General features: G+C 44.8%; 4 protein-coding genes and 1 long non-coding RNA gene across 13 annotated transcripts; 1 reads left to right on the top strand and 4 right to left on the bottom strand.

Annotated features, from left to right (window-relative positions):
• Window positions 1–6,413: 6,413 nt before the first annotated feature.
• LOC144309577 (testis-specific Y-encoded protein 3-like) lies at window positions 6,414–9,188 on the bottom strand. The gene is made up of 6 exons (XM_077890658.1): window positions 8,702–9,188; window positions 7,897–7,974; window positions 7,624–7,735; window positions 7,335–7,480; window positions 7,157–7,241; window positions 6,414–6,436 (listed from the first exon to the last, which is right to left on the bottom strand). The coding sequence occupies exons 1-6, from the start codon at window positions 9,074–9,076 to the stop codon at window positions 6,414–6,416; spliced, it is 819 nt and encodes a 272-aa protein (XP_077746784.1). The 5' UTR covers window positions 9,077–9,188.
• Window positions 9,189–12,321: 3,133 nt separating this feature from the next.
• On the bottom strand, window positions 12,322–15,096 carry LOC144309578 (testis-specific Y-encoded protein 3-like). Its single transcript, XM_077890659.1, has 6 exons — window positions 14,610–15,096; window positions 13,805–13,882; window positions 13,532–13,643; window positions 13,243–13,388; window positions 13,065–13,149; window positions 12,322–12,344 (listed from the first exon to the last, which is right to left on the bottom strand). The coding sequence occupies exons 1-6, from the start codon at window positions 14,982–14,984 to the stop codon at window positions 12,322–12,324; spliced, it is 819 nt and encodes a 272-aa protein (XP_077746785.1). The 5' UTR covers window positions 14,985–15,096.
• Window positions 15,097–18,225: 3,129 nt separating this feature from the next.
• Window positions 18,226–21,004, bottom strand: LOC144309580 (testis-specific Y-encoded protein 3-like). The gene is made up of 6 exons (XM_077890661.1): window positions 20,518–21,004; window positions 19,713–19,790; window positions 19,440–19,551; window positions 19,151–19,296; window positions 18,973–19,057; window positions 18,226–18,248 (listed from the first exon to the last, which is right to left on the bottom strand). The coding sequence occupies exons 1-6, from the start codon at window positions 20,890–20,892 to the stop codon at window positions 18,226–18,228; spliced, it is 819 nt and encodes a 272-aa protein (XP_077746787.1). The 5' UTR covers window positions 20,893–21,004.
• Window positions 21,005–39,839: 18,835 nt separating this feature from the next.
• On the bottom strand, window positions 39,840–61,472 carry LOC144309574 (uncharacterized). 4 transcript variants are annotated; one of them, XR_013375532.1, is made up of 5 exons: window positions 61,335–61,472; window positions 53,376–53,526; window positions 50,110–50,210; window positions 44,806–44,944; window positions 39,840–40,480 (listed from the first exon to the last, which is right to left on the bottom strand). It is a non-coding gene; the product is annotated as an uncharacterized LOC144309574 (long non-coding RNA). The 4 variants fall into 4 exon arrangements; XR_013375534.1 differs by having other exon boundaries at window positions 39,840–40,472; XR_013375533.1 differs by lacking the exon at window positions 39,840–40,480 and adding an exon at window positions 44,640–44,657.
• A 3,912-nt stretch (window positions 61,473–65,384) lies between these two features.
• Window positions 65,385–138,470, top strand: LOC144309573 (cullin-4B-like). Of its 6 annotated transcripts, none has more exons than XM_077890651.1 (19): window positions 65,385–65,490; window positions 67,648–67,866; window positions 71,588–71,703; window positions 80,724–80,827; window positions 81,087–81,156; window positions 84,430–84,503; window positions 85,176–85,338; window positions 85,437–85,526; window positions 86,667–86,749; window positions 87,490–87,557; window positions 89,614–89,732; window positions 107,267–107,459; window positions 108,254–108,358; window positions 109,084–109,194; window positions 127,060–127,145; window positions 127,304–127,411; window positions 128,251–128,364; window positions 137,173–137,278; window positions 138,108–138,470. In XM_077890651.1, exons 2-19 carry the CDS (start codon window positions 67,662–67,664, stop codon window positions 138,296–138,298), a joined length of 2,106 nt encoding a protein of 701 aa, XP_077746777.1. In that variant the 5' UTR covers window positions 65,385–65,490; window positions 67,648–67,661; the 3' UTR covers window positions 138,299–138,470. The 6 variants fall into 6 exon arrangements, with proteins under 6 accessions (XP_077746777.1, XP_077746779.1, XP_077746781.1 ...); XM_077890653.1 differs by having other exon boundaries at window positions 80,724–80,831; window positions 81,091–81,156; XM_077890652.1 differs by having other exon boundaries at window positions 65,480–65,615.
• The last annotated feature ends 4,249 nt before the right edge of the window (window positions 138,471–142,719 follow it).

The following is a 142,719-nucleotide window of genomic DNA, read 5'->3' as shown; positions in this document are numbered from 1 at the left end:
GCGGACCTTCAGGGGGATCGGGGGCCAGACCTCGTGCGCTCTGCGAGGTCTGCTGAGTCCCTGAGGCCTCTATGCTCCCTGCCCCTCCTTGACTGGAACCATATGGGACGCCTCGGGCCGCCACCAAAAAAGTAGTGCACCCCGTTGCAACAGTACAGGCACTGGGTCCCGAAAGGAAAGAATTGGGGTCTCCTTCAGAGGCAGACGGACTCAGACGCCCAGCTCATCTTGGTTATTTTTATTTACTCAAATTCTCGTTCGTTTGTTTATTGATTGATTGATTGATTGATTGATTAGTGAGATGCATACACACAAACACAAACACACACAGGATCTTGTGTTTCTAACTTTTAATGAAAGTTACATGCTCCTGGAGCCCCATCATGTGTCTGACGTGTCAGCACCACAGCGTCGTCCTCAGTGATCTCCTCTGCAGGAGAGCCGTGTTGACCGCTGGCATCCATCTGTATGTGTGCGACGGCTGTGGACAAGTGTGCCGTCGCCTCATATTCATCTCGGCATCTTGAAGCTCCCTGGCAGGGACAGAAACACCCAGGGCCTCAGGTACACGCAGAGACACAGACAGCCAGGCGGCCATGACACAAGTCTGTATGGTCTCTGGGCCAAGGGGCCGACGCACGAGTGATTCTCGGCCTGGCTCCAATGGCTATGATTCTCCTGGCCCCCGCAGCGCCCCCGCCCCGAGCACGGGGGTTCTGGCCTTTAGGTTTCCTCCACGCACGCGCCCACGGAATTCAAACTCGTGCTCCTTAATGTCGGCATGCTGGCCAGGGTTCCTTGTGTGCCTTTTGGGCGGCGGAGGGGACGCCAATGGAGACCGAGGGGATCGCTGCAGTGATTCCACCCCCGCCTAGCGCCTCGTTGCAAAGTTTCGCCTACGCACGGTGTCAAGGGCGGCAGGGACACCTTGGCCGTGCCCACCACGTCTGGCAGGTACTCGGGCACCGGAGGACGGGGTTCAGGGCCCGCCAGGACCATTCGCACAGGCGGTGCGGCTCGGCTGGCTTTGTTTCTCTGGCACGGCTCATTGCAATGACAGAGCCCTTTCCCAATGTCTTGAGCTTCCCCAGGCACGAGCCCTTTGGCACGGCCCTCCCCAGCCTCCCGGGTTCAGGGGATGAGGCCAACTTGACCTGGGGTCACTCCCCGTCAGGGCCACCCGCAGCCTCAGTGTGTCAGCCAAAGTCCCCCGAGATCCCCCCTTGCCACGCCCACACCCTCGGCTCCTCACCTGTCCTCTGTGGCTTCCCTCTCCCGGCGCCTTCTTCCTCTCGTAGTACTTGAGGACATTGGGCCACAGGTCATCCATGATGAGCTGCAGGAAAAGAGAGAGCGGGACTCACATCCCCACCCGGGAGCAGCTGGGGGACCCAGCGAGCTCACTGACCCAGTCTGTCACAGGGCCCCACCTCAGCGATCCTGCCTGACCCGGCAAGGTGGGTGGCCACAGAACCAGTTGAAGAAGTTAAGGCCCGTTGTCGTGGGTCTGGCGGCGGGTCTAGGCCTCCCGTTCGTAGTGCTGCGACCACTGGATGGGAGTGGAGTGCGACGCTCTGTAGCCTGCAGGGCAACCGGCACGTGAGACGGTGCTGCACGGTGAACCCGGTTCCACCGTCCACCCGCCGCTTCCAGGCAGGCCTGCAGGCCGGCAGGCAGGCAGGCAGGCAGGCAGGCCGGCAGGCAGTCATGCCGAGCTGTCTTACCAGCAGCACTGACGACATACTCCTTCACGAGGACTTCGTTCTGGAAGTAGGAGTTCTTGCCAAAGAACAGCAGGATCCTGCGGCAGGCACTGGGAAAGGTGACTTCCTGCACCTGCCGACAAATGGGGGACACGGGGACGGGGTTGGGGGTTCCCGGGGAGCGTGGTGACACCTCTGTGCTGAAGCCTCCCCCTTGCAGCCTCAGCTCGCCAATCACGTGTCCTAGCCTCTCGCCTCCCGACCCAGGACCCTCTTCCGCGCCCTGGGCCTGACCTTCAGGTTCGTCATGAAGCGAAGCATGCGCAGATCTTGCTCACTGATCACGGCTGACAGCTGGGGGTGGTTCCCAAACTGCTTTAGGTCAAGGAGCCTTCCGGGGCTGGAGATGCGAGAGCTACAACAACGCCGCAGGCCCGCACAGCAGCGTGGCCCTGGCGCCCCTGCCCTCCCGCCGGCTCCCGGGCCATCCGCACAGGCTGCACCGAGCACGGCCCGCTGGGCCTTGGGCTGCTGCCCATGTGCGCGCTGCCACGGGACGGGAGCGGTGTATCCCGAGACACGCCCCTCCCCGCACCCCGTCCACCGCACATGCCTGTGGGCCCACGGCAAGGCACAGTGGGCTGCTCCCGGGACGGCGCACGTCCCTGGCTCGGGGCGACCAGGTCAGAGGTGGGCACACGCAGCCCCCTGGCTGCAGCAGTGTGCCGAGGCGAAAAGGGGCTTTGCGGGGAGCCGCGGCCAGTGCGGAGACCCTGCTGCCACTCCCACGTGTGACCCGGACCGCATGTCGTCCCGCGCACTTGACACTCGCTGCCTCTGGGGACGATCCAGCCCAGGAGGAGCCCACCCTCAAGCGGGCTCCCAAGGCTGTGGCGATCACCGGGGCATGAGCGTCGTCGCCACTCCCACCCCGGGACGGGCGGGGAGCGTTCACCAATGCTGTCCGAGGGATGCCCATACCCCACAGCGCCCCTGCCCTCCTCACGGCCCGCTTGGCTCCGGCCCCCCCACCCCCAGCCCCCCACGTCCCCCCACCCGCGTCACCTTGGGGTCCTTGCCCCACAGCAGCAAGGATACAGCCTTGGCCCAGAAGCCACGGATGCCCTGCATGTGGGCGCTTCGCTGTTGCAGGCGATGGTGCCTTCTCTGACCCAGCCTGAGCTGGAACGGAGCAAAGGAGCGCCTGCCTCTTCCATTGGTGGGCTCCATGTCTGCCCGCAGCGCCTCGAGAGCCTCCAGCGGGCACTCCAATGGACTCGGCCCTGCCTCTGGATGCTCTGACCCTTGCTGCTGCTCTTGCAGCTCCCTGGCGCCTTCCTCTCCCTGGCCCTCCTCCATGGCCTCCTCCGGCTTATGTGCCTCTTCCTGAAGATTCGCCTCCTCCTCCAGCATGTACTCCGTCTCAGACATGACGGCCTCCTCCTCAGCCTCCCCCTCTTCCTCGTGAGCCATCGCCACATCCTCGGCGTCGTCCTGCTCGGAGTCATCGTCCACCTCAGGCCTGTCGTCTTCAGTCTCCTCGTCGTCGTCAGTCCCGGTCTCCTCATCAGATTCCTCGGGGTCAGTCTTCTTCTCATCGGCCTCCTGGTCTTCCGCTTCAAACTGCGTGCCCTGCTCAGATTCCTCCCCCGAGTCCTCCTCATGCTCACACTCCTCCTCCTCTCCCACCGCCTGAGACTCCCCCTCCCTCTGCCCCTCTTCCTCTGCCTCCTCACGGTTGTCAGCCGCCGCCCCGTCTACGACCTCGACCAGCACCATGGCGTCTTCCACCGCCAGCACCAACTCCACAAGCAGCGGGGCCTGCTCGGTCTCCCTCCCGGCGCTGGCTTCATGCACACGCTCCTGCACGGTCCCAACGCCTAGGGACTGCAGCGTCCCCTCATCCCTCGGGGTGCCTACGTCCCCGCGGGCCCCGGCTGCCTGAAGTCTCCATTGCAGCACGAAGCAGGGCCAGGATGCCGGGGCAAGCCCGGCTTCCCGGGACCCCGTCTCGCTCTCCATGGGGCCCCGGCCCGGTTCCCAACGCCCCCCCGCCCCCCCCGCCACGGGCCTGTAGGGAGCTGGGCCGCTGTGAGGGAAGGCGCTGGAGGTCCGAGTCCGCGAGTCCCCGCAGTGGCCCGGCTCGTGGCTGGCGGAAATACGCCCCCTAGGGCCGCCGCCGGGAGGCGCGGGCGAGAAGGCGGCGCAGGCGCAGAGCGGCTCCTGGCCTGCCGCCTGCTGCCAGGCACCTGTGCCCTGACTCACCGGGAGCTCCACCCCCGGGAGTGGAGTTACGTGCCGGACCTTGGCCCCAAGGAAGGCCCTGCCAATCAGGGGCAAGGCGGTGGGAGGGGCTCTGGGCGGTCCCGCCCTCCCACGACTAGCCCTGAGCCAGGGAGTCCAGGAGACCGAGCAGCCGCCTCGGCGGAGGTCGGGTCGGTGTCCTCCAGCCCCCGTCCGTGTCTCTGGCCATTTTCCTGGCCGACATCTGCCAGACGATGCCCAGGAGATCCCCGAGAGCGTGCCGCCCACTGCGTCCTGGGGCACCACCTGCCGGCACCGGAGCCTTTACATCCAGGAGGTCTCTTGAGGATGTGAAGAGCCAGAAAGAGTGTCACTCCCACTTTGCAGTTAAGAAGGAGAGCCGAAAACAAAGCCTTTGAATTCACAATTTGTCACTAACTCGTGAGGGATTTGAGGTTGCAGGGCAACCACGCGCGCGTCCTAAAGCCCGAGGAAAAGACGGGAGCTCTGGCTTACTTGGAGAGGACAACAGGCAGATGATGGTGACTAGAATTCATCCAGGGGAGTGTTCACTTGCAAGACAGTGAATCCCATGATGACCACAAAACCTGGGGAAGTCTGAAACATCTTGAGGGCTTTTCTCGCCTCGACCTTACAAGATGCATCACAGACAGCATTGGACAGAGTCCTTGCCGTGGAAAGTTCCCTTGACGGTACACACCAGGAGCAAAGGAACAGCAGCCACCACGAGAGGAGCCGGAGCAAGGCTCAGATCATGACCCCTATTATCCATATTGAATAACATCCTTCCGTCTGGGCCGAAAGATAAATAGCGCACTGAAACTTAGGGCATTGGTGAAAATGTGTTGTTGTTGGAGAAAAGGAAGAGATTTTGTAAAAAAATCTATTCAGCGGGAGGGACAGGCATGAGTGCCGTTGTTGGAGGAACGTTGGAGGAAGAATCAGGAGACTTCTCAGTCCAGAGCCTTGAGAGCTGACCACGCTGTCTGCCTGGGAGGCACAGAGCAGGGTATGACGTGATCAATTTCCCATCCCTGGCGTTTTTGCCCAAAAAGAGAGCACAACTCCTATCTACACACGAGAAAGCATCAGATACAAGTGAACTGAGAGACAGTCTACACTTATCGGTTGCTAGTATTCTTCAAAATTGTCAACATCTTCAACAATTAGGAAAGACAAAAGAAGTGTCACGGAAACGAAAGCCATGTGACAACTAAGTGTAATGTGCTATCACACACAGGTGTCCAGCGGAAGAAGCACCTTCCTTGGAAAACCTGGCGGAATCTGAGTGCCGTCTGTAGTTTAGTCCTAGTGTACACATGTGGGTCTCTTCGTTTTTATCATTGGAGCGTGGTCAGGAGATGTTCACCTCTGAGGGAGACGGATGAAGTGTGTACAGAAACTTTCTGCACTGCGTTTACAAGTCTGTACTTTGAAAATCATCCCGACCATATGCAGTACCTTGTGGTCTCAGCTATGTATTTCAAGGGTTTGGGTTGATTCTGCCTTGCATTTTTTTATGTTTTATAGAGGGTGGCTGTTCAGGTTACCTGCTCTTTCTCTGTTGTTGGAAATAGAAGCACTCATCTACCAAAAAATGAATGAATGAATGAATGAATGAATGGCAAAATGAATCAATCAATCAATCAATGAATCAGTCAGTCAATCAATCGAGGAAGTCTGGCCGGAGGCAGGCGGCAGGCCATGCAGGAGCCCTTCCTTACTAGGCCTGGGGGAGGGCCCCGCATTCACTGGGCGGTGCCCCGGCCCCTGCGCCACGCTGTGCGGTTGTGTATCCCTCCTGGACCTGCACGATGGGGCAGGCAGTCCTAAGTGAGCCAGGTAGGATCTGGCTCCCACGGACACAGTCCCCCATCCACCACAGGCTCTCCTGCCACTCACCACCCTCAGCCACACAGCCAGGGTGGTGTGGAGTGTGCGGACCTTCAGGGGGATCGGGGGCCAGACCTCGTGCGCTCTGCGAGGTCTGCTGAGTCCCTGAGGCCTCTATGCTCCCTGCCCCTCCTTGACTGGAACCATATGGGACGCCTCGGGCCGCCACCAAACAAGTAGTGCACCCCGTTGCAACAGTACAGGCACTGGGTCCCGAAAGGAAAGAATTGGGGTCTCCTTCAGAGGCAGACGGACTCAGACGCCCAGCTCATCTTGGTTATTTTTATTTACTCAAATTCTCGTTCGTTTGTTTATTGATTGATTGATTGATTGATTAGTGAGATGCATACACACAAACACAAACACACACAGGATCTTGTGTTTCTAACTTTTAATGAAAGTTACATGGCTCCTGGAGCCCCATCATGTGTCTGACGTGTCAGCACCACAGCGTCGTCCTCAGTGATCTCCTCTGCAGGAGAGCCGTGTTGACCGCTGGCATCCATCTGTATGTGTGCGACGGCTGTGGACAAGTGTGCCGTCGCCTCATATTCATCTCGGCATCTTGAAGCTCCCTGGCAGGGACAGAAACACCCAGGGCCTCAGGTACACGCAGAGACACAGACAGCCAGGCGGCCATGACACAAGTCTGTATGGTCTCTGGGCCAAGGGGCCGACGCACGAGTGATTCTCGGCCTGGCTCCAATGGCTATGCTTCTCCTGGCCCCCGCAGCGCCCCCGCCCCGAGCACGGGGGGTTCTGCCTTTAGGTTTCCTCCACGCACGCGCCCACGGAATTCAAACTCGTGCTCCTTAATGTCGGCATGCTGGCCAGGGTTCTCTGTGTGCCTTTTGGGCGGCGGAGGGGACGCCAATGGAGACCGAGGGGATCGCTGCAGTGATTCCACCCCCGCCTAGCGCCTCGTTGCAAAGTTTCGCCTACGCACGGTGTCAAGGGCGGCAGGGACACCTTGGCCGTGCCCACACGTCTGGCGGTACTCGGGCACCGGAGGACGGGGTTCAGGGCCCCGCCAGGACCATTCGCACAGGCGGTGCGGCTCGGCTGGCTTTGTTTCTCTGGCACGGCTCATTGCAATGACAGAGCCCTTTCCCAATGTCTTGAGCTTCCCCAGGCACGAGCCCTTTGGCACGGCCCTTCCCCAGCCTCCCGGGTTCAGGGGGATGATGCCAACTTGACCTGGGGTCACTCCCCGTCAGGGCCACCCGCAGCCTCAGTGTGTCAGCCAAAGTCCCCCGAGATCCCCCCTTTCCACGCCCACACCCTCGGCTCCTCACCTGTCCTCCTGTGGCTTCCCTCTCCCGGCGCCTTCTTCCTCTCGTAGTACTTGAGGACATTGGGCCACAGGTCATCCATGATGAGCTGGCAGGAAAGAGAGAGCGGGACTCACATCCCCACCCGGAGCAGCTGGGGGACCCAGCGAGCTCACTGACCCAGTCTGTCACAGGGCCCCACCTCAGCGATCCTGCCTGACCCGGCAAGGTGGTGGCCACAGAACCAGTTGAAGAAGTTAAGGCCGTTGTCGTGGGTCTGGCGGCGGTAGGCCTCCCGTTCGTAGTGCTGCGACCACTGGATGGGAGTGGAGTGCGACGCTCTGTAGCCTGCAGGGCAACCGGCACGTGAGACGGTGCTGCACGGTGAACCCGGTTCCACCGTCCACCCGCCGCTTCCAGGCAGGCCTGCAGGCCGGCAGGCAGGCAGGCAGGCAGGCAGGCCGGCAGGCAGTCATGCCGAGCTGTCTTACCAGCAGCACTGACGACATACTCCTTCACGAGGACTTCGTTCTGGAAGTAGGAGTTCTTGCCAAAGAACAGCAGGATCCTGCGGCAGGCACTGGGAAAGGTGACTTCCTGCACCTGCCGACAAATGGGGGACACGGAGACGGGGTTGGGGGTTCCCGGGGAGCGTGGTGACACCTCTGTGCTGAGGCCTCCCCCTGGCAGCCTCAGCTCGCCAATCACGTGTCCTAGCCTCTCGCCTCCCGACCCAGGACCCTCTTCCGCGCCCTGGGCCTGACCTTCAGGTTCGTCATGAAGCGAAGCATGCGCAGATCTTGCTCACTGATCACGGCTGACAGCTGGGGGTGGTTCCCAAACTGCTTTAGGTCAAGGAGCCTTCCGGGGCTGGAGATGCGAGAGCTACAACAACGCCGCAGGCCCGCACAGCAGCGTGGCCCTGGCGCCCCTGCCCTCCCGCCGGCTCCCGGGCCATCCGCACAGGCTGCACCGAGCACGGCCCGCTGGGCCTCGGGCTGCTGCCCATGTGCGCGCTGCCACGGGACGGGAGCTGTGTATCCCGAGACACGCCCCTCCCCGCACCCCGTCCACCGCACATGCCTGTGGCCCCACGGCAAGGCACAGTGGGCTGCTCCCGGGACGGCGCACGTCCCTGGCTCTGGGCGACCAGGTCAGAGGTGGGCACACGCAGCCCCCTGGCTGCAGCAGTGTGCCGAGGCGAAAAGGGGCTTTGCGGGGAGCCGCGGCCAGTGCGGAGACCCTGCTGCCACTCCCACGTGTGACCCGGACCGCATGTCGTCCCGCGCACTTGACACTCGCTGCCTCTGGGGACGATCCAGCCCAGGAGGAGCCCACCCTCAAGCGGGCTCCCAAGGCTGTGGCGATCACCGGGGCATGAGCGTCGTCGCCACTCCCACCCCGGGACGGGCGGGGAGCGTTCACCAATGCTGTCCGAGGGATGCCCATACCCCACAGCGCCCCTGCCCTCCTCACGGCCCGCTTGGCTCCGGCCCCCCCACCCCCAGCCCCCCACGTCCCCCCCACCCGCGTCACCTTGGGGTCCTTGCCCCACAGCAGCAAGGATACAGCCTTGGCCCAGAAGCCACGGATGCCCTGCATGTGGGCGCTTCGCTGTTGCAGGCGATGGTGCCTTCTCTGACCCAGCCTGAGCTGGAACGGAGCAAAGGAGCGCCTGCCTCTTCCATTGGTGGGCTCCATGTCTGCCCGCAGCGCCTCGAGAGCCTCCAGCGGGCACTCCAACGGACTCGGCCCTGCCTCTGGATGCTCTGACCCTTGCTGCTGCTCTTGCAGCTCCCTGGCGCCTTCCTCTCCCTGGCCCTCCTCCATGGCCTCCTCCGGCTTATGTGCCTCTTCCTGAAGATTCGCCTCCTCCTCCAGCATGTACTCCGTCTCAGACATGACGGCCTCCTCCTCAGCCTCCCCCTCTTCCTCGTGAGCCATCGCCACATCCTCGGCGTCGTCCTGCTCGGAGTCATCGTCCACCTCAGGCCTGTCGTCTTCAGTCTCCTCGTCGTCGTCAGTCCCGGTCTCCTCATCAGATTCCTCGGGGTCAGTCTTCATCTCATCGGCCTCCTGGTCGTCCGCTTCAAACTGCGTGCCCTGCTCAGATTCCTCCCCCGAGTCCTCCTCATGCTCACACTCCTCCTCCTCTCCCACCGCCTGAGACTCCCCCTCCCTCTGCCCCTCTTCCTCTGCCTCCTCACGGTTGTCAGCCGCCGCCCCGTCTACGACCTCGACCAGCACCATGGCGTCTTCCACCGCCAGCACCAACTCCACAAGCAGCGGGGCCTGCTCGGTCTCCCTCCCGGCGCTGGCTTCATGCACACGCTCCTGCACGGTCCCAACGCCTAGGGACTGCAGCGTCCCCTCATCCCTCGGGGTGCCTACGTCCCCGCGGGCCCCGGCTGCCTGAAGTCTCCATTGCAGCACGAAGCAGGGCCAGGATGCCGGGGCAAGCCCGGCTTCCCGGGACCCCGTCTCGCTCTCCATGGGGCCCCGGCCCGGTTCCCAACGCCCCCCCGCCCCCCCCGCCACGGGCCTGTAGGGAGCTGGGCCGCTGTGAGGGAAGGCGCTGGAGGTCCGAGTCCGCGAGTCCCCGCAGTGGCCCGGCTCGTGGCTGGCGGAAATACGCCCCCTAGGGCCGCCGCCGGGAGGCGCGGGCGAGAAGGCGGCGCAGGCGCAGAGCGGCTCCTGGCCTGCCGCCTGCTGCCAGGCACCTGTGCCCTGACTCACCGGGAGCTCCACCCCCGGGAGTGGAGTTACCTGCCGGACCTTGGCCCCAAGGAAGGCCCTGCCAATCAGGGGCAAGGCGGTGGGAGGGGCTCTGGGCGGTCCCGCCCTCCCACGACTAGCCCTGAGCCAGGGAGTCCAGGAGACCGAGCAGCCGCCTCGGCGGAGGTCGGGTCGGTGTCCTCCAGCCCCCGTCCGTGTCTCTGGCCATTTTCCTGGCCGACATCTGCCAGACGATGCCCAGGAGATCCCCGAGAGCGTGCCGCCCACTGCGTCCTGGGGCACCACCTGCCGGCACCGGAGCCTTTACATCCAGGAGGTCTCTTGAGGATGTGAAGAGCCAGAAAGAGTGTCACTCCCACTTTGCAGTTAAGAAGGAGAGCCGAAAACAAAGCCTTTGAATTCACAATTTGTCACTAACTCGTGAGGGATTTGAGGTTGCAGGGCAACCACGCGCGCGTCCTAAAGCCCGAGGAAAAGACGGGAGCTCTGGCTTACTTGGAGAGGACAACAGGCAGATGATGGTGACTAGAATTCATCCAGGGGAGTGTTCACTTGCAAGACAGTGAATCCCATGATGACCACGAAACCTGGGGAAGTCTGAAACATCTTGAGGGCTTTTCTCGCCTCGACCTTACAAGATGCATCACAGACAGCATTGGACAGAGTCCTTGCCGTGGAAAGTTCCCTTGACGGTACACACCAGGAGCAAAGGAACAGCAGCCACCACGAGAGGAGCCGGAGCAAGGCTCAGATCATGACCCCTATTATCCATATTGAATAACATCCTTCCGTCTGGGCCGAAAGATAAATAGCGCACTGAAACTTAGGGCATTGGTGAAAATGTGTTGTTGTTGGAGAAAAGGAAGAGATTTTGTAAAAAAATCTATTCAGCGGGAGGGACAGGCATGAGTGCCGTTGTTGGAGGAACGTTGGAGGAAGAATCAGGAGACTTCTCAGTCCAGAGCCTTGAGAGCTGACCACGCTGTCTGCCTGGGAGGCACAGAGCAGGGTATGACGTGATCAATTTCCCATCCCTGGCGTTTTTGCCCAAAAAGAGAGCACAACTCCTATCTACACACGAGAAAGCATCAGATACAAGTGAACTGAGAGACAGTCTACACTTATCGGTTGCTAGTATTCTTCAAAATTGTCAACATCTTCAACAATTAGGAAAGACAAAAGAAGTGTCACGGAAACGAAAGCCATGTGACAACTAAGTGTAATGTGCTATCACACACAGGTGTCCAGCGGAAGAAGCACCTTCCTTGGAAAACCTGGCGGAATCTGAGTGCCGTCTGTAGTTTAGTCCTAGTGTACACATGTGGGTCTCTTCGTTTTTATCATTGGAGCGTGGTCAGGAGATGTTCACCTCTGAGGGAGACGGATGAAGGGTGTACAGAAACTTTCTGCACTGCGTTTACAAGTCTGTACTTTGAAAATCATCCCGACCATATGCAGTACCTTGTGGTCTCAGCTATGTATTTCAAGGGTTTGGGTTGATTCTGCCTTGCATTTTTTTATGTTTTATAGAGGGTGGCTGTTCAGGTTACCTGCTCTTTCTCTGTTGTTGGAAATAGAAGCACTCATCTACCAAAAAATGAATGAATGAATGAATGAATGAATGAATGGAAAAATGAATCAATCAATCAATCAATGAATCAGTCAGTCAATCAATCGAGGAAGTCTGGCCGGAGGCAGGCGGCAGGCCATGCAGGAGCCCTTCCTTACTAGGCCTGGGGGAGGGCCCCGCATTCACTGGGCGGTGCCCCGGCCCCTGCGCCACGCTGTGCGGTTGTGTATCCCTCCTGGACCTGCACGATGGGGCAGGCAGTCCTAAGTGAGCCAGGTAGGATCTGGCTCCCACGGACACAGTCCCCCATCCACCACAGGCTCTCCTGCCACTCACCACCCTCAGCCACACAGCCAGGGTGGTGTGGAGTGTGCGGACCTTCAGGGGGATCGGGGGCCAGACCTCGTGCGCTCTGCGAGGTCTGCTGAGTCCCTGAGGCCTCTATGCTCCCTGCCCCTCCTTGACTGGAACCATATGGGACGCCTCGGGCCGCCACCAAACAAGTAGTGCACCCCGTTGCAACAGTACAGGCACTGGGTCCCGAAAGGAAAGAATTGGGGTCTCCTTCAGAGGCAGACGGACTCAGACGCCCAGCTCATCTTGGTTATTTTTATTTACTCAAATTCTCGTTCGTTTGTTTATTGATTGATTGATTGATTGATTGATTAGTGAGATGCATACACACAAACACAAACACACACAGGATCTTGTGTTTCTAACTTTTAATGAAAGTTACATGGCTCCTGGAGCCCCATCATGTGTCTGACGTGTCAGCACCACAGCGTCGTCCTCAGTGATCTCCTCTGCAGGAGAGCCGTGTTGACCGCTGGCATCCATCTGTATGTGTGCGACGGCTGTGGACAAGTGTGCCGTCGCCTCATATTCATCTCGGCATCTTGAAGCTCCCTGGCAGGGACAGAAACACCCAGGGCCTCAGGTACACGCAGAGACACAGACAGCCAGGCGGCCATGACACAAGTCTGTATGGTCTCTGGGCCAAGGGGCCGACGCACGAGTGATTCTCGGCCTGGCTCCAATGGCTATGATTCTCCTGGCCCCCGCAGCGCCCCCGCCCCGAGCACGGGGGGTTCTGCCTTTAGGTTTCCTCCACGCACGCGCCCACGGAATTCAAACTCGTGCTCCTTAATGTCGGCATGCTGGCCAGGGTTCTCTGTGTGCCTTTTGGGCGGCGGAGGGGACGCCAATGGAGACCGAGGGGATCGCTGCAGTGATTCCACCCCCGCCTAGCGCCTCGTTGCAAAGTTTCGCCTACGCACGGTGTCAAGGGCGGCAGGGACACCTTGGCCGTGCCCACACGTCTGGCGGTACTCGGGCACCGGAGGACGGGGTTCAGGGCCCCGCCAGGACCATTCGCACAGGCGGTGCGGCTCGGCTGGCTTTGTTTCTCTGGCACGGCTCATTGCAATGACAGAGCCCTTTCCCAATGTCTTGAGCTTCCCCAGGCACGAGCCCTTTGGCACGGCCCTTCCCCAGCCTCCCGGGTTCAGGGGGATGATGCCAACTTGACCTGGGGTCACTCCCCGTCAGGGCCACCCGCAGCCTCAGTGTGTCAGCCAAAGTCCCCCGAGATCCCCCCTTTCCACGCCCACACCCTCGGCTCCTCACCTGTCCTCCTGTGGCTTCCCTCTCCCGGCGCCTTCTTCCTCTCGTAGTACTTGAGGACATTGGGCCACAGGTCATCCATGATGAGCTGGCAGGAAAGAGAGAGCGGGACTCACATCCCCACCCGGAGCAGCTGGGGGACCCAGCGAGCTCACTGACCCAGTCTGTCACAGGGCCCCACCTCAGCGATCCTGCCTGACCCGGCAAGGTGGTGGCCACAGAACCAGTTGAAGAAGTTAAGGCCGTTGTCGTGGGTCTGGCGGCGGTAGGCCTCCCGTTCGTAGTGCTGCGACCACTGGATGGGAGTGGAGTGCGACGCTCTGTAGCCTGCAGGGCAACCGGCACGTGAGACGGTGCTGCACGGTGAACCCGGTTCCACCGTCCACCCGCCGCTTCCAGGCAGGCCTGCAGGCCGGCAGGCAGGCAGGCAGGCAGGCAGGCCGGCAGGCAGTCATGCCGAGCTGTCTTACCAGCAGCACTGACGACATACTCCTTCACGAGGACTTCGTTCTGGAAGTAGGAGTTCTTGCCAAAGAACAGCAGGATCCTGCGGCAGGCACTGGGAAAGGTGACTTCCTGCACCTGCCGACAAATGGGGGACACGGAGACGGGGTTGGGGGTTCCCGGGGAGCGTGGTGACACCTCTGTGCTGAGGCCTCCCCCTGGCAGCCTCAGCTCGCCAATCACGTGTCCTAGCCTCTCGCCTCCCGACCCAGGACCCTCTTCCGCGCCCTGGGCCTGACCTTCAGGTTCGTCATGAAGCGAAGCATGCGCAGATCTTGCTCACTGATCACGGCTGACAGCTGGGGGTGGTTCCCAAACTGCTTTAGGTCAAGGAGCCTTCCGGGGCTGGAGATGCGAGAGCTACAACAACGCCGCAGGCCCGCACAGCAGCGTGGCCCTGGCGCCCCTGCCCTCCCGCCGGCTCCCGGGCCATCCGCACAGGCTGCACCGAGCACGGCCCGCTGGGCCTCGGGCTGCTGCCCATGTGCGCGCTGCCACGGGACGGGAGCTGTGTATCCCGAGACACGCCCCTCCCCGCACCCCGTCCACCGCACATGCCTGTGGCCCCACGGCAAGGCACAGTGGGCTGCTCCCGGGACGGCGCACGTCCCTGGCTCTGGGCGACCAGGTCAGAGGTGGGCACACGCAGCCCCCTGGCTGCAGCAGTGTGCCGAGGCGAAAAGGGGCTTTGCGGGGAGCCGCGGCCAGTGCGGAGACCCTGCTGCCACTCCCACGTGTGACCCGGACCGCATGTCGTCCCGCGCACTTGACACTCGCTGCCTCTGGGGACGATCCAGCCCAGGAGGAGCCCACCCTCAAGCGGGCTCCCAAGGCTGTGGCGATCACCGGGGCATGAGCGTCGTCGCCACTCCCACCCCGGGACGGGCGGGGAGCGTTCACCAATGCTGTCCGAGGGATGCCCATACCCCACAGCGCCCCTGCCCTCCTCACGGCCCGCTTGGCTCCGGCCCCCCCACCCCCAGCCCCCCACGTCCCCCCCACCCGCGTCACCTTGGGGTCCTTGCCCCACAGCAGCAAGGATACAGCCTTGGCCCAGAAGCCACGGATGCCCTGCATGTGGGCGCTTCGCTGTTGCAGGCGATGGTGCCTTCTCTGACCCAGCCTGAGCTGGAACGGAGCAAAGGAGCGCCTGCCTCTTCCATTGGTGGGCTCCATGTCTGCCCGCAGCGCCTCGAGAGCCTCCAGCGGGCACTCCAACGGACTCGGCCCTGCCTCTGGATGCTCTGACCCTTGCTGCTGCTCTTGCAGCTCCCTGGCGCCTTCCTCTCCCTGGCCCTCCTCCATGGCCTCCTCCGGCTTATGTGCCTCTTCCTGAAGATTCGCCTCCTCCTCCAGCATGTACTCCGTCTCAGACATGACGGCCTCCTCCTCAGCCTCCCCCTCTTCCTCGTGAGCCATCGCCACATCCTCGGCGTCGTCCTGCTCGGAGTCATCGTCCACCTCAGGCCTGTCGTCTTCAGTCTCCTCGTCGTCGTCAGTCCCGGTCTCCTCATCAGATTCCTCGGGGTCAGTCTTCATCTCATCGGCCTCCTGGTCGTCCGCTTCAAACTGCGTGCCCTGCTCAGATTCCTCCCCCGAGTCCTCCTCATGCTCACACTCCTCCTCCTCTCCCACCGCCTGAGACTCCCCCTCCCTCTGCCCCTCTTCCTCTGCCTCCTCACGGTTGTCAGCCGCCGCCCCGTCTACGACCTCGACCAGCACCATGGCGTCTTCCACCGCCAGCACCAACTCCACAAGCAGCGGGGCCTGCTCGGTCTCCCTCCCGGCGCTGGCTTCATGCACACGCTCCTGCACGGTCCCAACGCCTAGGGACTGCAGCGTCCCCTCATCCCTCGGGGTGCCTACGTCCCCGCGGGCCCCGGCTGCCTGAAGTCTCCATTGCAGCACGAAGCAGGGCCAGGATGCCGGGGCAAGCCCGGCTTCCCGGGACCCCGTCTCGCTCTCCATGGGGCCCCGGCCCGGTTCCCAACGCCCCCCCGCCCCCCCCGCCACGGGCCTGTAGGGAGCTGGGCCGCTGTGAGGGAAGGCGCTGGAGGTCCGAGTCCGCGAGTCCCCGCAGTGGCCCGGCTCGTGGCTGGCGGAAATACGCCCCCTAGGGCCGCCGCCGGGAGGCGCGGGCGAGAAGGCGGCGCAGGCGCAGAGCGGCTCCTGGCCTGCCGCCTGCTGCCAGGCACCTGTGCCCTGACTCACCGGGAGCTCCACCCCCGGGAGTGGAGTTACGTGCCGGACCTTGGCCCCAAGGAAGGCCCTGCCAATCAGGGGCAAGGCGGTGGGAGGGGCTCTGGGCGGTCCCGCCCTCCCACGACTAGCCCTGAGCCAGGGAGTCCAGGAGACCGAGCAGCCGCCTCGGCGGAGGTCGGGTCGGTGTCCTCCAGCCCCCGTCCGTGTCTCTGGCCATTTTCCTGGCCGACATCTGCCAGACGATGCCCAGGAGATCCCCGAGAGCGTGCCGCCCACTGCGTCCTGGGGCACCACCTGCCGGCACCGGAGCCTTTACATCCAGGAGGTCTCTTGAGGATGTGAAGAGCCAGAAAGAGTGTCACTCCCACTTTGCAGTTAAGAAGGAGAGCCGAAAACAAAGCCTTTGAATTCACAATTTGTCACTAACTCGTGAGGGATTTGAGGTTGCAGGGCAACCACGCGCGCGTCCTAAAGCCCGAGGAAAAGACGGGAGCTCTGGCTTACTTGGAGAGGACAACAGGCAGATGATGGTGACTAGAATTCATCCAGGGGAGTGTTCACTTGCAAGACAGTGAATCCCATGATGACCACAAAACCTGGGGAAGTCTGAAACATCTTGAGGGCTTTTCTCGCCTCGACCTTACAAGATGCATCACAGACAGCATTGGACAGAGTCCTTGCCGTGGAAAGTTCCCTTGACGGTACACACCAGGAGCAAAGGAACAGCAGCCACCACGAGAGGAGCCGGAGCAAGGCTCAGATCATGACCCCTATTATCCATATTGAATAACATCCTTCCGTCTGGGCCGAAAGATAAATAGCGCACTGAAACTTAGGGCATTGGTGAAAATGTGTTGTTGTTGGAGAAAAGGAAGAGATTTTGTAAAAAAATCTATTCAGCGGGAGGGACAGGCATGAGTGCCGTTGTTGGAGGAACGTTGGAGGAAGAATCAGGAGACTTCTCAGTCCAGAGCCTTGAGAGCTGACCACGCTGTCTGCCTGGGAGGCACAGAGCAGGGTATGACGTGATCAATTTCCCATCCCTGGCGTTTTTGCCCAAAAAGAGAGCACAACTCCTATCTACACACGAGAAAGCATCAGATACAAGTGAACTGAGAGACAGTCTACACTTATCGGTTGCTAGTATTCTTCAAAATTGTCAACATCTTCAACAATTAGGAAAGACAAAAGAAGTGTCACGGAAACGAAAGCCATGTGACAACTAAGTGTAATGTGCTATCACACACAGGTGTCCAGCGGAAGAAGCACCTTCCTTGGAAAACCTGGCGGAATCTGAGTGCCGTCTGTAGTTTAGTCCTAGTGTACACATGTGGGTCTCTTCGTTTTTATCATTGGAGCGTGGTCAGGAGATGTTCACCTCTGAGGGAGACGGATGAAGTGTGTACAGAAACTTTCTGCACTGCGTTTACAAGTCTGTACTTTGAAAATCATCCCGACCATATGCAGTACCTTGTGGTCTCAGCTATGTATTTCAAGGGTTTGGGTTGATTCTGCCTTGCATTTTTTTATGTTTTATAGAGGGTGGCTGTTCAGGTTACCTGCTCTTTCTCTGTTGTTGGAAATAGAAGCACTCATCTACCAAAAAATGAATGAATGAATGAATGAATGAATGGAAAAATGAATCAATCAATCAATCAATGAATCAGTCAGTCAATCAATCGAGGAAGTCTGGCCGGAGGCAGGCGGCAGGCCATGCAGGAGCCCTTCCTTACTAGGCCTGGGGGAGGGCCCCGCATTCACTGGGCGGTGCCCCGGCCCCTGCGCCACGCTGTGCGGTTGTGTATCCCTCCTGGACCTGCACGATGGGGCAGGCAGTCCTAAGTGAGCCAGGTAGGATCTGGCTCCCACGGACACAGTCCCCCATCCACCACAGGCTCTCCTGCCACTCACCACCCTCAGCCACACAGCCAGGGTGGTGTGGAGTGTGCGGACCTTCAGGGGGATCGGGGGCCAGACCTCGTGCGCTCTGCGAGGTCTGCTGAGTCCCTGAGGCCTCTATGCTCCCTGCCCCTCCTTGACTGGAACCATATGGGACGCCTCGGGCCGCCACCAAACAAGTAGTGCACCCCGTTGCAACAGTACAGGCACTGGGTCCCGAAAGGAAAGAATTGGGGTCTCCTTCAGAGGCAGACGGACTCAGACGCCCAGCTCATCTTGGTTATTTTTATTTACTCAAATTCTCGTTCGTTTGTTTATTGATTGATTGAATGATTGATTGATTAGTGAGATGCATACACACAAACACAAACACACACAGGATCTTGTGTTTCTAACTTTTAATGAAAGTTACATGGCTCCTGGAGCCCCATCATGTGTCCGACGTGTCAGCACCACAGCGTCGTCCTCAGTGATCTCCTCTGCAGGAGAGCCGTGTTGACCGCTGGCATCCATCTGTATGTGTGCGACGGCTGTGGACAAGTGTGCCGTCGCCTCATATTCATCTCGGCATCTTGAAGCTCCCTGGCAGGGACAGAAACACCCAGGGCCTCAGGTACACGCAGAGACACAGACAGCCAGGCGGCCATGACACAAGTCTGTATGGTCTCTGGGCCAAGGGGCCGACGCACGAGTGATTCTCGGCCTGGCTCCAATGGCTATGATTCTCCTGGCCCCCGCAGCGCCCCCCCCCCCCCCGAGCACGGGGGGTTCTGCCTTTAGGTTTCCTCCACGCACGCGCCCACGGAATTCAAACTCGTGCTCCTTAATGTCGGCATGCTGGCCAGGGTTCTCTGTGTGCCTTTTGGGCGGCGGAGGGGACGCCAATGGAGACCGAGGGGATCGCTGCAGTGATTCCACCCCCGCCTAGCGCCTCGTTGCAAAGTTTCGCCTACGCACGGTGTCAAGGGCGGCAGGGACACCTTGGCCGTGCCCACACGTCTGGCGGTACTCGGGCACCGGAGGACGGGGTTCAGGGCCCCGCCAGGACCATTCGCACAGGCGGTGCGGCTCGGCTGGCTTTGTTTCTCTGGCACGGCTCATTGCAATGACAGAGCCCTTTCCCAATGTCTTGAGCTTCCCCAGGCACGAGCCCTTTGGCACGGCCCTTCCCCAGCCTCCCGGGTTCAGGGGGATGATGCCAACTTGACCTGGGGTCACTCCCCGTCAGGGCCACCCGCAGCCTCAGTGTGTCAGCCAAAGTCCCCCGAGATCCCCCCTTTCCACGCCCACACCCTCGGCTCCTCACCTGTCCTCCTGTGGCTTCCCTCTCCCGGCGCCTTCTTCCTCTCGTAGTACTTGAGGACATTGGGCCACAGGTCATCCATGATGAGCTGGCAGGAAAGAGAGAGCGGGACTCACATCCCCACCCGGAGCAGCTGGGGGACCCAGCGAGCTCACTGACCCAGTCTGTCACAGGGCCCCACCTCAGCGATCCTGCCTGACCCGGCAAGGTGGTGGCCACAGAACCAGTTGAAGAAGTTAAGGCCGTTGTCGTGGGTCTGGCGGCGGTAGGCCTCCCGTTCGTAGTGCTGCGACCACTGGATGGGAGTGGAGTGCGACGCTCTGTAGCCTGCAGGGCAACCGGCACGTGAGACGGTGCTGCACGGTGAACCCGGTTCCACCGTCCACCCGCCGCTTCCAGGCAGGCCTGCAGGCCGGCAGGCAGGCAGGCAGGCAGGCAGGCCGGCAGGCAGTCATGCCGAGCTGTCTTACCAGCAGCACTGACGACATACTCCTTCACGAGGACTTCGTTCTGGAAGTAGGAGTTCTTGCCAAAGAACAGCAGGATCCTGCGGCAGGCACTGGGAAAGGTGACTTCCTGCACCTGCCGACAAATGGGGGACACGGAGACGGGGTTGGGGGTTCCCGGGGAGCGTGGTGACACCTCTGTGCTGAGGCCTCCCCCTGGCAGCCTCAGCTCGCCAATCACGTGTCCTAGCCTCTCGCCTCCCGACCCAGGACCCTCTTCCGTGCCCTGGGCCTGACCTTCAGGTTCGTCATGAAGCGAAGCATGCGCAGATCTTGCTCACTGATCACGGCTGACAGCTGGGGGTGGTTCCCAAACTACTTTAGGTCAAGGAGCCTTCCGGGGCTGGAGATGCGAGAGCTACAACAACGCCGCAGGCCCGCACAGCAGCGTGGCCCTGGCGCCCCTGCCCTCCCGCCGGCTCCCGGGCCATCCGCACAGGCTGCACCGAGCACGGCCCGCTGGGCCTCGGGCTGCTGCCCATGTGCGCGCTGCCACGGGACGGGAGCTGTGTATCCCGAGACACGCCCCTCCCCGCACCCCGTCCACCGCACATGCCTGTGGGCCCACGGCAAGGCACAGTGGGCTGCTCCCGGGACGGCGCACGTCCCTGGCTCTGGGCGACCAGGTCAGAGGTGGGCACACGCAGCCCCCTGGCTGCAGCAGTGTGCCGAGGCGAAAAGGGGCTTTGCGGGGAGCCGCGGCCAGTGCGGAGACCCTGCTGCCACTCCCACGTGTGACCCGGACCGCATGTCGTCCCGCGCACTTGACACTCGCTGCCTCTGGGGACGATCCAGCCCAGGAGGAGCCCACCCTCAAGCGGGCTCCCAAGGCTGTGGCGATCACCGGGGCATGAGCGTCGTCGCCACTCCCACCCCGGGACGGGCGGGGAGCGTTCACCAATGCTGTCCGAGGGATGCCCATACCCCACAGCGCCCCTGCCCTCCTCACGGCCCGCTTGGCTCCGGCCCCCCCACCCCCAGCCCCCCACTTCCCCCCCACCCGCGTCACCTTAGGGTCCTTGCCCCACAGCAGCAAGGATACAGCCTTGGCCCAGAAGCCACGGATGCCCTGCATGTGGGCGCTTCGCTGTTGCAGGCGATGGTGCCTTCTCTGACCCAGCCTGAGCTGGAACGGAGCAAAGGAGCGCCTGCCTCTTCCATTGGTGGGCTCCATGTCTGCCCGCAGCGCCTCGAGAGCCTCCAGCGGGCACTCCAACGGACTCGGCCCTGCCTCTGGATGCTCTGACCCTTGCTGCTGCTCTTGCAGCTCCCTGGCGCCTTCCTCTCCCTGGCCCTCCTCCATGGCCTCCTCCGGCTTATGTGCCTCTTCCTGAAGATTCGCCTCCTCCTCCAGCATGTACTCCGTCTCAGACATGACGGCCTCCTCCTCAGCCTCCCCCTCTTCCTCGTGAGCCATCGCCACATCCTCGGCGTCGTCCTGCTCGGAGTCATCGTCCACCTCAGGCCTGTCGTCTTCAGTCTCCTCGTCGTCGTCAGTCCCGGTCTCCTCATCAGATTCCTCGGGGTCAGTCTTCATCTCATCGGCCTCCTGGTCGTCCGCTTCAAACTGCGTGCCCTGCTCAGATTCCTCCCCCGAGTCCTCCTCATGCTCACACTCCTCCTCCTCTCCCACCGCCTGAGACTCCCCCTCCCTCTGCCCCTCTTCCTCTGCCTCCTCACGGTTGTCAGCCGCCGCCCCGTCTACGACCTCGACCAGCACCATGGCGTCTTCCACCGCCAGCACCAACTCCACAAGCAGCGGGGCCTGCTCGGTCTCCCTCCCGGCGCTGGCTTCATGCACACGCTCCTGCACGGTCCCAACGCCTAGGGACTGCAGCGTCCCCTCATCCCTCGGGGTGCCTACGTCCCCGCGGGCCCCGGCTGCCTGAAGTCTCCATTGCAGCACGAAGCAGGGCCAGGATGCCGGGGCAAGCCCGGCTTCCCGGGACCCCGTCTCGCTCTCCATGGGGCCCCGGCCCGGTTCCCAACGCCCCCCCGCCCCCCCCGCCACGGGCCTGTAGGGAGCTGGGCCGCTGTGAGGGAAGGCGCTGGAGGTCCGAGTCCGCGAGTCCCCGCAGTGGCCCGGCTCGTGGCTGGCGGAAATACGCCCCCTAGGGCCGCCGCCGGGAGGCGCGGGCGAGAAGGCGGCGCAGGCGCAGAGCGGCTCCTGGCCTGCCGCCTGCTGCCAGGCACCTGTGCCCTGACTCACCGGGAGCTCCACCCCCGGGAGTGGAGTTACGTGCCGGACCTTGGCCCCAAGGAAGGCCCTGCCAATCAGGGGCAAGGCGGTGGGAGGGGCTCTGGGCGGTCCCGCCCTCCCACGACTAGCCCTGAGCCAGGGAGTCCAGGAGACCGAGCAGCCGCCTCGGCGGAGGTCGGGTCGGTGTCCTCCAGCCCCCGTCCGTGTCTCTGGCCATTTTCCTGGCCGACATCTGCCAGACGATGCCCAGGAGATCCCCGAGAGCGTGCCGCCCACTGCGTCCTGGGGCACCACCTGCCGGCACCGGAGCCTTTACATCCAGGAGGTCTCTTGAGGATGTGAAGAGCCAGAAAGAGTGTCACTCCCACTTTGCAGTTAAGAAGGAGAGCCGAAAACAAAGCCTTTGAATTCACAATTTGTCACTAACTCGTGAGGGATTTGAGGTTGCAGGGCAACCACGCGCGCGTCCTAAAGCCCGAGGAAAAGACGGGAGCTCTGGCTTACTTGGAGAGGACAACAGGCAGATGATGGTGACTAGAATTCATCCAGGGGAGTGTTCACTTGCAAGACAGTGAATCCCATGATGACCACAAAACCTGGGGAAGTCTGAAACATCTTGAGGGCTTTTCTCGCCTCGACCTTACAAGATGCATCACAGACAGCATTGGACAGAGTCCTTGCCGTGGAAAGTTCCCTTGACGGTACACACCAGGAGCAAAGGAACAGCAGCCACCACGAGAGGAGCCGGAGCAAGGCTCAGATCATGACCCCTATTATCCATATTGAATAACATCCTTCCGTCTGGGCCGAAAGATAAATAGCGCACTGAAACTTAGGGCATTGGTGAAAATGTGTTGTTGTTGGAGAAAAGGAAGAGATTTTGTAAAAAAATCTATTCAGCGGGAGGGACAGGCATGAGTGCCGTTGTTGGAGGAACGTTGGAGGAAGAATCAGGAGACTTCTCAGTCCAGAGCCTTGAGAGCTGACCACGCTGTCTGCCTGGGAGGCACAGAGCAGGGTATGACGTGATCAATTTCCCATCCCTGGCGTTTTTGCCCAAAAAGAGAGCACAACTCCTATCTACACACGAGAAAGCATCAGATACAAGTGAACTGAGAGACAGTCTACACTTATCGGTTGCTAGTATTCTTCAAAATTGTCAACATCTTCAACAATTAGGAAAGACAAAAGAAGTGTCACGGAAACGAAAGCCATGTGACAACTAAGTGTAATGTGCTATCACACACAGGTGTCCAGCGGAAGAAGCACCTTCCTTGGAAAACCTGGCGGAATCTGAGTGCCGTCTGTAGTTTAGTCCTAGTGTACACATGTGGGTCTCTTCGTTTTTATCATTGGAGCGTGGTCAGGAGATGTTCACCTCTGAGGGAGACGGATGAAGGGTGTACAGAAACTTTCTGCACTGCGTTTACAAGTCTGTACTTTGAAAATCATCCCGACCATATGCAGTACCTTGTGGTCTCAGCTATGTATTTCAAGGGTTTGGGTTGATTCTGCCTTGCATTTTTTTATGTTTTATAGAGGGTGGCTGTTCAGGTTACCTGCTCTTTCCCTGTTGTTGGAAATAGAAGCACTCATCTACCAAAAAATGAATGAATGAATGAATGAATGAATGGCAAAATGAATCAATCAATCAATCAATGAATCAGTCAGTCAATCAATCAAGGAAGTCTGGCCGGAGGCAGGCGGCAGGCCATGCAGGAGCCCTTCCTTACTAGGCCTGGGGGAGGGCCCCGCATTCACTGGGCGGTGCCCCGGCCCCTGCGCCACGCTGTGCGGTTGTGTATCCCTCCTGGACCTGCACGATGGGGCAGGCAGTCCTAAGTGAGCCAGGTAGGATCTGGCTCCCACGGACACAGTCCCCCATCCACCACAGGCTCTCCTGCCACTCACCACCCTCAGCCACACAGCCAGGGTGGTGTGGAGTGTGCGGACCTTCAGGGGGATCGGGGGCCAGACCTCGTGCGCTCTGCGAGGTCTGCTGAGTCCCTGAGGCCTCTATGCTCCCTGCCCCTCCTTGACTGGAACCATATGGGACGCCTCGGGCCGCCACCAAACAAGTAGTGCACCCCGTTGCAACAGTACAGGCACTGGGTCCCGAAAGGAAAGAATTGGGGTCTCCTTCAGAGGCAGACGGACTCAGACGCCCAGCTCATCTTGGTTATTTTTATTTACTCAAATTCTCGTTCGTTTGTTTATTGATTGATTGATTGATTGATTGATTAGTGAGATGCATACACACAAACACAAACACACACAGGATCTTGTGTTTCTAACTTTTAATGAAAGTTACATGGCTCCTGGAGCCCCATCATGTGTCTGACGTGTCAGCACCACAGCGTCGTCCTCAGTGATCTCCTCTGCAGGAGAGCCGTGTTGACCGCTGGCATCCATCTGTATGTGTGCGACGGCTGTGGACAAGTGTGCCGTCGCCTCATATTCATCTCGGCATCTTGAAGCTCCCTGGCAGGGACAGAAACACCCAGGGCCTCAGGTACACGCAGAGACACAGACAGCCAGGCGGCCATGACACAAGTCTGTATGGTCTCTGGGCCAAGGGGCCGACGCACGAGTGATTCTCGGCCTGGCTCCAATGGCTATGATTCTCCTGGCCCCCGCAGGGCCCCCCCCCCCCCCCGAGCACGGGGGGTTCTGCCTTTAGGTTTCCTCCACGCACGCGCCCACGGAATTCAAACTCGTGCTCCTTAATGTCGGCATGCTGGCCAGGGTTCTCTGTGTGCCTTTTGGGCGGCGGAGGGGACGCCAATGGAGACCGAGGGGATCGCTGCAGTGATTCCACCCCCGCCTAGCGCCTCGTTGCAAAGTTTCGCCTACGCACGGTGTCAAGGGCGGCAGGGACACCTTGGCCGTGCCCACACGTCTGGCGGTACTCGGGCACCGGAGGACGGGGTTCAGGGCCCCGCCAGGACCATTCGCACAGGCGGTGCGGCTCGGCTGGCTTTGTTTCTCTGGCACGGCTCATTGCAATGACAGAGCCCTTTCCCAATGTCTTGAGCTTCCCCAGGCACGAGCCCTTTGGCACGGCCCTTCCCCAGCCTCCCGGGTTCAGGGGGATGATGCCAACTTGACCTGGGGTCACTCCCCGTCAGGGCCACCCGCAGCCTCAGTGTGTCAGCCAAAGTCCCCCGAGATCCCCCCTTTCCACGCCCACACCCTCGGCTCCTCACCTGTCCTCCTGTGGCTTCCCTCTCCCGGCGCCTTCTTCCTCTCGTAGTACTTGAGGACATTGGGCCACAGGTCATCCATGATGAGCTGGCAGGAAAGAGAGAGCGGGACTCACATCCCCACCCGGAGCAGCTGGGGGACCCAGCGAGCTCACTGACCCAGTCTGTCACAGGGCCCCACCTCAGCGATCCTGCCTGACCCGGCAAGGTGGTGGCCACAGAACCAGTTGAAGAAGTTAAGGCCGTTGTCGTGGGTCTGGCGGCGGTAGGCCTCCCGTTCGTAGTGCTGCGACCACTGGATGGGAGTGGAGTGCGACGCTCTGTAGCCTGCAGGGCAACCGGCACGTGAGACGGTGCTGCACGGTGAACCCGGTTCCACCGTCCACCCGCCGCTTCCAGGCAGGCCTGCAGGCCGGCAGGCAGGCAGGCAGGCAGGCAGGCCGGCAGGCAGTCATGCCGAGCTCTTACCAGCAGCACTGACGACATACTCCTTCACGAGGACTTCGTTCTGGAAGTAGGAGTTCTTGCCAAAGAACAGCAGGATCCTGCGGCAGGCACTGGGAAAGGTGACTTCCTGCACCTGCCGACAAATGGGGGACACGGAGACGGGGTTGGGGGTTCCCGGGGAGCGTGGTGACACCTCTGTGCTGAGGCCTCCCCCTGGCAGCCTCAGCTCGCCAATCACGTGTCCTAGCCTCTCGCCTCCCGACCCAGGACCCTCTTCCGCGCCCTGGGCCTGACCTTCAGGTTCGTCATGAAGCGAAGCATGCGCAGATCTTGCTCACTGATCACGGCTGACAGCTGGGGGTGGTTCCCAAACTACTTTAGGTCAAGGAGCCTTCCGGGGCTGGAGATGCGAGAGCTACAACAACGCCGCAGGCCCGCACAGCAGCGTGGCCCTGGCGCCCCTGCCCTCCCGCCGGCTCCCGGGCCATCCGCACAGGCTGCACCGAGCACGGCCCGCTGGGCCTCGGGCTGCTGCCCATGTGCGCGCTGCCACGGGACGGGAGCTGTGTATCCCGAGACACGCCCCTCCCCGCACCCCGTCCACCGCACATGCCTGTGGGCCCACGGCAAGGCACAGTGGGCTGCTCCCGGGACGGCGCACGTCCCTGGCTCTGGGCGACCAGGTCAGAGGTGGGCACACGCAGCCCCCTGGCTGCAGCAGTGTGCCGAGGCGAAAAGGGGCTTTGCGGGGAGCCGCGGCCAGTGCGGAGACCCTGCTGCCACTCCCACGTGTGACCCGGACCGCATGTCGTCCCGCGCACTTGACACTCGCTGCCTCTGGGGACGATCCAGCCCAGGAGGAGCCCACCCTCAAGCGGGCTCCCAAGGCTGTGGCGATCACCGGGGCATGAGCGTCGTCGCCACTCCCACCCCGGGACGGGCGGGGAGCGTTCACCAATGCTGTCCGAGGGATGCCCATACCCCACAGCGCCCCTGCCCTCCTCACGGCCCGCTTGGCTCCGGCCCCCCCACCCCCAGCCCCCCACGTCCCCCCCCACCCGCGTCACCTTGGTGTCCTTGCCCCACAGCAGCAAGGATACAGCCTTGGCCCAGAAGCCACGGATGCCCTGCATGTGGGCGCTTCGCTGTTGCAGGCGATGGTGCCTTCTCTGACCCAGCCTGAGCTGGAACGGAGCAAAGGAGCGCCTGCCTCTTCCATTGGTGGGCTCCATGTCTGCCCGCAGCGCCTCGAGAGCCTCCAGCGGGCACTCCAACGGACTCGGCCCTGCCTCTGGATGCTCGGACCCTTGCAGCTGCTCTTGCAGCTCCCTGGCGCCTTCCTCTCCCTGGCCCTCCTCCATGGCCTCCTCCGGCTTATGTGCCTCTTCCTGAAGATTCGCCTCCTCCTCCAGCATGTACTCCGTCTCAGACATGACGGCCTCCTCCTCAGCCTCCCCCTCTTCCTCGTGAGCCATCGCCACATCCTCGGCGTCGTCCTGCTCGGAGTCATCGTCCACCTCAGGCCTGTCGTCTTCAGTCTCCTCGTCGTCGTCAGTCCCGGTCTCCTCATCAGATTCCTCGGGGTCAGTCTTCATCTCATCGGCCTCCTGGTCGTCCGCTTCAAACTGCGTGCCCTGCTCAGATTCCTCCCCCGAGTCCTCCTCATGCTCACACTCCTCCTCCTCTCCCACCGCCTGAGACTCCCCCTCCCTCTGCCCCTCTTCCTCTGCCTCCTCACGGTTGTCAGCCGCCGCCCCGTCTACGACCTCGACCAGCACCATGGCGTCTTCCACCGCCAGCACCAACTCCACAAGCAGCGGGGCCTGCTCGGTCTCCCTCCCGGCGCTGGCTTCATGCACACGCTCCTGCACGGTCCCAACGCCTAGGGACTGCAGCGTCCCCTCATCCCTCGGGGTGCCTACGTCCCCGCGGGCCCCGGCTGCCTGAAGTCTCCATTGCAGCACGAAGCAGGGCCAGGATGCCGGGGCAAGCCCGGCTTCCCGGGACCCCGTCTCGCTCTCCATGGGGCCCCGGCCCGGTTCCCAACGCCCCCCCGCCCCCCCCGCCACGGGCCTGTAGGGAGCTGGGCCGCTGTGAGGGAAGGCGCTGGAGGTCCGAGTCCGCGAGTCCCCGCAGTGGCCCGGCTCGTGGCTGGCGGAAATACGCCCCCTAGGGCCGCCGCCGGGAGGCGCGGGCGAGAAGGCGGCGCAGGCGCAGAGCGGCTCCTGGCCTGCCGCCTGCTGCCAGGCACCTGTGCCCTGACTCACCGGGAGCTCCACCCCCGGGAGTGGAGTTACGTGCCGGACCTTGGCCCCAAGGAAGGCCCTGCCAATCAGGGGCAAGGCGGTGGGAGGGGCTCTGGGCGGTCCCGCCCTCCCACGACTAGCCCTGAGCCAGGGAGTCCAGGAGACCGAGCAGCCGCCTCGGCGGAGGTCGGGTCGGTGTCCTCCAGCCCCCGTCCGTGTCTCTGGCCATTTTCCTGGCCGACATCTGCCAGACGATGCCCAGGAGATCCCCGAGAGCGTGCCGCCCACTGCGTCCTGGGGCACCACCTGCCGGCACCGGAGCCTTTACATCCAGGAGGTCTCTTGAGGATGTGAAGAGCCAGAAAGAGTGTCACTCCCACTTTGCAGTTAAGAAGGAGAGCCGAAAACAAAGCCTTTGAATTCACAATTTGTCACTAACTCGTGAGGGATTTGAGGTTGCAGGGCAACCACGCGCGCGTCCTAAAGCCCGAGGAAAAGACGGGAGCTCTGGCTTACTTGGAGAGGACAACAGGCAGATGATGGTGACTAGAATTCATCCAGGGGAGTGTTCACTTGCAAGACAGTGAATCCCATGATGACCACGAAACCTGGGGAAGTCTGAAACATCTTGAGGGCTTTTCTCGCCTCGACCTTACAAGATGCATCACAGACAGCATTGGACAGAGTCCTTGCCGTGGAAAGTTCCCTTGACGGTACACACCAGGAGCAAAGGAACAGCAGCCACCACGAGAGGAGCCGGAGCAAGGCTCAGATCATGACCCCTATTATCCATATTGAATAACATCCTTCCGTCTGGGCCGAAAGATAAATAGCGCACTGAAACTTAGGGCATTGGTGAAAATGTGTTGTTGTTGGAGAAAAGGAAGAGATTTTGTAAAAAAATCTATTCAGCGGGAGGGACAGGCATGAGTGCCGTTGTTGGAGGAACGTTGGAGGAAGAATCAGGAGACTTCTCAGTCCAGAGCCTTGAGAGCTGACCACGCTGTCTGCCTGGGAGGCACAGAGCAGGGTATGACGTGATCAATTTCCCATCCCTGGCGTTTTTGCCCAAAAAGAGAGCACAACTCCTATCTACACACGAGAAAGCATCAGATACAAGTGAACTGAGAGACAGTCTACACTTATCGGTTGCTAGTATTCTTCAAAATTGTCAACATCTTCAACAATTAGGAAAGACAAAAGAAGTGTCACGGAAACGAAAGCCATGTGACAACTAAGTGTAATGTGCTATCACACACAGGTGTCCAGCGGAAGAAGCACCTTCCTTGGAAAACCTGGCGGAATCTGAGTGCCGTCTGTAGTTTAGTCCTAGTGTACACATGTGGGTCTCTTCGTTTTTATCATTGGAGCGTGGTCAGGAGATGTCCACCTCTGAGGGAGACGGATGAAGGGTGTACAGAAACTTTCTGCACTGCGTTTACAAGTCTGTACTTTGAAAATCATCCCGACCATATGCAGTACCTTGTGGTCTCAGCTATGTATTTCAAGGGTTTGGGTTGATTCTGCCTTGCATTTTTTTATGTTTTATAGAGGGTGGCTGTTCAGGTTACCTGCTCTTTCTCTGTTGTTGGAAATAGAAGCACTCATCTACCAAAAAATGAATGAATGAATGAATGAATGAATGAATGAATGGAAAAATGAATCAATCAATCAATCAATGAATCAGTCAGTCAATCAATCGAGGAAGTCTGGCCGGAGGCAGGCGGCAGGCCATGCAGGAGCCCTTCCTTACTAGGCCTGGGGGAGGGCCCCGCATTCACTGGGCGGTGCCCCGGCCCCTGCGCCACGCTGTGCGGTTGTGTATCCCTCCTGGACCTGCACGATGGGGCAGGCAGTCCTAAGTGAGCCAGGTAGGATCTGGCTCCCACGGACACAGTCCCCCATCCACCACAGGCTCTCCTGCCACTCACCACCCTCAGCCACACAGCCAGGGTGGTGTGGAGTGTGCGGACCTTCAGGGGGATCGGGGGCCAGACCTCGTGCGCTCTGCGAGGTCTGCTGAGTCCCTGAGGCCTCTATGCTCCCTGCCCCTCCTTGACTGGAACCATATGGGACGCCTCGGGCCGCCACCAAACAAGTAGTGCACCCCGTTGCAACAGTACAGGCACTGGGTCCCGAAAGGAAAGAATTGGGGTCTCCTTCAGAGGCAGACGGACTCAGACGCCCAGCTCATCTTGGTTATTTTTATTTACTCAAATTCTCGTTCGTTTGTTTATTGATTGATTGATTGATTGATTGATTAGTGAGATGCATACACACAAACACAAACACACACAGGATCTTGTGTTTCTAACTTTTAATGAAAGTTACATGGCTCCTGGAGCCCCATCATGTGTCCGACGTGTCAGCACCACAGCGTCGTCCTCAGTGATCTCCTCTGCAGGAGAGCCGTGTTGACCGCTGGCATCCATCTGTATGTGTGCGACGGATGTGGACAAGTGTGCCGTCGCCTCATATTCATCTCGGCATCTTGAAGCTCCCTGGCAGGGACAGAAACACCCAGGGCCTCAGGTACACGCAGAGACACAGACAGCCAGGCGGCCATGACACAAGTCTGTATGGTCTCTGGGCCAAGGGGCCGACGCACGAGTGATTCTCGGCCTGGCTCCAATGGCTATGATTCTCCTGGCCCCCGCAGCGCCCCCCCCCCCCGAGCACGGGGGGTTCTGCCTTTAGGTTTCCTCCACGCACGCGCCCACGGAATTCAAACTCGTGCTCCTTAATGTCGGCATGCTGGCCAGGGTTCTCTGTGTGCCTTTTGGGCGGCGGAGGGGACGCCAATGGAGACTGAGGGGATCGCTGCAGTGATTCCACCCCCGCCTAGCGCCTCGTTGCAAAGTTTCGCCTACGCACGGTGTCAAGGGCGGCAGGGACACCTTGGCCGTGCCCACACGTCTGGCGGTACTCGGGCACCGGAGGACGGGGTTCAGGGCCCCGCCAGGACCATTCGCACAGGCGGTGCGGCTCGGCTGGCTTTGTTTCTCTGGCACGGCTCATTGCAATGACAGAGCCCTTTCCCAATGTCTTGAGCTTCCCCAGGCACGAGCCCTTTGGCACGGCCCTTCCCCAGCCTCCCGGGTTCAGGGGGATGATGCCAACTTGACCTGGGGTCACTCCCCGTCAGGGCCACCCGCAGCCTCAGTGTGTCAGCCAAAGTCCCCCGAGATCCCCCCTTTCCACGCCCACACCCTCGGCTCCTCACCTGTCCTCCTGTGGCTTCCCTCTCCCGGCGCCTTCTTCCTCTCGTAGTACTTGAGGACATTGGGCCACAGGTCATCCATGATGAGCTGGCAGGAAAGAGAGAGCGGGACTCACATCCCCACCCGGAGCAGCTGGGGACCCAGCGAGCTCACTGACCCAGTCTGTCACAGGGCCCCACCTCAGCGATCCTGCCTGACCCGGCAAGGTGGTGGCCACAGAACCAGTTGAAGAAGTTAAGGCCGTTGTCGTGGGTCTGGCGGCGGTAGGCCTCCCGTTCGTAGTGCTGCGACCACTGGATGGGAGTGGAGTGCGACGCTCTGTAGCCTGCAGGGCAACCGGCACGTGAGACGGTGCTGCACGGTGAACCCGGTTCCACCGTCCACCCGCCGCTTCCAGGCAGGCCTGCAGGCCGGCAGGCAGGCAGGCAGGCAGGCAGGCCGGCAGGCAGTCATGCCGAGCTGTCTTACCAGCAGCACTGACGACATACTCCTTCACGAGGACTTCGTTCTGGAAGTAGGAGTTCTTGCCAAAGAACAGCAGGATCCTGCGGCAGGCACTGGGAAAGGTGACTTCCTGCACCTGCCGACAAATGGGGGACACGGAGACGGGGTTGGGGGTTCCCGGGGAGCGTGGTGACACCTCTGTGCTGAGGCCTCCCCCTGGCAGCCTCAGCTCGCCAATCACGTGTCCTAGCCTCTCGCCTCCCGACCCAGGACCCTCTTCCGCGCCCTGGGCCTGACCTTCAGGTTCGTCATGAAGCGAAGCATGCGCAGATCTTGCTCACTGATCACGGCTGACAGCTGGGGGTGGTTCCCAAACTACTTTAGGTCAAGGAGCCTTCCGGGGCTGGAGATGCGAGAGCTACAACAACACCGCAGGCCCGCACAGCAGCGTGGCCCTGGCGCCCCTGCCCTCCCGCCGGCTCCCGGGCCATCCGCACAGGCTGCACCGAGCACGGCCCGCTGGGCCTCGGGCTGCTGCCCATGTGCGCGCTGCCACGGGACGGGAGCTGTGTATCCCGAGACACGCCCCTCCCCGCACCCCGTCCACCGCACATGCCTGTGGGCCCACGGCAAAGCACAGTGGGCTGCTCCCGGGACGGCGCACGTCCCTGGCTCTGGGCGACCAGGTCAGAGGTGGGCACACGCAGCCCCCTGGCTGCAGCAGTGTGCCGAGGCGAAAAGGGGCTTTGCGGGGAGCCGCGGCCAGTGCGGAGACCCTGCTGCCACTCCCACGTGTGACCCGGACCGCATGTCGTCCCGCGCACTTGACACTCGCTGCCTCTGGGGACGATCCAGCCCAGGAGGAGCCCACCCTCAAGCGGGCTCCCAAGGCTGTGGCGATCACCGGGGCATGAGCGTCGTCGCCACTCCCACCCCGGGACGGGCGGGGAGCGTTCACCAATGCTGTCCGAGGGATGCCCATACCCCACAGCGCCCCTGCCCTCCTCACGGCCCGCTTGGCTCCGGCCCCCCCACCCCCAGCCCCCCACGTCCCACCCACCCGCGTCACCTTGGGGTCCTTGCCCCACAGCAGCAAGGATACAGCCTTGGCCCAGAAGCCACGGATGCCCTGCATGTGGGCGCTTCGCTGTTGCAGGCGATGGTGCCTTCTCTGACCCAGCCTGAGCTGGAACGGAGCAAAGGAGCGCCTGCCTCTTCCATTGGTGGGCTCCATGTCTGCCCGCAGCGCCTCGAGAGCCTCCAGCGGGCACTCCAACGGACTCGGCCCTGCCTCTGGGTGCTCTGACCCTTGCTGCTGCTCTTGCAGCTCCCTGGCGCCTTCCTCTCCCTGGCCCTCCTCCATGGCCTCCTCCGGCTTATGTGCCTCTTCCTGAAGATTCGCCTCCTCCTCCAGCATGTACTCCGTCTCAGACATGACGGCCTCCTCCTCAGCCTCCCCCTCTTCCTCGTGAGCCATCGCCACATCCTCGGCGTCGTCCTGCTCGGAGTCATCGTCCACCTCAGGCCTGTCGTCTTCAGTCTCCTCGTCGTCGTCAGTCCCGGTCTCCTCATCAGATTCCTCGGGGTCAGTCTTCATCTCATCGGCCTCCTGGTCGTCCGCTTCAAACTGCGTGCCCTGCTCAGATTCCTCCCCCGAGTCCTCCTCATGCTCACACTCCTCCTCCTCTCCCACCGCCTGAGACTCCCCCTCCCTCTGCCCCTCTTCCTCTGCCTCCTCACGGTTGTCAGCCGCCGCCCCGTCTACGACCTCGACCAGCACCATGGCGTCTTCCACCGCCAGCACCAACTCCACAAGCAGCGGGGCCTGCTCGGTCTCCCTCCCGGCGCTGGCTTCATGCACACGCTCCTGCACGGTCCCAACGCCTAGGGACTGCAGCGTCCCCTCATCCCTCGGGGTGCCTACGTCCCCGCGGGCCCCGGCTGCCTGAAGTCTCCATTGCAGCACGAAGCAGGGCCAGGATGCCGGGGCAAGCCCGGCTTCCCGGGACCCCGTCTCGCTCTCCATGGGGCCCCGGCCCGGTTCCCAACGCCCCCCCGCCCCCCCCGCCACGGGCCTGTAGGGAGCTGGGCCGCTGTGAGGGAAGGCGCTGGAGGTCCGAGTCCGCGAGTCCCCGCAGTGGCCCGGCTCGTGGCTGGCGGAAATACGCCCCCTAGGGCCGCCGCCGGGAGGCGCGGGCGAGAAGGCGGCGCAGGCGCAGAGCGGCTCCTGGCCTGCCGCCTGCTGCCAGGCACCTGTGCCCTGACTCACCGGGAGCTCCACCCCCGGGAGTGGAGTTACGTGCCGGACCTTGGCCCCAAGGAAGGCCCTGCCAATCAGGGGCAAGGCGGTGGGAGGGGCTCTGGGCGGTCCCGCCCTCCCACGACTAGCCCTGAGCCAGGGAGTCCAGGAGACCGAGCAGCCGCCTCGGCGGAGGTCGGGTCGGTGTCCTCCAGCCCCCGTCCGTGTCTCTGGCCATTTTCCTGGCCGACATCTGCCAGACGATGCCCAGGAGATCCCCGAGAGCGTGCCGCCCACTGCGTCCTGGGGCACCACCTGCCGGCACCGGAGCCTTTACATCCAGGAGGTCTCTTGAGGATGTGAAGAGCCAGAAAGAGTGTCACTCCCACTTTGCAGTTAAGAAGGAGAGCCGAAAACAAAGCCTTTGAATTCACAATTTGTCACTAACTCGTGAGGGATTTGAGGTTGCAGGGCAACCACGCGCGCGTCCTAAAGCCCGAGGAAAAGACGGGAGCTCTGGCTTACTTGGAGAGGACAACAGGCAGATGATGGTGACTAGAATTCATCCAGGGGAGTGTTCACTTGCAAGACAGTGAATCCCATGATGACCACAAAACCTGGGGAAGTCTGAAACATCTTGAGGGCTTTTCTCGCCTCGACCTTACAAGATGCATCACAGACAGCATTGGACAGAGTCCTTGCCGTGGAAAGTTCCCTTGACGGTACACACCAGGAGCAAAGGAACAGCAGCCACCACGAGAGGAGCCGGAGCAAGGCTCAGATCATGACCCCTATTATCCATATTGAATAACATCCTTCCGTCTGGGCCGAAAGATAAATAGCGCACTGAAACTTAGGGCATTGGTGAAAATGTGTTGTTGTTGGAGAAAAGGAAGAGATTTTGTAAAAAAATCTATTCAGCGGGAGGGACAGGCATGAGTGCCGTTGTTGGAGGAACGTTGGAGGAAGAATCAGGAGACTTCTCAGTCCAGAGCCTTGAGAGCTGACCACGCTGTCTGCCTGGGAGGCACAGAGCAGGGTATGACGTGATCAATTTCCCATCCCTGGCGTTTTTGCCCAAAAAGAGAGCACAACTCCTATCTACACACGAGAAAGCATCAGATACAAGTGAACTGAGAGACAGTCTACACTTATCGGTTGCTAGTATTCTTCAAAATTGTCAACATCTTCAACAATTAGGAAAGACAAAAGAAGTGTCACGGAAACGAAAGCCATGTGACAACTAAGTGTAATGTGCTATCACACACAGGTGTCCAGCGGAAGAAGCACCTTCCTTGGAAAACCTGGCGGAATCTGAGTGCCGTCTGTAGTTTAGTCCTAGTGTACACATGTGGGTCTCTTCGTTTTTATCATTGGAGCGTGGTCAGGAGATGTTCACCTCTGAGGGAGACGGATGAAGTGTGTACAGAAACTTTCTGCACTGCGTTTACAAGTCTGTACTTTGAAAATCATCCCGACCATATGCAGTACCTTGTGGTCTCAGCTATGTATTTCAAGGGTTTGGGTTGATTCTGCCTTGCATTTTTTTATGTTTTATAGAGGGTGGCTGTTCAGGTTACCTGCTCTTTCTCTGTTGTTGGAAATAGAAGCACTCATCTACCAAAAAATGAATGAATGAATGAATGAATGAATGGAAAAATGAATCAATCAATCAATGACTCAATCAATCAGTCAGTCAATCAATCGAGGAAGTCTGGCCGGAGGCAGGCGGCAGGCCATGCAGGAGCCCTTCCTTACTAGGCCTGGGGGAGGGCCCCGCATTCACTGGGCAGTGCCCCGGCCCCTGCGCCACGCTGTGCGGTTGTGTATCCCTCCTGGACCTGCACGATGGGGCAGGCAGTCCTAAGTGAGCCAGGTAGGATCTGGCTCCCACGGACACAGTCCCCCATCCACCACAGGCTCTCCTGCCACTCACCACCCTCAGCCACACAGCCAGGGTGGTGTGGAGTGTGCGGACCTTCAGGAGGATCGGGGGCCAGACCTCGTGCGCTCTGCGAGGTCTGCTGAGTCCCTGAGGCCTCTATGCTCCCTGCCCCTCCTTGACTGGAACCATATGGGACGCCTCGGGCCGCCACCAAACAAGTAGTGCACCCTGTTGCAACACTACAGGCACTGGGTCCCGAAAGGAAAGAATTGGGGTCTCCTTCAGAGGCAGACGGACTCAGACGCCCAGCTCATCTTGGTTATTTTTATTTACTCAAATTCTCGTTCGTTTGTTTATTTATTTATTTATTGATTGATTGATTAGTGAGATGCATACACACAAACACAAACACACACAGGATCTTGTGTTTCTAACTTTTAATGAAAGTTACATGGCTCCTGGAGCCCCATCATGTGTCTGTCGTGTCAGCACCACAGCGTCGTCCTCAGTGATCTCCTCTGCAGGAGAGCCGTGTTGACCGCTGGCATCCATCTGTATGTGTGCGACGGCTGTGGACAAGTGTGCCGTCGCCTCATTTTCATCTCGGCATCTTGAGGCTCCTTGGCAGGGACAGAAACACCCAGGGCCTCAGGTACACGCAGAGACACAGACAGCCAGGCGGCCATGACACAAGTCTGTATGGTCTCTGGGCCAAGGGGCCGACGCACGAGTGATTCTCGGCCTGGCTCCAATGGCTATGATTCTCCTGGCCCGCGAAGCGCCCCCCCGCCCCCGAGCACGGGGGGTTCTGCCTTTAGGTTTCCTCCACGCACGCGCCCACGGAATTCAAACTCGTGCTCCTTAATGTCGGCATGCTGGCCAGGGTTCTCTGTGTGCCTTTTGGGCGGCGGAGGGGACGCCAATGGAGACCGAGGGGATCGCTGCAGTGATTCCACCCCCGCCTAGCGCCTCGTTGCAAAGTTTCGCCTACGCACGGTGTCAAGGGCGGCAGGGACACCTTGGCCGTGCCCACACGTCTGGCGGTACTCGGGCACCGGAGGACGGGGTTCAGGGCCCCGCCAGGACCATTCGCACAGGCGGTGCGGCTCGGCTGGCTTTGTTTCTCTGGCACGGCTCATTGCAATGACAGAGCCCTTTCCCAATGTCTTGAGCTTCCCCAGGCACGAGCCCTTTGGCACGGCCCTTCCCCAGCCTCCCGGGTTCAGGGGGATGATGCCAACTTGACCTGGGGTCACTCCCCGTCAGGGCCACCCGCAGCCTCAGTGTGTCAGCCAAAGTCCCCCGAGATCCCCCCTTTCCACGCCCACACCCTCGGCTCCTCACCTGTCCTCCTGTGGCTTCCCTCTCCCGGCGCCTTCTTCCTCTCGTAGTACTTGAGGACATTGGGCCACAGGTCATCCATGATGAGCTGGCAGGAAAGAGAGAGCGGGACTCACATCCCCACCCGGAGCAGCTGGGGGACCCAGCGAGCTCACTGACCCAGTCTGTCACAGGGCCCCACCTCAGCGATCCTGCCTGACCCGGCAAGGTGGTGGCACAGAATCAGTTGAAGAATTTAAGGCCGTCGTCGTGGGTCTGGTGGCGGTAGGCCTCCTGTTCGTAGTGCTGCAACCACTGGATGGGAGTGGAGTGCGACGCTCTGTAGCCTGCAGGGCAACCGGCACGTGAGACGGTGCTGCACGGTGAACCCGGTTCCACCGGGCCACCCGTCGCTTCCAGGCAGGCCTGCAGGCCGGCAGGGAGGCAGGCAGGCAGGCAGGCCGTCATGCCGAGCTGTCTTACCAGCAGCACTGACGACATACTCCTTCGCGAGGACTTCGTTCTGGAAGTAGGAGTTCTTGCCAAAGAACAGCAGGATCCTGCGGCAGGCACTGGGAAAGGTGACTTCCTGCACCTGCCGACAAATGGGGGACACGGGGACGGGGTTGGGGGTTCCCGGGAAGCGTGGTGACACCTCTGTGCTGAAGCCTCCCCCTTGCAGCCTCAGCTCGCCAATCACGTGTCCTAGCCTCTCGCCTCCCGACCCAGGACCCTCTTCCGCGCCCTGGGCCTGACCTTCAGGTTCGTCATGAAGCGAAGCATGCGCAGATCTTGCTCACTGATCACGGCTGACAGCTGGGGGTGGTTCCCAAACTGCTTTAGGTCAAGGAGCCTTCGGGGGCTGGAGATGCAAGAGCTAGTACAACATCGCAGGCCTGCACAGCAGCGTTTCCCTGGCACCCCTGTCCTCCCGCCGGCTCCCAGGCCATCTGCACCGGCTGCACCGAGCACGGCCTGCTGGGCCTCGGGCTGCTGCCCATGTGAGCACTGCCACAGGACAGGAGCTGTGTATATCGAGACACACCCCTCCCCGCACCCTGTCCACTGCACATGCCTGTGCGCCCACAGCAAGGAACAGTGGGCTGCTCCCAGGACGGCACACGTCCTTGGTTCTGGCCGACCAGGTCAGAGGTGGGCACACTCATCCCCCTGGTTGCGCAGTGTGTCGTGGCGAAAAGGGGCTTTGTGGGTTGCCGTGGTCAGCGCTGAGACCCTACTCCCATTCCCACGGAGTGACCCAGACCGCATGTAGTCCCGTGCACTTGACATTCGCTGCCTCACCCTCAAGGGGGCTCCCAAGGCTGTGGCGATCACCGGGGCATGAGTGTCGTCACCACTCCCACCCCTGGACGGGCGGGGAGCTTTCACCAATGCTGTCTGAGGGATGCCCATACCCTACAGCGCCCCTGCCCTCCTCACATCCCGCTTTGCACAGCCCTGTCATCCTGGCATTCTTGCACATAGCATCAAGGATACAGTTTTGCCCCAGAAGCCACGGTTTCCCCGATATGGGCACTTTCGTGTTCCAGGGAATGTTGCCATCTCTGACTGGGTCTGATTTGAACCGTGTAAGGGAGTGCCTGCCTTTTTCATTGCTGGGCTCCATCTCCCCGGAGTGCCTCTTTTGCCTCAGGGGGGACTCCAAGGGACTCAGACCTGCCTCCGGATGCTCTGAGCTTTCCAGCTTCTCTTGTATCTCTTGTCCTCCTTCCTCCCTCATGCCCTCCTTGGTGCTCTTTTCCCGCTTCTCTTCCTCCTCCTCAGCTTCTTCATCGGCCACTTCCCGCTTAAACTTAGCTGGGTCCACAGCTGCCCTCTTTTCTAATGTGACCTCCTCCTCATGTTCGTCCTCTTCCTGTCTTCTTGTTCACCCTCCTTCTCCTTTTCAGTGTTCTTCATCTCTCAGGCTCCTCCACCTTCATCTCCTCCTCAGCCTTCTCCCCAGCCTTCTCAAACTCTTCCTTCTCACTCTGCTCTTCCTCTCCATCTTCCTGTTCCTGTCCCTCCTCAGCCTGCAGCTCCTTGTCCTCTTGTACACTTCTATCCTCCACCACCTCCTCAGCAGACTCCGTATCCTCCACTACCACCAAGTTCATTTCCCTGATTATTTCTTCAACCTCCGGCACCAAGTCCTCACTGGGGCGGGCCTCCTCTGTCTCCTCTCCGACCCTGGCTTCTGGTTGGGGCTCCTGTGTCATCCCAACCCCTAGGGATTGCAGCGTCCCCACCTCCCTTGGGGGGCTACAACCCCTTGGGCCCAGGTCACCTGATGTCCCAATTCCAAGAAGGAGGGCCAGGATTCTCATGCAGGTCCCAATTCCCTGGACCCTGCCCTGCTCTCCATTGCCCCCTTCCCAATCCCGAGTCAAATGTTTGGTGGCACCTGGACCCCTTGGAGCGCAGGAGCTGAAGGTGCAAGTTCTTGGTTCCTGGTAACTAAGGGGAGGTTGGCAACTGGAACCCTGCCATTCGTAGCACTGTGCAGAGGCGCGAGGCCGGAATGTTCGCACCCGCACAGTGGCTCATGGCCTAATGCCGCAGGCGAGCGGTGTTGTTATTGGCATAGCCCCTCATCAACTCCCCCAACCACATGCTGCCACCAGAGACTTCATATCTAGGAGGTCCCTTCGGCGGCAGCCACCCGCCATCCAGGAGCCTCACCAGGCCCTTCCTTACTGAGCCTGGGGGTGTGCTCTGGATTCACTCAGGGGTGGTCCGGCCACTGCACCTCGCTGCGCACACGTGTATCCCTCCCGGACATGCATAGGGTGGGGACGGCTGGGAGGGGGTGTCACAGGCAGCCAGGCAGGATCTGGCATCCAGGGACACGCTCCCCCATCCAGCGCAGGCTCCCCTGCTGTCCACCGTCCCCAGCCCCTGGTCCCAGGTTCCAGGCCACCAGCACCCCTGGCAAAGAAATAATTGGCCAGAAATTAGGAAGAGCAAACCCAGGGCAAGGTCCATGGGCCAGCGGGCTGCCTAGAAACCTAGTAACATAACCCCACTGAGGTTGGCGATTGGATATCAGTGGCATAATTAAAGGGCAGGATATGTCACCTAAAGCGTCATTCTGGATACTTGTCCTCAAAGCCAATGGTAGGACTGGCTAATACCATCTCCTTTTCTGTCTGACCCTTTTGAAAGGCTTGGGTTCCTCCTTCCTTGTCTGACTTTCACACTAGGCTTCTCCTCTGGGTCATTACCAGTTATGATATACCTCCAGCATCCTGGTGCACAGAGCCCACTTCATCCACCTTCCTGAGGAGCATCTTTGCCCTCTCTGTTCCTCCCCTGTCCTGCAAGTTCTCCTACAGTGGTTCGGCCATGGAATGCAGGATCACCGACGGGCGGGATGGCAAAGGGAGCATTTGCAGCACACTTGCCGTTCTGAGGTTCTCAGGGCCTTCAGGACTGTTACACAGCCCATGACGGTGCGCTGCAGCAGTGAAGGTAGAGGCATAGGATGCACACCTCGTGAGTTGCAAGGAAGGCCCCGTGGTTACTGGAAAGCACGTTTGTCATAGAAGGACCTCATTTCAAAGGAATGGGCCAGGATGCCTGGGGGATTTGGACTTAGCTGGGATCCAGTGCACCATTTTTGAGGGTCACAATGTCACTAGTTTAAAAATCTGCTTTCCAGGATGCTTGGGTGGCTCAGTGGTTGATGATCTGCCTTTGGCTCAGGGCGTTATCCTGGGCTCTAGGGTTGAGTCCCACAGTGAGCTCCCTGTGGGAACCTGCTTCTCCCTCTGCCTGTGTCTCTGCTTCTCTCTGTATCTCTCATGAATAAAATGAATAACATCTTAAATAAATTAATCAATTAAATAAAAATCTAATTTCAACGAAAATGCGGAAGCCTGCGGGGAGGAAAACTGACACACACTCCTGCAAGACAAATGGGAATATTTCTGACACTGTCCCTGGGAGAGCCCAGATTCTGGAAGTGCTGATACAATGAAAACCAATGCAGCTCTTGTGAGAGTGCCCCACACAGCCTCCAGAAAGGAGGGTCCTGAGGAAATATTGCACCTGAAACAGCACTACCTTGGGGAGCCAGAAGAGTGATTTTGATTGCGTGTGTGTGTGTGTGTGTGTGTGTGTTTGTCTGAGTGGAAGGGGTTTGGGGATGTTGGAGAGAGAGGGAGAAATAGGGAAAGGGTGGGAGGAATGAGAGGAGGATTAGGCTGGGCAAGAGGCTGTGAGACAGAGGAGGATGGAAGCAGGCAGGGAGGGTGGGGGAAGGAAGCAGGATAGTAGTGACGGAGGGAGGGAAGAGGGGAAGAGAGGGGCATGGATGCACGAGGGGACTGTGGAGAGGAGGGATAGTGGATGGCAGGTTAGCAGGGCAGAGGGAGGGCAGGCCCGCAGGGTGGAGGGCCGCAGGCTGAATTCTGAACATTGCCAAGGACAGAGAATGATAGGAACCATCCCCTGCGAGACTTTAAGAGGATGAGAAGGAGAAACAAGGTGACAAGGACATGAAGCGCACGTGTCCTCCAAGGTCTGCAGGATCACCTCATGCCTACGATGAGCACTTGGGAAAACAGGACTGCCAGAAAGGGATGGGAAAGAGGAAAGGGCAGCATGTGCGTGAAGACCTAATGTGCCGAAGCTTTGCGAATTCTCTGGAAAACGCTGAGTCTGCCCATCCAAGGACCCCGGTGTGCTCCTGGCTGAGGGAATTACCATCCCAAGAGATGCCCTGTGCAACGGGCTCACCTCAGCTGGCTGAAAGGCAAAGAACGACTCTCAGAATCTGCATGGGCAGCAGTGACCCAGAACTCAGCCAGGTCCTTCTGAAGACCCTCAGCGGGAGGAAGAGACAACCTTCTGGTGGGATGCCTGGAGGCCAGAAGGCAGTGGTTGAGTGTTCACCAAGTTCAAAGTAGAATGCTGTAATATACGTTACATTAACTTACATGAACATAGGTGATGTTGGGCAAGAATGACTGAGAAAATGCTCACCAGATGCAAGGTCAAGGAGCAAGAGAATGAGCCCAGGGGGCCTCTATGCTAAGGACTGTGTCATGCTGAAAAGAGCCTTGGTGAGACGGTTAACTGAAAGTGCTGGCCTGAACTAACGCCTCCCCAGAAAGTACTGGCAGAAACAGGAGAGCAGGACCTGTGTTTGGAAGTAGTCTGCATTGCCTACGTGGGCTGAAAGACAAGGGCGTCCAAGCAGACGTACATTTATTTTCCTCGGCTCGGCTCACACAAAGCTACATCTAGTAAAGCGAAGGAACATACATGGAGTAATGTGAGACACACAGGGGCCGGCTCCCCATGCACTGTGCTAACTACAAGTACACAGAGCAGCAACCCCGCATTCCCCTGGGGTAGTGCGCTCACTGGAACTCTCTGTGGGGAGAGCCCTCAAGAAGGCCTGTTAAGCGTCATTATGGTAAAGCACTGTGCTGAAGCAGAAGAAGCCAACCCCAGAACGATGTGTGCTGGAGTTGAGCACCCGTGTGGAAGGAAGGTAAAAGTGTCAAAGGTGCGCAATGAGCCAGAAGGGAGAGCAGTGGTTACCTGGTGTGGGGGTGGGGGGGCGGGACCCAAGCAGAGGACGACGCGGTTGTGCACACCTAACCAGCACGGGGCGGGGGGGCAAGCAGTACGGAATACTTTCCCTGCCTACTTAGCGTTTTTGATTAGCCAGGTGTCTGCAGAGACATTTCAGAATGAAGGGGCAGAAGGACCTCCGAGAGGTGATGGATGCGGGCCCATGTGGGATGACCATCACGTTCCCCCCTTACCTACCACTTGTCACCAGCCAAGGGGAGCATAACCCACTGGTGTCACAGAAATCGGCGTGTTCCCCAAGTCATGAATCAGACACCTCAGTGGGAAGCCTTGGGGCTATTAAGGATTCAAACAGGAGCAGGGTACAGAGAACACAAACAACACAGTGGCACGAGAGTCTGTCCCAGTGAGCAAAGACCTTAGGCAGCAAAGACATGAGGCAGCAATGGAGGAAGGTGCATAGGAGGGCCCCACATTGTTGAAACCCTGCCGACGACCAGGCTGGGAGCAGCAGACAAACGTCTTAGGCCTGAGGCCACAAAACAGTGGAGGGTGGGGGCCAGGAGGGTGGGGACTCGGGGTGGGGTTGGGGTGTGCGGACCCTGTAGGGACATATGGGCCAGACAACTTGCACGCTGCAAGGCCTTCTGAGTCCTCTGAGGCCTCTTTGGGGCTCAACAAAATAAGTGGTGTACCCCGTTGGAACAGGAGAGGCACCTGGTCACAAAGGAAACCATCAGGGTCTCCTTCAGAGGTGCACAGACTCAGAGGCAGCAGCTCTTACACCTAAAGCCACAGGTCCCCCCAGAGGTACTGTGGCAGAGCAGAGACTCGCCGAGCCCAAGGCACTTTCGAAGGCACAGCTGTGCATGTCTGTGCACAGGCACAGCTGCTAGATTGCAGACGAACGGCATAAGCAGACAGAGGCAGGCAAGGGCATGGTCAGGGAATCAGGGACCCGGAAGCAATGGGGCGGGGGGCTGTGGTCAGACAAAATCCTTTCTCTATCTGGAGAAGAACATGAAGAACCCGAGAGGCTGGGGGTACATTCACGTGCTGCCGAACCCCAGAGCCCTATAAGCCTGCCAATTCCTATGGTGGGCCTCTCTGAACAGGCAGCACAAGTGCCGGCAGGCGTGTGAGTGTGTGTGTTGGTTCTCGCGAGTGGTTGTGCCTGTAGGACGGTGTGATAGTAGCTTTCAGTGATGCCTCAGTATATGCTGGTGAGTGAGAGGGTGGGAAGGAGCATGTCAATGGGTCTGTCGCTACATGCAAAGCTATGCGTCAGTACAGGTGAGTGAGCAGGTGTGTCCTAGGAGCATATCAGCATGTGTGTCAGTTCCAGCAGGTGAGTGTGAGGGTCAGTTGGCGTGTGTGAATGTGTCCGGCAGTACATGCGATTATGCATGTTGACAGGAGCAGGGGAGTGTGTGTTAGGCACACAGGCGCCCATGTGTGTATGTTTGAAGGTATGAGTGTGTACTTCAGGATGTGCGAGTATGTGTAACCATAGCCATGTGTGTGGGTGGTTTGTGTGCGTATGTGTGCGTGTGCCGGTGCGGGCGCCTCTCGTAAGTTTGAGCGTGTGGGTCCGTACCAGTGAGTGAGTGAGTGCCAGTATGGGAAAGCGTGTCACTCACCAAGGGCCAGTGTGTGTGTGTTTGTTGGTTTGAGCGTGTGACAGACAGTATGGGAATGGGTGTCCATTTGAGGGAGAGAGTGTGTGTTGTTAGGAACTGGTGTCAGAGAGCTGTAACGGGTAGGTGATCAAGTGCCAGTGTGAGTGTCAGCTGCAGTGTGCTGGTGAGGTTGTAGTAGGAACCCTCCACCTCCACTTTGGAGAACAACCCTAACACTGTATGCTAAGTAAACATGAACAGTAAATATCTCCTACCAAATATCTCTTAATCTTACCCCTGGTAGGGTGGGCCTCCAAAAATATCCCAAATTTCCACCTGAAAGTCCCCAAATCACACTGACTATACATCCTCTCCAAGGCAGACATCCTCTTAAATGGCATCCTGGCTCCTAGGCCCATATATACATGTCAGAGGGTTCCTGAAGTCCATCCTTCTTCCACAGAAGTTTCTCTTGGGCTTTAGGGGCCCCATTCTCCTGCTACTCCATGCACAGGCCAATGTGAGTCTTTCTGTTGGTCATAAACCAAAGCTACAAAGCAGCAAAGCCGCAGCTAATGCTGTCATCACCAGCAACACGGGCCTGGATTCAGCCAAGTTCAGCGCATGAAGCCAAAGAGGTCCCAGAGGCTGTCTGTCTGTTTACCAAACAGGGGCCTGAACCTTAGTACCCCTTCAAATCTACATACTATCATAAGGAGTGATTCTTTGTGGGTGTTGTACTCCTTCTAAACCATCTTCCCTAGGGTTCAAATGAGGGCTGTCGTAGGCACAGTGCTTTGGAAGTGGGCAGAGTCTACAAGACGACAAGACACAGTGGGCAAGACACAGGTAAGACTGAGGGTTCCTCAATGCCATCATGTCCTAGCAGCATGCTTAATTAATATGCCTCTTCATGGAGTGATATTCTAAATGAGGTGATGGGGGCAGTTTAGGGAAGTTACCAAGAAGGATTTCCGAGTTCACTGCGTCCCATGTTTACAATCAGGTGTCACCCGCATCCAAGTCCATAAACCAGAGGGCAGTCTGAAGGCTGGCAGGGCAGAGTGTACTCCACAATGAAATACAGAGGAGAAGTTGCACCTGAAAGGTTAGGGATGTCAGAAAGTTGGTGGTGGGGGGGTTGCTGCGGGCAGGAGGAGGGAGGGAATCGCAAGAGGTGCAGGCAGAGAAATGGACCCTCCCACCAGGGGACTCAACGGGGATTAATAATCCCATAATATTGGGCTTTAAACACCAGAGGGACTAAATTCCATTAGTTCATATAACCAGTGGGACTGGGAGCCTCGAGATTTGGAGGTTGGTAGATGTGGCACTGGGAGAGCTGGATGGGCAAGTGATAGCTAGGTTACTGTGCTTAAGGAGACAGACCCTGCATGGAGAGACAGCATACACAAAGCAGTTTACACAGTGTCATGGGCAAACAGGGCATAGATCTGTTCAACTGATTTCAAAAACAAGGAGCTGGCAGCCCCATTATGCTCCCCCACTAGGCAACATAGGTACCGAGATGCCTGCAGGGGAAGGACTGCACAGACGCTGGCTATCTGACCTGCTGATAGTGCTTCATCCCCAAGTTCTCCTGGGGACTGCATACTGCAAGCATGCAAAGCACCTCAGCCTGAGGTTAGGGCAAATGTTGTTGAAATCATACGGGTACCATGCCCCTCTGCTGGGCACACAGCTGCCACACATGCCATGACCAGCTACCATGCTGCAGCTGGCCTCATACCCTGGTGCCGCGCACCAGACACCTTTGTGTTCAGGTGCCAGCTGCCACAGTGTGCTTCAGGACATCTAGCACAGGGCCAATGGCTCAGGGAGGCCTGGGTGGCTCGGTGGTGGAGCGTCGACCTTTGGATCAGGGAGTGATCCTGTGTTCCTGAGATGGAGTCCTACATTGGGCTCCTCCTGGGGAGCCTGCATCTCCCTCTGTGTCTCTGCCTCTCTCTGTGTCTCCCATGAATAAATACATAAAATCTTTTTTAAAAAACGACTAATGACCCAGCATGAATTTTGACAACGCAACCACTCTGCTCCCTAGTTGCCCGACAGGAACCCCCTGACTGCCAAGACCTAGTCTGTCTGGGTCTTACGAACAGTGCACCACGAACAAGCACAGTGCACAACAGGCAGAAAGTCACTGCCTCCAATGGCACTGAACACAAAAGCCACTCAGACACAACAGTAGGCCGGGAGCAGCTAACATACAATTCTCTCCTGATTTGTCATGTTCTGGAACAGGGGACAGTGCACTGCGGGACACTCGTGATCTCTTCTTCAGAAAGTCACTACTTTCAAAACAACACAAGAAGTTGTTCCTGTCTCATGACCCTGAGATGAAGAGTCACATGCTCTGCTGACTGAGCCAGCCAGGCACCCTCAGAATGAATTTTTTTTTTAAAAAAGGAGACCCAGCAATATGCCTCTTTGCTAGAGAATGATTTTGTACCCAAACAAAATGTTTGTTTCAATGTGAAACATTGAAAGTGAGGGAGTAGAGAACCTTGATAATGCAAAGGACATCAACGTAAAGCTACAGCAGTGTCGGACAAACTAGACTTTCAACCAAAGGCTGTAGTAAGAGATGAAGAAGGACATTATATCATTCTAAAGAGGTCTATCCAACCAGAAGATGTAACAATTGTAAATACACTTATGTCCCTAATTAGGGGGTAGCCAAATTTATAAACCAATTAATAGCACAATTAATGAAACTCACTGACACTAATATAGTAATAGTATGGGACTTTAACATTCACTCAGAGCAATAGAGACGTCATCTAAGCAGAATGTCAACAAGGAAACAAAGGCTTTGAATAACACATTGGACCATATGGACTTTGCAGATATATTCAGAACATTTCATCATAAAGAAGAGGACTACACATTCTTTTTGAGTGCACATGGAAAATTATCCAGATGAAATCACATACTGGGCCACAAATTGGCTCTCAATCCAGTACAAAATATTGAGATTGTACTACGTGTATTTGCAGACCACAATGCTTTAAACCTTAAAGTCAAGGACAAGGAGAAATTTCAAAGGGACACAAATATACAGAATGCTAAAGAGCATCCTAGTAAAGAATGAATGGATCAACCAGGAAGTTACAGAAGAATTTAAAAAGTAGATAGAAACAGATAAAGATGTGTGTGATAGAAACAGATAAAGATGTATGTGACAGTTCAGAACCTTTGGGATACAGCAAATGCAGTCCTAAGAGGGAAGTATATAGCAATATAGGGCATTCTCTAGAAACAAGAAAAGTCTCAAGCACATAATCTAAACTTAGCCAAAAGGAGCTGGGGAAAGAACTCATATAAAGCCTAAATCCAGCAGAAAAGTGATAAATTATAAAGATGAGAGATATAGAAAACAATGATATAGAAATATTTTAAAAAATGAAAAGCAAGAGCAGATAAACTAAGCTAGGAGTTATTACTTTGAAACAAGTACTAATACTCAATAAACCCCTAGCCAGACTTATCAAAAAAGAAAAGAGAAAGGACCCAAACTAATAAAATAATGAAAGAGGAGAGATCACAACCAACACCAAAGAAACACAAACAATTAGAAGAGAATATTATGAGCAATTATATGCCAACAAATTAGATCTAGAAGAAATTGATAAATGCCTACAAATATACAAACTATCAAAATTGAAACAGGGAGAAGTAGAAAACCTGAAACAGACCCCTAAGTGGCAAAGAAATTGAAGCAGTAACCAAAAATCTCCCAACCAATGAGTCCAAGAAAAGATGGATTTCCAGTGGAATTCCACCAAACATTTAAAGAAGAACTAATACCCATTCTTCTGAAACTATCTCAAAAAATAGAAATTGAAGGATTACTTCCAAGCCCATTCAAGAAGACAAGCATTGCCTTCATCCCAAAACCAAAGACCCTACCACAAAGGAGAATTACAGAGCAATAACCCTGACGAACATGGATGCAAAAATTCTCACCAAGATATTAGCCAAAAGGATCCAACAATACTTTAAAAGAATTATTCACCACGACCTACTGAGATTTATTCCTGGGCTGCAAGGGTGGCTCAACACCTCCATTTCAATCGATGTGTTACACCACATTAATAAGAGAAAGAACAGGAACCATTGATCCTCTCAATCGATGTAGAAAAAGCCTCTGACTATGTACGGCATCCTTTCTTGATAAAAACTCTCTGTAGTCTAGGGATGGAAGGAACCTACCTCCATATCATAAAAGCCCTCTATGCAAAGCCCGCAGCAAATATCATTCCCAGTGAGGAGAAACAGTTTCCCAGTTGGGAAAATCCAAATCAAAACCAGTGAGTTAAGTTACCACCTCACACGAGACGGGATGTCTCAAATCAACAATTCATGAAGGAAGAGACACTGGCAAGGATGTGGAGAGGAGGAACACTCTTACACAGTTGGTGGGATTGCAAGCTGGTCTAGCCATACTGGAAAACAGTGTGGAAGTTCCACAAAAATAGTAAAAAATAGAGCTGCCCTATGACCCAGCAGTTGCAATACTAAGGTATCAAAGGGTACAAGCATAGAGTTTTGAAAGGGGAACATGCACTGTAGTGTTTCTACAGCAACATCCACAATAGCCAAACTATGAGCAGAACCCAGATGTCCAATGACAGATGAATGGATAAAGAAGAAGTGGTATACATATACAATGAGATATTACTCAGTCAGTGAAAGGAAAGAAATCCTGCCATTTGCAATGATGTGGATGGAATTAGAGGGCATTATGCTAAGAGGTGTAAGTCAGTCTGAGAATGACATATGATCATATGATTTCACGCATATGTGGAATTTAAGAATCAAAACAGATGAACATGGGGAAACAGAGGGAGAAATAAAGTAAAACAAATTCTGAAAGGGAGGCAAATCCCAAGACAGGCCGCACTCTAGGAAACAAACTGAGGGTTGCTGGAGGGGGGGAGGTGGATGGGGGATGGGATAACTGAAGAGATGGGCAGTAAAGAGAGTACTTTAATGTATGCAATTGATGAATCATTAAGACCTACCTCTGAAGCTAATATAACAGTACTTTTTAATTAAATTTAATTTAAACATAAAATAAAATTTTACAAAAGGAAAACTTTGTGTTCCCAAAGGAGATGTGATAGAGGTTAAAGCAGAAAACTCATTTAGAGAAATAAGTGCTGAAACTTTACAAATCCAAAAACAAGAATTGAACAGAGAAGTCCGTGAATCTACTAGAACACCCTGTTATGTCAATGTGAAAATACCATCTTCAAAATGCATATATTAGAAACGTTAAAAAGCAAGAATAAATCAAGATTTATAAAAGCATCCAGGGAAACAAGGAATAAACTACAGAAGAACACCCATTAAGCTCTCAATGCATTATATGTAGAAAAAAACAGAACAGGAGAGATTGGAAATTCTTATCCAATGGATGTTCAAAGGGGATATTTTACACAGCAAATTTGTCTGGTCAGGACACGTGGGGTGGGCAGAGTTTTCTGCTGGTCCTCTGGGAAGGGGCTCCCACACTGGGACTGAGGCAAACTTGAGCCAGAAGGGTAATACTGCTGGTGTGCTTGGGTGTGGGACCTATTATAAGCAAGTAAGGCAGTCATTGTTGGCATTGTGCTTTACTGGAGGTATGTGGCTCTGTGTTTATGCAGAGGTACAGGGGAGGGAAAGGGTCCCAGCTAGCTCCTTTGTCCTTGGAGATGGATCTCTGGTGCTTGCTGCTCTCAGAGAAGCACTCCAAGGAGAGCAAATTATCTGTCTCCTGTGTGTCCCAAGTATTTTTCAGATCCCTGTTCCTGTGCTATCTGGCTCCAGTTGTTCTTTGCCTGCCTTCTCTCCAGGAGCAGAACAGTGTCCTCTGGATCCCATCTCCCAGCCCAGCATAGTGGCTTGTAAAATTCTAGGTTTGGGACCCCTGAGTGATCAGTGGCTGAGCATCTGCCTTCAGCTCAGGGAGTGATTCTGGGGTCTGAGATTGAGTTCTTCATGGGGCTCCCCGCAGAACTCCCCTCCCTCTGTGTCTCTGCCTCTCTCTCTGTGTGTCTCTCATAATCAAGTAAATACAATATTTTTTAAAAACAAAAAATAATAACAAAACTCTAGATTTTAGGGACATGGTGTGGGCAAGGACCTTCACTGGTTTTCTGGGGCTGAGGGAGGTTTCAGACAGAAGGGCAGTCATGTCAAATCACAGGTGTGTGGGACTGAAGCATTTCTTCCCTACACCATGTCTCTACATTTCCCACCTTCTTCAGTGTACCTTCTTCTTGCCCTTCAGTTGTGGAGTTTGTTCTTTCTGTCTTCAGGTCCATACTAGGGTATTTAGGATGATTTGGTTGTTATCCACCTGTGGTAGAAGGATAAGAAAACCTAGGGTCCTATATCATCATCATCTTAGCTCTTTCTCCACTTTCTTTGTTTTAAAAACAACAAACAACAACAACAACAACAACAACAACAACACCCTTAATTTCAGTGTTCATTCTATTGTTCCAATCTCCATTTCATTAATTTCTTCTGAATACTGTTACCTTCTTCCTTCTAACTTTGGTCTTAGATTGTTTCTTATTTTCTAGGTTCTTCTTTTTCCTTCTTGCCTTGCCTTTATTTTTATTTTTAGTATATTTTTAAATTTGATTTTGACTTGCCAACATATAGTATAACACTATACTCATCCTGTGATGTGCTCATCCTGTCCAGTACCCCCCCTCAGTCCCTAGGTTCTTGAGGTATAAAGTCAGGTTGCTTATTGATCTTCTCTTTAAAAAATTGGTATTTATTGCAGAAAAATTCTTTCCTAGAATTGTTTTTCTGCATTCCCTAGGTTTAGAATAGAAACATGCTTTATTGGTATTTCATTTGTTTAAACATATTTCCTATGTCCCTTATAAGTACTTTTTGGACTTACTGGTTGTTCAGGCAAATATTGTTGGTTTTCCACATACTTGTAAATTTCCTGGTCTATCTCCTGTTATTGATTTCTAATTTCATGGCTTTGTGGTCAGAAAAGGAGCTTCATATGATCTCAATCTCCTTAAATTTGCTGAGAATTGTCTTGTGGCCTCTCATACAAACTATTTTGGAGAATGTTCCATGCCAACGGGAAGAGAATGTGTATTCCACTATTGTTGAATGGATTGTTCTATAAATGTCTGCTAGGTCCACTGGGTCTACAGCATCTTTCAGATCCAAGCTTTTGTGTTTATGATCTCTGAATGACTTATGCATTTATTGGCAGCTTGGCTCACTGGCTTGTCTCCCTCCCTCCCTCCCTCTGTTCTATAAATGTCTGCTAGGTCCACTGGGTCTACAGCATCTTTCAGATCCAAGCTTTTGTGTTTATTTTTTATTTTATTTTATTTTTTTTGTGTGTGTTTATGATCTCTGAATGACTTATGCATTTATTGGCAGCTTGGCTCACTGGCTTGTCTCCCTCCATCCCTCCCTCCCTCCCTTCCCTCCCTCCCTCCTTCCCTCCTTCCCTTCCCCCTTCCTCGCTTCCCTCCCTCCCTTCCTCACTCCCCCCCTTTCCATCCTCCCTCCCTTCCTCCCTCCTCCCTCCCTCCCTTCCTCTCTCCCTCCCTTCCCTCCCTCCCCCCTTCCTCCTTTCCCTCCCTCCCCTCCCTCCCTTCCCTCCCTCCTTCCCTTCCTTCTATCCTTTCTTTTTGATGGTCTCTCTCAGTTAAAATCTTTTTGTTTTGAGATACATCCATTTGCTTATTTTTCCTTCTGTTTACCCTGAGAAAACATTTTCTAAAAACATCGCTAAGATCAATGTCAAAGAGCTTAAAGTCTATGTTTCCTTGAGGAGTTTTATAGTTTTCAGTCTTACATTTATTTCTTAATCCATTTTTATTCTATTTTTGTGTATAGAGTAAGAAAATAGCCCAGTTTCATTCTTTTGCGTGCACCTCGCACTTTTCCCAATACCACTTAGAGAAGAAAGTATCTTTCTGAGCTGTATTTTCTTACCTCCTTTGCCATACATAAAATGATGATATAAGTGTGAACTAATTTCTGGGCTCTGTACTCTTGAGCTGTCTGTTTTTTGGGCCAGTATCATACTGCTACAATCACTATTAGTATTGCAGTATATATCCAAATCCAAGAGGGAGATACCTCCACGTTAGCTTTTCATTCTGAATATGGCTTTTCTACACATCCATGCCAGTACCTGTTTGTTCTTGTGGAGTTAATTTTAGGCTGTGGAAATTTAGGCAGGTGTGAGATGAAATTACTTTTTTAAAAAAAATTTAAATTCAATTGGCCAACATATAGTACATCAATAGTTTCAGATGTAGCTTTCAAGAATTCATCAGTTGTGTATAACATGCAGTGCTCATTACATCACGTGCCCATCACCCAGTTACCCTACCTCCCCTCCGCCCTTCATCTCCCCTACGGAACCCCTCAGTTTTCTTCTCAGGAATAAGAGTCTCTCATGGTCTGTCTTCCTCTCTGATTTTTCTCCATTCAGTTTCCTCTCCTCCAATAATCACTTGCAGTGTTTCTTATCTTCTGCATATGAGTGAAACCATATGATAACTGAGTGGTTATCACTGAATGACTATTTCACTTAGCATAATACCATACAGGTCCATCTACATCAGTGTAAGTGGGAGGTATTCATTCTTTCTGATGGAGGAGTACTACTCCTTTATATACATCTATATATCACATATACACACTCTGGCACACCACATCTTCTTTATCCATTCATCTGTCAATGGACATAATGGCTCCTTCCACAGTTTGGATTGTGAACATTGCTGCTTTGAACACTGGGGTGCACGTGCCCCTTTGGATCACTACATCTGTATCTTTGGGGTAAATAAGTGGTAGTGCAATTGCTAGGTGGTAGGGTAGCTCATTTTTAACTTGAGTAATATCCACACTGCTCTCCAAGTGGCTGCACCAGCTTGCATTCCCACAAACAGTGTAAAAGGATTCCTTTCCCCACATTCTCTGCCACCATTTATTTTTCCCGTCTGTTGACTTCAGCCATTCTCACTGGTATAAAGTGGTGTATCTCTGTGCCTTTGATGTGTATTTCCCTGAAGGCAAGTGAAATGGAGCATTGTTTCATGTACCTGTTGGCCATTGTTTCTGTTGGCCATCTGTCGGTTGTTTGTTTGTTTGTTTGTTTGTTTTGCAGAAATGCCTGTTCCTGTCTTCTTCATTTCTGCCCATTTCCTGACTGGATTATTTGGTTCAGGGCTGTTGAGTTTGATAAGTACCTTTCTTCAGAATTTTATTTATTTATTCATATCACACACACACACAAACACAAACACACAGAGGGAGAGAGAGGGGCAGAGGGAGAGGGAGGCTCCATGCAGGGAGCCCAATGTGGGACTCAACCCTAGGACTCCTGGATCACTCCCTGAGCCAAAGGCAGATGCTCAACCACTGAGCCACCCAGGTGTCCCTAACAAGTTCTTTGTACATCTTGGATACTAGCCATCTATCTGATCTGTCATCTGCAAATAACTTCTCCCATCCTGTAGGTTACCTTTCACTTTTGTTGACTGTTTCTGTTGTTGTGCAGAAGATTTTTATCTCGTTGAAATCCCAAAAGTTCATTTTTGCTATTGTTTCTCTTGGCTTTAGAGAGGTGTGTAGCAAGAAGTTGCTGTGGCTGAGGTCATAAAAGTTGCTGCCGCCTTATTAAAAAGAAGAGAGAGAAGACTCAAATTAATAAAATCATGAATGAGAAAGGAAGATCACTACCAACACCAAGGAAATACAAACAATTTTAAGAACATCGTATGAGCAGCTATATGCCAATAAATTAGGCAATCTAGAAGAAATGGATGCATTTCTGGAAAACCACAAACTACCGAAACTGGAACAGGAAGAAATAGAAAACCTGAACAGGCCAATAACCAGGGAGGAAATTGAAGCAGTCATCAAAAACCTCCCAACACACAAAACTCCAGGGCCAGACATCTTCCCTGGGAAATTCTATCAACATTGAAAGAAGAAACAACACCTATTCTACTAAAGCTGTTTGGAAAGATAGAAAGAGATGGAGTACTTCCAACTCATTCTATGAGGCCAACATCAACTTAACTCCAATACCAGACAAAGACAACAACATAAAGGAGAATTACAGACCAATATCCCTGATGAACATGGATGGAAAAATTCTCAACAAGATACTAGCCAATAGGATCCAACAATACATTAAGAAGATGATTCACCATGACCAAGTAGGATTTATCCCTGGGATGCAAGCTGGTTCAACAACTCGTAAAACAATCAATGTGATTGATCATATCAGCAAGAGAAAAAACAAGAAACATATGATCCTCTCAACAAAGATAAACTCAAAATGGATGATATATCTAAATGTGAGACAAGATCCCATCAGAATCCTAGAGGAGAACACAGGCAACACCCTTTTTGAACTTGGCCACAGCAACTTCTTGCAAGATACATCCATGAAGGCAAAAGAAACAAAAGCAAAAATGAATTATTGGGACTTCATCAAGAAGCTTTGGCACAGCAAAAGAAACAGTCCACAAATCTAAATGACAATCTACAGAAGGGGAGAAGATATCTGCAAATGACGTATCAGATAAAGGGCCAGTATCCAAGATCTATAAAGAACTTATTAAACTCAACAGCAAAGAAACACACGATCCAATCATGAAATGGGCAAATGACATGTGAGGAAGACCTAGACATGGCCAACAAGCACATGAGAAAATGCTCCACACCACTGGCCTTAAGGGAAATACAGATCAAAACCACAATGTGATACCACCTCACGCCAGTGAGAATGGGGAAAATTAACAAGGCAGGAAACCACAAATGTTGGAGAGGATGTGGAGAAAGGGGAACCCTCTTGCACTGTTGGTGGGAATGTGAGCTGGTGCAGCCACTCTGGAAAACTGTGTGGAGGTTCCTCAAAGAGTTAAAAATAGACCTGCCCTACGACTCAGCAATTGCACTGCTAGGGATTTACCACAAAGATACAGATGCAATGAAACACGGGGACACCTGCACCCCGATGTTTCTAGCAGCAATGTCCACAATAGCCAAACTGTGGAAGGAGCCTCGGTGTCCATCGAAAGATGAATGCATAAAGAAGATGTGGTCTATGTATACAATGGAATATTAATCTGCCATTAGAAACAACAAATTCCCACCATTTGCTTCTACATAATGGAACTGGAGGGTATTATGCTGAGTGAAATAATTCAATCGGAGAAGGACAAACATTATATGTTCTCATTCATTTGGGGAATATAAAAATAGTTTTCACTATTTCACTAAGGGAATAAAGGGGAAAGGAGAAAAATGAGTGGGAAATATCAGAAAGGGAGACAGAACATGAGAGACTACTAACACTACTAACACTGGGAAACGAACTAGGGGTGGTGGAAGGGGAGGTGGGTGGTGGGTGGGGGTGACTGGGTGATGGGCACTGAGGTGGGCAATTGATAGGATGAGCACCGGGTGTTTTTCTATATGTTGGCAAATTGAACACCAATAAAAAATAAATTTATATAAAAAATAAAAAGCGTTATGCCCTCGTTAAAATTTTTTTTATAAAGTTGTTGCCTCTGTTCTTCTCTAGGATTTTTTTTAAAGATTTTATTTTTTAAATTTTTATTTATTTATGATAGTCACAGAGAGTGAGAGAGAGAGAGGCAGAGACACAGGCAGAGGGAGAAGCAGGCTCCATGCACCGGGAGCCCGACGTGGGATTCGATCCCGGGTCTCCAGGATCGCGCCCTGGGCCAAAGGCAGGCGCCAAACCACTGCGCCACCCAGGGATCCCCTTCTCTAGGATTTTGATGGATTTCTGTCTCACATTTAGGTCTTTCAACCATTCTGAGGTTATCTTTGTGCCTGGTGTAAGAGAATGGTTCTTTTGCAAGTGGCTATCCAATTTCCCCAACACCATTTGTTCAATATTCTCTTTTTGGCATCATATATTCTTTCCCGCTTTGTCAAAGATGAGTTCGCCATAGAGTGAGGGTCCATTTCTGGGTTCTCTATTCTGTTCCACTGACCCATGTGTCTGTTTCTGTGCCAGTACCCTGCTGTCTGGATGATCACAGCTTTGTAATACAGCTTGAAGCCAGGCATTGTGATGCCACCAGCTTTGTTTTTCTTTTTCAACATTCCTCTGGCTATGTCAGGGTCTTTTCTGGTTCCATGTAAATCTTAGGATAATTTGTTCCAAGTCTGTGAAAAATGTCCATGGTATTTTGAAAAGGATGGCACTGAACGTGTAGATTGCTCTGAGCAGCACAGACCTTTTCACATTTGTTCTGCCAATCCGTAAGTGTGGAATGTTTTTCCATCTCTTTGCGTCATCCTCAATTTCTTTTAGAAGTGTTCTGTAGTTTTTAGGGGACCTTTGCCTCTTTATTTAGGTTTGTTCCTAGGTATCTAATGGGTTTTGGAGCAATTGTCAATGGGATCAATTCCTTAAAGTCTCTGACTTCTGTCTCATTGTTAATGTATGGAAATCCAAATGATTTCTGTGCATTGATTTTGTGTCCTGTCACTTTGCTGTATGAGTGCTAGCAGTTTTGGGGTGGAGTCCTATGGGTTTTCCATATGCTGTATCATGTTGTGTGCAAAGAGTGAGAGTTTGCTTCTTCTTTGCCCAACATGAATGTCTTTTATTTCTTTTTGTTGTCTGATTGCTGACTTGTCTGATTGTTGTCTGACTGGCTGAGACTTTTAGCACTATGTTGCACAACTGTGCTGAGAGTGGGCATCTCTGTCACGTTCCTGACCTTAGGGGAAAAGCTCTCAGTTTTTCCACTTTGAGAATAATACTTATGGTGGGCTTTTCATAGAGGGCTTCTATGATACTGAGGTATCCTCACACTGTGGAGAGTTTTGATCAAGAAATGATGCAGTACTTTGTCAAATACTTTTTCTGCATCAGTTGAGAGGATCCTATGGTTCTTGTCTTTCTCTTATTAATGTGAGTTATCACATTGACTTATTGTGAATACTGAACCACATCCTTACCCAGGAATGACTCCCATTTGCTCATGGTGAATAATCCTTGGAATGTTCTATTGGAGCCTATTGGCTAGTATCCTGGGGAGACTGTTGACGTCCATGTTCATCAGGGATATTGGTCTGTAATTCTCCTTCTTGATGGGGTCTTTGGTTTGAGTATCAAGGAAATGCTGGCCTCATAGAATGAGTTTGGAAATTTTCCTCCCATTTCTACTTTTTGAAACAGCTTCAGCAGAATAGGTATTACTTCTTCTTTAAATGTTGGTAGAATTCTCCTAGGAAGCCATCTGGCCCTGGATTTTTGTTTCTTGGGAGTTTTCTGATGACTGTTTTGATTTCATTGCTGGTTATTGGCCTGTGCAGGGTTTCTATTTCTTCCTGTTTCAATTTTGGTAGTTTATAAGTTTCCAGGAATGCATCTATTTCTTCCAGATTGCTTATTTTGTTGGCATGTAGTTGCTCACAGTAGGTTCTTAAAATCATTTGTATTTCCTTGGTGTTGGTCACGATTGCTCCTCTTTCATTCATGATTTTATTAATTTGGGTCCTTTCTCTTTTCTTTTTGATTACTCTGGCTCAGTGTCTATCTATCTCATTAATTCTCTCAAAGAAGCATCTCCTGGTTGTGTTGATCTGGTTTCTATTTCACTCATTTCTGCTCTAATCTTGATTCTTTGTCTTCTCCTGTTTGGGTTAGGCTTTATTTGTTGTTCTTTCTCCAGCACAGGTAGGTGTAAGGTTAGCTTGTGTATTTGAGATTTTTCTAATTTTTTTGAGAGAGGCTTGTGTTGAAATGTGCTTCCGTCTTAGGGACGCCTCTGCTATATCCCAGAGGTTTTGTACAGTTGTGCTCTCATTCTCCTTAGTTTGTATGAATCTTTTTAATTCTTCTTTAATTTCCTGGCTAACCCATTCATTCTTTACTAGGATGGACTTTAACCTCCAAGTGTTTGTGTTCCTTCCAAATTTCCTCTTGTGATCAATTGAGTTAAAATTTCAAAACACTGTGGTCTGAAAATATGCAGGGAAAAATCCCAATCTTTTGGTATAATTTAGACCTGATTTGTGACCCAGTATTTGATCTATTCTGGAGAATATCCTGTGTGTATTCAGGAAGAATGTAAACTCTGCTGCATTAGAATGGAATGCTTTGTATCAATCTGTGAAGTCCATCTGGGCCAGAGTGTCATTCAAAGTCCTTGTTTCCTTGTTGATCTTCTGCTTAGAATAATATGTCTATTGCTGTGAGTGTGGCGTTGAAGTCCCCCTACTATTAATGTATTATAGCCATATGTTTCTTTACTTTGGTTACTAATTGGTTGATATAATTGACTGCTCCCACGTTGAGGACCTAAATATTCGTAATTGTTGACTAGACCCTTTAAGCATGATATAATGTCCCTCTTCATCTCCAACTATAGACTATAGTTTAAAAATCTAATTTTTCTCATAAGAAAATTGCTATCCCAGCTTTCTTTTGAGGTCCATTTCCATGGTAAATGGTTCTCCCCCTGCCACACACACTCATTTCCAGTCTGATGGTGACTTTAGGTCTAAAATGGGTTCTTGTAGACAGCATATGGATGGGTTTTGCTTTTTATCCAGCCTGGTACCCTGTGTTTCTTAACTGGATCATTTAGCCCATTTACATTCAGAATAACTAGTGAAAGATAGGAATTTAGTGCTGTTGTATTACCTATACAATCCCCGTTTCTGCAGATGGTCTCTGTTTCTTTGGGCTTCCCCTTCCCTTACAGGATCCCCCTTAACATTTCTTACAGGGCTCATTTACTGGTCACAATTTTTTTTTTCTTTTTTCTTTTTTTTTTTTTAGTTTCTGTCTCTCCTAGAAACTCTTTATCTCTCCTTCCATTTTGAATGAAAGCCTTGCTGGATAAAGTATTCTGGCTACATGTTTTTCTCATTTTCTACCCTGAATATATCATCCCAGTCCTTTCTGGCCTGCCATGCTCTGTGGATAGGTCTGCTGTTAATCTGATATTTCTCCCTCTGTAGTTAGGAACCTTGTCTCAAGCTGATTTTAGAATTTTCTCTTTATCTCAGAAATTTGGAAGCTTCACCATTATAATTTGGCATCTTGATTAGTTTTGATGATTTTGGGAGGTTTCTCTCTATCTCTTGGATGTGAATGCCTGTTTCTTTCCCCAGTTTAGGGAAGTTCTTAGGTAAAATTTTCTCCAATACACCTCCTGGCCCTCTACGTCCCTCCACGCCCTCTGCAATCCCAGAGGATTTATAATGGATTTTATAACGGATTTTTTAAAAATAATAAGTTTATTTTTTATTGGTGTTCAATTTGCCAACATACAGAATAACAACCAGTGCTCATCCCGTCAAGTGCCCCCCTCAGTGCCCATCTCCCATTCACCCCCACCCCCCGCCCTCCTCCCATTCCACTACCCCTAGGTCGTTTCCCAGAGTTAGGAGTCTTTAGTTCTGTCTCCCTTTCTGATACTTCCTAACAATTTCTTCTCCCTTCCCTTCTATTTCCTTTCACTATTATTTATATTCCCAGAATGGATGAGGCCATACAATGTTTGTCATTCTCCGAATGACTTATTTCACTCAGCATAATACCCTCCAGTTCCATCCACGTTGAAGCAAATGGTGGGTATTTGTCGTTTCTAATGGCTGAGTAATATTCCATGTATACGTAAACCACATCTTCTTTATCCTCTAATGCATTTTTTAAAACTATCACTTAACTCTCAGAGCCTGTCCTTATAGACTCTTACTTGTTTTTGTCTTTTCCTCAGCTTCCTTATGTCCCATCAACTTGTCTTCTAAGCCACTTTTTCTCTCTATTGAGAATAACTACTCTAGCTACTAGAGCATCCAGTTTAGACTGCATCTCAGAGTGTTTTAACACTCTGATTGTATCTCATTTCTGCACTATGAGGTTCTCTAGAGTCTTTCAAGTTTATTTTCATGTCCAGTTAGTAACTTTATAATTGTGATTCTGAATTCTGTCTCCAACATCTTACTTAAGTCCATATCCATTAGATCTGTGGCAGGGAACATTACCACTGATTCTTTCCTTTGTGGTCAATTCTTTCTTGGATGTATGAGTGTGCAGAGTCAAAAATAGCAACCATGACCCAAGCAGAATACTGGGCAATTCTGAGGAGGTCAGGAACCAGAAAATAAAAGGAAACAACAAGAAAAATAAAAGCAAATTTTTAAAAAGGGGGAAAGTAAGTGGTGGGGGAAAGTGAATACAATCTCATACACGGACCAAATTGGCGATCCATTTGTTGCTGAGTGTATTTTGGTCTGTACATGTTAGAAGGTACTAAATTCCAAATTTACTTTTTAAAAAGCAATATATATCTATATAATAAAATTGAATATGGTGAAAGGATGCTTTATCTATCTACATATGTCTATAACATGTAAGTGTAAAATAGGAAAGTTAAAAAAGAAAATAATAATAAAAATAAAGGTTGATATAATTCTGTAGTGAAGACAAGAAAAGGGAAAGCATATTGGGTCATTTTAACCTAAAAGACAAAAAAAAAAAATCATAAGAGAAAAACTTGCATTCTATGTACTCCAATTCTGAAGCTTTCCACCACTGTTTGATCAATAAACCTGCTGTTTTCCTGTTATTCCAGAAGGTCTTCTGGGCGAGAAGCCTGCTGTAGTACATTCTCATGAGTCTGTGCCTGGGTGGAGATGCACCACCCCTTGCCAGGTGGCAGGGCTCAGCTTAAGTTGTTTGTGAGGTCTTTGCTCCCTGGAGGCCATGCCTCTCTAGAGGGTGAAATGGGAAAATACGGCTGTTCCCAGATCTCCAGTCCTGGAGTAGGGAGATCCCACTGTATGCCAAACTGCAGACTGCTAGAGAGCCCAGTCAGTCACTCAGATCCTTCCTTGATACAGGTGGGAGGGAGTGGGGAGAACACTGATTTGCACGATTTGTATGTTTTGCCCTCTCCTGCATGTACCTGCTCCACCCCTCCTGAGGAACCAGAGCATTACCCTGCTTCTGTACGTTGCAGGGCTCTGGCACAGAAAGAGTTCACTTTGGTGCAATGCACATCTGGTCTGCTTCTCCAGATGAGACTGGAGGTTGCTGTGTTCAGTCCTTTGCAGGGACCCAGCATGACAGCAGTTACCCCATCTGTCCACAGTTTGTAGTTTATGCAATAACAAGCTAAGTCTTCTTCCAGGCTCATAGACCTAAACCCATTTTCCCACTCCAATGCTTGAGAATTCTGCCAGCTTAGGCACCCATTTCTATTCTTCTAGGAATATTGAGACCTCACTGTCCCATCTGCGATTGTGCTGTTTCACCACTGAGGGAAATACCTCAGACGCAGATTTCTGAAGGTCTTGACTTTTGAGTCTCAGGACTGTACAGTTCTCTCCCAGCCCCTTACAAAGGCTCCCTGCCCCAGCCCATGCTGTTTATCTTCCCATATATTCCCTCCATTTCTGCTCTTCTCAGTCCTACCTTTCAAGAAGTGGTCACTCCCATGTTTGTAGAGTTTCAGTTTTTGTTTCCTTTCAACGCAGGTTGAATTCATAGGTGTTCCGGATGTTTTGATAGTTATGTAGCGCAATTTGGCAACATCCCACACACTTGGGGAAGGTGAGTGTTCATTCACATGGTCTCACTTTCTGTGGGAGAAATCACAGGGTGATAAGATCTAAGTTCATATATATATATATATATATATATATATATATATATATATATATATATATGCAAACTGGTATTTTTGTCTGTTTATCTTAATTATGTGGTGAAACTTCTTCTCCGGACTTCCTCAAGTGTTATGTTGTCTGTGGGTGATTGTCTAAGACAGGGTCCACAGACATATCTGAGATCTATGTGCATATTACTTGACACTGAGGTGGGTAAAAACTCCTCTTGGATCTCTTGGCATGTGATGCTGGAATGTACATCTCCAATAGAAGCAATTGTGTGCACAAATGGATGCCAATTTCTTCTGATTAGAAAGGACAACAAACAAAGATATTCATGTCATCATTCTTAAATGATCAATTCTATAGCAGTCAGTGCATCCACAATATTTTACCACTCTGCATTTCCAGTTATTCCATCATTGCAAATAAGAACTCCATATTCAGTAAAAATTCTTCAAATTGGAAAAAAGTAGAAGTATTTTGAAGGTACCATTGGTAGAGATGACCCAATGACCATTTACAAGCAACATTCATAAACACTATGTAGATAGCCTACTCTGGATTCTTTAACATTCTGTACGTGGCTAATAGTCCAAAGGAAATCTTTTCCCACCTTTGCTAAGTAAAATTGAGAACCATTACTTGTATTGTTAACTTAGATTCTTTTGTGACCCAACTATTGAAGACTAGAGTATGGAAGAAAGATAAATGAGTGTTTGGGAGGCACGCCCTTTTTAAAAAAAAAAAAATTTTTTTTTGAATTGGAGTTCAATCTGCCAACATATAGTGTTACACCCAGTGCTCATCCTGCCAAGTGCCCCTGCTCAGTGCCCATCACCCAGTCACCCCAACTCCCCTTCCAACTCCCCTTCCACTACCTCTCGTTCCTTTCCCAGGGTTAGGTGTGTCTTATGTTTTATCACCCTCACTGATATTTTCACTCATTTTCTGGGAGGCACTCCTGTAAAAGCTTGGATCAAACTATCCTATCACTAGACTGGAAGTAATTTCATTTCAGTTCATCAGACAGTGCATGGACGGAAGATATTTTCATGATGTCAGCAAGGCAAGGAGGTTATGTAGTTGTGGCAGTATATATCAGATACAAGAATTCTGGTAAGGTTCTCAAAGGATCAAAAATTAATTGCAGGGTTTATGGAGAGTGTTGGGATATAGAGAAGGAAAGATTAAGTTTCTATCTGATCTAGCTGACTAGGACAAAATACTCCAGCTGTTTCATGCTCAAAATCATGTCCTATCTTTCAAACACCTGTTAAACTTGGAAGATGAAAAAAATACACATTTTGGATTTTCTTATAGGTTTTGTATTTCTTTTGGCTTTCCTCTTGACCTTCTCTCCCACTATAGAAGAATTTTATTACTTTTACAAATCAGTGAGAAAAGAAGTCTTTCTTTCTTTCTTTTTTTTTTTATTTTTTTTTGGTTTAGATTACGAGGAAAGAGAGGGTTTAAGTTGTATTGACGATGTTGAAATCTTAGTCACTCTTTCACCTGGATTTCAGAGGAAAAATGAAGTTCACTCATTAAAGCAATATATTGGTGAGGTAGATTGTCAAAAATATGATATGATTGTCTAAGAACAAAAACATGAGTACCACTGACTCCAGAACAGTCCATTGACTCGGTGTAACTTTTATCTCAACCTGCTAAATTCTTCAATCCAGAGAACATTTCTGTTATTCTAGGGATAAAGATGACTAATGCTTCCTTGTTAAGGGACATTTTTTATTATTATTTATGATAGTCACAGAGAGAGAGAGAGAGAGAAAGAGAGAGGGAGACACATAGGCAAGGGAGAAGCAGACTCCATGCACTGGGAGCCGACGTGGGATTCGGTCCCGGGTCTCCAGGATCGCGCCCTGGGCCAAAGGCAGGCGCCAAACTGCTGCGCCACCCAGGGATCCCTTTTTTTTTTTTTTTTCAATCTGAAGAGTACAGCTCTGTAGGTGCAATTGTTTTATTTTTTGTTTGTTTTTCCCTTTTTAAAAATAAATTTATATTGTATTGTTGTTCAATTTGCCAAGATACAGAATAACACCCAGTGCTCATCCCGTCAAGTGCCCACCTCAGTGCCCGTCACCCAGTCACCGCCCCTCCCCCCCCCCCCCCCGACCCCCCACCGCCCACCTCCCCTTCCACCACCCCTAGTTCGTTTCCCAGGGTTAAGAGTCTTTCATGTTCTGTCTCCCTTTCTGATATTTCCCAGTTATTTTTTCTCCTTTCCGTTAAGGGACATTAATATTAACAATTTAGAGATTTAATAGCCTAACAGAAATTGAGGCGGACTTGGTGAAAAAGTCAAAAGTTTTTCAACCTGACTCTTGTTTTCCCTGGGAAATATGAGGGTCAGTATTTCATTCCATCTTCCTCAAGGTTGGAAACATGATTCACTTCACTTATTGAATATTTATTGTGCTAAGTAAGATTTTGAGGGATGGGAATATAGATGGCAATAAAAAGAGATAAAAGGCCTGAGCTTTATGATCTCACATTTTCTATAATGCCTTTGCTGTTATGAAGGAATGTAGGAGTGAGAATTAAAATAATCCATAACATTTTTAAGGTCAACAAAGGTACAGAGTAGTAGTATGTGTTATGTGAAAAGAAAGTTAAAAAAAAAAAAAAAATTGGTATTATTTAGAGTGCAGTTAGTTAACATGACAGTGTAATATTGGTTTAAGGTGTACAATATATTGATTGAAATATTTTTTCAAGGGGTTGCCTGGGTGGCTGAGCGGTTTAGCGCCTGCCTTTGGCCCAGGGCGGGGGTCCTGGGGTCCAGGGATGGCGTCCCCCGTCGGGCTCCCTGCGGGGAGCCTGCATCTCCCTCTGCCTGTGTCTCTGCCTCTCTCTCTCTCTCTCTCTGTCTCTCTATTTCTCTCATGAATAAATAAAAACAAAATCTTTAAAAAAAGTAAAAAAATTTTTTTTTTCATAAGTGGATATGTACTTATGTTTAGATACATTAACTTTCATTGATTTAAAGGATTTAGTAACACAAAGTAGCAATATAAAATGGTGAGAGTAGCAATTACTGGCAGGCATTCAGATGCACCTGGGGAAAATGTTAATTACGTTTTCTAGCAAAATGAATTAATAATAGAAATGAAATGTTTCATTTACGCACGTACATGAAAATTCACAATGTTTACCCATACTGTTTATTGTGGTCCTAATAGAGGTTAATTTAAATAACAAAATTACCAGGACTTCCAGAACATACATAAAAGCTAATCAGAATAATTCTTTTTTTTTTTTTTAAAGGGTGAAGGAGTTTATATCTTTAATTAAGCTGCGAGATGGTAATTGTTCCCTGTATCATCACTGATAACTTCGTTAGATACTGTCTAAGAAAGCAGTGGATGGAGAGGCGGAAGCATTAGGATATGCAATTGATTCATTTCTGTTCCACTACATTTCTGTTCTGTTTCTGGTCATTTAAGTAAGTCAGTGCGAGGGGGATCCCTGGGTGGCTCGGTGGCTGAGCGTCTGCCTTCGGCCCAGGGCGTGATCCTGGAGTCCCGGATCGAGTCCCCCATCAGGCTCCCTGCGTGGGGCCTCCTTCTCCCTGCTCCTGTGTCTCTGCCTCTCTGTCCATGTCTATCATAAATAAACAAATCTTTAAAAATAATAAATAAGTAAATGTGTACATTTGGGGGCTCAGTAATGTACCCCAAGGTGCTTTCCTTTTTTTCCCCCCAAGACTAATGATCTGGTAATTGTAGGCTATGTTTCCATAGACATGGCTATAGCGCCTCTCTCCTACCCCTTGCAGTGCCCAGGATAAAACTTTGCTTACCATCCGTCGGTCATAATGGGATTTTAGACTCCCGTCATTTCCGGTGGAGACCGGTTGAAGTCTCGCATCGCGAGACCGTGGGGCCGTGGGGTAGTCCACCGGCGGTCGTTGCTGAGGTAGTTTTCCATCTTTTAGAGAGGCAAGTACTTTGCGCCCCAGCATCCAAAATGTGTAAATTATTACTAGTTCGTTATGCCTTAATCTTGAGAGTAACTTGTTGGTATTTTAGGTCACAGTGGTTAACAGGCTTCTGTCGTTGGCTTTGTAAGTGACTCTTTAAGAATGTGAATATTTATTTTCTTTATTGACCTTGCTTCCATCTTTTCGTTTTCGAGTGAACATCCTATTTTTCTCAGCCTTTTTCATTTCCATTTTTCTTTGCCTCTCTCTATATATTGTGCGCCTTTTCAAGTTTGTTTTTCATTATATCTGATTTGAGTGTGTCTTCGACTCTTAGTTTGCCCGTCCATGCTGTGCCTTTAGTGCAGTTTATACGGGTATTTCACTTTGTATTTCTTAGGTTTCCACAGTTTGGTGTGGTTTCTCTCATATTTACACAAGTTGTTACTTTTGACTTTTATTTGTACATTTTGGTTTTTATTTATTTATTTATTTATTCATTTATTTATTTTTATGATAGTCACACAGAGAGAGAGAGAGGCAGAGACACAGGCAGAGGGAGAAGCAGGCTCCATGCACCGGGAGCCCGACGTGGGATTCGATCCCGGGTCTCCAGGATCGCGCCCTGGGCCAAAGGCAGGCGCCAAACCGCTGCGCCACCCAGGGATCCCCATTTTCGTTTTCTTTTTAATCCAGTTTTAAATCTCTGACTTTTTATGTACCCATTTTTTTTTTTTTTTATGTTCATCTGTTTCCATTTTTCGATGTCCTGTTTTTTATTTTAATGCTTTTATGTGGTAATCATCACTGGTTTCTTTCTGTTGATGTCATTTAGTTTGTTCACATACGTGTCCTCTCCAGTTCTTGAAGTACTTTGTTTTTCCCTACTTCTATTCTTTCCCTACTTCTATGTTAGGGAAAAGAGTTCTACAAATATAGAATGTTTACCTTGTGTCTCTGTATCTTCATGACACAAGTACTATTTTATTTGTTTTTTTGACTTTTCATATTTTTATCCCTCAGAAATATAGCCTGCATTTCATTCTCTGAGTCTTTTGTCTTTTCATTTTCTTTGTGTTAATGTCTTTATTTCTTCATGCCTGCTTTTAAAAATGTCTTGTTGAGCTTCTCGTACATTGCACGTTTGTGAGCGTCCACCATTGCTTCCCTCTCTTCCCCTGAATTTCTCTCGTGTTTATCCATATATTCATTTCTATCATAGTTTCTTTATGCCTTTCTCATTATGTGAGTAAATATTCTTTGCCTGATTCTTTTTTCTCTTTGGTTTTTCCCCACCATATTGTACAACCCCCTTTCTTACTGCTTCTACTGGTTTCCCGCCTTTAAACCCTTACTAGATGCAACTTTCTGCCCATGCATCAGTTTTTACTATTTTCTCATTTTCCATCTTATCTCTCAGACTTGCCATATTTTCTGCACCTTTATGATGAATATTTCATGAGAGTCCAGAGCGTTGTGTCTTTTGTGTACCCCTATATCTCATGTGTTCCAAACACCTGAATGGTACACAATAAATAAAAATCTTGTGCTCTGCCTTTCCTGACTTTCTATACTTCATTTCTTCTTGTCTGTTTAATATTTTTTAGCCATTCCTATGGTTTGTCTTTGTCTCTTTTCCTCTCAGGGTAGCTCTTTGTTGCAACAGGTTCTGAAATTTACATTTATGGGTGCCTTGCACTTTTCTTTCTTTCTGAGTCTGTTTCCATTTTCTGTCTGGAGTTTCTTTTATTTATGTATTTATTTTTTATGTATTTATTTGTTTTTACCTTTTTACTTCCCGTTTTCTCTTGTTCTCTGATCTTTGTTCTTTCCTTGGCATATATGCCCTCTACACGTTACTCTAAAAAATATTCAGGATTATTTTCTCATTTACTACTACATTACCACTTCTTGTTTCAGTTTTCTTCTTCTTCTTCCTTTTTTTCTTTTTTTTTTTGACTTTGCTCTTGATTATTTTTCTCTCTTGTTTTGATGGTTATTCATTTTTTCACACTGAGACCCTGGGGTAACAACCAGAGCCAAAGGCAGATACTTAACTGAGCATCCAAGTTGCTGTTATCTCCTCCTGTTCCTAAATTTCCTTCCTTAAGTCAGACTTCTTAAATCCAGCAGACAAAATTATAAACTGGAATTTTTATTTATTTATTTTTTACAGGACTTAATGTGAACATGGCTGAGGAAGACTCATCCTCATCATCTGCTACTACCTCTCGGGAACAAGAACAACTTGAAAACAGAAACTTGATAGTTCCCTCTGTGGCTGCAGACCATCACACAGATGACTTGACTGAAGCCTCCACAACTCTGTCTGGTTTTGCCAGTGTCAAGCTTGGCACAGGCTCTGTCAAGAAATTAGTAATCAGAAACTTTAAAGGTAACATAATGATCATTTTATAAAGATTTCAGTTTTAGCTCCACATTTCCTATTGCTGCTTTTTGATTTTTGAATTCTGAGAGATAAAGTTATATTTTTTGCGGCACAGGTAAATTTTAGAAGATTTAGGAACATTGCTTTCCCAGCCACGATATAATCATGCAGTAACCCGTGACCTTTGGAAATTTGCTCCGTGCTTCACTTTTTTGTTTCCCTCTAAAATACATTTTCAGTTCTCTCTTAGATTTTGAAATACATTCTAGACTTCCAAACCTTTGTAGATTAGTTTCCCATCTTTTTAGTGACTAGATCTGTGTTATAGTGAAAAGTGGTCTTACACAGATAGTCAAAAAAGCAACAATTTAATTATTTGCTGACATAAAATATGTGGTAAAAATAATACACTTGGATGTGAATAATAAAATCATAAATAAGATCTAGTAGTAAGAATAAATGGATTTTATGCATTTAAAAGTTTTTGAGAAGGGCAGCCCCGGTGGCTAGGCCGTTTGGCACCGCCTTCAGCCCAGGGTGGGATCCTGGAGACCCAGGATGGAGTCCCATGTCGGGCACCCTGCATGGAGCCTACTTCTCCTTCTGCCTTCGTCTCTGCCTCTCTCTCTCTTTCTCTCTCTCTCATGAATGAATAAATAAAATCTTTAAAAAGAATAAAAATAAAAAAATAAAATTTTTGAGGAAATATTAATATAAAAATTAGAGACTCAACAATTACTGAATCAAGTTTTTTCACGTAAGGTTTTTAAAAGTAAATCCTTACATTTGTATTTTTTTATTTTATTTATTTTTTAAGGATTTATTTATTTATTTATTTATTTATGAGAGAGAGTTAGAGAGAGAGAGCAAGAGAGAGAGAGAGAGAGAGAGGCAGAGACACAGGAGGAGGGAGAAGCAGGCTACATGCCAGGAGCCCGACACGGGACTTGATCCCGGGACTCCAGGATCATGCCCTGGGCCAAAGGCAGGCACCAAAGTGCTGAGCCACCCAGGGATCCCCACATTTGTATTTTAAAAACCAACATTTTTGATATCCCATTAGGTTTCTCATTGTTTATACAGTTTAAAGGATGTATTCCAGCCTTGTTACTATCTTTAACTGTGAGGAATTTTGTTTGTTTAGAAATTCTCATATTCACTTCTTGTCTGCTTACAAAGTACAACTCTTGATTGTAGGGAAAATCTCAAATATTACAGAATTTCTGTAGAACACCCCACATTCTGTAGAACTTTTCAAAAATGTTTTTAATATTTTGCCCCCTAGTGGTTTTTCTGTTTTATCTGTCTAGAACCTAGTGCATGCTACTAGGTGTATTACGCAGAAGTTTGACTTTCAATTGTTGCAACTGTAAAAAAGCAATCTTTAGGAATATTTCAAATAACATGAATTCATATTATATTCATGCGTCGTTGAATGAATGAAAATTAGGACTTCCAATATCTTTTGGTATATTTCAATATTTGTAGGATAAATTTCAGCAACTGAAATGCCTTGGTCTATACCTCTTGTTTTCGTTTTTGTTTTGTTTTGTTTTCGTTTTTTAGTCGGTATTAGTCGATATTAGTAATTTGATCTGCTTTTGTTTTCATAGTTAAGGTTTAGCTGTATTAAATATCTCTTAAAGTTATTTAAATAATTTTGACTAATTTCACATTCCTACATGAAGGATTTAAAAAATATGCCTTTCTGTTTCACATTTTTAACACTAAAAACAAATTTAGAAAATACTCTAGTGCATTGAGTTGGAAGATTGAAATAGTATTCTACTGTTTTGAGTATCATCATACGGACTTTTGATTTTTTTGCTGACTTTTTTTATATGAACTTGTAGATTTGAAGCAACACTTCCTCTTCTTTTCTCATGATATAATTAATAATGGTTTTTAGGCTTTTAAAATAACTCATTCTTTCAGGGGAAATTTTGTATAATAGTAAATTTCTTGAGAGTGAATGTGATGATTAAAAACAAAGCAAAACAAAACAAAACAAAACCTGAGGCACTCGGGTGGCTCAGTCAGATGGATGACTGACTTTTGATGTCATCTCAAGTCTTGGTCTCAGGGTCTTCAGTTCAGGCCTTCATTGGGCTCCATGCTGAGTGTGTAGACTCTCTTTTATTAGTTCTGCGCTTGTATTTTTACTGAGGTGAAATTCACTTTACACAAAATTAGACTTTAACTGCTTTAAAATGGACACTTGTGGGTTTAGTAAATGACAATATTATGTAACTACCACCTGAGTCTAAACCTGAGACATTCTTTTAAATATTTTATTTATTTGAGGTAGGGGAAGGGAGATACCAAGAGAATGAATGAAAGAGTGAGTAAGGGGAGGGGCAGAGAGCGAGAGAGAAGCAGACTGGATTCTCAGCATGCTTGAGTGGGGCTCAATCCCAGGACCCTGAGATCATGACCTGAACTAAAACCAGGAGTCGGATGTTTAACTGACGGAGTCAACCAGACATCCCGGATTCTGAACTAAGTAATTTTAATCATTCTCATTTAGTCCTTTGTAATCACCTCAAACTGAAGCCCCATAAGCATAAACATTATCGTTTCCCTGCCCCTTCCTTTTGCTTTCCTATCTCCTCTCTACCAGATGGTCAGCAGTTTGCTTTCTGTCTCTATGGAATTACATATTCTGGATGTTTCATATAAATGAAATCATTCTGTAAGTGTCCTCTTCTGTCTGGCTTCTTTCACATAGTATAGTGCTTTTGGAGTTCATTCATGTTGTGTGGCATGTGTGATAGCTTCATTTTTATGGGCTAAATAAAACTCCATTGTATGGACATTCATGCTGCTATGAACATTTATGTCTAATATTTGTATGAATGCCTGGTTTTAATTCTCTGGCTGTATAGCAAGAAGGGAATTGTGAGGTTACATGGTAATTTTGTGTTTAACTAATTGAAAAACTGCTAAGGTTTCCCACAATTTTATATTCCCACCAGAAATGTACAAGTGCTCCGATATATCTACCTTCTCTCAAAAACTTGTCGTATGCTTCCTAGTAGGTGTAAAGTGGTTTATCATAATTTTACCTACATTTATCTGTTTACTTATATTGACTGAGTTTTCATACGCTACTTGGCCATTTGTATAAATTCTTGAAAATGTCTCTTCACATTCTTTGCCTAGTTATTAATTGCATTTATCATTTTTTGTAGTTGAATTGCAAGAGTTTTTATTCTAGGTGCTTGATACTTATCGGTTGTATGGTTAGCAAATATTTTCTCATATCCTCAGGGTTGTATTTTTGCTTTCTTGGTTTTTCATTTGGTGCACAAAAATTTTTACATTTTAGAGTAATGAGCTCCAAGAAATTTTCTTTTGTTGCTTATACTGTGGTGTCAAGAATGAATCTATTGCAAGATCCAGGATTATGAATATTTATCCCTATATTTTGTACCAAAATTTTGATAGATTTTTCTTTCATATCTATAGTCAGGCCTTTGATTTTGAATTATGTTTTGAATATGTTAGGTAGCAGTCTGTCTTCATTTTTTTAAATGTAGATATCTCGTTGTCCTAGTGTTATTTATTGGAGAGACACATTTTTACCTGCTCAGTGGTCTCCACACACCTGTTTAAAATAAATTTGTTTTAAGTGTATGATGATGTTACATTTCATCATTTGGACACCGTTAGTATTTGGCCATTGTCTCCTAAACATTTGATTCATAATCTTTTGTTTATTTATTAGATAAACCCTTGATACTGGAAAACTACACTGAAGAGGCATGGCAAAAACTAAAAGAAGCTGTGCAGGCTATCCAGAACAATACCTCTGTTCAGTACAGCTTGGAAGAACTCTATCAGGTGTGTGTTATTTTGGGATATATAAATACTCATTACTAGTAATGGAGACAGGACATATATTAGTAATTGTATTATATTTGCTTGCATCTATTTTATCATTATGCATTATAATCAGAGAATCCATCGAAGATTGCAATCATGAAGTTCAGTTTCTGAATTTATAATTGGTAGATTTATTTAGCTGCAGTTATGCTGTGTACACTCTGCTTTATGTATATTCTTATTCTTTGGTTATTTTAATTCAGTTTAATTTAGCAAGATTTTGTGTAAGTTTCTCTTGCTTTAAAAATAATCTAGAATGGCTTTTTATTAAAATTGGAGAAAAATGCATCGAATGACGAATGAACGTCAAGACTATCCAGGACCTTGTAAGTAGTTTACCCCATAAATAGATATTAGAAAGATAACTACATTGTTGAATACCAGTAGTTCTTTCTTTGTTTTATGTAGCATATTTACCTTTTTTCTCCATACAACTTTACATTAGCCCCCCCCCCCAAAAAAATATTTCTCAAAGGAATACAGTAGAATTTTGGAGCTGTTATTCAGACTAATTTTTTTAACTTGATTTACTCTTTTATAACAACATAATCACTATTTATTTCCTTCTTTTTGTTACGATCCTAGCTTCATTCTTTGTGTTTTCTGGACTCTTACAAATTACAAGCTGTTAGCATTTTTTGGTTAGTTTTCCTTTTTACTCAAATCATCTGTTTTATAGGTAGTTGTATACCTTGATCTCATTTTTTAAATTCTCCTATGTGCACAATTTGAAATGCTGAACCTCAGTTCTTTTATATGAATACTTTAATCCACACTATCAGCTGATAGTCCTGATAAAAGCATTTGTCAGGAGATTCTATTCTTTCAGGCCTCAGTTTTCTCATATTTTAAAGTGCTAATAATAACACTGTAGTATTTAGAGCACAGTGTAATTTTGTTAGGTATAAGATGATGTATGATTGAGATAAATGATTTGAAACAGTATCTAATAGAGAGCACCTAAGTAATTTTGAAGCAGTCACTCTTTTTTCTCTAGCTCCTCCTTTGGACACATGGAATAGTTTTACACTCATATATGCCTTCTGTATATTATATGTACAGTCAGAAAATTATCCTTTTAGAGATATATGTGTATATTTTATAAATAGGATATTACTTATTCTCAATAAGTCTTGTACACTTAAGTATTTGTACTTACTCTCTTGAATGTGAAGTTTTTGTAGTATACATATTCTTTTATCCTTTTTTTATTACAGTGAAACAAACATAAGATATTATCATTTTAGGTTTACGTTTCAGTGACATCAAGTACATTCACTGTGTTGTGCCATTACTAGCACTACCCTAGTTCAAGGACTTTTTTCATTCCCCAGAGGGGAAGCCCATGCCCATTAAGGATTCAGTCTCCATTCCCACCTCACCCGTCTTCTCAATTTCTTTTCTATATGTAGAGAGTTACCTAATCTTGGTATTTTGAATAGTGGGAATTATGCAACAGGCAAGCTTTTGGAACTACCTTTTTTCACACAGTATATATTTTCAAGGTTTGTTTATATTGTATCATGTTATACTACTTCATTCCTCTTATAGATAGGTAAATAACATTTCATCATGTGATACACCACATCTTTTTTACGAGTAATGAACATTTGAATTGTGGGTTGTTGTGAATAAGTCTTCTGTGAGCATTTGCGTGTAAAATTTTCTTTGACTGCTGGCTTTCAATTATTTTGGTTTTATATGGTGAAATGGAAGTGCTAAATCATGACACAGTTCTATACTTAAGTTTTTGAAGTATGGTCTAATTGTTTTTCACAGTGGCTGTCCCATAGTACTTTCCTGTACATTCTCTGTGAGGGAATGTACAGGATCCAGTTTTTCCACATCGTCCCTAACACTTGTTATTTTACATTTTTTCACTGTAGACATCCTAGCAGACGTGAAGTGGTACTCATTGTGATTTGCATTTTCTGAATGACAGTGACATGAAACATCTGTCTTCTCATGAGCTTGTCTCCTTGTGTGTGTCCTTTGAAGATTGTTTGAAAATGTGTTTTTCAAGTCTGCCTTTTATTAAACTGTATTTGTCATTTTGTTAAATTGTATGAGCTCTTGGTATATTCTGGATGCTAGACTTTAAGATATATTGTTTGCAAGTATTTTTTTTTTTTTACCATTCTCTGGATTGTCTTTCTACTGTTTATGAGAAGAGATTTTTGAAAGTGAAATTTACATAACAAAAAATTAACTTTTTCTCGTTTCAGAAGAAGTAAAATTTAGTGATTCATCACTTATATATAGTGTTCCTTCCATCACATGCCCTCCTTAATGCCCATTACCCAGTTCCCTTATCGTCCCACCTCTCTCCCCTCCAGCAACCCTCAGTTTGTTTCCCAGAGTTAGGAGTCTCTCGTGATTTGTCTTCCTCTCTATTTTTATCTTATTTCCTCTTCCCTTCCCCAGTATTGACCAGTTTTGTTTCTTAAATTCCACATAAGTGAAATAAATGGAATTTGTTTTTCTCTAACCTGTTTCACTTTGTATAATACTCTTTAGTTCCATCCACATGATTGCAAATGGCAAGATTTCATTCTTTTTGATAGGAATAATATTCCATTACAGGTATACTTCGCTTCTTCTTTGTCTTTTCATCTGTTGGCGTCCATTTGGGTTCTCTCTGTAGTTTGGGTAGTGTTGATAATGCTGCTGTAAAGATTGGGGTGCATGTGTGCCTTTTCAAATCAGCATTTTTGTATTCTTTGGATAAATGCTTAAGAGTGCAGTTGCTAGGTCATATGGTAGCTCTCTTTTTAACTTCTTGAGAAACCTCCATACTGTTTGCAGCAGTTTGCATTCCCACCAGCAGTGTAAGAGGGTTCCCCTTTCTCCACACCTATGTCAGGACCTGTGGTTTCCCGTGTTGTTCGTTTTAGCCATCCTTACCATTGTGTTTTTGATTTGTATTCCCTGATGCTGGAGTGACGTTTAGAATCTTTCCATGTGTCTGTTGGCCATTTGTGTTTCTTTCTTGGATAAATGTCTTCTTCTATCTGTTTCTTACTTAACTGGATTGTTTATATTTGAGGTGTTGATTTTGTGCAGTTGTTTATAGATTCTGGATACTAACATTTTTACTGGTATGTAGTGTATTTATAATGTTGTATTGGATAAGCAGTATCTTACTAAATTTAATTTTTATCACCCAGATGGAAATTAAACAGTTACATTTCAATTTTTATTCCCCACCTGTGGCCAACACTGATTTGGTTTCAATTTTTTAATTTCATTTTTAAGGATTATCTTGTTCAGGATATTTCATATAAATGCAGTTAAATAGTATGTCTCTCATGTCAGTTTTCTTTCAGTTGGCATTATGTTTTTAAGATTCAGCTATGTTGTGGCATGTACCTATACATCATACAGTATACATCATACATATACAGTATACATCATACTTTATTACACTGAATAATAATTCATAATATGGATGTGCCAGAATTTATTTACTCACTCATCTCTTGAGAGAGCTATGATCCCATTTTTGATTGTTGTAAATAGTGCTTTTATGAACACAAATGTATGTGTACTTGTTTGAGTGGGGTTCTCAATTCATTTGTGTATACCTAAAGGAGAATTGAGAAATCATGTGATAATTCCATGTTTAACTTGTTTAGAAGCCGCAACATTTGTTCCTCAGTAGATGTACCACTTTACATGGTATTGTCCATATATATGAAGGTTTTAATTTCTCCACACCCTTTTCAACACTTTTTTTTTTAGTTCTGTTGATAATAGTCATCAGAGTGGATTTTAAGTAGTTCACACTGAAGTTTGATTTACATTTCGCAAATGACTAATGATGTTCAATATGTTTATATAGGCTTGGGATATTTGTATATTTGATTTTTTTGAGAAATGTCTATTAAGTACTTATATTAATAATATCACCTTAATAAAAAATGAAGTACTTAATAGACATTAAATTTAACATAACAAAATTTCCCATTTAAAAATATGCAGTTGGTTTCAGCTCAGTCATAATCTCAACGTTCTGAGACATTGGGCTCTGGCTCAGGGCAGAATCTGTTGAGGATTCTCTTCCTCCTCTTCTACTTTCCACCCTCTTTGCCTGTCCTTCTTCCATTGCACATGCTGTTTAGATCTGGGTTCCATTCATATATACTGTTAGAAAAAGTTCCAACTTTGCTTACATGTGGTATCAATTCATTTAACCGATTATTCTCTTCTTGTTGAGTGGTATTAGTATCCTTGCCAAGTACCAGTGGAATTATGGATGTATGTGTGTATTTATAGTGTATTTCTGGTTTTTTTAGCTGTATGCCTGTCCTTATTCCAAAATTATACTCTTTTGATTATGCTAGGCTTTATCATAGCCTAGGCTTTATTGCTTTTCCTATTTCCCCAGACTCCTCCTCAGATAATTCTAATTGGCCTTAATTTCATGTTTGCTGATTTTAACTTCAGCTGTTATATTTTCAGCTTTGGGTTTTTGCTTGTTCTTATGATATATTTTTATTGAAATTCTCCATTCATTGAGACGTGATTTAGCTTGTTTCCTTTGGGATTTTTTTTGGCCAAAATATAAAAGTCATTTTAGCATATGATAAAATGTATTGATTGTGGTAAGTCCAAGTCTTTGCTCCCTTGTGGGTAGCTTTCGTTAATTTCTGTATTCATAGAATGGGCCATATTTTCTTTTTCTTAAGATTTTAAATATTTATGCATGAGCGACAGAGAGAGAGAGAGAGAGAGAGAGAGAGAGAGAGGGGCAGAGACACAGATAGAGGGAGAAGCAGGCTCCATGCAGGGAGCCCGACCTGGGACCCAATCCTGGAAGCCTACACCGAAGCCGCCCCCGCCCCCGCCCCCGCCCCGCCCCCGCCCCCGCCCCCGCCCCGCCCCTCCCCTCCCCTCCCGGGGCCGCGCAGCCCCCTATGCGCGGAGCCTCCGCCTGAGCCGCGCAGAGCCCCCGCCTGAGCGGCCGCCTGAGCGGCTGCCTGTGGTGCTTCCGGGCCGCGCAGCCGCCTCCGCGGAGCCTCCGCCCGAGCCCCTCCGACCTGCTCCCGGGTCCAGCCATGCGCGCGCTGCAGCCCTTTAGGGAGCTCGGCCACGGGTTGTGGGGCTCTCCCCGGGGCTCAGGTGTCTGTTAGTGTCCCAGGGAGCCTGAGGGCATCCCCGCCCTCCAGGGATCCTGCTCTAACGCCCGGGAAGATTGTTGAAGCTCCTGCTTCTCCAGGCGGGGCTTTCCTGTCCTGGGGACACTCACCCCGGCCTTAGCCCGGCTCCTCGAGGGGCTCCTCCCCCTCGGATGCCTATGGTTTCTTTAACCCCCTACTCCCCCCCTCCACGCCCCCCCACACCCCCGCGTCTTCCTACCTTGATAGAAGCGTGAACTCTTCTCACTGTATCATTCCGACAGTTCTGTCTAAATCTCAGGCCGAATTCGTAGATTTTCAGGACTTGAAGGTTATCTAGGTAATTTGGTGGGGACAGGTGACTTGAGGACTCTACTCTTCCGCCATCTTGCCCCATGCCCCCACAATTTTTTTTAAAGTTTTAAAAAATTAAGTTTTGGTTAATTATCATACAGTGAAATATTGGTTTCTGGAGTAGAATTCAATGATCCATCACTTAAATACACCAGTGCTCCTCACATCAAGTGCTGTCCTTAATGGCTATCAGTCATCCAGCCCATTGCCACCCATCTCCTTCCATCAACTCTCAGTTTTTTCTTTATTACTAAGAGTCTCTTATTGCGGTTTCCCTCTTACCTTTTGCCCCATCCCGCCCCCCCCCGCCCCCCCCCCGTCTTCATATGTTTTGTTTCCCAAGTTCTACATGAGTGACATCATATGATATTTGTCTTTCTCTGAACTTATTTCACTTAGCATAGTGTGTTCTAGTTCCATCCACATAGTTGCAAATGGCAAGATTTCATGTTGTGATGACTAAGTAATATTCTATTGTAAATACACCAGTTTATCCACTCAACAGTCCATGCACTTTTGGACCATCTCCATAGTTGTGCTCTTTCCATAGCTTGGCTTTTGTTGATAATACATCAGAACGCAGGTACCTCTTAAAATTTGTATTATTGTACCTTTGGGTAATAGTGCAGTTGCTGGGTCACAGGTTAGTTCTATTTATAACTTTTGAGGACCCTTCATCGTATTTTCCAGAGTGCCTGCACCAGTTTGCATTCTTACCAACAGCATAAGAGAGTTCCTGGTTCCCAAATCCTTGCCAGCCCCTATTATTTCTTGTGTTAATTTTAGCCATTGTGACAGGTATGAGGAGCTGTCTCATTGTGGTTTTGATTTGTATTCCCTGTTAATGAGTGATGTTGATTGTCTTTTGATTTGTCTGCTATCCATCTAGGTATCTTCTACTCAGTTCCTTTTCTTCTTTTTTTTTTTTTGCAAAGTAATTGAATTTATTGTGAGGGACATTAAAGAAATTTCCATATATCATAGAAACAGTTTACCCTTTCATGGCTTCATTTTCTTTCTTTTTTGATTTTTTTAATAATAAATTTATTTTTTGTTGGTGTTCAATTTGCCAACATACAAAATGACACTCATCCCGTCATTGACCCCCTCAGTGCCCGCCACACATTCACCCCCACCCACAGCCCTCCTCCCGTTCCACCACCCCTAATTCGTTTCCCAAAGTTAGGAGTCTTCATGTTCTGTCGCCTTTCTGATATTTCCTACCCATTTCTTCTCCCTTCCGTTCTAGTCCCTTTCACTATTCTTTATATTCCCCAAATGAATGACAACATATAATGTTTGTCCTTCTCTGATTGACTCATTTCACTCAGCATAATACCCTACAGTTCCATCCCCGTTGAAGCAAATGATGCGTATTTGTCATTTCTAATGGCTGAGTAATATTCCATTGTATACATAAACCACATCTTCTTTATCGATTCATCTTTCGATGGACACTGAGGCTCCTTCCACGGTTCGGCTATTGTGGACATTGCTGCTAGAAATATCCGGGTATGGGTGTCCCGGTGTTGCATTGCATCTGTATCTTTGGGGTAAATCCCCAACAGTGCAATTGCTGGGTCGTCGGGCAGGTCTGTTTTTAACTGTTTGAGGAACCTCCACACAGTTTTCCAGAGTGGCTGCACCAGTTCACATTCCCACCAATAGTGTAAGAGGGTTCCCTTTTCTCCGCATCCTCTCCAACATTTGTGGTTTCCTGCCTTGTTAATTTTCCCCATTCTCACTGGTGTGAGGTGGTATCTCATTGTGGTTTTGATATGTAATTTCCCTGATGGCAAGTGATGCAGAGCACTTTTTTCATGTGCGTGTTGGCCATGTCTGTGTCTTCCTCTGTGAGATTTCTGTTCATGTCTTTTGCCCATTTCATGATTGGATTGTTTGTTTCCTTGGTGTTGAGTTTAATAAGTTCTTTATAGTTCTTGGAAACAGCCCTTTATCTGATCGGTCATTTGCAAATATCTTCTCCCATTCTGTAGGTTGTCTTTGAGGTTTGTTGACTGTATCCTTTACCGTGCCAAAGCTTCTTATCTTGATGAAGTCCCAATAGTTCATTTTTGCTTGTGTTTCTTTTGCCTTCCTGGATGTATTTTGCAAGAAGTTACTGTGGCCAAGCTCAAAAAGGGTGTTGCCTGTGTACTCCTCTAGGATTTTGATGGAATCTTGTCTCACATTTAGATCTTTCATCCATTTTGAGTTGATCTTTGTGTAGGGTGTAAGAGAGTGGTCTAGTTTCATTCTTCTGCATGTGGATGTCTAATTTTCCCAGCACCATTTATTGAAGAGACTGTCTTTCTTCCCTTGGATAGTCTTTCCTCCTTTATCCAATATTAGTTGACCGTAAAGTTGAGGGTCCACTTCTGGATTCTCTATTCTGTTCCATTGATCTATGTGTCTGTTTTTGTGCCAGTACTTCACTGTCTTGATGACCGCAGCTTTGTAGTACAACCTGAAATCTGGCATTGTGATCTTGTTTTTTTAAAGCATCCTCATACCCCGTATCTCTTATTGGATCATTTAATTCATTTACAGAGTAATTATTGAAAGATACGAATTTAGTGCCATTGTGTTACTGTAAAGTTGATGTTTCTGGTGATGTTCTCTGTTGCTAAGCTCTAGCCAGAAAGCATAAAGGCAAATTCCAGAGTCAAATACATTTATAGCTCTTTGAGAACAAAGTCTGTATTTACCCCCCACCATAACCAGTAAACTATACTGGATTAGATTTTCTAAACTATACTGGATTAGATTTTCACCGTGGTAAATGGGTTATGTTAATATCAAAAGGCGCTATTACTGAAATGTACCGGATTTTTTCTTCATTAAATGTTCCTTTAACTGTAAGGGTTTTGGTAAAATTCCAGAGCTCTGAAAAAAATTGGTTCTACAGTTTTGCTGACCTAATTTTTTCTTTAGAGTTTTTTTTTTTTTTTTAATACCATGTTTGGTCACATCACTCTAGTGATGTGGGGTATATTTTAATATAAGCAAAATGGTTTATTTTATTGCTTATTGCAGGCATTTTAAGCCACACTTAATAAAAATAAAATAAAAATGGTTGTTGTTATTGTACACATTATTTTAAATTCCTTTCTTAATTTTTAAATTTTAAACAAAGATTATTATCTTTTAAACATTCCCGAAGGTAAGATATAGGTTAACTTACTGTTTAGCCAACTAGTTTCATGGAATTATTTTAAATTTTAAAAAGTTAATTATGGTGAATGTCTGGGTACTTAGAATTACTGCTTACAACAGGCTTGTATATACTCACTTGGATGGAAGAATTTTAAGAACATTTTCTTCATATACTATAAATTTTGAGATTGTTTTTTATTATTTAATAGTCCTTAATATGTTAAACTGTTCCTATTCATTTACATATTCATAAGAAATAAGTTCATGATCACTAGCCAGTTTTATCAATAAACGCAGAAGAAGTGAGCTTGGTTATTTTCAACTTACGCATATATGTTTCTAATTTTTCAGAGTGTTAAAAACCTTTGCTCCTACAATTTATCTGCAAACTTATATAAGCAGTTGAAGCAGCTTTGTGAACAGCACATCAGAGCAGAAATTCATCAACTCAGAGAGTATCCTTTTTTCCCCTTTGAGTTGTTTATCTTCTTTTGTCCAATTTTCTATATCGATATCTGAGTAAAAATACTAACTTGGCATACGGGGTTAATATTGTTTTTGTATTTTTATGTTCTGTTTAAAAATGAGGGGTGCTTGGATTTAATGGTTAGCATTATTCAGTTTTACCAAATGCTGTCTTTTAGTAGTCTTATCTTGCATTTGCAAGATCTCTGTTAGTTTTAGAATATAAACTTTTTCTTAACATTATCTCATATATTCTTTGGATACTGGCCCTTTTCTAAAGAAAATGGATAAATGCTGGCAAGATCATGCTAGACAAATGGTAGTATATAAAAACTGTACTTTTTAGCTAAAAGGACTACTATGGAATGTGTTAAGTGGTCTCTAAAAGAAAATCAAACAATATCGTTAACTCACACTATTTAAAAACATACTTGGAAATGCTTTTATGGTAGAAGTCTATTCTTAGTTCTTTAAGATTTGTTTTAGTTTATTGGTGTGCATAAAATTAGGAAGGGTTTTTTTAAGAGAGATATTATATTTTAGATATAGACAACTATAATATTTAACATAAATTTAAGATTAAAGAAGAGCTACAAATTATGCCAGATTTAGTCTCACTAAATAAATACTACTATAAATTAGTAATTGTCATTTGAGGTTTGAATATACAAGGGACTGTGCTATAAAGGCATTGGAGCTATAACAAAGGGAATTATACTAAATTAGGTAAATAGGCATTTTAAATATCTCAACGATATTTGAAAATGACATTTTCAAATGTATCAATGTTTCCGTGTATATCTGAATATGAAAATATGCAAATTATGGCTGCTTTTTAATTTTGGCATGATAAAGTAAGTATAAGATAATATAATGTGTTAATACTCTTAGTATAAGTTTTGAATTTTTATTTAATGTGTAGAAGCAATGCTGTGAATTCAAATCTTCACTAATGAAAAGTGTATTTCTCAGTTTCGTACATAAAGATTAAAAGGTTTTGATGACTGCCTCATTTCCTCCCTGGTTATAGGCCTGTTCAGGTTTTCTATTTCTTCCTGTTTCTGTACTTAGTGATTTTCCAGAAACGTGTCTATTTCTTCTAGATTTCCTAGTTTATTGGCACATAGCTGCTCATAAAATGTTTTTAAAATCATTTGTATTTCCTTGATATTGGTTGTGATCTCTCCTTTTTCATTCGTGACTGATTGTTTTTTTTATGGTTCTTTTACAAAACATCTCTTTGGGGGTATAATGTGATACACAATAAGGCACAGATACTTGACTATACAGTTCAATAAGTTTTGACATATATATCCTTGGTCATCCCTGCCTCTGAAACAGAACAGGAACTGAACATGGGTCCCCTCACTCTGAAAGAAAAATCTGTGGCTGCCTCCATTAAGAGAAGAAAGAGCTAATCTATGCTTCTTCTGTAGCTTACTACAGGCGATAGTAAGGGAAGGGAAGGGAAAGGGAAGGCGATATGAACTTTGATTGTTTAAATGAATTGCCCTTCATATTTGGTTGATTTAATTCTTTGTATTTGGAGTTAAGATCCATTCTCACTCATTTCCAGTTCTAACTCATGTCCTCGTTAGTCATACATGGCTACCATATCACAACTTTCTATTTTTCACCTTTATTTAAAAAACTGGCTGTGAATCCTGGCTCAAAATCAAGGCTGTGAGCTTTGCAACTATCAGTGTCCTTTAATCTCCCACAGCACTGTCGCATGACAAGTTTCTCTGGACCTCATAATTAACTCTTCCTATAACAATTCGAAATATTTTGTGCAGAGTTCCAAGTGGAATCAGCAGAGAGGTGCTGTAAATGGTTTAAGTTAAAGCAAAAACACATATTTTCTAGAAACAGAATATCCATGAATACAATGATTGACAATGTTAAGGTTGTACAAGCACATTTTAAAATCTTATAAATGTAATTACATTATTTATAGTGACCGTAAAATTGCCACAAAAGTAAAAGTCTATAAAACCATATTGAGGATATCTTTGTGGTTTTGATCCTGATTAAAGGATGGTGTGTCAAGGAAAACATGCATGACTTGTATGTTAATTATTCCATGCAGTATTTAACCAGTCAGTTTGGAATATACTTTCTAGAAAAGTCCTACTGCTTTACATAAAGTTCACATGTTATCACTTCTGTGCTGTTATCTCTTTATACCGCTCTGGTTTTCTCTTCTCTTTTAGTTTCTCCTGTTTATATAAATAAGTTTGTATTATACTTTAAAGGTGTGTTTAAATTATTAATGCTCTACTTATTCTTAGATTATAAATTCTTTAAAAAAATTTTTAGATATAATTGAGGCATAACATTGTGCAAGTATAAGATGTATGATGTGATAATATGATACATTTATATACTACAAAATGATTACCAGAGTGGCATTAATTAATTAATACCTTCATCACTTCACATAATTACTATTTGTTTTTTGTAGTAAGAGCATTTAAGGATCTATTCTCAGTACCTTTCAGATATTTTTCAAGTATATGGGTGATTAATTTTGATCACTAAGCTTTATATTAGACCCCCCCAATTTATTCATATTATAAGTGAAAGCTCATACTTTCACCAATTACTGTTTTAAATTTAAAACAATATGGGCAGCCCTGGTGGCGCAGCGGTTTAGCGCCGCCTGCAGCCCAGGGTGTGATCCTGGGACCCGGGATTGAGTCCCACATCAGGCTCCTTGCATGGAGCCTGCTTCTCCCTCTGCCTGTGTCTCTGTCTCTGTCTCTCTCTCTCTGCATCTCTCATGAATGAATACATACATACATCCATACATACATACATAAATACATAAATAAATTAAATATTTAAAAAATAAATTTAAAATAATATAAAAACATTTCCTAACAAATTAACTTTTTATTATGAAATTAATATAACTAATACTTAGAGTTTCTCATTTGAATTTTCTAGTGCAGTATTACTAGATAACACACTAGTGAAAATTATTTGATTTCATCAATTTTTAAAAATATAGAGGGTACTTGACATAAGAATGTTTGAGAACTGCTGTTCTTGTATATGCTTACATTGCAGTTAATTTGTACATAACCAATGTATTCATAGTAAAAAATTCCCTTGGTACTTTGTCTTCAAATATAAAGCATAAGATTTTATATTTGTACATAGATTTTGTCGTAGTGCATATTCCTGTTAATTCTTCTTATTTCTTTTTGTTTACTCTTTACAACTCTAGCTCTTAGTCTTCTAATCCTCTATAGTTTTTAAAAAGATTTGTTAAGCAAACTGTACTTCTTACTAATAACTAATATTTTAGCAGTTTTTACAAAGTGAGAATAATCTACGTGGATAAATTTTATTTATGTATCTCCATTAATCTTTACTATTTAAAAACTAGCAATGTGGAAAAAGGGTGATAAATTGGAAAGTTATCTTTCTGGAATAAATATGTTGCTGCCTATGTTTGATTTAAAGATTGATAGCAATGTTTATATATAATGTACTTTTCTTAAGAATTAAGATTTTATTAGATGAATAATAGTTTAACCCCAGAATCTTTCAGACATAATGTTTTACCTTGTTTTATTTCTGACAGAGCATGATTAGGAACATCTTTCTGTTCCTAGATAGAACTTACGTTTTTCAAATTTCGATGTTGTCTTCCATTTGGTAAGGATTCAATCATTACTTGAAAAATTATTATGTGTGACTTATGATCACTTTTTTATCTCCTAACTGAAAGAAGACATAATAAGATGAATTTATAAACTTTCAAATATAATTTTGAAAACCCGTTTTTCTCTATGTGTATCATGAAACTTAGAAATGTTTAAAATCATGTTAGAGCGCATGGTAACATAGCTTATGGGATAATTTATTATAAAATTATATTACTCAGTGTTAATAATTGTTTAGGAGACATATTATTTCTAAGTTAATTCTAGATAATGAATCATATTTCATACTTATGATGGAAACACTGGGAAGTTGTTAATTGATACCAAATTATGCTAATGAAGGCTAAAAAATCTAAAGGCAAGTGTAACAGTTTTAGAGTCACCCTGAATTTTGATTTATTTTTTAAAAATTATGGAATTATGCATGTCATCCAGTTGTCTTTATATACTCTGAAATCTTACGTTTATTTTAGTTGACTTCAGACTATCAAAAAACAAAGTAGAAGAATTTAACCAACTGTAGATAGAGTTCAGCATCAAAGTATAATTTTTTGAACTATGGATAATGCATTATTACATCAAAGTATAATGGCAAAAAAGACCCCTAGAATTTACAGTTTTAAAAATATATTTATTTAGATAGGTTTTTTTGTTGTTGTTTCAGGGACATGGGCCTTGAATTATTTAAATCATATATAATTCGTGATCAGAATGTTCAGAGTAGGACCGTAGATGGAATTCTTCTGTTAATTGAAAAAGAAAGAAATGGTGAGATGATTGATAGATGTCTGATTCAGAGGCTTTTAAGTATGCTTTCTGATTTGCAGGTAAGTAATGCTTAACTTCTATTACTTTGCAGCTAATTTCTAATCTGGTATTCTAAATATCAGTTTTAACTGAGTTTTAAAAATATATTGCATTTTAGATTTACCAAGTATCATTTGAGAATAAATTCCTAGAAGAAACAAACAGGTTCTATGCAGCAGAGGGAAGGAAGCTGGTGCAAAAAAAAGAGGTATTTGAAGACAATTATAAACTCTAACGTTATCTGTAAAACAGATCATTAAATACTTGGTGGAGAACCATGTTTATAATTCCTATTTAAATTTTGACATACTTTTCTTGCTAATACTTATTTTTTTTCTCTTCTTGGGCATTTGCTAAAGGTTTGTCAATTTTGTTGACCTTTCAAAGAACCTGTTTTTGGTGTTCCTGATTTTTCTTTTTTCTATTGTTTTTCTCCTTTCTGTTTCACTAAATTCTCACAATTACTTTCTTTACTTGCTTCAGGTTTAGTTTGATCTTTTCCCACAGTCTTTATGTGGAAAATCAGGTTTAAAAACAACAGAAAGAGTTAGTTTATTGTTTTAAGATCTTTCTTTTTCCAGTGTAGCTATTTACAAATATAAGTTGCCCACTCAGCATATGTCAGCTGCAGTCCTTAAATTTTGGTATGTTCTAGGTTCATTTTTCACATGGTAAAGTATGTCCTACTTTCGCTCTTAAGAAATGTCTTGTTTAATTTCCTCATATTTGTGAATTTCTGAAATTTTCTTTTTCCCCCCATTTCCACTTCATTATAATAAATGAGCACATTTTGTATGATTTCATTCTTTTAAAATATTTTCACTTGTTTTGTGGTTTGATGGGGTCTTGCAGAATGTTCCTTATACACTTAAGAAGACCATGTATTGTATTATTCAGTGGTGTTTTGCAAATGTTTTGTTAGTTCTTGTTTGTTTAGTTTTGTTAAAGCCTTCTGTTTCTTTGCTGGTTCTGGTCTTAGCATTTTAGCCATTATTTATCTTATATATGATTTACATATATGTCATTGGCTTTTGAAGTCACCGACTGTTGTTGAATTTTCAGTTTCTCTTTTCATTTCTGACAGCCCTTTGCTTCCAGTATTGTATGGTTTTGTTTTAGTTATATTAAAATTTCAAGCCACAGTGTTTCCAGTTACAAATTAAACTCAGTTTTATAATTCTTGGTATTCTGGCCATATGGAAATGAACTGAGGATGTAGCTGGGTCTTAATCAAACTAAATTTATTTAGGCCAGACATGTTTTTGTTTGCTTGCTTGTTTTGTTTGTAACTTTTGTGCTTTAAGTCCTATAATTTTTAGACATAATAAGTTTAAAATATTCTTTTCAGATTCCTGGGTGTCTTTACCATATCAAGAATCTCCTAGAAGAAGAAGTAGACAGAGTTAGAGCCTACCTAAGCCTTAACACACAGTAAGAACATATATCGTATAATTACACATAGGATTATTATATGTTTTTTACGCTTTGAGATTGCAACTATTTAAACACATCAATAATTACCGTGGGATATGATGAAATTATAAATTTATTTCCCTTTTTGGCTAAGTTCTTCTCTCCCTCTTTTCTTCATTTGTATCAAAGTAATGAAAATTCCTGACAAATAGAAATTTCTTCATAAGTTTATTTTTCAAGTTTTTGATGAGCCAAAGTAAAGAAACTAAGTTTGGAAAATAGGTTGTTGATCTTTTTGAATTATAGATGAAAGAATGGTCTTTCTGTTAGATAGACATCTGCTATTATTTAATTTTCTCCAATTAAGTAATGATAATTATAACTCATCGTAGAAGTTCAGGGGAACCTGAGTGGCTCAAAGGTTGAATGTTGGCCTTTGGCTCAGGTCCTGGAATCGAGTCCCATGTTGGGCTCCCTGTGGGGAGCCTGTTTCTCCCCCTGCCTACATCTCCATGTCTCTCTGAATAAATGAATAAAATATTTTAAAATAAAATTAAATTGAATCAGGAGAAGTTTATGAATAAAATTCAGTCTTCCTGAAGACCATCAGTAGCAATTTTAATTTTATGGCATAAGTTATAGTGGGAACAAGAAATCAAGATTGATAACAGTAATATATGCACTAGCATTCTGGAAAGCAGTTTTATCACTCCAGTATGAGAATCTTTTAGTGATGTAAAACTTTATTTTTAAAACAGGAAGCTACTGATTGCTATTGTAGAAAAGCAACTTCTAGGTGAACATTTATCAGCAGTTCTTCAGAAAGGTAAACAAGTATAGATACGTTTAGCTAAATAGTATTAAGGAAAATAATTTTCAATTTTTAAGTAATTTTAATTTCTGTGTTCTGTGCGATGTCTCCCTTTAAAATGATACATAAAATGAAGGTATACATACATCTCAAAAACAGTAATGTGGTAAAGTTTTTTTGGCTGTTCTTAAAAATAGTCTTTAAAACATCTTCCTGATGTTTTAAAATTTTAGATTATAAGTGCTCTTGAGCACATGTTTTGCTTTACTTCTGGTATTTTCCCATTCTTCACATAAGGTTAACATTTGCTTAACATATACGTATTGAATGTTTACTTCTTGGTGCAAAACAAGTAGATTTGATACAGGGTGAATGCTTCTTTAGAAGCCTTTATTAAAGTGAGTGCATGTAAACTAAAATTTAACTATTTTTTTGGACAAGAGAGATCTAACATAGAATAAGAACACAAATACTGAACCTTTTTTTCTGTTTGATGTAGTTTTGGAATATAAGTGAGGCTTGATGGGGTAAGGTCTGGAGCCAATGACCAACAAAGAATTCTTGTGACATCTTTGGAGCAAAAATGGTGGCTTTATTAAAGCACTAGGACAGGACTCATAGGCAGAAAGAGCTGCTGCCCCAGGGTTGTGAGAGGTGGCTGACTATATACTATGTGTTTGGGACTATATACTGTGTGTTTGGGGTAGATAGGAAAAGGAGGTTTCAAAAGGATTTTTGTACGCTAAAGAGAACTTACCAAAGACCTTACCATTGCCAAGGTAAGGTTGTTTTTCCTTCTAGTAAAGCATTAACAGTTGGGAGCTTCCTTCTGGAAGCTAGGTTATTGTTAAGAATGCTTTTTCCTTGTTAAGTCACTAAGACTTCTGGTAAATGGAGGGGGACTCTTGTCTATAGGACTGTAATCTCTAAAAATTAACTATTTGCTCCTTCCTTCCCTTAGTTTTACGGCAGCCAGGAGTGCCTGAGGAATGTCAAACACATCCCATCTCTGAGGGGCAGGCAGGTCCTCTGTGGGGTGTCAGCTTGTGCTTTGACCTCAGCTAGATCTCCACATCTTCATCAATTTTGCTCCTTAAATTTTTTGATTACCAAAATGGGAGGACTTCCTTATTCTTTTCCAGTAGGATTTATAACATTTGCCAACTCTTAGAATAAAATCCAGCAACTTTAAAAAGCATCCTCAATTTTATAGAATTAGGTGCTAAAAAAACTCAGTTTGACAAAATCACGGGGAAAAAGTATATAGAGTAACAAGTTAGTGGGAAGTGAGAGGTGAACTAATGTAAAACAGATTTTTAAATATTTGAAGTCGAAGAATGTTGATCAAGTTTGAAGCTTTATATTATTAATTATTGATTTATATGTTAAGTATGGAACATATAATTCCAGGAAACAGAGTCGGCAGAAAATTTCTCTGAATAGTGAGGGCTTATTCTGCTAATGATGAGCTCAGAAAAGCAACATGTTGATACTGATGCTGAATAAATGACTTTTTAGTAACATATTCCTTTTTTCTTTTGCATTTGGGGGTTTTTATGTTTACTTATTGAATTAGTAGATTTGTCGACATATCTGGACGTATCGTATAACATCGTTTTGGACTTAATTATCTCTAACTGAATCATTATTTTATTCTCATGTGAAAATTAATATCTGCCTCTTAATTAGATATTTAATGTTTTCAGTTATTCATTTTAAATTATAAATTAAAATTCATAATTTTTTTCTTTTTAGTAATGTCTGTCCTACAAATTTGTTTACTATATTTTTCTTTAATTTAGATTTTGGGGTAATAATTTGAAATGTGTTTATAAAGACCACAGTTAGAAGAATGAAAAAAGTAGTAGTCCAGAGGCATAATTATTTTTTTCATTATCCTCTAATTACTACTTAATTTAAAACTTACTGATATTACTTTCATTTGTAAAGTTTAGTACTGTACTATTTTGATCAAGTAAATATTTTAATCTCAAAATAATGCCTCACTGAATGTATATCTTGAGGAGGATATTTGTATTGCTCATTTTGCCTTCATGTTTCTAATATTCAGGCTTAAGCTATCTTCTTGATGAAAACAGGGTTGAGGATCTGTCTGTACTCTACCAGCTGTTTAGTAGGGTAGAGTTTGGAGTTCAAGTTCTTCTTCAACATTGGATTGATTATATAAAGGTATTATTTAAAGAAGATATCATTGAAAAATAACAGATTATTAATGGTTTATTTTCCCACTTTAATAATGTGCTTTTTTACCTTAATTAACTTGAAATTCATAAAGCATATTTTAAACGTTCTTTTAAAACTCTTTTTTTCCCAGTTCATAAATTCCAAATCCCCCAATAATATTTTCATTTGAAGGGAAAAGACGGGTACATTATTTATGGTATAGTATTTGAGTTTAGGCCTTTTGTTTGATAACAACAAATTATTATTGAAAGAGACCGTAAACATAAATTGTCTCAGAGAAGCAGAGAGAAAGGCTGCTTTCTTTTTTAAAAATTATTATTTTTTATTTAAATTCAATTTGACAACATATACTATAATACTCAGTGTTTATGCCCTCAAGTGCCCTCCTCAGTGCCCGACACCCAGTTACACAATCGCCTGCCTACCTCCCCTTTTGCAACCCTTTGTTTGTTTCCCAGAGTTAGGAATCTCATGTTTTGTCACCCTCTCTAAATTTTCCCACTCATTTTCTCTCCTTTCCCCGATAATCCCTTTCACTATTTCTTACATTGCCCTATGAGTGAAACCATATGATGATTGTCCTTCTCCAGTTGACTCTTTTCATTCAGCATAATACCCTCCAGTTCCATCCAAGTCAAAGCAAATGGTATTTGTCTCTTCTGGTGGTTGAGTAACATTCCGTTAGATATATAGACCTCATCATTTTCATCCATTCATCTGTCGAAGGACATTATGACTCCTTCCACAATTTACCTGTTGTGCACAATGCTGCTATAAATATTGGGGTGCAGCTGTCCCAGCATTTCACTGCATCTGTATCTTTGGGGTAAATAACTAGTAATGCAATTGCTGCATGGGTTATACGGTAGCTCTATTTTTAACTTCTTGAGGAGCTGCCATACTGTTTTCCAAAGGGGTGGCACGACTTTGCATTCCAACCAGCAACACAGGAGGGTCCCCATTTCTCACATCCTCCCCAGCATTGTGGTTTCCTGTCTTGTTGTCATCATTCTCACTGGTGTGAGGTGGTATCCCATTGTGGTTTCGATTTGTATTTCCCTGTTGGCCAGTGATGTGCAGCATTTCCTCATGCACTTGCTGGCCATATGTAGGTCTTCTATGGAGAAATGTCTGTTCATGTCTTCTGCCCCTTTCATGATTGGATTGTTTGTTTCTTGGGTGTTGAGGTTAGTAAGTTCTTTATAGATCTTGGATACTAGCCCTTTTAACTGATATGTCATTTAGTTTGGTTGTCTTTTAGTTTTCTTTTGCTGTGCAGAAGCTTTTTATCCTGGTGAAGTCCCAATAGCTTGTTTTTCTTTTGTTTCCCTTGCCTTCATAGAAGTATCATAGATGTATCTTGTAAGAAGTTGCTGTGGTCAAGTTCAAAACGGGTGTTGCCTGTGTTCTCCTCTAGGATTTTGATGGATTCTTGTAACACATTTAGATCTTTCATCCATTCTGAGTTTATCATTGTGTATGGTGTAAGAGAATGATGCCGTTTCATTCTTCGGCCCATGGCTGTCCAATTTTCCCAGCACCCTTTATTGAAGAGACTGTCCTTTTCAATTGGGTATTCTTTCCTGCTCTATTGAAAATTAGTGGACCATAGAGTTGAGAGCCTATTTCCGGGTTCTCTGTTCTGTTCCATTGACCTATGTGTCTGTTTTTGTGCCACTACCACACTGTCTTGATGATCACAGCTTTGGTAGTACAACTTGAAATCCAGCATTGTGATGCCTCTGGCTCTGATTTTCTTTTTCTCTTTTTTTAATATTAAATTTATTTTTTATTGGTGTTCAATTTGCCAACATACACATACAGAATAACACCCAGTGCTCATCCCGTCAAGTGCCCCTGTCAGTGCCCGCCACACATTCACCCACCCCCCGCCCTCCTCCCCTTCGACCACCAGTTTGTTCTCTGGTGGAACAAACTCAACGAACACACTCTGTTCATTTCCCAGAGTTAGGAGTCTTCATGTTCTGTCTCCCTTTCTGATATTCCCTACCCATTTCTTCTCCCTTCCCTTCTGTTCCCTTTCACTATTATTTATATTCCCCAAATGAATGAGACCATATAGTGTTTGTCCTTCTCCGATTGACTTACTTCACTCAGCATAATACCCTCCAGTTCCATCCACGTTGAAGCAAATGGTGGGTATTTGTTGTTTCTAATGGCTGAGTAATATTCCATTGTATACATAAACCACATCTTCTTTATCGATTCATCTTTCGATGGACACCGAGGCTCCTTCCACATTTTGGCTATTGCAGACATTGCTGCTAGAAGTATCGGGGTATGGGTGTCCCGGTGTTTCATTGCATCTGTATCTTTGGGGTAAATCCCCAGCAGTGGAATTGCTGGGTCGTCAGGCAGGTCTGTTTTTAACTGTTTGAGGAACCTCCACACAGTTTTCCAGAGTGGCTGCACCATTTCACATTCCCACCAACAGTGTAAGAGGGTTCCCCTTTCCTGCATCCTCTCCAACATTTGTGGTTTCCTGTCTTGTTAATTTTCCCCATTCTCTCAGGTGTGAGGTGGTATCTCATTGTGGTTTTGATTTGTATTTCCCTGATAGCAAGTGATGCGGAGCATTTTCTCATGTGCGTGTTGGCCATGTCTGTGTCTTCCTCTATGAGATTTCTGTTCATGTCTTTTGCCCATTTCATGATTGGATTGTTTGTTTCTTTGCTGTTGAGTTTAATAAGTTCTTTATAGATCTTGGAAACTAGCCCTTTATCTGATAGGTCATTTGCAAATATCTTCTCCCATTTTGTAGGCTGTCTTTTAGTTTTGTTGATGTAAGCTTTGCCGCGCCAAAGCTTCTTACTTTGATGAAGTCCCAATAGTTCGTTTTTGTTTCTGTTTCTTTTGCCTTCGTGGATATATCTTGCAGGAAGTTACTGTGGCCGAGTTCAGAAAGGGTATTGCCTCTGTTCTCCTCTAGGATTTTGATGGAATCTTGTCTCACACTTAGATCTTTCATGAGCATGGAATATTTTTCCATCTCTGTGTCTTCCTCAGTTTCTTTCAGAAATGTTCTGTAGTTTTTAAGGTATAGATCCTTTCCCTCTTTGGTTAGGGTTCTTCCTTGGTATTTATGCTTTTGGGTGCAATTGTGAATGGGATTGAGTCCTTAATTTCTCTTTCTTCAGTTTCATTGTTAGTGTATAGAAACGGGACTGATTTCTGGACATTGATTTCATATACTGCCGCACTGCTGAATTGCTGTATGAGTTCTAGCAATCTTGGGGTGAAGTCTTTTGGGTTTTCCATTTACAATATCATGTCATCTGCAAAGAGGGAGAGTTTAGCTCGCTCTTTGCCAGTTTGAATGCCTTTTATTTATTTTTGTTGTCTGATTACTGAGGCTAGGACTGCTAGGACTATGTTGAATAGCACTGGTGAGAGTGGACATCTTTGTCATGTTCCTGATCTTAGGGGAAAGGCTACCAGTGTTTCCCCATTGAGAATGATATTTTCTGTGGGCTTTTCGTAGATGGCTTTTAAGATGTTGAGGAATGTTCCTTCTATCCCTACACTCTGAAAGGTTTTTGTTCAGAAATGGGTGCTATATTTTGTCAAATCTCTGCATCTATTGAGAGGATCATAGGGTTGTTTTTACCCCTGATGTGATCTGTCAGGTTGATTGTTTTACAAGTGTTGAACCAGCCTTGCATCCCGGGGATAAATCCTACTCGGTCATGGTGTATAAATTCTTAATGTAGTATTGGATCTTATTGCCTAGTATCTTGTTGAGAATTTTTGCATCTTGTTCATCAGGGATATCAGTCTATAATTCGTTTTGGTTGGGTCTTGGTCTGGTTTTGGAATTAAGGTGATGCTGGTCTCATAAAACAAGTTTGGGAGTATTCCGTCGCTTTCTATCTTTCAGAACAGCTTTAGTAGAATAGGTATGGTTTCTTCTTTAAACATTTGATAGAATTCTCCTGGGAAGCCATCTGGCCCTGGACTTTTGTGTCTTGGGAGGATTTTGATGACTGCTTCAATTTCCTTGCTGGTTACTGGCCTGTTAAGGTTCTGTTTCTTCCTGTTGCAGTTTTGTAATTTGTGGTTTTCCAAAAATACATCTATTTATTCTAGATTGCCTAATTCATTGGCGTATAGCTGCTCATAATATGTTTTTAAAGTCATTTGTATTTCCTTGGTTATTGGTTGTGATCTGTCCCCTTACATTCATGATTTTATTAATTTGAGTCTTTTTTCTTTTTAAAAGGATGACTAATGTTTTATCTTATTAATTCTTTCAAAGAACCAACTCCAGTTTTTTTTGATCTGTTGTACAGTTCTTCCGGTCTCTATTTCATTGAGTTCTGCTTGAATCTTCATTAACTGTCTTCTTCTGCTTGGTGTAGGTTTTATTTGCTGTTCTCTCTCCAGTTGTTTTAGGTGTGAGGTTAGCTTGTGTATTTAGTTTTTTCCAATTTTTTGAGGAATGCTTTTATTTTTATGTATTTCCTTCCTAGGACTGCTTTCTCCATATCCCAAAGCTTTTGAAGAGTTGTACCTTCATTTTCATTAGTTTCCATAAGTCTTTTTCATTCTTTTCTAATTTCTTTGTTGACCCATTCATCTTTTGTATGATGCTCCTTTTCTTTTTAAAAAAAAATGTATTTATTTATTTACTTATGATAGTCACACACACACACACACACACACAGAGGCAGAGACACAGGCAGAGGGAGAAGCAGGCTCCATGCACCAGGAGCCTGACGTGGGATTCGATCCCGGGTCTCCAGGATCGTGCCCTGGGCCAAAGGCAGGCACTAAACTGCTGCACCACCCTGGGATCCCTAGTATGATGCTCCTTAACCTCTATGTCTTTGAATTTCTCCCAAATTTCTTCTTGTGATTGAGCTCGTTTCAAAGCATTGTGCCGTGAAAATATGCAGGGTACAATCCCATTCTTTTGGTATCAGTTGAGACCTGGTTTGTGACCCAGTATGTGGTCTATTTTGGAGAAAATTCATTGTGCACTTGAGAAGAATGCGTATTCAGTTACATTTGATGAAAAATTCTGTGTGTATCTGTGAAATCTTACTTGGTCTAGTGTATCATTCAAGGCCCTTATTTCTTTTTTTTAAATAATAAATTTATTTTTTTATTGGTGTTCAATTTGCCAACATACAGAATAACACCCAGTGCTCATCCCATCAAGTGCCCACCTTAGTGCCCGCCACCCAGTCACCCCCACCCCCCGCCCTCCTCCCCTTCCACCACCCCTAGTTCGTTTCCCAGAGTTAGGAGACTCCCATGTTCTGTCTCCCTTTCTGATATTTCCCACTTATTTTATCTCCTTTCCTCTTTATTCCACTTCACTATTATTTATATTCCCCAAATGAATGAGACCATATAGTGTTTGTCCTTCTCCGATTGACTTATTTCACTCAGCATAATACCCTACAGTTCCTTCCACGTCGAAGCAAATGGTGGGTGTTTGTCCTTTCTAACGGCTGAGTAATATTCCATTGTATACGTAAACCACATCTTCTTTATCCATTCATCTTTCGATGGACACCGAGGGTCCTTCCACAGTTTGGCTATTGTGGACCTTGCTGCTATCAACATCGAAGGCCCTTATTTCCTTGGTGATGTTCAGAATATCCGTCTTTTCCTAAAAGCACTGTGTTGAAAATTCTTACTATTCATGTATTATTATTATCTATGTATTTCTTTCCTTTGGTTATTAATTGATTGGTATACTTGGCAGCTCCCACATAAGGGGCATAAATATTCATGACTGTTAGGTCCTCTTGTTGGATACAGCCTTTATTATGACATAGTGTCCCTCTTCATCTCTTACTACAGTCTTTGGGATAAACTTTTAAATTTATCGAATATGAAGATTGCTACCCCAGCTTTCCTTTGAGGACCATTTGAATGGTAAATGGTTCTCCAACCTTTTAGTTTCAGGCTGCAGCTGTCCTTACGTGTCAAATGAGTCTCTTGTAGACAGCAAATAGATGCGTCTTGCTTTTTATCCAGTCTGAAACCCTGCGTCTTTTGATGGGATCATTTAGCCTATTCACCTTCAGAGTAACTACTGAAAGCTATGAATGTAGTGTCATCGTAATACCTATTTAATCCCTGTTTTTGTGGAATATTTCTTTGGGCTTCCTCTTTCTTTTACCGGGTCCCCCTTAACATTTCTTGCAGAGTTGGTTCGGTGGTCACATATTCTTTCAGTTTCTGCCTATCTTGGAAGCTTTTTATCTCTCCTTCTATTCTGAATGCGAGTCTGAATGCTGGATAAAATATTCTTGGCTGCATGGTCTTCTCATTTAGTACCCTGTGTATATAGACCCTTTCTGGCCTGCCAGGTGTCTGTGGAGAGGTTTGCTGTTAATCTGATCTTTCTTCCCAAATAAGTTAGAAATGTCTTGTCTCTTGCTGCTTTAAGGATTTACTCTTTATGTTTGGAATTTGCAGGTTTCACTATTAAATGTTGCGGTTGTAATTGACTTATTAATTTTTGGGGGGACCTATCTCCTGAATCTGAATGCCTGCTTCTCTCCCCAAATTAAGGCAGTTCTCAACTATGATTTGCTCAGATATGCTTTCTGGACCTCTGTCCCTCTCAGCGTTCTCTCGAATCCCAATTATTTGTAGATGCTTTCTTGTCAGGCTGTCATTTATTTCCCTTAGCCTTTCCTCATGGTCTCTTATTGTTTTTCTCTTTTTTTGTCAGCTTCCTTCCTTGCCTTGTCCTTCCTTCCTTTCTTGACTTGTCTTCTGTGTCACTCAACTCTTTTCTCCACCTCCTTAACCAAAGCAGTCAGGGCATCCAGTTTGGATTGCATTTCATTTAATTGATTTTCAATTTCGGCCTGATTAGTTCTAAATTCTGCAGTAACAAAGTCTCTGGATTCCTCCTTTATGCTTTTATTCCAGAGCCACCAGTCGCTTTATAATTGTGCTTCTGAATTGGCTTTCTGACATCAAATTGTAATCTATATTCTGTAACTCTGTGTGGGAGAGAGCACTGTTTCTGATTCTTTCTTTTTAGGTGAGTTCTTCCTTCTAGTCATTTTGATCAGTGCAGAGTGGCTCTACGACCCAGCTGAGTCAAACATGTCAACCACAACCTAAGTTTCACCCTAGGTGATTCTGGCGAGGTCAGAGACCAAAAAATGAAAACAAAGATCAGAACAAAATAAAACAAAAGATCCGCTAAAGTGAGAAACAAAATTTAAAACGACGTAGTGAAAATAAACGGCCAGGTATCCAAAGGAGAAGAAAAAAGAAAAAGAATGAAAGAAAAAAAATTAAGTGGAAAAAAAAAGAAAAAAAAAAGGAGGAATACTGGGAGATAGTGGTGGTGAAGAAGTTGTAGTGAAGGGAAAATGTAGTCTACGAAAGGGGTCCTAGAAGTGATCCTCTTGGTTCTGAGTATATTAAGTTCTGTATGTTAGAAGATCCTCAGTCCCAAATGTATATAAACCAGCAATACTTGTAAAAGCCCCAGCATTGACCACCAAAACATAAACGAGATAAAAGAGGGGGGCAGAATGGGAATGAAGAGAGAATATAATCTCACAGAATGAATCATCACAGCATACCACTTGGTTCTGGGTGCATGCTGGTCATGTTTTAGAAGGTATTAATTTCCACCATTGTAGAACAAAATGAGTCAGAGAAAAAAAAACACACACACACAAAATGAAATCTCAAGTGTCTCCCCAAATTGAACTGAGTATTTTGATGGGACTCTAGAAGGGAAAAATATATCTAAGACGTGTAATTATAGTGATATGAAAGTCAAAAAGGACGAAACAAAAATGAAGAGGTGGTACAATGTTGTAGTTAAGGTGGGAAAAGAGAAAAAACTTTGTAAATTTTTAGTCTGATATAAAAACGCATTGTACTGGAAAAGGAAAAAAGGCGGTATATCTTCTAGTTCTATATCCTATAAATCCTTCGACTTCCCCTGGAGCTTTCCAGCTCTGCTTGGTCAAGAACTTGCTCTTCCCCTGTTCTTCCAGCTGGTCTTCTGGCAGAGGGGCCTGCTGTGCTGATTCTCAGATAAATGCATCTGGGGAAGCTGCCCTGCCCCCTGCCGGGTGCCAGTCTCAGTGGAAGCTGTTTATCCTGTGAGGCCCCTGTTCCCTGGCAGTGCTGCCTCTCCCAGGCACAGGGGGAAACGAGGAGGAAGACAACAATGGAGGTGGCCAGAATTCCAGCTCTGGAGTCAGCTTTCTGCAGTAACTAACACAGGCTCTCAGTGTGCAGTGGCCTGATCTGCACAGCTTGCAGGGCACCTGTTGGCAAGAGAGTCCTCTCTGTCCTGTGCCCTCCCTGCTTCTGCCTGTCCCAGGGGGAGTGCAGGATCGTGGGCTTTGTCTGCATGGTGCCCTGGGGTCCAGGGCCCTGTGCTGCTGGGATCGTGCTCCTGGTGGCAGGGCTCCCGAAGGCAGCAGGACACAGACACCTCCGTCTGGAGCTGCCCACCTAACCAACTGGCTTCTCCCAAATGCCCCTCCAGCTAAACACTCCAGCACTTTACCCAGATGGTCCACAGTTTGTGTTTTGCTTTCCCCCTAGGAGCCCCTCCTCTGAAAGTGACTTAGAAAATTGGAGTCTTCACTGCCCCTCCTGCCATTCTGCCCAATTGCCCTGCTAAACACTTTTCTGTCCAGAAAGAATCTGTGCGGATTTTTAAAGTTCCTCCTTCTCCAGGGTAGGGCTTTCCTGTCCTGGAGGCTTTTGCTGCCTGCCAGGCTTCAGCCCACCTCTTCTTGGTGCCCCTCCCCCACTTGATTCTTTTTTATTTTATTTTTTTCCACCTGCCTACCTTGCTAGAATTGAAAACTCTTCTCTTTGTAGTGTTCCAGCTGTTCTCCCTTTAAATGTCAGGTCGAATTTGGAGGTAGGTGTTCAGGATGATTTGAAAGTTATCTAAGTAAGTTGGTGGGGCCAGGTGATTTGAGGACCCCTGTTCTTCTGCCATCTTCAGGCCTGGCCTGGTTCCATACAAATTTTAGAATTATTTGTTCCTGCTCTGTGAAAAGTTATTTTGATACAGATTGCATTGAGTGTATAGATTGCTCTAGGTGGCATAGTAGACACTTTAACGATATTTATTCTTCCAGTCCACGAACATTTTCCATTTTTGCGTCTTCCTCAAGTTCCTTCAAGTACACAAGGGTTTTATAGTTTGCTGAATATATATCCTTTCTTTAAAAAAAGGTTTTATTTATTCATGAGAGACACACAGAGGCAGAGTCATAGGCAGAGGTAGAAACAGGCTCCCCATGGGAAGCCCAATGTGGTACTGGATCCTGGGCCTCCAGGATCACACCGAGTCCAAGACAGACTCTCAACCACTGAGCTATCCAGGCATCCCTGATATAGATCCTTATCTTCTTTGGTTAGGTTTATTCCTAGGTATCTTTGTTTTTGATGCAGTTGTCAATGGGATTCATTACTTGATTTCTCTTTTTTCTAATTAGTGTACAGAAGTGCAACTGATTTCTGTGCATTGATTGCATATCCTGCCACTTGTTATATTCCTGTATCAGTTTAAGCATTTTAAGGTGGAGTCTTTTGAGTTTTCCATTTAAAATAAGTTGTTGTCTGCTAAGATTGAGAGCTTGATTTCTTCTTTGCCAATTCAGATGCCTTTTATTTCTCTTTGTTGTCTGATTGCTGAGACTAGGAGCTTCCCTTACTGTGTTGAACAACCGTGGTGAAAGTGGATATCTCTGTCATATTCTTAACCTTAGAGGAAAAACTCTAGTTTTTCCCCACTGAGAATGATATTACCTTTCAGGTTTTTGTTGTTAGCTTCTATGATACAGACGTATATTTTATCTATCTCTGTACTGTGTCGAATTTTAATCAAGAAGGACTGCAGTACTTAGTCAAATGCCTTTGTTCTGCATCTACTGAGAGGACCGTATGGCTCTTGTCCTTTCTTTTATGGATGTAGTATATCACATTGATTGACTGATTTGTGAATGTTGAACCACCCTTGCAGCCCAGGAATAAATCCCACTTGGTCGTGGTGTCCATCCTTTTATTACTGCTTGATCCTGTTGTCTGTTAACTGGGTGAGAATTTTGGCATCACCCAGCGTTCATCAGGGATATAGTCTGTAATCCTCCTTCTTGGTTGGGTCTGTGTCTTTTGGGATCAAGATAATGCTGGCCTCATAGAATTTGGAAGTTTTCCTTCCATTTCTGTATTTTGAAATAGCTTCAGGACAGTACATATTAATTATTCTTCAGATTCCATTGGGAAGCCATACAGCCCTGAACCATTGTTTGTTGGGAGATTTTTGATGACTGTTTCAATTTCTTTGCTGGTAATGGGTCTGTTCAGTTTTTCTCTTTCTTCTTGTTTCTGTGTTGGTAGTTTATATGTTTCTAGGAATGCATCTGTTTCCCCAGATGGCCTAATTTTGTTGTATGTTCTTAAAATTGTTTGTATTTCCTTGGTGTTTATTGTGATTTCCTCCTGCATTCATGATTTTACTAATTTGGGCCCTTTCTCTTTTCTTTTGATAAGTGTAGTCAGGGATTTATCAGTCTTATTTTTTCAGTGAACCAGCTCTTAGTTTCATTGATTTGTTCTACTGGTTTTTTGGTTTATGTTTCATTGATTACTGCTCTATATGATTTCTCTTTTCCTGCTTGCTTTAGGCTTTATTTGCTGTTCTTTCTCCAGCTCCTTTAGGTATAAGGTTAGGATGTGTATTTAAGGCTGTTCTTTCTTGAGAAAGGCTTGTATTGCTGTGTACTTCCCTAGTAGGATTACCTTTTCTGCATCTCAAAGGTTTTGAACAGTTACGTTTTCATTTTCATGTTTCCATGAATTTTTAAATTCCTCATTAATTTCCTGGTTGACTAATTCATTCATTCCTTTTTTTCTTAATTGAAGTTCGATTTGCCAACATTCATTAGGATGCTTTTTCTAACATCCATGTATTTGAGTTCTTTCCAAGGTTTTTTTCTCATGATTGAGCTCAAGTGTCAAAGCATTGCCATTTGAAAATATGCAGGGAATTATCCCAATTTTTTGGTACCATTGAGACCTGATTTGTGACCCGTATGTGGCCTATTCTGGAGAATGCTGCATATGGACTTGAGAAGAATGTGAATTGTTACTTTAGGGTGAAATGCTCTAAATGTATCTGTGATTTTCATCTGGTCCAGTGTGTCATTCGAAGCCCCTTGTTTTGTTGTTGATCTTCTGCTTCGATCATCTGTTTGTTGCAGTTAAAGGGGTGTTGAAGTCCCCTACTATCATTGTATTATTATCACTGTGTTTTATCTTATTGTTGTGTTATATAATTGGATTCTCCCATGTTAAGGATGTAAGTATATAGAATTGTTAGATCTTTTTTTTAATATATGTTTTTAATATGTGTTTTAATTCCGATATAGTGTCCTTTCCTCATTCTTACTGCAGTCTTTGGTTGACAGTCTAATTTGTGGGCTATAAGGATTGCTACACTAGCTTTTCTTTTGATGTCCATTAGCATGATTTAAATGCTTTTCCACCTCCTCCTCTCAGTTTCAATCTGGAGTTTGTGTTTAGGTTTAAATGAGTTTCTTGCAGACAGCACAGGGATAGATCTTGATTTTTTATCCAGTCTGATACCCTGTGTCTTTTGATTGGGACAATTAGCCCATATACATGCAGAGTAACTGTTGAGTGATAGAAATTTGGTGCCATTGTATAACTTGTGAAGTCACTCTCTCTGTATATTGTCTCTGTTTTTTTCTGGTCTGTATTACTTTCAAACTCTATTTCTGCTGAGAGGATCTCATTATGTCTTGCAGGGTTGGTTTATGATCACAAATTCTTTTATATTTTGTTTGTCCTGGAAGGTCTTTACCTCTCCTTCTATTTTTTTATAATAAATTTATTTTTTATTGGTGTTCAATTTGCCAACATACAGAATAACACCCAGTGCTCATCCCGTCAAGTGCACCCCTCAGTGCCCACCACCCAGTCACCCCCACCCCCCGCCGTCCTCCCCTTCCACCACCCCTAGTTCGTTTCCCAGAGTTAGGAGTCTTTAGTTCTATCTCCCTTTCTGATACTTCCCACACATTTCTTCTCCCCTCCCTTATATTCCCTTTCACTATTATTTATATCCCCCAAATGAATGAGAACATACAATGTTTGTCCTTCTCCGATTGACTTACTTCACTCAGCATAATACCTTCCAGTTCAATGCACGTTGAAGCAAATGGTGGGTATTTCTCATTTCTAATGGCTGAGTAATATTCCATTGTATACATAAACCACATCTTTTTTATCTATTCATCTTTCAATGGACACTGAGGCTCCTTCCACAGTTTGGCTATTGTGGACATTGCTGCTAGAAACATCGGGGTGCAGGTGTCCCTCCCGGCATTTCATTGCATCTGTATCTTTGGGGTAAATCCCCAACAGTGCAATTGCTGGGTCGTTGGGCAGGTCTGTTTTTAACTCTTTGAGGAACATCCACAGTTTTCCAGAGTGGCTACACCATTTCACATTCCCGCCAACAGTGTATCAGGGTTCCCTTTTCTCCACATCCTCTCCAACATTTGTGGCTTCCTGCCTTGTTAATTTTCCCCGTTCTCATTGGTGTGAGGTGGTATCTCATTGTGGTTTTGATTTGTATTTCCCTGATGGCAAGTGATGCGGAGCATTTTCTCATGTGCTTGTTGGCCATGTCTGTGTCTTCCTCTGTGAGATTTCTGTTCATGTCTTTTGCCCATTTCATGATTGGGTTGTTTGTTTCCTTGGTGTTGAGTTTAATAAGTTCTTTATAGATCTTGGAAACTAGCCCTTTATCTGCTACGTCATTTGCAAATATTGCTTCCCATTCTGTAGGTTGTCTTTTCGTCTTGTTGACTGTATCCTTTGCTGTGCAAAAGCTTCTTATCTTGATGGAGTCCCAGTAGTTCATTTTGCTTTTCTTTCTTTTGCCTTCGTGGATGTATCTTGTAAGAAGTTACTGTGGCTGAGTTCAAAAAGGGTGTTCAAAAGGGTGTTGGATGCCAATTTATTTTCCCAGATTAGAGTAGTTCTCCTCTAGGAGTTTGATGGAATCTTGTCTCACATTTAGACCTTTCATCCATTTTGCGTTGATCTTTGTGTATGGTGAAAGAGAGTGGTCTAGTTTCATTCTTCTGCATGTGGATGTCCAATTTTCCCAGCACCATTTATTGAAGAGACTGTCTTTCTTCCAGTGGATAGTCTTTCCTCCTTTATCGAATATCAGTTGACCATAAAGTGGAGGGTCCACTTCTGGGTTCTATATTCTATTCCATTGATCTATGTGTCTGTTTTTGTGCCAGTACCACACTGTCTTGATGACCACAGCTTTGCAGTACAACTTGAAATCTGGCATTGTGATGCCCCCAGATATGGTTTTCTTTTTAAAAATTCCCCTGGCTATTTGGGGTCTTTCTGATTCCACACAAATCTGAAGATGGTTTCTTCCAACTATCTGAAGAAAGTCCATGGTATTTTGATAGGGATTGCAATAAACGTGTAAATTGCACTGGGTAACATTGACATTTTCACAATATTAATTCTGCCAATCCATGAGCATGGAATATTTTTCCATCTTTTTGTATCTTCTTCAATTTCTTTCAGAAGTGCTCTATAGCTTTTAGGGTATAGATCCTTTACCTCTTTTTAGGTTCATTCCTAGGTATCTTATGCCTTGGGTGCAATTGACAATGGGATTGACTCCTTAATTTCTCTTTCTTCAGTCTCATTGTTAGTGTATAGAAATGCCACTGATTTCTGGGCATTGATTTTGTATCCTGCCATGCTACCAAATTGCTGTAGGATTTCTAGCAATCTTGGGGTGGAGGCTTTGGGGTTTTCTATGTAGAGTATCATGTCATCGGCGAAGAGGGAGAGTTTGACTTCTTCTTTGCCAATTTGAATGCCTTTAATGTCCTTTCGTTGTCTGATTGCTGAGGCTAGGACTTCCAGTACTATGTTCAATAGCAGTGGTGAGAGTGGACATCACTGTCGTGTTCCTGATCTTAGGGGAAAGGCTCCCAGTGCTTCCCCATTGAGAATGATATTTGCTGTGGGCTTTTTGAAGATGGCTTTTAAGATGTCAAGGAATGTTCCCTCTATCCCTACACTCTGAAGAGTTTTGATCAGGAATGCATGCTGTATTTTGTCAAATGCTTTCTCTGCATCTAATGAGAGGATCATATGGTTCTTGGTTTTTCTCTTGCTGATATGATGAATCACATTGATTGTTTTACAAGTGCTGAACCAGCCTTGTGTCCCGGGAATAAATCGTTCTTGGTCATGGTGAATAATTTTCTTAAGGTACTGTTGGATCCTATTGGCTAGTATCTTGTTGAGAATTTTTGCATCCATGTTCTCTCCTTCTATTTTGAATGACATCCTAGCTGGATAAATATTCTTGGCTACATGTTCTTCTCATTCAGTATGCTGTATATGTCATGCCTGTCCTTTCTGGCCTGCCAGGTGTCTGTGGAGAGGTCTATTGCTAGCCTTATGTGTTTACCCTTGTAGGTTATCAATGTCTTATCCTGAGCTTCTTTCAGGATTTTCTCTGTCTCTGAAATTTGCCAGCTTCGCTATTCCATGTTGGGGTGCTGACCTTTTCTTAAAATTGATTTTGTCAGGGGGAGTTTTCTGTGCCTCCTGGACTTGGACGTCTATTTCTTTTCCCAGATTAGAGAAGTTCTCAGCTATAATTTGCTCCCCATACCTTCTGTCCCGTCTTTTTTCTCGAGGGTCCCAGTTATTTTAATATAGTTTTGTTTTATCACTTATCTTTTGAATTCACCCTTCCTGATCCAGTAGTTGCTCTTTTCTCAGCTTCTTTATTATTCATTGTTTTGTCTTCTATATCACTAATTCTCACTTCTGCCTCATTTTTCCTAGCAGTTAGAATCTACATTTTTCATTACATCTCTTTAATAGCCGTTTTGATTTTGACTTGATTAAATTGTAGTTTTATTTTTCTCCAGAAAAGGATTGTCTAATGTCTTCTCTGCCCTTTTCAAGCCTAGCTAGTATCTTAATAATTGTTATTCTGAACTCCAGTTCCGACATCTTACTTACATCCATATTGACTTAGGTCCCTGACAGTCAGTACTGCCTCTTGTTCTCTTTTTTGAGGTGAGTTTCTCCACCTGGTCATTTTGTCTGGAGCAGAATAGATGAACAGAAACAGAATTCTATTTATTTTTTTTTTAATTTTTATTTATTTATGATAGTCACAGAGAAAGAGAGAGAGAGAGGCAGAGACATAGGCAGAGGGAGAAGCAGGCTCCATGCACCGGGAGCCCGATGTGGGATTCGATCCTGGGTCTCCAGGATCGCGCCCTGGGCCAAAGGCAGGCGCTAAAACGCTGCGCCACCCAGGGATCCCCAGAAACAGAATTCTAAAATGACAACAATGACCTCATGTAAATAAACACTATAAACAAATTAGAAAGAGACCCAAAATCTAAGGGAAGTTTTTAAAAAAAAGAATATAATCAGACAAGTGAACAGAACAGAGCAATACACCGAATCCTGTGTATATTTTGGTGTCTTAGAAAACACATCCCAAAATAGTAAAGAAAGAAAAACTTGTAAAAATGAAATTAAATACAATGAAAGGATAGAATATAAGAGTTAAAAAAAAGATGTAAGAGTGTTGAAGTAAAGAAATTGAAAAGGAAAGAGAAAAAAATTAAAATTGAAAGAGTGAAGAATTATGGGGAAAAGGAACATGAATTCTACATGCTATATTCCTATCGTGCTGGGTTTTGCAGTTCTCAATGATTGGTAAACTTGGTCTTGATTGGATGTTCTTGCTGATAATCTTGGGAGGGCTCTGTTAGTTCTGAGTAGATTTGGACCACCCTTGCTAGGGGGCCAGGCTAAGTAAGCAGTTCTGAATTGGTGTAGGTGGCTTTTGTTTCTTGTGGGCTTTCCACGCAGCTTTAGAGGATGAGAGTGAAAATGGAGGCCTCCCCACCTCCAGCTTCCACTCCTCAGAGCACCCTCAGGGAAAATCAGTCAGTCACTCCTGTCTCCCTGATCTCTGTCCACACTCCTTACTCACCCACCCTGTGACCGAGCTCTTCTATCTCAGGCACGTGATCCCATTTCAAGTCTCCAAACACTGCAGACTTTAATGGTGTGCACCAGCAGGTCTCCTCTTGGGGACAATGGTTGTCTCCCTGGGGTGCTGGTGCTTGCTGGCCCCCTGCTTTCAAAGTGGTTGCTGGACCAGGTCCTCGTTCACTGTTCATGGCAGCAATGAACTGACAGCCCACTCATAGGTTTGCTGACTGCAGGCAGCTTCCCTGTTCCAGTGAATTCCACCTGGGGATTCTGCCACACTCAGGCACCTCTGTTCTTCCTGTGACCCCAGGGATCCTGAGACCACAGTGTCCCATCTAAGACACTGTCCCCATTCGCCACCTGAGCACGTTTCAGGCAACGATGTCTCCACCACAGCAGGGTTCTTGGAATTTTGCACTCCCCTGTATATCCCTTTCCAGCAGCTGGCTTCTCGAAGCTCCTCCGCTGCCCCCAGTTTATCTTTTAGTATATCGCCTCAGATTCACTTCTTTTCACCTCTTACCTTGTAGAAAGTGGTCACTTCACTATTTGTTGCAGCAATTCTTTTCTTAGATCTCCTTCTGAGTTCGCGGGTGTTTAGAATGATGTAATAGCTATCTAGCTGAATTCCTGGGAGCAGAAGAAACTAAGGTCCTCTATTCCCCCACCGTCTTGGACTGTCTCCGCCCTTTAGTACACAGGGCAGGTCTGTTAGCAAAGAACTATCTCAGCAGTTGCTTATCTCACAATTTCTTAATTTTCCTTCACTATTAAAGGATTCAGGTTCTTCTGGCTATAGAGCTTTTGGTGACAGTTTTTTCACCCAGCATTTTAATCATAGCTTTTAATGACTTTATTATTAGTGAAGATCTGTTGCACAGGATGAGTTGCTTTTCTCTCACTGCTTTTAAGACCATTTAAGCAGTTGAAGAGGAGATGATAGCACACTGTCTTATTTCACAACTTTTTTCAGTAAGCATCACTTTGGTTTTAGTAGGTTTCTCATTGTATTCCAGAATTCTGAAAATCTGATGCTGACAAGCTCTGGTAGCTTAATCATTTCTTTAATGCACAGAGATGAAATAAACCCTTTTGAGCCCAATTGCTTTCTTCTTTTTCAGATATTTTCTTCTATTTATTCCTGTGACTCTAATATACTCCTTACTTGATTTATTGTTTTGGCACCATAGACTTTCATTACTAATATGTTTCAAAATAGTTCTCCACTCAAATAATCAGTTTACCTTTATTTCTCTTGGCTTCATTTCTAGAGCACCTTACCTTTTATCTAGTGCTATCTTTTCCTTTTGATGTTTTCTGCATATTTTCTATCCTGCACATTTGCTATTCTCAGTCTTGTAACTGAAGTTAAATTTATGTTGTTTTACTTGCTATTTTTAATAATAATTATCATCACCATCTAAGGTAATTGTATTTTTCAGAAATTTGGTAACAGCATAGTTACTAATCCTGTGAAAGATAAAACAATGGTGCAAGAGCTTCTGGATTTTAAAGATAAGATCGATTTCATTATTGCAACTTCTTTTCTGAAGAATGAGAAGTTTATTGTTGCTATGAAAGACGCTTTTGAAACATTTATAAATAAAAGATCTAACAAGCCCGCCCAGCTTCTAGGTATGGTTTTCAATTTTATGAAATACGTACTTTATTCTTTATTGCATTTCATTTAAATATGTGACGGGAGTTCAGTTTGACCTCCTAATTCATCATAATTATAAGATTGACTATCAGTGATTATAATAAACTATTTTTCTCAGGTTTAGTTTTCACAAGGCATTGTTCATTTGTTTAATTAATAGTAACCTAGCACTTTAGAAACTTCTGTTCCTTTAGCTTGTTTTAAATTCAGCATTTTTTAAATCAGTAGATAAAACAAAAAATTATAGATAGGCCTACTTCTTTTTCTCGTTCTTATTTATTTCTTATAAAATAAACGAAAGCTTTTCTTACAAGAAACCTAATGATTTTATATTTTAAGGTAATTTTTTTATTGACATGCTTTCTGAAAGTTGAAACAAAATGTCAAATTGATATTCTCTTGTTCTTTGAAATGAATAAATCACTTAATCTTTAAGATTTGGGGATTGATATAATCTGTTTTATATAACACGTTACTTTTTTGCGATTTTTAAAAACAGATTGGGGACATGGGACTATATCGTATGAAGAAATGGCTACAACATTTGGACATTGAGGTTATAGAAATATTAAAAGCACTTAGAAGAAATATTTATTTCTCGTATTTTCCTTCCATTTCTCTGTCCATCAGCTCAATTATTGGTTTTCTGTTTTATGAAAATGCGCCTTGCTCTGGAGGAAAATACTTATTTGAAAGGAAATTTTTTTTTTGTTTGTAGTATATATTTGAAAATGTAGCATTACTTAGAAAGTTATTTTTTACATTTTAGCAAAGTATGTGGATTCAAAACTTCGTGCAGGTAACAAAGAAGCTACAGATGAAGAACTTGAAGAATTACTAGATAAAGTAATAGTTTTATTTAGGTTCATTAATGGTGAGTAGACTGGTTTAAAATGTGTATTTAAAAGTTTGGAACAGGGCGCCTGGGTGGCTCAGTCAGTTAAGTGTCTGCCTTCAGCTCAAGTCATGATCCTAGGATCCTGGGATGGAGCCCTGCATTGGACTCCTTGCTGGAATGGGGAGCCTGGTTCTCCTTCTGCTTCTGCCTGTTGCTCCCCCTGCTTGTGTTTTCTGGCTGTATCTCTCATGCCTACTCTCTCTCTCAAATAAATAAATTCTTTTAAAAATAGTGTTTAAAACAATAATAGCATTTGTAGAAGAAATTAAAGAATTATGTGCAAATCCCAACATAAATTGCAATTGAATAGTTTTTATGGTTCTAAAACTGGTAAGTTAAAACAGTTTACAATTTAGTAATGGTAAGTATGTTCACATTGTTGGGCAGCCATCACAATTACCTGGCTTTTAACTTTTTAATCATAAACTAACTCCCTGCAAATTAAGCAGTCATTCATCATTACTTTCTTGCTTTCAGTTTCTGGCAACCAATAATTTGACTGTTCATGATGTGGATGTATGTATTTTCAGATATTTTATATACATATAATCACATTAACGTGTGACCGTTTAGTTTCACTTGCTGTTAATATTTACATGATTTTCAAATATTATTGGATATAGCATGTCATTTCATTGGTATCTGGTATTATCATTTTGCATTTTCCAAGTCTAACATTCAGGTGCTTTTCCTTAAAACAGGAAAAGATGTTTTCAAAGCCTTCTACAAAAAAGATTTAGCCAGACGTCTCTTGCTTGGTAAGAGTGCTTCAGTTGATGCAGAAAAATCAATGCTGTCCAAACTGAAACAAGGTGTGTATCTTGACATGTATATTGTTTATTTTAGTCTTTTTTTTTTGGTTCTGTGTTTCATGAATCTGCATGGAGAACAATGATTTCCTTTCAGTGTTGGTCGTGATCTCCTTTTCGTTCATGATTTTACTTACTTAGGTCCTTTCTCTTTTCTTTTGATAAGTTTAGCTAGAAGTTTATCAATTTCATTTCTTGTTTTAAGGAACCAGCTCTGACTTTGTTGTCCTTTCTACCTTTTCTCTTGTTTCTGTATCATTTATTTCTGCTCTAATATTTACTATTTCCCTTCTGCTGGATTTAAGCTTTATTTGCTGTTCTTTTTCTAAATCCTTTAGGTGCAAGGTGAGATTGTGCATTTGAGACTTTTCTTCTTTCTTAAGACAGGCCTGAATTGCTATCTGCTTCCCTCTTAGGACTGCCTTTGCTGCATTGCAGATGTTTTGGACTCTCATATTCTCATTTTCATTTGTTTCTATGTATTTTTCAATTTTTTCTTTAATATCGAGTTAACCCATTCATTATTTAGGAGGATGTTCATTACCCTCCTTGTATTTGTCATCTTTCCAATTTTTTTCTTGTGGTTGACTCCAAGTTTCACAGCATTGTGGCTGAAAATATATATGGTATGATTTCAAACTTTTGTACTTGAACGGGGGCGATTTGTGATCCAGTATGTGATCTATTCTTGAAAATATTCCATGTGCACCTGAGAAGAATGTGTATTCTCTTGCAATAGGAATGCTCTGAATATGTCTGTTGACTACATCCCGTCCAAGGTGTAATTCAAAGCTCTCAGACTTTGTTGATCTCTTGCTTTGATGATCTTTCCATTGTGAGTGGGATATAAAGTCCCCTACTGTATTATTATTATTGTATTATTATCAGTCATTAAGTTTATGTTTGTGATTAACTGATTTGTATATGTGGCTGTTCCCATGTTGAACACAAAAATATTTGCAATTGTTAGATCCTCTTCATGGATACTTAAGATGTACTACCATTCTTCATCTGTCAGTTTTTGTTTTAAAATCCAGTTTGCCTGATGGAAAAGATGAGTACTTTAGCTTCCTTTTGAAAACCATTAAATTCCTTCCTTTTAATCTGCAGGTGTCTTTGGATCTAAAATGACTCTCTTGTAGGCGCCATATAGATGGGTCTTATTTTTCTTTTTTAATCCATTGTGACATCTTATGTCTTTTGATTGAAATATTTAGCCTACTTAGATTCTGAATGATTATTGATAGATACGAATTTAGTGCCCTTTTGTTACCTGTGGATTTGGTGTTTCTAATGATATTCTTTCTTGTTTTGGCTTTTTTTTTCTCCACTCAAGGATTCCCCTGTGAATTTCTTGCAGGGTTGGTTTAGTGGTTATGAACTCCTATCGTTTTTTTTTTTTTTTCCTGGAAAACTCTTTATCTCTACTTTTATTCTGAATGACAGTGTTGTGGGAAAACTTGCGTTTTTCCACCTTTAGTATGTTGTGTGTATTTGCCACTTTCTTCTGGTCTGTAATATTTCTGTGGAGAGATCTACTGCAAACCTGATTTTTTCAGTGTCTTGCCTTATCGGTTAGGTATTTCTTTTCCCTTTTGCTTCTGGATTATCTCTGTATTTTGCAAAGTTTACTATAAAAAGTGTTGGTGTTGTACATTGTTTGTTGAATTTGATGGGATTTCTCTGTGCTTCCTGGATTTGGATGTCTGTTTCATTACCCAGGTTAGGGCAGTTCTCAGCTGTACATTGATGAAATTAATATTTTTTTAAAGATTTTATTTATTTAATCATGGGAGGGAAAGGGGAAGAGGGGGAGAAGAGAAAAGGGAGAGAATCCGGCTCCATCCCGGATCTCCAGGATCACACCCTGGGCTGAAGGCGGCACCAAACCACTGAGCCACTGAGGTTGCCTGATGAAATTAATATTCTGCCCCTTTTCCACTCTTTTTCTTCTGGGACTCCTCTATGAAATGGATCTTGGTGGTATCATTTTAAAGTTAAAACCTTTTGTTTTCATTGTTTTATCTCTCTAGGAAGGGACTCTCTGGTGTCTTCCATGCTTTTCTCAAGCCCAGCTAGTACCCTTATGATTGTTTTAAATTCTTGCTCAGGCATGTTACTCACACATGTTTTGATTAGATCCCTGGCTGTGGAGTCTTACTGTTCTTTCCTTTGGTGTGAAATCCTCCATCTTGCCATTTTGTCTAGGCCACTCCGTGTTTGTGTGTGTGTGTGTGTGTGTGTGTGTGTGTGTGGAAGTCTGTTACATTCTTAGTACTGAAAGTTATCGTGATATATTAACTTAATAGTAGTAATAATCCATTAATAATTAATAGTACTATGTTAAGAAGAGTCTTATACTATCTTAGACTTCATGCTTTAGGAAATGTTTCATAATGTGTACCGTGCTGTTGTGTATTGGCTGCCCCTACCTTCAGGTCAGTCCTTCGCAGAATTTCTCTTCACCTACAGTGGGGAGTATTTGGACCTTGTCCAGTGTGTGGCAGTCTTAAGAGGTGAGTTTTGGTCTGGTTGTTAAAAGAGGCTAGATCTTATTTCCAATAGAGTTGACCCCTTGCAGCAGTCTGTGATCAGTAGTCTTGGTCCTTGTAAGGGTTTTTTTTTCTCATCTTCTGTTTGAGGTCTTGCCTTGTTGGTTCTCATGCAGACAATCTGAGGAAAAATGAAACTGCAGAGCACATGGTGGTGGGGCTTGTAAGTGGATCCATCCTCCACTGGAGTGCTGTATTGCTCAAGAGAGTAGATCAGTATTGATGGGTAAGGGAAATGGTGTCACCCCACTCTCTCATCCCTGGAGCAGATGTTACCTGCCACTCCTCATCCCTTAGAGAAAAGCAAACATTCTTCCCTCTTGTGTCCCAGATTTCCATCAGATTCTTGCCTTCACTCTATGCCATAGCTATATACCTGTCAGGCAGCATTTTCTTCCTGTGTTTTATCTCAAGTGTGGGCCTGAGTTTTATAACTCCAAATTTAGGGATCTGGCACAGTGTGGACCTCCATTTACTCTTAGGACAGGGCACTGGCTCAAAGTTTATGGTACATAAAAAAGCCATTACCAGAGAATTATAGACCAGTATCCCTAATGATGCAGAAATTCTCACAAGGTAGTAACTAATCAGATGAAATGGTTACATTTAAAGTATTACTTACCATGACCAAGTGGGATTTATTCCTGGGCTACCAGGATGGTTCAGCATCTGCAAATCAATCAACACGGTACAGCACATTAATAAAAGAAAGGACAAGAACCTTATGATCCTCTCAACTGATACAGAAAAAACATTAGGTAAAACAACATCCTTTCTTGATAAAAGCCTTCAACAATGTAGGGATAGAGGGAACATACCTCAACATCATAAAGGCCATATATGAAAGACCCACAAGTAATATCATCCTTAGTGGGGAAAACAGACCTTTTGTGCTAAGGAAAAGGACAGACACATCACAGGGATGCCCACTCTCTGCAGTGTTGTTTAACATAGTAAGGGAAGTTCTTAGCCTCAACAATCAGACAACAACACATATCAGGGGAATCGAATGGAGAACCCAGAAAAGGCCCCTCAACTCCATGGTCAACTAATATTTGACAAAGCTGGAAAGAATATCCACTGGAAAGAGGACAGTCTCTTCAATAAATGGTGCTGGGAAAATTGGACAGCCATGTGCAGAAGAATGAAACTAGACCACTCTCTTACACCCTACACAAAGATCAACTCAAAATGGATGAAAGATCTAAATGTGAGACAAGATTCCATCAGAATCCTAGAGGAGAACGCAGGCAAAACCCTTTTTGAACTCGACCACAGCAACTTCTTGCAAGATACATCCATGAAGGCAAGAGAAACAAAAGCAAAAATGAATTATTGAGACTTCATCAAGATAAAAAGCTTCTGCACAGCCAAAGAAACAACACACAAAACTAAAGGACAACCTACAGAAAGGGAGAAGATATTTGCAAATAACGTATCAGATAAAGGGCTAGTATCTAAGATCTATAAAGAACTTACTAAACTCGATGGCGAAGAAACAAACAATCCAGTCATGAAAAGAGCAGAAGGCATGAACATTTATTTCTTCATAGAAAACCTACACGTGGCCAACAAGCACATGAGAAAATGCTCCACATCACCTGCCATCAGGGAAATACAAATCAAAACCACAATGAGATACCACCTCACACCAGTGAGAATGGCGAAAATTAACAAGACAGGAAACCACAAGTGTTGGAGAGGATGTGGAGAAAGGGGATCTCTCCTGCACTGCTGGTGGAAATGTGAACTGGTACAGTCACTCTGGAAAACTGTGTGGAGGTTCCTCAAAGAGTTAAAGACAGACCTGCCCTATGACCCAACAATTGCACTGCTGGGGATTTACCCCAGATGCAGTGAAAAACATGCACCCCAATGTTTATAGCAGCAATGTCCACAATAGCCAAACTGTGGAAAGAGCCTTGTTGTCAATCAAAAGATGAATGGATAAAGAAGATGTGGTCTATGTATACAATGGAATATTCCCCAGCCATTAGAAACAACAAATACCCATTTGCTTCAAAACGTGGGTGGAACTGGATGGTATTTTGCTGAGTGAATAAGCCATTCGGAGAAGGACAAACATTGTATGGTCTCATTCATACAGGGAATATAGAAAATAGTGAAAGAGATTAAAGGGGAAAGGAGAGAAAATGAATAGGAAATATCAGTGAGGGTGACAGAACACGAGAGACTCCTCTAACTCTGGGAAAGGACAAGGGGTTGGAAGGGGAAGTGGGGAAGGACATGGGGTGACTGGGTGATAGGCACTGATGGGGGCACTTGATGGGATGCGCACTGGGTGTTATACTAGATGTTGGAAAATCGAACTCCAATAAAAAATATATTTAAAAACCCAATCAGACAGCAAAGGGAAATAAAAGGCAAGCACTCACATTGGCAAAGAAGTCAGACTTTCACTGTTTTCAGATAACATGATGCTATATAGAAAACCCAAAAGACTTCACCAAAAACATTGCTAGAATTGAGAAAGGAATTCAGCACAGGTGCTGGATACAAACTCAACTACAGAAGTCTGCCCAACAACAATAAAATGAATTCAAGGAGTTGATCCCATTTCCAGTTGCATCAGAAACCATGTGCTCTGCCTAGGAATATACCTAGCCAAAGAGGGTCAAGATCAGGATTCTGAAAAGTATAAAACACTAATGAAAGCAATTGAGAAAGACATGAAAAAATGGAAGCACATTCCTTCCTCATGGATTGGAAGAACAGATATTGTTAACATGTGTCTAAGTGACTGGCTGTAGCCATGTACACATGGAAGGCAAACTCTATTAGAACCTCACCAGCATTTTTCACAGACCCAGAACAAACACTCCTAAAATTTGTATGGAACCAGAAAGTACCCTGTGAATTGCCAAAGGAACATTGAAAAAGGAAAAACAAAGCAGGAGACATCACAATCCCAGACTTCAAACTGTGTGTTAAAGTTGTGATCATCAAGACAGTATGCTACTGGCATAAAAACAGACACATAGATCATAAAATAGAGTACTTAGAAATGGACCTCAAATCTGTGCTTAAGTAATCTTCAAAAAAGCAGGAGAGAAAATCCAATGGAGAAAAAGACTTCTGTTCAACAAATGATGTTGGGGAAATTGGACAGTCACACGTATAAGAAGGAAGCTGGACCCCTTTTTATATAATACACAAATAGAAATTCAAAAAGGGTGGAAAGACCTAAATGTGAGACCGGCATCCATCAGCATCGTAGAAGAAAACACGATCAGCAACCGCTTTGACCTCCCCCACAGCAACTTCCTGCTAGAACGGTCTCCAGAGGCAAGAGAAACAAAAGCAAAAATGTACTATTGGCACTTCATCAGGATAAAAAGCTTTTGGACAGGAAAAGAAATGATCAGCAAAACTAAAAGGCAACTTACAGAATGGAGAAGATATCCAGAAATAACAGAATAAGGGCTAGTATCCAGAGTTTATAAATAACTCCTCAAAATCAATACCCCCAAAATACAAAATCCAGTTAGGAAATGGGCAGAAGATGTGAACAGACATGAAGACATGTCTCCAGAGAAGACATCCAGATAGCTAACAGACAAATGAGAAAATGCTCCACATCACATGCCATCAAGGAAATACGAATCAAAACCGCAATGAGATCCCACCTCACACCAGTCAGAATGGTTAAAATAAACAAGTCAGCAAACAATGGATGTTGGTGAGGATGCAGAGAAAGGAGAATCTGTTGGTGGGAATGCAAAGTGGTGCACCATTGTGGAAGACATTATAGAGGTTTCTCAAAACGTTACAAATAGAAGTATTCAGCAATTGCACTATTAGGTATTTATTCCAAAGGATACAAGAAATAGTGATTTGTGAAGGCATATGTACCCCAGTGTCCACAGTAGCCAAACAGTGGAAAGAGCTAAGCTGCCCATGAACAGATGGATTAAGAAGATGTGAAATATGCGATGGAACATGCTGTGGTCTTCTAAACCTTCAGCTTTTTTGCTCCCCTGCCTGTAAAATCTGTCGATAATCATCTGCTCTAATTTTCCCCTGGTTTTGTGGAAGTGTTTCTCTGGGGCAATCTGTATCCCCTGTTTTTTTCTGTTTCTTTCTCTATCCTCTCTCTGAGAGCAAGGCTCTCTGCTGTAGCTCCTGTGATTCTTTTCTCTTTGGAATCTCATCTCTGTATGTCCTAATTTTTCATAGTATGGCCTTCCCCCCCACCCCCGCCAGTTGTGCAGTTTGTTTTCTCAGCATTCAGATTGCGTTTGGAATGATTTGCTACTTATCTAGCTGAGTTCAAAGGATAAGGCAATCTTAGGGTCCCCCTATTGCTCTGCTATTTTACTTCTTCCCTCAGTTGGTATTTTTTAAAGAACCAACTCATTGATCTTTTCTGTTACCTTGTTAATCAATATTCAATTTATTTCATCTCTGATCTTATTTCCTCCCTCTTACTATCTTTTTTCTTCTATTTCTCTTCCTGTTGGGTTGAAGGTTTATGTTTTGCTTGCTTCTTTTTTGGATATATTTATTTTTATTTTACTTCTGTATTCACGAGACACACACACACACACACACAGAGAGAGAGAGAGAGAGAGAATCAGAGTCATAGGCAGAGGGAGAAGCAGGATCCGTGCAGGGAGCACGATGCAGGACTCGATCCTGGGACTCCAGGATCACGCCCTGAGCCGAAGGCAGATGCTCAGTGCATTGCTGCTATAAACATTGGGGTGCAGGTTTCTTGGTTTTTCACTGCATCTCTATCTTTGGGGTAAATCCCCAGTAGTGCAATTGCTGGGTGCATCTAGGTGAGCCACCTAGACATCCCTGTTTTGCTTACTTCTTAAGCTAGGCCTGTATTGCTGCAATCTTCCTACTTAGAAGAGGATTCACAGCATTCCAGGCCCTCCTGTGTCGTTTCTTCAATCCCACGGTTGGTGAAGTTACGTGTCATTTGTTTTTCTCTGACATGTTTTGACTAGCCCTATATTCTCTATCATTGCAACAGGTAAGATTTCATTATTTTTGATGACTAACAGTCCATTTAATGTATATATCTCACATCATCTTTATCCATTAGTCAAGGTGAACTTATGCTGTTTCCACATTGCTGTAAGTCGGGTATTTAAGTCCCTTACTACTATTGTATTATTATTAATGAGTACCTTTATGGTAATCATTTATTGTATTATATATTAACATGTTTTTATGTATTAACATGCCACATTGAAGACATAAATGATTACAATCTTTAGATCTTTTTGTTGGATAGACCTCTTTATTTTGGTATAGTGCCCTTCCTCATCTGTTAATACAGTCTTTGGTTTAAAGTCTAGTTTGGGGGAACCGTTAGTGGCTCAGGGAATTAAACATCTGCCTTTGGCTAAGGTGGTGATTTCCAGGTCCTAGAAGTCGCACATGTGCTCCCTGCTCTGTGGAGAGCTTCTCCTTCTGCTTTCCACTTCCCCTGCTTCTGCTTGCTCACACACTGTTGGTAAAAATCAATCAATCAATCTTTAAAACATACAAATAAAGTCTAGTTTGTCTAGGGGAAGTAAGGCTACTGCAGCTTTCTTTGGACTTTCATTTGCATGAAAAATATTTTTACCCCCGCCCCCAACATTTAATCTGCAGCTGTCTTTAGCTCTAAAACAAGTCTCTTATTGACAGTTTACAGTTGGATCTTGTTTTTTTTTTTAATCATTTTAACACTCTGTGTATTTTGATAGAAGCATTTAGTTTACTTACATTCAAATTCATTATTGATATAAAATGTATATTCTCATTGTATAGCTTGTTTTCTCCGTTCTGGATATCTTTTTTCTGGTGTTTCCTTGTTTTATGTAACATTTTGTTTCTGCTTTGCCCTCCAAGAGGCAACTTTAATATTTCTTGCAGGGATGGCTTGTTTTATTTATTATTATTTTTGTATATTTTTATTGGAGTTCGATTTGCCAACATCTAATAAAATAACCAGTGCTCATCCCATCAAGTGCCCCCATCAGTGCCCGTCACCCAGTCACCATCCCCCTGCCCACCTCCTCTTCCACCACCCCTTGTTCTTTCCCAGAGTTAGGAGTCTCTCATGTTCTGTCACCCTCACTGATACTTCCCACTTATTTTCTCTCCTTTCCCCTTTAATCTCTTTCAGTTTTTTTATGTTCCCAGTAAGAATGAGACCATACAATGTTTGTCCTTCTCAGATTATTAAGCACTCAGCATAACACCCTCCATTTCTATCCACGTTGAAGCAAATGGTGGTTATTTGTTGTTTCTAATGGCTGAGGAATATTCCGTTATATACATAGAGCACATCTTCTTTATCCATTCTTGTCCTCGACGGACACTGAGGCTCTTTCCACAGTTTGGCTATTGTGGACATTGCTGCTACAAACATTGGGGTGCAGGTGTCCGGCTGTTTCACTGCATCTGTATCTTTGGGATACCCAGTAGTGCAATTGCTGGGTCAGAGGGTAGTTCTATTCGTTTTTTTTTTTTTTTTTTTTTTTTTTTTTTTTTTTTATTCATGAAAGAAACAGAGAAGCAGAGACACAAGTAGACGGAGAAGCTGCCTCCATGCAGGAAGCCCGACCTGGGACTTGTTCCCAGGACTCCAGGATCACACCCTGAAGTGAAGGCAGTGCTAAACCACTGAGCCACCATGGCTGCTGAGGTAGTTCTATTTTTCACTCATCGAGGAACCTCCACACAGTTTTCCAGAGTGGCTGTATCACCTCACATTCCCACCAACAGTGCAGGAGGGCTCTCCTTTCTCCACATCTTCTCCAACTTTTGTGGTTTCCTGCCTTGTTAATTTTCCCCATTCCCACTGGTGTGAGGTGGTACTGCGTTGTGGTTTTGATTTGTATTTCCCTGATGGCAAGCGATGCAGAGCATTTCCTCATGTGCTTGTTGGCCATGTCTATGTCTGCCTTGGTGAAATTTCGTTCATGTCTTTCACCCATTTCATGATTGAATTATTTGTTTCTCTGCTGCTGAGTTTAATAAGGGCTTGGATACCAGCCCTTTATCTGATAGGTCATTTGCAAATATCTTCTCCCATTCTGTAGGTTGTCTTTTAGTTTAGTTTATTGTTCTTTTCCTGAGCAAAAGCTTTTTATCCTGATGAAGTTCCAATAGTTCATTTAGCTTTTGTTTCCCTTGCCTTCATAGAGGTATCTTGCAAGAACTTGCTGTGGGCAAGTTCAGAAAGGGTGTTTCCTGTGTTCTCCTATAGGATTTTGATGGATTGCGGTCTCCTTTTAGATCTTTCATCCACCTTGAGTTAATCTTTGTGTATGGTATAAGAGAATGGTCTAGTTTCATTCTTCTGCACATGGCTGTCCTATTTTCCAAGCACCATTTATTGAAGGGACTGTCCTTTTTCCAGGGGAAATTCCTTTCTGCTTTGTCAAATATTAGTTGACCCGAGAGTTGAGGGCCCGTTTCTGAGTTATGTATTCTTGTTTTTTTTTATCGGAGTTCAATTTGCCAACATATAGCATAATACCCAGTGCTCATCCCATCAAGTGCCCCTCTCACCACGCATCACACAGGAACCCCCACACCCCGCCCACCTCCCTTTCCACCACCCCTTGTTCCTTTCCCAGAGTTAGGAGCCTCCCAGGTTCTGTCTCCCTTTCTGATATTTCCCACTCATTTTTTCTCCTTTCCCCTTTATTCTCTTTCACTATTTTTTATATTCCCCAAATGAATGAGAACATATAATGTTTGTCCTTCTCCGATTGACTTATTTTCACTCAGCATAATACCCTCCAGTTCCATCCACGTCGAAGCAAATGGTGGGTATTTGTTGTTTCTGACGACTGAGTAATATTCCATTGTATACGTAAACCACATCTTCTTTATCCATTCATCTTTTGATGGACACCAGGACTCCTTCCACATTTGGCTATTGTGGCCATTGCTGCTATAAACATCAGGGTACAGGTGTCCTGGTGTTTCACTGGATCTGTATCTTTGGGGTAAAACCTCAGCAGTGCACTTGCTGGGTCGTAGGGCAGATCTATTTTTAACTCTTTGAGGAACCTCCACACAGTTTTCCAGAGTGGTGGCATCAGTTCACATTCCCACCAACAGTGCAGGAGGGTTCCCCTTTCTCCACATCCTCCACTACATTTGTGGTTTCCTGTGTTGTTACTTTTTCCCATTCTCACTGGTGTGAGGTGGTACCTCCTTGTGGTTTTGTATGTATTTCCCTGATGGCAGGTGATGTGGAGCATTTTCTTTTTTTTTTAAATAATAAATTTATTTTTTATTGGTGTTCAATTTGCCAACATACAGAATAACACCCATTGCTCATCCCATCAAGTGCCCTTGTCAGTGCCCCCCACCAAGTCACCCCCACCCCCGCCCTCCTCCCCTTCCACCACCCCTAGTTCATTTCCCAGAGTTAGGAGTCCTATGTTCTGTCTCCCTTTGTGATATTTCCTACCCAATTCTTCTCCCATTCCCTTCCATTCCCTTTCACTATTATTTATATTCCCCAAATGAATGAGAACATATAATGTTTGTCCTTCTCTGATTGACTCATTGCACTCAGCATAATACCCTCCAGTTCCATCCACGTTGAAGCAAATGCTGTGTATTTGTCATTTCTAATGGCTGAGTAATATTCCATTGTATACATAAACCACATCTTCTTTATCCATTCATCTTTCAATGGACAACGAGGCTCCTTCCACAGTTTGGCTGTTGTGGACATTGCTGCTAGAAACATCGGGGTGCAGGTGTCCCGGCATGTCATTGCATCTGTATCTTTGGGGTAAATCCCCAACAGTGCAATTGCTGGGTTTAAGGGCAGGTCTGTTTTTAACTCTTTGAGGAACCTCCACACAGTTTTCCAGAGTGGCTGCACCATTGCACATTCCCACCAACAGTGTAAGAGGGTTCCCTTTTCTCCACATCCTCTCCGACATTTGTGGTTTCCTGCCTTGTTAATTTGCCCCATTCTCACTGGTGTGAGGTGGTATCTTATGGTGGTTTTGATTTGTATTTCCCTGATGGCAAGTGATGCAGAGCGTTTTCTCATGTGTGTGTTGGCCATGTCTGTGTCTTTCTCTGTGGGGTTTCTGTTCATGTCTTTTGCCCATTTCATGATTGGGTTGTTTATTTCTATGGTGTTGAGTTTAGTAAGTTCTTTATAGATCTTGGAAACTAGCCCTTTATCTGATATGTCATTTGCATCTTCTCCCATTCTGTCAGCTGTCTTTTCGTTTTGTTGCTGTATCCTTTGCTGTGCCAAAGCTTCTTATCTTGATGAAGTCCCAATAGTTCATTTCTGCTTTTGTTTCTTTTGCCTTCATAGGTGTATCTTGTAAGAAGTTACTGTGGCCGAATTCAAAAAGGGTGTTGCCTGTGTTCTCCTCTACGATTTTGATGGAATCTTGTCTCACATTTGGATCTTTCATCCATTTTGCGTTGATCTTTGTGTGTGGTGAAAGAGAGTGGTCTAGTTTCATTCTTCTGCATGTGGATGTCCAATATTCCCAGCACCATTTATTGAAGACACTGTCTTTCTTCCAGTGGATAATCTATCCTCCTTTATCGAATATCAGTTGACCATAAAGTTGAGGATCCACTTCTGGATTCTCTATTCTGTTCCATTGACCTATGTGTCTGTTTTTGTTGTGCCAGTACCACACTGTCTTGATGACCACAGCTTTGTAGTACAACCTGAAATCTGGCATTGTGATGGCCCCACCTATGGTTTTCTTTTTTAAAATTCCCCTGGGTATTTGGGGTCTTTTCTGATTCCACACAAATCTTCAAATAATTTGTTCTAACTCTCTGAATAGAGTCCATGGTATTTTGATAGGGATTGCATTAAACGTGTAAATTGCCCTGGGTAATACATTGACGTTTTCACAAGATTAATTCTGCCAATCCATGAGCATGGAATGTGTTTCCATCTCTTTGTGTCTTCCTCAATTTCTTTCAGAAGTGCTCTATAGCTTTTAGGGTATCGATCCTTTACCACTTTGGTTAGGTTCATTCCTAGGTATCTTACGTTTTTGGGTGCAATTGTCAATTGGATTGATTCCTTAATTTCTCTTCTTTCAGTCTCATTGTTAGTGTATAGAAATGCCACTGACTTCTGGGGATTGATTTTGTATCCTGCCATACTGCCAAATTGCCGTATGAGTTCTAGCAATCTTGGGGTGGAGTCTTTTGGGTTTTCTACGTACAGTAGTATCATGTCATCTGGGAGGAGGGAGAGTTTGACTTCTTCTTTGCCAATTCGAATGCCTTTAATGTCTTTTTGTTGCCTGATTGCTGAGGCCAGGATTTCTAATATTGTGTTGGATAGCAGTGGTGAGAGTGGACATCCCTGTCTTGTTCCTGATATTAGGGGAAAGGCTCTCAGTGTTTCCCCATTGAGAATGATATTTGCTGTGCGCTTTTCATAGATGACTTTTAAGATGCTGGAGAATGTTACTTCTATCCCTATACTCTGAAGCGTTTTGTTCCCGAAATGGGTACTGTATTTTGTCAAATGCTTTCTCTGCATCTGTTGAGAGGATCATATTATTCTTGTTTTTTCTCTTGTTGATATGATCTATAGATTGATTTTTTTTATTGTTTTATGGGTGTTGAACCGGCCTTGTATCCCAGGGATTAATCCCACTTGGGCGTGGTGAATAATCTTCTTAATGTTCTGTTGAGTCCTATTGGCTAGTATCTTGTTGAGAGTTTTTGCATCATGTTCATCTGGGATATTGGTCTATAGTTCTCTTTTTTTTTGTGGTGTCTTTGGTTTTGGAGTTAAGGTGATCCTGGCCTCATAAAACGAGCTTGGAACTATTCCGTCCCTTTCTATCATTCTGAACGGCTCTAGTAGCATAGGTATCATTTCTTCTTTAAACGTTTGATAGAATTCCCCTGGGAATCCATCTGGCCCTGCCTGGACTTTTGTGTCTTGGGAGGTTTTTGATACTCCTTCAATTTCCTCGCTGGTTATTGGCGTGTTCAAGTTTTCTATTTCCTCTTGTTCCAGTTTTGGTCATTTAGGTTTTCAAGAAATGCATCCATTTCTTCTAGATTGCCTAATTTATTGGTGTATAGCTGCTCATACTGTGTTTTTTTTTTTTTTTAATTTTTTTTTTTTTATTTATGTATGATAGTCACACAGAGAGAGAGAGGCAGAGACACAGGCAGAGGGAGAAGCAGGCTCCATGCACCGGAAGCCTGATGTGGGATTCGATCCCGGGTCTCCAGGATCACGCCCTGGGCCAAAGGCAGGCGCTAAACCGCTGCGCCACCCAGGGATCCCCATACTGTGTTTTTTTAAATCATTTGTGTTTCCCTGGTGTTGGTAGTGATCTCTCCTTTCTCATTCATGATTTTATTAATTGTCTTTTGTTTTATTTTTAATAAGGGTGGCTAATGGTTTATCTGTCTTATTAATTCTTTCAAAGAACCAACTCCTGGTTTCGCCTATCTGTTCTACAGTTTTTCTGGCCTCTGTTTCATTGAGTCCTGCTCAAATCTTTATTATCTCTCTTCTTCTGCTTGGTGTAGGTTTTATTTGCTATTCTTTCTCCAGTTCCTGTAGGTGGGAAGGTAGCTTGTGTATTTGGGTTTTTCCAATTTTTTGAAGGATGCTTATATTGCAACATATTTCCCTCTTAGGATTACTTTTGCTGGATTACTTTTGCTGTATCCCAAAGATTTTGAACAATTGTATCTTCATTTTCATTAGTTTCCATGAATCTTTGTAATTCTTCTCTAATTTCCTGGTTGACCCTTTCATCTTTTCGTAGGATGCTCGTTAACCTCCACATACTTGAGTTTCTTCCGGAGTTCTTCTTGTGACTGAGTTCTAGTTTCAGAGCATTGTGCTCTGCAAATATGTAGGGGACAACCCCAGTCTTTTGGTATTGGTTGAGACCTGATTTGTGACCCAGTGTGTGGTCTGTTCTGGAGAAAGTTTCATGTGCACTTGAGAAGAATGTATATTCATTTGCATTTGGATGGTAAGTTCTGTATATATCTGTGAAATCTATCTGGTCCAGCATATCTTTTAAAGCCCTTAAAGCCCTTGTTTCTTTGATGATGATGTTCTTAGAATATCTGTCATTTGCAGAAAGTGCCATGTTGATATCTCTTACTATTTAGTGTATTATTATCTAAGTATGTAGTTTTTGGTTATTACTTGATTAATGTACTTGTTAGCTCCCACAGTAGGGGCATAACTCTTCATGACTGTTAGGTCTTCCTTTGGATAGACTCTTTAAATATGAAACGGTGTCCCTCTTCATCTCTTACTACAGGCTTTGGGATAAACTTTAATTTATTTGATATAAGGATTGCTACCCCGGCTTTCTTCTGAGGATCATTTGAATGTTGCATGGTTCTCCAACCTTTCATTTTCAGGCTGGAGGTGTCCTTAGGTCTCAAGTGAGTCTCTTGTAGACTGCAAATAGATGGGTCTTCTTGCTTTTTTCCATTCTGAAACCCTGCATCCTTTGATGGGATCATTTAGCCCATTCACCTTAAGAGCAACTACTGAAAGATAAGAATTTAGTTTCATCATAATACCTATTCCATTCCTGTTTTTGTGGATTATTTCTTTGGGCTTTCTCTTTCTTTTACAGGGTTCCCCTTAATATTTCTTGCAGAGCTGGTTCAGTGGTCACATAATCTTTCAGTTTTTGCCTATCTTAGAATTCTTTCTCTCTCCTTCTATTCTGAATGAGAGCCTTGCTGGATAACATATTCTTGGTTGCATGGTCTTCTCATTTAGTACCCTGTGTATATCTTGCCAGCCCTTTCCTTTCCTTCCAAGTCTCTTTGGAGTGGTATGCTGTGAATCTAATATTTATTGCCATATAACTTAGAATTCTCTTGTCTATTGCTGATTTAAGGATTTTCTCTCTATCTTTGGAATTTGCAAGTTTCACTATTAAATGTCAGGGTGTTGAAAGTTTTTTATTGATTTTGGGGGGAACCTCCCTCTCTCCTGGATCTGAATGCCTGTTTCTCTCCCAAATTAGGGAAGTTCTCAGCTATGATTTATTCAAATATGCTTTCTGGCCCTCTGTCCCTGTTGGTGCTCTCTAGAACCCCAATTATATGTATTGTATATTTTTCCTAATGAGGCTGTCATTTATTTTCCTTACACTTTCCTCATGGTCTTTCACTTGTTTTTCTCTTTTTTCCTCAGCTTCCTTCCTTGCCACCAGCTTGTGTTCTATGTCTCTCACTCTTTTTTCCACCTCATTAACCCTCGTCGTTTGGACCTCCAGTTTGGATTGCATCTCATTTCATTGATTTTTAATTTTGCTGATTAGATCCAAGTTCTGCAGTCATGGAGTCTCTTGAATCCTTTATGCTTTTTTCAAGAACTACGAGTAGTTTATAATTGTGCATCTGAATTGGCTTTCTGACTTCGAATTGTAATCCAAACTCTGTAACTCTGTGGCAGATTCTCCCGTGGTGAATTATTCTTTGTAGTCATTTTTCCAGTGCAGAGTGGCTGTATGAGTGGATTGAGTCAAGAATATCAACCACGACCTACGTTCACCATAGATTATTATTTCGAGTTCAGAGACCAGAAATTGAAATCAAGTTCTTGGTCAAGAACTTGCTCTTCCCATCTCTTCTTCCAGCTGGTCATCTGGGGGAGATGCCTGCTGTGCTGATTCTCAGGTGTGTGCACCTGGAGGAGCTGCCCCACCCCCTGCCAGGTGCAGGGCTCAGTGGGAGCTGTTTACCCTGTGAGACCTCTGTTCCCTGGCAGTGCTTTCCCCCCAGGCACGAGGAAAACAACAAGGGAGGTGGCCAGAATTCCAGCTCTGGAGTCAGCTCCCTGCACTAACTGCCGCAGTCTCCCAGTCTTCCTGGGATTCTTCCTGGGATGGCGTGGGTGCAATGATCTCACAGCCTGCAGGGGCCAGGTTTCAGGAAAGTCCTCACTGTCCTGTGCCCTCCCTGCTTTCGCCTGTCCCAGGGGAGTGCAGGATCGTGGTGCTTTGGGATCCGGGGCCCTGTGCTGCTGGGATCGTGGTCCCAGTGGCAGGGCTCCTGAAAACGCAGCAGGGCACAGACACCTCCGTCTGGAGCTGCCCTCCTAATCCACTGGCTTCTCCCAAATGCCCCGCTGGCCAAACACTCCAGCCCATTACCGAGATTTGTCCACAGTTTATGGTGCACTTTCCCAGAATGAACCATCACGGAGCCCCTTCTCTCATTGTGACTCAGAAAACTGGAGGCTTCACTGGTCCTCTTGCCATTCTGCCCAATTTCCGTGCTAAGCACTTTTCCTTCTGGGAAGAATCAGGGGTGGAATTTTAAACTTCCTGCTTCTCCAAGGCTGGGCTTTCCTGTCTTGGAGGCTTTTGTTGCCTGGCTTTAGCCTGACTCTTCACACATACCACCCCCCCCCCAACTTGATCATTTTTTCTTTTATTATTTTCCACCTTCTACCTTGCTAGAAGGGAAAACCCTTCTCTTTGTAGCATTCAGGCTATTCTCTCTTTAAATTTCACGTCGAGTTCATAGGTGTTCAGGATGATTGGAAAGTTATCTAGGTAAGTTGGTTGGGCCAGGTGAGTTGAGGACCCCTACTCCTCTGCCATCTTGCCTCTATCTCAAATTTTTTTTTTAATTTTTATTTATTTATGATAGTCACAGAGAGAGAGAGAGAGAGAGAGAGACAGAGGCAGAGACACAGGCAGAGGGAGAAGCAGGCTCCATGCACCGGGAGCCCGATGTGGGACTCGATCCCGGGTCTCCAGGATCGCGCCCTGGGCCAAAGGCAGGCGCTAAACTGCTGTGCCACCCAGGGATCCCCTATCTCAAATTTTTTATTCCTGAAAATGACTACTGTTCCCAGTCTTTTGGCATGTCTTTTTTTTTTTTTTTTTTTGCCCCAAACCATTACTTCTGTTTAGGCTGGAAGAGCTTATTTATTTATCTTTGAATGTTCTGGGGAACTTTCTGATAGAGTCCTGGGTTAGTTACTCTGGGAGACTTGAATTGAGTCCAGACAAATACAGTTTCTTGGGAACCAGATATTCAATTGGAACCATAAACAGTGATGCACAAGATTTCTTTTTGACAGGAAATTGGATAGAATATAGTAAGGTAAGATACTGCATACTTAAATTTATGTTGCCTTTATACTGGTTAATCAGTTGGTTTATGAGAACCTTCGAATATCTCTCAGAATTTTGGTAAGGTATAATTCTGATACTTCTGTAAGGTTTCTCAGTGTATATTTCAGGGAGCTGGGCTCTCAGAGTTCCCGATCTATAGTATTCCTCAATGTCACCTATAATTGTTTTAAAATATTTTACAGAATGTGGAACTGCTTTCACTAATAAACTTCAAGGAATGTTTAAAGACATGGAGCTTTCCAAAGATACCATGATTCAGTTAAAACAGGTATTTAATTAATTTCATTTTGAATGCAGGGTATATCTTTAGTGAGTAATTTATCATTAATTTATCAAGTTGTTTTTAGTAATGAATTTCTATTACAGAGTTATAACCATGTAGGGGTTTTTAAATTCTTATTTGATTGCATTCTTTTATTCTTACAGTATATGCAGAACCAAAATATACCAGGAAACATTGAATTGACTGTGAATATTCTGACGACAAGTTTTTGGCCGACCTATATCCCTAAGGAGATCCATTTACCCCCAGAGGTAAGAAATTCGTTGTTTATGACTATAAATATATCCCGTAGCAGATAAGTTTTAATGTAACCTTTTAAGTTTCTGTGCCATTTTTTATGTTAATATAAGTATCACTTTAATGTTGCCCATTTTGAAAGGTATTTTTTCAGGTTTTAGGATGGAGATTTAATCTGGCAACCAGATTAAACAGTTCAGTATTCAAGAAATTTAATAGTCTAGTTTGTTGTTATTATGTAGTCAGATGAGATTCTAAATCTATCATCCTGGCTTCCTTCTGCTTTCAGGCTGTGCTTTTTACTGGTATTGGCTTATATTTTCTTTACAGTGTTTTAATATAACTATTTATTCATGTATCATGTAAATATATGATGGAAAAAGGATTCAGCACATCATTGTTCTACTCATTCCATTTAGTAATCATGGAAATTCGTGTCCATGTACCACCAATTTTCAGCATGCAGCTTTGGTTTTAGCTTTCTCTTCTCTGCTAAATCAATTACCCATCATCTTTTTAATGGTCCCCTTTTATTAATGTTGGCAACTCAGTTGCTATTATCTTTACTTTCTTTCTACATGGATTTATTTTTCATAATTATATTACCATGTTTGTCATTTTCCGTAAGAGCATATGTAAGCTATTGAACACATATAAACTAGAAGAAAATAACAATGGTTTGTTTTCTACTTTCAGAGCTCTCATTTTTCTCACTCAGTCCTTTCCCTAAAAGTCTCTTACATAGTCCTGTGTGAGGTGGTGATATACAATTTTAAATATAATACTCTAGGGCTGCCACTGGTACGATAGCTAGCATAAGTTTCAATACTGATGCTTTACTTCTTTCCTCCAGATGGAAAGACTTCAGGAAAATTTCAAAAATTTCTACTTAAGCAAACACAGTGGCCGGAAACTTCAGTGGCAGTCAACTCTTGGACACTGTGTTCTTAAAGCTGAATTTAAAAAGGTAAGCAAGTGATTTTTAAGGATAGCATTTTACTTTTAAATAATAGTTTTATCTTCATAAAGAATATTTTAATACATATTTTTCTTATGAAGGAAGTTCATTTATTTAATGATGAAGTGTTTGAACTTTGAATATGCTGATGCATGTATCATTTCTGTAGAAATCAGTTATTTTTTTATAATAAATTTATTTTTTATTGGTGTTCAATTTGCCAACATGCAGAATAACACCCAGTGATCATCCCGTCAAGTGCCCCCTTCAGTGCCCGTCACCCATTCACCCCCACCCCCCGCCCTCCTCCCTTTCCACCACCCCTAGTTCGTTTCCCAGAGTTAGGAGTCTCTATGTTCTGTCTCCCTTCCTGATATTTCCCATGCACTTCTTCTCCCTTCCCTTATATTCCCTTTCATTATTATTTATATTCCCCAAATGAATGAGAACATATAATGTTTGTCCTTCTCCGATTGACTTACTTCACTCAGCATAGTACCCTCCAGTTCCATCCACGTTGAAGCAAATGGTGGGTATTTGTCCTTTCTAATGGCTGAGTAATATTCTATTGTATACATAAACCACATCTTCTTTATCCATTCATCTTTTGATGGACACCGAGGCTCCTTCCACAGTTTGGCTATTGTGGACATTGCTGCTAGAAACATCGGGGTGCAGGTGTCCTGGCGTTTCATTGCATCTGTATCTTTGGGGTAAAGATTGCTGGTCATAGGGCAGGTCAATTTTTAACTCTTTGAGGAACCTCCACACAGTTTTCCAGAGTGGCTGCACCATTTCACACTCCCACCAACAGTGCAGGAGGGCTCCCCTTTCTCCACATCCTCTCCAACATTGGCTGTTTCTTGCCTTGTTAATTTTCCCCATCCTCACTGGTGTGAGGTCAAATCTCATTGTGGTTTTGATTTGTATTTCCCTGATGGCAAGTGATGCCAAATCAGTTTTTAAAACATTACTTATTTAAACATTACTTTTAAAACATTAATTTTAATTTCCTTTTTGTCCACTCTTGGATTTCTGTGATATTAAACCACACTCTTTGCTCTCTGATCGTTCAAAATCACTATCAGTAATTATTAGAGCCCTGGCCATTTACCACTGTGACCTCACAAGCCTGATGGAAGCTTGCACTTAATCAGCACAGTGTGAAATTTATTCTGACATAGTTGGGTGGAGTGTTTTATTGAAACTATTAGGATTAAAGGAAAAAAATAAGACCAGCACCAAAGCTCCTTGGATTGTGTAGCACATTAACTTTTTGATGCAATGAAAAAAATGAAGGAAAGAAGAAAAATGTTGACTGAGCTCTCAGAGATCAGTTCTTGATGCCTGGGACTTAGGAATTGATTTGGGACAAAATAGGCAATTAATTGCCTTGTGTGTTTAATGCCATTCATTGCCTGAACTTCTGAGATAATGACACAGCAATTAGCTGGCTCTCTTTTCTTATCAGTACTTTTAACTCTTGCCCCGGTGGTAGGTTGAAGATTGGGTCCCCAAGATAATATCTTATTATTCTCTGGAACTGTAACATTTCTTTATATGAAAAGAAGAAAAAGGTCTTTGCAGATGTGATGAAAGACCTTGAGGTAAAGTCTTAATCCGTAATCCAGAAAGTCCTCCTGGATTATCTGAATGGGCCCTAAATGCCATACCAAAGGTTACATACAAACTCACACACCATTCTCCCTCACCCCCTTCCCAAGACACACACACATGCATGTGCACGCGCGCGCACACACACACACACACACACACACACACACACACAAACGGAGAGAAAGAGACAGAGAGAGGAATGGTATTGTGAAAATGGCTGGAGGATACTGTAAACTCCCTGAAGAGAGTATAACCCTGCCACACATTGATTCTTACCCAGTGATACTCATGTGAATTCCGGACCTTCAGAACTGTGATAGAATATATACTTGTTTCACTTTGCGCCACTGTTTGCGGTAAGTCTTATAGCAGCCACAAGAAGTTTATATATCCTCCAGAGCACTTCACTGTGTGACACTTTATTCTTTTCATAGAAGCCCCAGGCATTGACAATCCATAGATAAATATCTCCAACATGTTTCTCTCTACCTTCAAAGAAGACTGAATCTATTCCTTAAGTGTATAAATTGAGTATGGTGGCTCAGTGATCAAAGTATTAAGAGATGATGAGAGATTTTGTCTTTAATTCTGTCTCTGCCAGTTTGGGAAAGGCCATGCTGAAAAGCAATAACTCACATTTGATTTGAACCTAGGAAAATGTAAACCATGTTTACATTTCAGGAGTGATAATAGTTAGACCCTTAAGGGTCTCAGGGTAATATAAGATACACTTGATTTCCCAAGGTAAAGTTGGACCTAGATGATGTAAATTCTCAGGTTACATCTGAATATTTAATATTATTGAAAGAACTTACACAAGAGGATGAATAATTACAACTAATTTTTATATGATATGTATGAATGCATTATTATGCTTGCTCTTACATACATATGGGAAACTCAATGTATACCTGATAACAAGTAAAATAGTACAGAAATGTGATTAAAAATGACAAACTTAATCATACTTCTTTCACTTCAGGAAGCCTGAAAAGATAAAGAATTTGCCTCCAACCATTTTGTCTTCTATCATGCTGCAAACATACAATACAATTCGTTTTACTGATTTTTACTAATTTCACTAATATTAGAGATTTCTAATGTGCAATTTTCACTTCATTTTACTCTTCTGGATTCATCATGAGCATCTATATTAATTAATAAATGAAAAGTCAAATTTTAATTGCTTTCTATGGTGAATCTTCTTAACAGTTCAAAGTCCTTCACTTAGGAAAGAAAACACCGCTAATTATTAGTGACACTAACATTTGTAATACAATTGGAAAAGGGAATCAAGAAAGACTGTGATATTTTCCTGAATTATTCTATATGCTGATAATACCAGATTGAGTTAGATAGGACCAGTCTTCTTGCTGGTTGGACTCTCATTATTTGAGAAATTATAATATTTTCATAACTCCTTTTTTCATTAAAATGATTTGAAATTAAACTATACATGCATTCTCTTCAATCCAGCAGTGTAAGATTTAATGAAAAATTGAACAGAAGTCACAAAGTCTCCCTTGATCAGCACCTCCCACCAAACTGATACATTTATTATGCTTGACAATGTTCCATTGGCACATAATCATCTTCCAAAGTCTTTATATTGTATTAGTGTTCAAGGTTGATATGTTGCAGCTTACGGGTTTGGAAAGTGTATTATGACACATATTAGCACACTGAATAATTTCAGGCTGTAAAAATCCTGCATCCCACCTGAATGTGACACGTATTTTCTTTAAAGATTTTATTTATTTATTCATGAGAGACACAGAGAGCGAGGCAGAGACACAGGCAGAGGGAGAAGCAGGCTCCATGCAGGGAGCCTGATGTGGGACTCAATCCCAGAACTCCAAGATCATGCCCTGGGCCGAAGGCAGGCGCTCAACCACTGAGCCACCCAGGGATTTCGTGACATCTATTTTAAATTAAAAATTCTGCAAGTACATATTTTCAGAAGTGTTACTTGTTTCCCAGTAAAAATTTTAAGACCTTTCTTTGTTGTGTTTTTTTTTTTTTTTTTTGGTTTTGTTATTCAGCAAATTATACACAATGGATTCTTTATTAGGGAAATACCTTCCATTATTGTGGAGCATTTTTCATCATATCGTAATGATGTTAAAAAAAAAAAAACCAGCTCTGCTTAATTACTTTGTAAATTCACATCATAACCAAATTTGAGAACTATATTACAGATAATTTAATTATTTTCAGGTGTATTCATGCACAGACACGTACTTTTTCAAAATTTCATCCCCGAATGAACAAAGGTTGGGATAAAAGGGAACTAGTGCAGTATTTGCTGGAATTAATAATTAGTATCTCACTCCCTGGAAGCTATTTACCTGCATTCAGGATAATATGAATAACTATAGGTATTAAAAAGTTATGACTATATTCTGCCTTTTTTTAATACATTGAAAGGAAATAACACCTGTTGAAAACTAGATGATGCATATGTACCTGGGGAAAACCAATAAAAGCACAGAAAAAAAACCATACAAAAACAGAAATGTAATATTTAGCTGTGAATGCAAATTATGAAGTCATAATCAGTTATAATCTTGATAATGTAATCACCATATATGTTACTTTCCAGCCATAAATATGTTTATTCATTTTCAGTACATAGTTATTTAGCTGTATAACTTTTCATTTCGAATTAAATCATTTTTATTGAGAGTGGTCTCCAAATTGTGTAAGATTCCGATGCCACAAAAGCTGGATCTACTCCTGTTAATGGACCAAAGTCTAAACTTCATAGGAAGACATTTAGAGGACAGGCTTTAAGTGGAGAATGGGGAAGAACAGGGAAGACTGAGGTAATTGATAAGTAGATGGCTTGAAGTTGGAGGAATGGAGCTGAGTTTGAAACAGGAAAAAAAATAAAATTGGTGGGAAAAATGGAGAAAATAAAAATATGTAAGCCTGCAGCTGAAACCATTTAGTTAAGATTAAATTCTAACCTCTGCTGTTCAGCTAAATGTTGGCTGTATGCTTCTCATTTGTGGCCTTCATTATGTTGAGGTATGTTATTTTGTAACCACTTGTTTGAGAGTTTTTGTCATGAATTCACGTGAATTATTTTCAAGTGCTTTTTCTGCAACTATTGAGATGATCATGTGATTTGTATCTTTCATTCTGTTAGTGTAATATATCACATAGCTTTGCATATGTTGACTCACCTTTGTATCATGGGGATGAATCCCATTGGGTCATGGTAGAAGATCTTTTTAAGGTTCTGTTAAATTCACTTACCCAGTATTTGAGAATTTTTGCACATGTATTCAAGGTATCTTGCTGTTTTCTTATAGTGTCTTTATCTGCCTTATTATGAGTGTAATAATGTTCGCCTACTGAAATGAACCTGGTACTGTTTCCTCATCTTATTTATTTATTTTTATTTTTATTTTTTTAAGATTTTATTAATTTATTCAGAGAGACACAGAGAGAGAATGAGAGGCAGAGACACAGGCAGAGGGAGAAGCAGGCTTCATGCAGAGAGCCCGACGTGGGACTTGATCCAGGGTCTCCAGGATCACGCCCTGGGCTGCAGGCAGTGCTAAACCGCTGCGCCACCAGGGCTGCCCTCATCTTAGTTATTTATAAGAGTTTGAGAAGAGTTGGTATTATTTTTTAAGTAGTTTACCCCTTATGAAGTTAGGGTCTGTATTTTTCTTTGTAGAAGGATTTTGATTTACCTGTTCGATCTCTTTACTACGAATTGCTGTGTTCAAGTTTTTTATTTTTTTATGTTTCTGTGATGGTAAGTTATGTATTTTTAGAAATTCAGTTATTTTTTCTAGGTCATCTAATGTTTTGGTGTATTATTGTATATAGTAGTCTTCCGAATCTTTGAATTTCTGTGGTTTCTGTGGTAGTGTCTTGTCTTTATAATTTTTTGTCATTTCTCTTGATGAGTCTGTGTAAAGTTTTGCAAATTTCTTCTTTTCAAAGAGCCAACTTTTAGTGTTGTTAATGTTTTTTTTTTTTTTCTGTTCTCTTTCATGTATTTCTGCTCTGATACCAGGTCTCTCCTCCTACTAATTTGGACTTAGTTTGTTTTTGCTTTTCTAGTTCCTACTTGATATAAATTAGGTGAATTTGAGGTAATACAATAAATGTAGATATTTATTGCTGTAAAAATAATCCCTTTAACCACTGCTTTTGCTACAACTCATCAGTTTCATTTCCCTTATCATTTGTCTCAAGTAAGTATATTTATAAGATCTTTGAACCATTATTGTGTCGTGTAGCTTCCATATATTTGCAAGTTTTCCTTTTGTTACTGATTTCTGATTTCTTACTATTGTGGTCAGAAAATAGACCTGATAGAATTTCTATCTTCCTGCTTTTTAAAATTATTTAAATGGCATATATTATCTGTCCCCAAAAAAGGCTCTATTTGTCCTTGAGTCTACAGTATTTTTCAGCATTCCCTACTAATTGATTTTGCATCTGGATGAACGGTCTGTTCGTGAGAATAGTGTATGGAAAGTCCTTAACTGTTAACTTGTCACTTTTTAATTTATTTCTCCTTTTAGTTCTATTACTATTGCTTTATATATTAAGTGCCCCAATGTTGACAGCATATATATTTATGTATTTAAAGTTTCTGTCAAATACATATGTTGACAGCATATGTATTTAAAATTTCTGTGTTCTTTTTGGATTGCCCTTTCATTATATAATCACCTTTCTTTGTCCATTCTTGGCCTTATCTATATTTTGTCTAATTTCTGTTAATTATTAATTAATTGGCTATTAATATAAACTAGGCAAAATCTTTTCACCTCTTCCTGTACATTCTGTGAAAGCTAAAATGCAGTTTTTGATATGCACCATATCATTGGATCTTATTTTTTCTTTTCTTTTTTTTTTATTACTGTATAGGTTGCTCTCTCCTGGCTTGCAAAGTTTTGGTGAGAATTCTGCTCATATTCTTGTAGTCTCACTTTTGTATATGATGAGCGAATTTTCTTTTGTTGCTTTCAAAACTCTTTTGGTTTACACATTTGATAATTTCATTGTAATGAGTTTACTCCTTAAAAGTTTAACCTATTTGGAGTCTCTTGGGGCTCATGAGTCTGGACATACATTTCTTTTGTCTAGTTTAGGAAGTTTTCAGTCCTTATTACTTTAAATATATCTTCTGTCACATTGTCTTTCTCCTCTTTTTCTAGGATTCTCATAACCCCAGAAGTTCACTGAATTTTATTCTGCATAATGAGATAGCTATTGAATAAGCTCTAAACTGAATTCACTCACTCTGTTCTTCCACTGTAGAATTTTTATCTTTAGTCATTTCTGTATCTTTGTTGAAATTATTTTCATGCATTGTTTTCTTAAATTCCCCTTAGTTGTCTTTCATTATTTGTAGTTCACTAAATTTTGTTAAGAGGATTGTTCTGAATTATTTGTCAGAATTCATATTCATTTTTTGACATCAGTTTTGGTGCTTTGTTAGTATACTTTGACCGTGTACTGTTCACGTGAATCTTTGATTCCTTGAGTTATCTGTATATTTGAGTACGCAGTTCTTTCTAAAGCCTTTACAGGTTTGTTTTGGCAGAAAAACACCTTCACTAAGGCAGCTCAGTTAGGGATATTAAATAGGCCAGATGTTAGCACTCATGAGCAGATGGGAATTAGTTTTGAGATATTAGTTGGGCACTTATGCTCTCAGACTGATGGGAATATATATTAGCATAGTATAATGTAAAACATGAGATCGTATGGCATTTGATTTTCTGTTACTTACTTCACTTAGCCTCATGCCTTCCGTCCATCATCGTCAGAAAGGGTAGAATTTTATTTTCTTATTGATAAATACACATTGTATCTATGTATAATTAATGTATATAAAAACTGTATACCTACATAAACCTATCTAATCTGTGTATCTATTTAATCTAATCTGTCTCATTTTCTTACACATTTTTCTATTCATATATACTTAAGTTGTTTCCATGTCATGGCTGTTGTAAATAGTGCTGCAAAGAACATGAGGGTGCACAGATTTCTTTTACATAGTGATTTCCTTTCTTTCAAATAGAAACCCAGAAGTGGAATTGTTGGATTATATAATATATTGTTCTAGGGACTCCGAGATGGCTCAGTGGTTGAGCTTCAGCCTTCAGCTAAGGGTGTGATCCTGGAATCCTGGGATCGGGTCCCACATTGGGTTCCCTGCATGGAGCCTGCATCTCTCTCTACCTGTGTTTCTACCTCTTTCTCTGTCTCTCATGAATAAATAAATAAAATCTTAAAAAAAAATATATATATATATATATATAATGATGATTCTATTGTTATTTTTATGATGAACTTCCATTTTGGTTTGTTTACAGTTTCCCTAGTGATTATTGTTTTTGAACATGTTTTCATGTAGTTTTCAGCCATTTGCGTATCTTTTTTGGAAAAACTGATTATTGACACCCTTTGCCTGTTTTTAATGAGCTTTTATTTTGGCTTTTCTTAAATTGAGTAGTATAAATATTTTATGTATTTGGATATTACCCTTTGTCAGATAAATGGTTTGCAAATAAGTCCTTCCATTCTGTAGGATGCCGTTCATTTTGTTAAATTGAACAATGAATAAATTTATTTCCTTTCCTTTGCAGAAAATTGCTGTTACGACAGTCCCATTTGCTTACTTGCTGTTGTTTTGTTTTTGTTGTTGTTGCTGCTGCTACTGTTGGTATCATATCCAAAAAGTTGTCAAGACCAGTGTCAAAGGGGTTTTTCTTCCCCCCATGCTCAAAGGTTTAACATTAAGTATTTAATTGATTTCAGTTAAATGTTTAGAAGGAGTACAACGTAATTTTCATAATTACTATCAGTGAATGGTAACTGAAAGAAGCAATTGGGAAATTATTTAGCCAGAGTTATATTAATGTGAATAAGTGACGAATAGATAATTAACGCATATTTTCCTGTTATTTTTTAAAATATATCTAGTGTGTTCTGAGGTTTGAGATGGAAAGTGTGTTTTATTTATTTGTGGAAACAGTAAATTCTATTATTTTCTAGTTAATATTCACCTACTTTTAGCTCTACTTTGCTTCCACAGGACTTATTTTTCAATTTAATACTTTAATACAACAAATGTAGACCATCTTATGTAACTAAAGTCCTACCTGAGTCATCAATAACATGTTATTGTTCTATAAATTAATACAATATTGCTTCTAATAGGGCAAAAAAGAACTTCAGGTGACTCTTTTCCAAACATTGGTGCTGTTGATGTTTAATGAAGGAGATCATTTCAGCTTAGAAGAAATTAAGATGGCTACTGGATTAGGTAAGTTTTTTTTTTTTTTTAATTTTAAAACCTTATTTAAAAAAAAATTTTTGTATATATTTTTTATTGGAGTTCGATTTCCCAACATATAACACCCAGTGCTCATCCTGTCAAGTGCCCCCCTCAGTGCCCATCACCCAGTCACCCTAACCCCCCGCCCACCTCCCTTTCCACCACCCTTGTTCATTTCCCAGAGAGGTGTTGCTCATGTTCTGTCACTGTCACTGATATTTTCCACTCTCCTTTCCCTTTAATTCCCTTTCACTATTATTTATATTCCCCAGATGAATGAGACCATATGATGTTTGTTCTTCTCCGATTGACTTATTCACTTAGCGTAATACCCTCTGGTTCTAACCATGTTGAAGCAAATGGTGGGTATCTATTTCTAATGGCTAGGTAATATTCCATTGTATACATATACATATACCACATTTTCTTTATCCATTCATCTTTCGACGGACACTGAGGCTCCTTCCACAGTTTGGCTACCACCACACCAGTGAGAATGGTGAAAATTAACAAGACAGGAAAGAAATGTTGGAGAGGATGTGGAGAAAGGGGAACCCTCTTGCACTGTTGGTGTGAGTGTCAACTGGTTTAGACACTCTGGAAAACTGTGTGGAGGTTCCTCAAAGAGTTAAAAATAGAACTACCCTATGACCCAGCAATTACACTGCTGGGGATTTACCCCAAAGATGCAGTGAAACGGCAGGACAGCTGCACCCCAATGTTTGTAACAGCAATGTCCATATGGACTAAGTAACTTTTGATTATATTCATTAAGTGTGTGATATAAAAAATTCTAAACATTTTTTTTCTCATTCAGAGGATAGAGAACTAAGAAGAACTCTTCAGTCATTAGCTTGTGGCAGAGCTAGAGTTCTCATCAAAAACCCCAAGGGCAAGGACGTGGAAGATGGTGACAGATTTTTTTGTAATGAGGAATTCAAACACAAACTCTTCAAGATAAAGATCAATCAAATCCAAGAGAAAGAAACAGTATTTTTTTCCTCTTAATCTTAATGTCTCTTTTAAATTTTCTGAGACCTTTCATAAGTCTTTTGCTTTTGGATCAGCAGTAACTCTAACAGCACATTTTTTTTATTGTGGTAAAAACATGTAAAATTTGCCATCATTACCGTTTTGAAGTGTAAATAGAATGTAGTGTTAATACATCTACACTATGGTGCATTGTGTCCAGAACTTCTTCATTTTAAATAACAAAAAAAACCCTGTCTTCTTTAACAATACTCCTCTTTTCTTCTTAACCCCAGCCTTGGTAAACAATAGCTTTACTTACTTTTTTATTTTCTATGAATGTGACTAATTTTGGTAACTTGTATAAGTAGGGGACCACACAGACTGTGTCTTTTTGTGACTGGCCTAATTCGCTTAGCATAATGTCCTAAAATTTCATACATGGAATATGTGATAGCATGTAACAAGATTTATTCCTATTTACATCAAATAAATGTTCCAGGGATCCCTGGGTGGCGCAGCGGGTTAGCGCCTGCCTTTGGCCCAGGGCGCGATTCTGGAGACCCGGGATGGAATCCCACGTCGGGCTCCCGGTGCATGGAGCTTGCTTCTCCCTCTGCCTGTGTCTCTGCCTCTCTCTCTCTGTGTGTGTGACTATCATAAATAAATAAAAATTAAAAAAAATGTTCCATTTTATTAATATGTCACATTCTGTTTATCCATCTACTTTCATGATCCTTTGAATACTGTTGCTGTGAATGTGAGTGTACAGTGTATACAACTATCTTTAGAGATAACTATCTGAAAACTATCTTTTTGAGACTCTCCTTTCAATTCTTTGTCCATAGGATCCGACACAACTGGATCCTACATTGGATCTATTCTCATTTATTTTGAGGAACCACTATACTATTTTCCATAGGACTTGCAAGCTTTACAAAAGATTACCACCAGTGCACAAGGGTTTTAGTTTCTCTATATATTTTGCAAGACTTATTTTCTGCATTTATTATTATTATTATTACAGACTTTCTACTAGGAAGAAGTGATATCTCATGATCATTTTGATTTGCACTCTGTAGATTGATAATATTGACCACATTTAACTGTATGTTAAATATTGACATTTAACTGTATGTTAAATTTAAACTTTAAAAAAAGTGGTATTATCACAGTACAGTGCAGTATTGGTTTCGGGAATAGAGCTGATTCATCCCGTACATACAACACACAATATTCACAAGCACCCTCTTCTTCTTCTTTAGTGTTTTTAAAGATTTTATTTAATTGAGAAAGAGAAACAGAGACTATACCCACACCACGCAGGGGAGAGGCAGAGGGACAAGTAGACTGCCCACTGATTAGGGGGTGCTCAATGAGGGCTCACTCCCAGGACCCTGAGATCATGACTTGAGCTGATGTCAGACACATAATTGACTTAGCCACCCACGTGCCCACAAGTGTCCTCTTTAATAATCATGTCCCATTTAGCCCATCTCCCTACTAACCTCCATCAAAACTGTTTGTTTTCTATAGTTAATGATATCTTTTTTCTCTCCCCCTCTCATTCCCATATATTCACTTGTTTTCTTTCATTTTTTAAATATTTATTTATTTATTCATGAGAGACACAGAGAGAGAGAAGCAGGGATGTAGGCAGAGGGAGACTTAAATACCACATATGAGTGAGATAATATGGTATTTATTTGTCTTTGTGACTGACTTATATTGCTTAGCATAATATACTTGAGCTCCATCCACATCCTCTCACAGATGACAAGATTTCATTTTTTTAAAATGGTGAAGTAATATTGCATTGTGTATCTGACATATCTTGTTTATCCATTCCTCACCTGATGGACATTTAGATTCTCTCCATAGCTTGGATATGTTGATAACACTGCTATAAACATCAGGGTGCCTGTAACTCTTCAAATATATTTTATTTATTTTTTGGGTAAATACCTAAGAGTGCAATTGCTGTCTTTGGGTATTTCTATTTTTAGCTTTCAGAGGAATTTCCACACTCTGGTGCACTGTTGGTAGGAATGCAAACTGGTGCAATCTTTCTGGTAGAGAGTGTGGAAATTCCTCTGAGAGTTGCACCAGTTTGCATTCCTACCAAGAGTGCACCAGTGTTTTCCCTTTCTCATGCATGCTAATCAACATCTGTTGTGTCTTGTGTTGTTTATTTGAGCCATTCTGACTGCTGAGGGGTGATAGCTCATCACAATTTTGACTTGTATTTATTTGAGAATGAGTGATGTTGACCATCTTTTCATGTGCTTGTTGGACATCTGGATGTCTTATTTGGAAAAGTGTCTATTCATATCTTCTGCTGATTTCTTAACTGGACTATTTGGGTTTTTTTGGGTGTTGAGTTTGATAAATTCCTTCAGATTTTGGATACTAGCCCTTTGTCAGATATATCATTTGCAAATATCTCCTCTCATTCCATTAATTGCTTTGTTGATTCATTCCTTCACCGTGCAGAAGTGTTTTACTCTGAAGACCCAGTAGTTCATTTTTGCTTTTATTTCCCTTTCCTCAGCACATCTTTTTTTTAAATAATAAATTTATTTTTTATTGGTGTTCAATTTGCCAACATACAGAATAACACCCAGTGCCCATCCCGTCAAGTGCCCCCCCTCAGTGCCCGCCACCCTGTCACCTCCACCCCCCACCCTCCCCCCCCTTCCACCACCCTAGTTCATTTCCCAGAGTTAGGAGTCTTCCATGTTCTGTCTCCCTTTCTGATATTTCCTACCCATTTCTTCTTTCTTCCCCTCTATTCCCTTTCACTATTATATTCCCCAAAAGAATGAGAACATATAATGTTTGTCCTTCTCCGACTGACTCATTTCACTCAGCATAATACCCTCCAGTTCCATCCACGTTGAAGCAAATGGTGGGTATTTGTTGTTTCTAATGGCTGAGTAATATTCCATTGTATACATAGACCACATCTTCTTTATCCATTCATCTTTCGATGGACACTGAGGCTCCTTCCACAGTTTGGCTATTGTGGACATTTCAGCATATATCTGAGAAGTTGCCACAGCTAGTGTCAAATTGCTACAACTTGTATTCTTCTCTGGAATTTAGGTGGTTTCCTGTCTCACCTTTAGGTCTTTCATCCATGGTGATTTTGTTATGCTATTCTTCTGAGTTTTCTCAACACTATTTGTTGAAGAGACTGTGTTTTCTCCATTAGATATTCTTTTTGCCTTGTTGAAATTTAGTTGTCCACAGAGCTATAGGTCCATTTCTGGGTCTTCTGTTATGTTCCATGGATCTGTGTGTCTGGGTTTCTGCAAGTATCATACTTTCTTGATGATGACAGCTTGGTGTAATACAAATTGGTATCCAGAATCATGATGCCTCCAGTTTTATTTTTCTTTTTCACAATTGCTTTGGCCATTGCGGTCTTTTGTAGCTTCATAAATATTTGGTGTTTTTTAAAATCTACATCTGTGAAAAATGCTTGTAGAATTTTGGTATGCATTGAATGTGTAGATTGCTCTCGGTAGTATAGACATTTTAGCAATGTTTGTTCTTCCAGTATATCAGCATAGACAGCATACTTTTCCATTTCTTTATGCCTCCACAGTTTCTTTCATAAATGGTTATAGTTATCAGAGTACAGATTGTTTACTTACGTAGTTAGGTCTTCATTCTAGGTATTTTTTTTCCTCTTGATGAAATTGCAAATGGCATAGATTTCCTTATTTCTTTTTTTTTAATTTGTTTTCCACTTTGTTATTGCTTGATTTTGTATTTTGTACCTGCAACTTTGCTGAATTTATATATTTTAGCAGTTTTTTGGTGAAGTCTTTTTGGGTATTTACAGTATCATGTCATCTGAGAACAGTGAACTTGCTGATTTGGGGGCATTTTATTTCTTTATTTCTTCTTGTTTTCTGACTGCTGAAGCTAAGACTTCGGCAATTTAACCTATGTTAAATTCTAATGGTGAGAGTGGACATTCTAGTCTTCTTCCTAAATGCAGAGGGAAAATGATCATTTTTACTAATTGAGGAGGACACTAGCTGTGGGTTTTTTGTAATATGGATTTATATGTTGAGTTATGTTCCATCTATCCCTACTTTGTTGAGGGGTTTTGGTATTTTTAAATATTTTATTTATTTATTTATGATAGGCATAGACAGAGAGAGAGAGAGGCAGACACAGGCAGAGGGAGAAGCAGGCTCCATGCCAGGAGCCAAACGTGGGACTCGATCCCGGGACTCCAGGATCGCGCGCCCTGGCCAAAGGCAGGCGTGAAGCTGCTGAGCCACCCAGGGATCCCTGTTTTCAGTTTGAGGGTTTTATTAATAAAGCTGAACAGTTAAGTTAAAATGTCTGAGTGAACCTAAGTTTTCAGTTCACTTGGGCAACACCCAGGGGTGAAATTTCTGTGTCATGGGGTAGTTGTATGGGTAACTTGGTGAGAAGTTTTT

Source organism: Canis aureus, unplaced genomic scaffold (assembly GCF_053574225.1).
Source record: "Canis aureus isolate CA01 unplaced genomic scaffold, VMU_Caureus_v.1.0 ptg000087l_RagTag, whole genome shotgun sequence".
NCBI classification, from domain to species: Eukaryota; Metazoa; Chordata; class Mammalia; order Carnivora; family Canidae; genus Canis; species Canis aureus.
Note: the sequence above shows the minus strand (reverse complement) of the source record. Positions and strands in the feature narration are given on the sequence as shown.

Bases quoted from the DNA above. Each gene is read 5' to 3' on its own strand.
- LOC144309573 (XM_077890651.1), top strand. From the start codon at position 67,662: ATGGCTGAGGAAGACTCATCCTCATCATCTGCTACTACCTCTCGGGAA. The intron at 81,157-84,429 runs GTAGTATATAAA...TATTTCTGACAG, and splicing joins AAGATCATGCTAGACAAATG to AGCATGATTAGGAACATCTT. The intron at 128,365-137,172 runs GTAAGCAAGTGA...TGCTTCTAATAG, and splicing joins TTAAAGCTGAATTTAAAAAG to GGCAAAAAAGAACTTCAGGT.
- LOC144309578 (XM_077890659.1), bottom strand. From the start codon at position 14,984: ATGGCTCACGAGGAAGAGGGGGAGGCTGAGGAGGAGGCCGTCATGTCT. The intron at 13,389-13,531 runs GTAAGACAGCTC...GTTGCCCTGCAG, and splicing joins GTATGTCGTCAGTGCTGCTG to GCTACAGAGCGTCGCACTCC. The intron at 13,150-13,242 runs GTGGGGCCCTGT...CTTTCCTGCCAG, and splicing joins GGTCAGGCAGGATCGCTGAG to CTCATCATGGATGACCTGTG.
- LOC144309580 (XM_077890661.1), bottom strand. From the start codon at position 20,892: ATGGCTCACGAGGAAGAGGGGGAGGCTGAGGAGGAGGCCGTCATGTCT. The intron at 19,552-19,712 runs GTCAGGCCCAGG...ATTTGTCGGCAG, and splicing joins GCTTCATGACGAACCTGAAG to GTGCAGGAAGTCACCTTTCC. The intron at 19,058-19,150 runs GTGGGGCCCTGT...CTTTCCTGCCAG, and splicing joins GGTCAGGCAGGATCGCTGAG to CTCATCATGGATGACCTGTG.
- LOC144309577 (XM_077890658.1), bottom strand. From the start codon at position 9,076: ATGGCTCACGAGGAAGAGGGGGAGGCTGAGGAGGAGGCCGTCATGTCT. The intron at 7,975-8,701 runs GTATCCTTGCTG...GACCTAAAGCAG, and splicing joins GTGGCTTCTGGGCCAAGGCT to TTTGGGAACCACCCCCAGCT. The intron at 7,736-7,896 runs GTCAGGCCCAGG...ATTTGTCGGCAG, and splicing joins GCTTCATGACGAACCTGAAG to GTGCAGGAAGTCACCTTTCC.